Raw genomic sequence first — 144179 nt, 5'->3', positions numbered from 1 at the left:
GGGTCCCCACTGGAGTGCCTGGCCAGCCTGGATGAGGGGCTGATGGCTGTTTTCAGGCAGGCCAAGCCTGCAGCTGAAGCTCCCCGTCTCTCATCTTTTTGTTTTTTTTTTTATTCTGGGATTTATTTACCTTCTGTAATTGAAACTTTGTTGCGGCTCCAGCTCCGAGGCTGGCTGGCTGAAAGCAGGTACCTGGGGTTTGTTTAGTTTCTATAATTGCAACATTGTTGCTTAGAGTGAAGCTCAGAGCCCAGCAGCGGCAGGTGGGGAACCTTGGCTTCTTCCATCACTGGAGCAAGCCAGCCTCATGTTCATTTCAGCTACCTGGCTTCCGGCTACCATCTTGGTTGGCAGTTAATTTGTATATCACCCTGATTAGCCAATGGGAAGCATAGCGGAGGTATGGTTAATTACCATGTTTGTCTATTATTAGATAGGATGTTTATAAGTATCATTCACTAAAGAGACTTTAAAAAGATTTTACATGTGTAAAGGTAAATAATACATATGACCAAATCTAATTTCTACTGATTATGTCATGGAACCATAAGGGGTAGGTATAGTTATTTTTAAAGCTTCCTCTTTTCTCTTAAATATAAGTAAATAAGTTAGATCCAAGCCCTGATTTATAAAAGAAGTTCTGTTGATTTGACTAGCCCTTAAGTCACTCAAGCCCACCTCCCCATTCACACAGCTAAACTATAGCTTTCCTATCTGTCATCCAATCCACCTCCTTACTGTTTCCAGAATGCTTCTCTGTGCTGAGCAAGACATTTCATAGGCTCCCCTTTGTCTATGTAAGTGATTTCCACATAAGGAGAAATGCACAAGCTACTGTAATTTCAATTTGTTCCAAAAAAAAATTTGTATATTTTTGAAGTAGGTTTCCTGCCCAAGTAAATAACTCTTGGATAGCTAAATAAAGTCAGAGTTCCTTGATTTGATACACAAGGTCTTTCCTGATCTGGACTCAGCATTCTCTTTAGTCTATTCTCCTAACCTTCCCACTTTAAACAATTCTAAACTATTTGCAGTCTCCCCAATCCCAAACACTAGTACATCAAATACTGGTGTATTTGAATATGCCTTTCCTTTGCCTGTAATATCCTCTATTTCCACTTGTCACATCCTTTAATTCTACTTCTCTGATCTTCACAAAGTTAATTACTCCATTCATGTTTTACATCTACTGTCCTTATAAAAAGTATGCTTAAAAGTATGCTTATGATGCCCATCTTATCTACTAAATAGGATCTCTTTGAGTGCAGACATTGTGGATTGTATCTTATTCAACCAGCATAAGGCCCCACATATATTAGATGCACAGTAAATATCTATTATATTAAAGGACAATGTTTCCTACAAAGTTTTTCACTTTAGAAGTCAAATTATAATTGAGGATCCTTGTAAGATAATATGATGTCAACTATGAAAAAAAATTTCAACTGATTACAAAACTAATAACATATTAGTTCCATATAGTGAAAGAAGGATTTGAAGTTACAATGCCTATATTCAAAATTTCTTTTTCATTTTAACAACGACTATGAATCAAATGGTATACTAGGTACCGAGAATTGAAAGATAAATAATATAAGGCCCCTAGAAACTTTAGTTAAAAATGTATTTGGTTATCTATATTCATGAAATATACCCAAACTTCACTCTAATACTCATGAAAATAAAAGGGAAAAATAATGTTTTTGATACCATCAATTACTAAGACAAATAAAAGTCAATACCAGTATCTGGAAAGAAATGAATGTAAACTGGTAAATTTCCAATCTGGGACCCCTCAGGGGATGTTGGGGCCTAAACTGGCAGTCAGACATCCCTCTCACAATCCAGGACGCTGCATGCACCAGTGACCATCTTTTCATGCAGGTGAAAGGCATCTTGCTGTTGTAGGGGCAGTTCCTTTTTTTTGCCTGGATCATAAAAAGTAGTACATAACAGGACCCTTCTGAGGCAGTAGTACCATTTTCCCCATCTTATGGGTGGAAAAACTGAAGCAGAGAAAAGTTAAGTAACTGGCTTTGTCACATAGTTATAAGTCTCAGAATCAGGGCTGACCACAAAATGTGCAAGCCAGAGTCCATGCATGTCATCGCTGCATCATCCTGTTTTTTCAGTGTTAGAGTAGCCTTGCCAGGTTTTAATTTTTAAATCTAAGAGACTGTTCCCAATATATAGGGTAAGGTCCCTATGCCTGGCCGGAGATCAGGGCCATCTGTGGGGCGACTGGTGGGCGGGGCAATGGGGGGCCCTGCTGGCACCCACCTTGGCTGGCAACCTGGCACTGCCTGCTGGCTGGCCCCACTCCCCAATCGCAGCCGCTGGTTGCCTCCTGGGGGGGCGGGGGGGGCAGATGCTCAACTCAGGAGCTGCCCCCAACTAGGGGAAGCTCCTGTGTTGAAAGTATGCCCCCTTGCCCCCTGGTGGTCAGTGCACGTTATAGTGACTGATAGTTCTGTGATTGTTTTGCTGGTTGGTCAATTTGCATATTAGGGTTTTATTATATAGAATTAACCACTTTGGAATTCTGATAAAATGTAGATTGTGCTACAGTTGGTCTGGGCTGGGGCCTAAGACTCTTCATGTGTATAAGCTTCAGGCAATATTAACACAGCTGGTTCATGAATCACTTTTTGAGTAGCAAAGCTTAAACAGTAAGGACATAACTGATTCACGTAAATGGAAATCCAGAGGCATAGCATGACTGGTATACTTATACCTGTACAAAAATTGCCGGAAATTCCACTGCATACTTTCCATTGATCTTCTTGTAATTCTATGTATGTGATTATATTACCTCCAAGGGATTCTGAGAAGACCAGTATTTTTCATTGGGCATATTGTTTTAGCTGAGGAAATTTATGTGATACCTTAATAGGAAAGAGGAGGAGAATGGATATGGGTGAGAAACTAGCAGTGATGTGACAGAAATACTGGGGTGATTTCAGATTCATCCTCCAGGCCTGGGAGTAGCTTGTCTTAGTATCCGGTCTCATGACTCTGTTTATTCTCTCACCTCTTCTTGGCTTCTTATAAAGCAGGGTTGGTAACTCCTGCTGGCAGGCCAATTGCAGCCTTTTTTTGGGGGGGCCCTTGAGCTAAAAATGTTTTTTGGTGTTTTTAAAAGGGTTGTTCAAAAATAGAAGAAAGAAGACTATGTGATAGAGACCTACAAAACCTATTAAAGTGAACATACCATATGATCTGGAGTTCTGCAATATTCAGAGTTAAACTGAATGTAGATGGTATGTAGAGCTACAAAACTGGATGAAAGTATCTACGGAGAAAGGGTAAGGAAGAAAGAGAAAAAGGCTAAAGTGTGTTACCTGGGGTACACGAATGTTCACCAGAAAAGTAACAGGAGAAGGAGCAGCCACCGAAGGAGTATAGTAGCAGGGAAGTCAAGAAAATAAAGAGGCTCAAGAAGGCAATATTGGTTAATTGTGTCTAATGCTGCTGAAAAATGGAGTAAGATAAAGACAGAAGAATTACCAAGAATGGGAAACATGCAATATCTATTTCACTGATGACAGGGAAGACAGCCCATGTGGAGTTGGTTGAAGTGAGAATGAAGTCAGACAGACAGCAAAAATAGCTTGCTTTAATAAGGGTTTCTCTCTCCCAGGTTCGATTCCGGTCAAGGGCATGTACCTGGGTTGCGGGCATATCCCCAGTAGGAGATGTGCAGGAGGCAGCTGATGGATGTTTCTCTCTCATCGATGTTTCTAACTCTCTATCTCTCTCCCTTCCTTTCTGTAAAAAATCAATAAAATATATTTAAAAAAAAATAAGGGTTTCTCTCAAATGATACCAAAATATATGGTGTAATTAAAATAGGAAATGAGGTCAAGAAAAGAGATAGTTTTGCTTTTTCTTTTGTCTCTAGGTTGCAAACGCTAAATCATGTTATTATACTGATATGAATTGATACTTTAAGGATGAGTGGATGTTGGCCAGATAAGGAGGAGTAAAGAGACTCTGGGGGCAGGGAGGGATGGGGTTGGGGTTTTGTAAAATAAGCCTGAGGCCCCCCAAAAAGCTTAGTACTTTTAAAGAAGTGAAATAGCTAACCAATTTGCCTAAAAATTGGTGAGGGAAGCAGGAGACAGGAACTAAATATAGGTAGGGGCAGTGTTGTGCTTTTATGCTGGATTTCTGAATTGGCTCCCAGGGAGAAATTTTAAAATATGCACACAATTTACAAAGAATAATAACATATAAAATGCAGTTTGCTATAAATGCCACATAGAAAATTGGTTCTCACAGAACCCTTTTGTTGCTGATATTTGCTGAACTCTTATGTCCACAGCTAATCTATGGTTGCAATTAACAAACAAGCATAGCTTCAACATAATGTTGGTTGGTATTTTTATTTCCATTAGCAAGTAAGATGAAGGTGAAACAATGAAGATATATCTCTGATATCACAATTGTTGGTCAGTGGCATGAGGGACTTCTTTGTTGAATCACATAATAGTTTTCCAAACCTGAAGAATATTTACCTAATTTGTTATATATTTAAAATGTAACAGCTACATACATGATACTTTTCAATCTGCATTATTAACCTTTTTTCTATCACTTTCTCAAGTTTGTACAGTCAACAAAATAGTAAGTCAAATTCTGATTAATCCTGATTTCTAGCATTTACCAATTTTTGTAAGGTAATACTCCCACCACGGCCAATTTCAAGCTACTGACATGTCATCACTAAATGCAAAGTTGAGAAGAGTTGCACAGTAGCATGTCATTACATGGTATTTTCATTATGTAGACACAACAGGTATAAGATAAGAGCAAACCTCAAAATACTAGTAAAATGTAGTCAAATAATTAGGAAGTGGTGAGTTTTGAGTGTTTAATTACCTTTGTTTCAAATCTAATGTATTTAAGTTTATATAACACTGTCTGTAAGTTTCAAAATAATGTCTGAGTTTAACAACCAGCTCACAAAATTATTGAACATTTAAGTCTTGCAAGACGGTACAAACCATCTCCTTCATATAATTGTGTAGGGCCATATGGTACAGTGCCTCACAGGCCACGTTAACAATGTCTGATATCAGACTGAGTGCAAAGGGAAGCCATAATGTGTTTTAAACATTTAAAGGTGTAGGAGGAGTGTTATTGGAGAAATGTGTTGATGGCCTTTCTCCATTGCTGGTGGGAGTTGGGTTCTTGGAGTACCACTGAAATAAGCATTTCTGGGGGCCCCCATGAAAGGATGGGCTGTGGTAGAAAGCTTTATTTCAGTGGAATTTCATCCTTTGGTTTCCAAAGTCCCATTTCCCTTAATCCTGCAGCAGGGGATTCAGTAGAGCTAGAAGCAAGGCCAGAGTCCACAGTTTTCCTTCCATGGTGGAGCTGGGTCCGGTTTAGCATGAGGCTAGTTGCAGCCCATTAGCGCACTTTGTGTGGGGTTCACCTATCTGTGGCTGAATGCAGGAGCATGAGATCCCCGCAAGCCAGGAATCACAAGTGAGCAAACAAGAGAGCAAACTCCTTTGTTTAGGAGCTTAAGCATCTCAAATCTTTCCATACTTGCAGCGGCCATGCCCGCTCTGGCCAATGACCTCTTCCCAGGTGTGACAAACAGGTAAGTACCTTCCCTATTTCACCCAGTCTTTCCTGGGCATGCATCTCTTCCTCCCCTGCCCAAAGCTGCACAAATGACATGCCTATACTATTTGGCCTTCTTTTTTCTCCTTTCCAGTTAATTAATAACTGGGTCTATTACAACAGAATCAGTAGGAGCAATTAGACCCACAAGAAATATAAGTAGTTTATTCAATAAAGTCTTGTTGGTTGCTTAGTACTTAGGAGAATTTAAAACTGTGGTTTGATGGCAGTTGGGAAGAGTTATATTGTAATATGCCAAAATGTTTGCAATTAAATGATTTTCTAAAATCCCTTCCAGTTTAGCTATTCTGTGATTCTCCATGACTGCACCAACTGCTGTGGATATGAAAGTATAGGGCTTTACTGCTGACCCGCCATGAAAGAGATCTTGGATACCTGATGCTTCAAGCTCAGTAGTTTCAGTAGAAACCATGCTGATCGCAGTTCTGGTGAACTATTTTACAAGTCCAAAACCTGATAAGTCTGGTATTATTTAAAAATCAGCGCTGTTAAAAATAAGATGAAACCCCGGGGTTTCCAGTACTAAACTAAAAATATGAGTGGCACATATAATAAAAGGTGAAAATGAATTTTGTTTTTCATGCTATAAAGGTAATGAAAAAGTAGTTTAGGAAAGAAATGAGCTCATCATATTTGCTTGTACATGCTCTTCCTATCAAGAGAAATTTTAATAGGGAGGGGGAGAGATAAAATCACTCCACAATGAAAAGGTAGCCTGAACAAATCTGAAATTTCACTAAATGCTTTGGAAAACTAAAATTAAACTGCACAATTAGATGTGATTTTTACGCTTGTGATACTAGCAAACTGGTTGTTTTCAGTGTTGCTCTAAAAAGCGATTTGATGGGAGCCAACGTGTCTCTTGGCTTGTGAGCCTAAGAGCATGTTTTCCCTCTCCAAGCCAAGAGAAGCTTTTCACTACTCTGCCAGTGCCAGTCGGTTAACAAGTCTAGGTAATCAAACTAAAAGCTACTCATATTAAAAGTTTAGAGCTTTATTGAAAGTCTTGGAAATAACCTGAAAAGTATACTTTGTAGTTAAATAATATTATAAACTAGAGGCCCAGTGCACTTTAGAAGGGGCAGGGTCCCTCAGCCAGTCTGCGCCCTTTAGCAGTCTGGGAGTCCTCCGGGGATGTCCGACTGCTGCTGCAGAGGCGGGAGAGGCTCCTGCCACTGCCGCTGTGCTTGCCAGCAGTCAGCCCGGCCTGTGGCTGAGTGGAACTCCCCCTGTGCAAACGCACAGACCACGAAAGGGCAGCTCCTGAGTTGAGAGTCTGCCCCCTGGTGATCAGTGCACGTCATAGCAACTGGTCGTTCTGCCGTTTGGTCGATTTGCATATTACCTTTTTATTATATAGGAATTACAAAATGTAAGACTGGCTCCAAGATGTAAAAATCCTTTTTTTTTTAATTAGAGAAACATGCTAATTAAAGGTAAAAAAAATCTCAAGATAATTCAAAATGTATTTATTTCTTTCAAATTATCTTTATCTGGAAACAGCCTAAGTGCCCATCAGCAGATGAGTGGATTAGAAAACTGTGGTACATCTACAGGATGGAATACTATGCTGCTGTAAAAAATAAGGAACTCTTACCATTTGCAATGGCATGGATGGAACTGGAGAGCATTATACTAAGTGAAATAAGCCAGTCAATGAAGGAAAAATACCACATGATCTCACTCATTCATGGATAATAAAGACCATTATAAACTTATGAACAAAAATAGATACAGAGGCAGAGCTGCCTCAAACAGACTGTCAAACTACAGCGGGAAGGCCGGGGTGGATAGGGGGGCAGAAGGGGGGGTGGTAAGAGATCAACTGAAGGACTTGTATGCATGCATATAAGCATAAATAAAAAAATAAAATAAAATAAAAAAATACCTTTAAAAAGTGACCATTTTACTGCAATTGTGAATAAATAATATTCTTGAGAATGTAGACTTAAATTAACTTACCTATTTTTCTTAATTTACTTATATGCTTAAGAATCTTATCTATTGCATCTGTTTCTCATTATTGATTCATGTATAGAAAGGGCAGCATATTTAATTTATTCTTGTTAAAATATTATTATTGGTAAAAACAACAACACTATTAAGTATCATCATTCATTGACAAGCACATATATCTAATGTAACATCCTAACACAGAGGAATAAAAGACTCAACTAGAAGCATAAAAACTAAAAAGTGAATGAATTGATTTGCATAAAGTAATTTATATTGAAACACCATATTTCCAAAACTCCTCTTCTGTCCAATCCTGTATCATTAGTCAAAAAAGAATTATCAACTAATGAGATGTTGCATAGTCTTGAATATGTGATGCACCACATTACTTTCCCCACATGTAATATATTATGTAGTATGACTAGTTTTAACTATATCGACTTCTTAACCATCCACAAAATTCTCCTGTATAGAATATTTTTATTTGGAAGTAGAATTAATTCCCATCAATTTTCCTTAGAAGTCAGTTTTGTTTTTCAAGTGTCTGATTCAGAGAGAGAATGACTTTATGCACAAGTTCTTAATGAGTATGCGGCTATGAATTATCCATCTTGCTTAGAGATCATAGCCAGAGAGGAAGGTAATAATAAGAAGAATGGTAGCAAGCAGTTGTATTCACAATTTTATTTGAAGAAGGTCCGTGTCATAAGTTGTCACTAGTAAGTTGGCAGGATAATTTTCTAGTTTGTGCCTCTCTACATTAGAAAATAAAAGATCTCCACAGCATTAACAGTATTAAGTTAAAGCCTACAAAACCAGCTCACATAAAAGATAAGGATACATACTGCTTACATGATCAAATGTATTCAAAATATAATAAATTATTAAAATCTGTTATAGTCTTCCAAATCAGTAAGTTATGCATAATAATAGCAAACACCTAAGTTTTGTTGTGCCAAGTAAAATTTTAAATCCTTGTCTTGTGAGCTGTGTTGAACCCATAGTAAATGTTCAAGGATGGTGACTATGCTGAGAAGGCGAATTTTGAACTCACCTCAAATTTATTACCAGACGTAAGTCTTTAAAAGTATCTTTTAGGGGTAAGTTTACTCTCCTTTGACTCAGCAATTTTTACTTTGATAAGCTTTCCTAAAGGAAATAATTAGATATGTATGCCAAGATCTATATGTAATAATTTTCATAAAAGTTCATTGAGATGAAGATAATATTAGCAACCTACATATTAAACAGAAGGGGAATGGTTAAGTAAATCATGATTCATCGATTAAATGAAACACATGCAGCCATTAGAAAATTATGTTATAGAGTAATAATGGACGATGGGATACATTTTTTATAGTATATTGTTAAATGGTAAAATTTTTACATCTGGGATTATTAGGCTGTGTTCTTAATATAAATAAATAATATACTCCGGATATTATTTACATTTCTAAATTCATATACAAATTATGCACACACACAATGAAAATATATATATCTAAAATGAACAACAGTATCTGGGTGGTGATTACTTGTGTCTTTTGTTCTTTTATTTCCATTTTTTCTGCATATTTCCAATTTTTTATGTGCTGTGCTTTACTTTTATACTATTAATATCAACTGAATGATCTACTAAGAGAATGTTTTTAGACACTAATGTCTAGGAAAGGTATTTACTGAATACATTGATTTGACTTGGAATTTGAGGTCTTAAAGGATCCTAGAATCATAACTCAGAGTGATAACCAATGCTGAAATGAATGCTGGAAAGAATGACTCTGGGAATCTATAAATTCAACTCGAATTAGTTTCAGAAGTCACAATTTAAGAATAATCCACTTCAAACATTTTAGAACACTAGTTCACTAAATCAAGCAGGCACTTCTTTGACAAGTGCATTTTGGTATGATCTCAGTAATTGCTAATGCCTTCAAGCCTATAATTAGAGAATGTGGCCCTCCCTCCACATCCTGAATAACTGAGGGGAAATGCTAATGTAAAAAAGCAGGCAAATGGGTATGAGAATTCAAGAAGCAGATGGCTCCGGTGGTCTTCAGCAGGTGCTCATTTACATATTTTGGTCATAACCTCCCTCGCCTTTTACCCAGTATGCCAATTATCTCTGGCTTGAATGAGCATTTAGACCAAAATCTGTGTGATCTAGTGAAAAATGTACAGAATATAGAGTCTTAGGTTTGATTTATGATTCTGGCCCTTATGTACAAGCGTAGTACATGTGCAGTCCTAAACATGTCCCTTAAATTTTATGGATGCCCCTTAACCAGATTTCCTAATCACACAGAGATTGAAAAGAACTAATGGAAAAACTGGACTGGAGAGGACTTGTATCTCACCATAAATACTGATATTTTAAGGGCCCAAATTCTGGAAAGAAACAGAATGGTGTGATCATAGTGTGACCTTCATCCATCCTCAATTTACCAATATGTAAACTGTGTGATGAAGAAAAGGGAAAGAGAAGATAGGAGTTAAGCTAAATAGTGTTTAAGATCTTATGAAACTATAAATGCTTTAATTATCCTATATAATAAAGAGGTAATATTCAAATTGACCCTTATGCCCTCACAAGATGGCTGCCTACAACCAGGCCACAGGGGGGTTAGTGAGGGAAAACCAAATGACTGAACAGCAGGTTGCGTGGGGCAACCAGGCCGGTGGAGGGGCTGTGAGGAGTGACCAAGCCAGTGGGGGGGGGCAGTTGGGGGCAATTAGGCTGGCAGGGGGGCAGTTAGGAACAACCAGACTGGCAGGGAGGGGGCAGTTAGGGACAACCTGGCCAACAGTGAGGGGCAGGGGCAACCAGGCTGGCAGGAGGGGGACAGTTAGGGGCAACCAGGCAGACAGGCAGGTGAGGAATTAGGAGCCAGCAGTACAGGATTGGGAGAGGGTTGTCTGACTGCCGGTTTAGGCCTGATCCTGGCAGTCAGACATCCCCTGAGGGGTCCTGGATTAGAGAGGGTGCAGGCTGGGCTAAGGGGACACCCTCCTCCCTGCATGAATTTTGGGCACCGGGCCTCTAGTGTTCTATAAAGTGAATAATCTGATAGCTTTTTTAAGAAAAGTAAATTTATTCTGAAATTTTAAGTGACTATGATATGTTAATGGGAATATATAATAAAACATAATTGAAATAAAGGGTATGTAAAAAAGAACATCACTGAAACAAAAGGATCTATAATTGGATATAATATTGAAAAATACCTGACCAACATATTTTATCTATGAATAGAAAATAATTTCTATATCCTTTAGATATGTTACTTCTTTTTATACAAGCTAATTATAAGGGTTCTTTCTTGCATATATTTTCCTATATCATTATTAAACTTTTGTCATGATTATTCATTTAGATAGCAGAAATATTGCCTAATTTAGACTTTAGAGTACTAATAAAGCTTTTGTAATAGTATATTAAATAAATATTAAAATTAAAGAGAAACTATTCGGACTAGTTTAAAAGATGCTTTGTAGAAATTGAGTATTGTTTTTTCATCTTCATTGCTATGTGTTTAATACATTCCAAGTATGGTCATTTCATAACCTGTATGTCATAAAATAAATTTATTTATGGGGAAATTTTCTTTTGCAGAGTAATAAAATCATCTGGACAGCTGATGTAGTAAAATGTTTTACTATCACATTAAGTACACTAAAGTTTTAAAAATTAAATGCAGTTCTAGCCAGGTTGGCTCAATGGATAGAGCATCGGCCTGTGGACTCAAGGGTCCTGGTTTTGATTCCAGTCAAGGGCACATGCCTGGGTTACGGGCTCATTCCCCAGTAGGGGGCATGCAGGAGGCAGCAAATCAATGATTCTCTCTCATCATTGATGTTTCTATCCCCCCCTCTCTTTCCCTTCCTTTCTGAAATCAATAAAAATATACATTTTTAAAAATAGTAATTAAATGCAAAGTGTTAGGCATGAGTAGAGCAAGGACAATGGGCCAGGTACAGAAACTCATCAGGACAGAAAGCCCCACATGCCTACCTAGCAAGGGGCAAAACTGGGAAAACAAGAACCTCGTCCCCAGGGTAACCTATCCTCCCCTAATATATCACTGGTCAGGCGGTTTAGACCTCCTGACCTTTTCCTCCCTAAACATATCATCTAGGCCTCAGGGTATTTCAGCTCCAGGCCAAGAAAACCAGACAAGTGGTGCCATGGCTGCCTCGGGACTAGGTATTGACTAATGGCCCCCTGCCCTGGCACCAACCAATCAATGGAGACCATGACCCTCAAAGAGCACACCTGGAAAGCGAATGGATAGTCTATTAAGACCCTCCTCTAAGACCTCCCCTAAGATTTCCACCTGCAAGAAAGAGATAAATACGCTCAGGACAAAGAACCCAATGTGTGCTCTCCCTCCAAGGAGCAAGCCCGTGCCATTTCTCCATAGATACGTATCCACCAACCCCTAAGGGACCCCGTGAGACTTGCAACCAGGGCAGCAATAGGCCGTGGCAGCTCGCCCCAGGCCTACCCTCTGAACCTGTCTCAAAGGCCCCCTTTTCTCTGTGTAGCCCTTCCCTTTGGTATCCTCGTCTCCCACTTCTTTTTCCTTAAATAAATTCAATTTTTCTTTAGTCACCATCTGAGGTGACTATTTAGCCTGCCCGCACATCACTGATTTTATCCTTTCACAACGTTTTATTCAAAGGTTATCCATTTGTTGAACAAGCTTTGATCTAGTGTCTGATATGTATGCAGCGCTGCCACAGGCATTAAAGTCTTTAAATAACGTTAGGTGAATATTTGAGATGAAATTCATTGTAATCTCGGTGTCTTTGTATTGTGCTTTTGTCTTTATGATATGCTGATCTTTGTACTTATAATGGCATCCTTTTATCCTGTGAGAACTTTCTTTTTTAAAAAAACTTTAGAAAAAATATAAACATAGAGAAATGTTATATCCAAAGACCAGCTTAAGTGAATAACACTAGAGAACCAAAGAATTCCACCAACCTAATTATTTTTATTCTAGGATACATAAAAATGAGCAGATTTCAATTACAATATAAGTAAATCATCCTCAGAATGAATTATGTTATTTCCTAAAAAGATGATATCTTTGTGTTGAATTTTCATAGATTTTAGAGAGAAGATGACAATGAATTATACTCAGAGGTGACGAACCTTTTGTCATAGTTTTTTTTTTTTTTTAATTTGCTGATAGACATACATTTCCAGCCCTGAAAGAAAATAGTAATGAAATTCTGAAATCTGAACAAGCTATCAAGTTTTCAAGCAGGGATAATACAATACAATAAAATGCAGAAAAAGAAATGCTCCAAATCTTGTGAACAATCCATTTCTTTTGTGATAGTTACTTCAAATGCAAAGAAAGTCAAGAGTTTTTCTGTTACTGAGCATTAAATGTTTTCTGAAGATCTCAGTGTCCAAACTTTTTTGAAAACTACTCTCCAGATGGCGACTGAATTGGTTTTTAAGTTTTCTAACACTCACAGTGAGGAAGATAAGCCAAATCTGTCAGAAGTGTTATCATTTTTCTATGTTGATGTAGACTCAGGTAAATAGACTCACTATATCTATGAATAAGTGAAATGAGAAAGAAGTAATTTACTTATTACAGCAAAAGATTGTTTGCCATTAGCTCTCTTAAAAGGCTAGGATGAAATTAATGTATAAATAATTACATCAAAGCTTGCAAATCCATTTCCAGTGGTCACCCATCATTCAGTTGAGACGACTAAATGGCCACTTTTGACCACCTTTTACTCTTGTGACATTTTGTGTTTTCTTGCTTATTTATTTTCCTGGTTTTTTAATTAATCCTGGCAGGTAGCTAGTTTTTAAGCTTATTTATTTCTGTAATAGAAAAACTTTAAACAAAATTATTTAAAATTATAATAGTTAATAATAAAAGTTTATATTGCATCATGTAATTGAAAAATAATTTTATTCTATTTTCAGATATTCTTTTGAAATTCTTACTGACATATCATAAGCTATTTTTTTTCTTATAGATATGTTGACATGCACCCTGGCCAGTGTTGTTCAGTGGTTAGAGTGTCAACCAGTGCACTGAAGGGTAATGGGTTTTATTCCCTGTCAAGGCCATGTACCTGGGTTGAAGGCCTTCTCCCCAGCCCAGTTGGGATACATGTAGGAGGCAACCAATGGATGTGAGAAATGTCTCTCTCTCACATCAATGTTCTTCTCTCTTCCCTTCTCAGCCTTCCTTTCACTGTCTCAAAAAAAAAAAAAATTTGATGGAAAAAGTATCTTTGGGTGAGGATTAAAACCAACAAAAAAAGTAGGTTGATATGCATGAAGACCTTAAGTGAAATTGTTCCTATGATAGTAAGAACTGAGTTGTATTAAAACTTCTTTTGAATCTGCCATTTTTCATGCATATTCAAAAATTGAATTTGAACTGCTAAATAAGAATTTCACCAATAAAATTCAGATTAAAAAAATACATGCCCCAAAATTGGGTAGGGGCATTTTATTATGAAAGTAAACGTTGTTATTATCATTCTCAAGAATGAAAGAGACAAAGAATTGGATAGAGAGAATGAGAGAGCAAGTAGTAGGAGCAATTTTTGTTAGCAATAGCTTAGATTTCATTTCTGTTTCGAAGAATTGTCACCCTAATACATTCAATGAAATAATGTGTCATATGGAACATTTTGCTTTTTTAAACCTTTATTTTTGAGAGTATTACAGATGTCCCCTTTTGTTTCCCCATTGCTCCCTCCAACTGATTCCTGCCCCAACCCAGGCCTTCACCACCCTATGGTCTGTGTCCATAGGTAATGCATATAAGTTCTTTGGTTAGTCTCTTGTTCAAATTTTTTTCTTTTTCACCTTCTTCTCCTCCTCCTCCTCCTCCTCCTCCTCCTCCTCCTCCTCCTCCTCCTCCTCCCCCTTCTTCTTCTTCTCCTTCTTCTTCTTCTCCTCCTCCTCCTCCTCCTCCTCCTCCTCCTCCTCCTCCTCCTCCTCCTCCTCCTCCTCCTTCTTCTTCTTCTTCTTCTTCTTCTTCTTCTTCTTCTTCTTCTTCTTCTTCTTCTTCTTCTTCTTCTTCTTCTTCTAGAAGATCCTTTAACATTTCATGTAATACTGGTATGGTGGTGATGAACTTTGTTAGCTTTTCCTTGTCTGGGAAGCTCTTTATCTGACCTTCAATTATAAATGAGAGTTTTGCTGGGTAGAGTAATCTTGGTTGTAGGTCCTTGCTTTTCATCACTTTGAGTATTTCTTGCCACTTCCTTCTGGCCTGCAAAGTTTCTGTTGAGAAATCAGCTGACAGTCTTATGGGTGCTCCCTTGTAGGTAACTAACTGCTTACCTATTGCTGCTTTTAAGATTCTCTCCTTGTCTTTAACCTTTGGCGTTTTTATTATGTTGTGTCTTTTTGTGGGCCTCTTTGGTTTGATCTTGTTTGGGATTCTCTGTGCTTCCTGGACTCATATGTCTATTTCTTTCACATAGTAAGGGAACTTTTATATCATTTTTTCAAATAGGTTTTTAATTTCTTGCTTCCTCTCTTCTTCTGGTACCCCCTGATCCAAATGTTGGTATGCTTGAAGTTGTCCCAAAGGTTCCTTACACTACCTACATATTTTGGGATTCTTTTTATTCTTGTTTTCATGATTGGGTGTTTTTTTCTACCTTATATTCCAAATTCTTGATTTGATTCTAGGCATATTCTACTCTACTGTTCATCCCTTATAAATTATTCTTTATTTCAGTTAGTATTTGCTTCATTTCTCACTGGTCCTTTTTTATGTTATTAATGTTCTCACTAAGTTCCTTAAAGTTCTCATTAAGTTCCTTGAGCATCCTTATAACCATTGTTTTGAACTATGTATCTGGTAGTTTTCTTGGTTCCATTTCATTTAGGTTTTTTTGTTTGTTTTTGGAAATTTTCTTTTCTGTTCTTTCATTTATGACATGTTTCTTTGTCTCCAGGTTTTGGCTGCTTCCATGTGTTTGTTCCTATGTATTAGGTATACTGCTATGTCTTTCAGATTGGTAGAGTTGCCTTATATAGTATGTGTCTGGTAGGGCCCAGTAGCTCAGCCTCCTCAGTCATCTAAGCTGGACACTCCCAATGTGCCCCTGTGTGATCTATGTGTACTGTCCTATTGTAGTTGATCCTTGATTGCTGTTGGCATCACTGGGAGGGATTTACCCTCATGCCAATAAGTTGTGAGGATTGGCTGCAAATACAGTTGAAGAGCTACTGTGCAGGAGCCAACTCTATGGAGCAGGAGGTTTTGGTGCTCACTGAGTCAGTCCTTTGAGTATATCACTTGTGGAGGTGGTAGAGTTGTAATCCAGTGTGGTCAAAGCTGACTACTAGATGCACTGGCTCTAAAGCACCCCAGGAGTTGCAAAATCAGTCTATGCCTGTGCCCTGTCCAGGGCCACCTAGCATGAGCTACAAAGCAATCTACATATGGCTGCTACTTGTGTTGAACTTAGAGGTGCCCAGGAGACCCCAAGCTGTGAACCAGTGCCAGGGTGGGCTGCCACTAGTGCCAGGCCTAGGACCACTTATTTAAATATAGAGGGCATGCTGAAGCCAGCTTATGCTTGTTTGAGAGATTTCAAAAAAGTTCGAAGCATGAGGCAAAATAGGCCAGTTGTATGGAAAAGCCACTGGAAATGGCTTGAATGAGCTCACAAGTAGGGAGGCGTGGGGTCTCAGGGAGTCATCAGGGCAAGGCAAAAATTGTGAGCTAAGTTGATGGATATTCAAATATGGTGCCTGCCAGCCAGCTCAGTGCGGGGGGGGGGGGGGGGGGGGTTGGTGGGGGGGGGTGCGGGGGGCTCAGCAAAGGAACCCTGGCCTCTGCTAGCACTTTCATTTGGTAGGAAGCTTCCGCTACAACTTTTGCCCTTATTCTGTGCTGGGAGCCAGTCCATCCTTGCTGCTTGAGACAGTCGCTGCAGGGAAGAAACATCTGCACAGCATATGTTTCAAGGGACCTAGCGTATATGGCATACTGTTCTTAATATGTTTGCGCACCTTCTTGGCGCTATGTGTTTTAACCAAGGTCACCTCTCTGAGAAAGGTTGTTTCCCCAGGTAGGGATTTTCCCCTGAAGTTAGGGAAAACCCCTTAACTAAGTGCCAGGCGGGTAGTTAATCACTTTAACTACAAACAATCACACTTAAGCTACATAATCTTTACTCCCTGGAATGGAGATAAGAAACGCCCTAAGCTTTGCAATAAAGATTGACAGGATTAAAATCAACTGGTATAAATACAGATGTAACAAGACAACAGGACACAGAACCTAGAGACAGAACCTAGCGAGAGAACATGGCAAAAGATCCTGGACAGAAACTGGCCACAGAACCTAAAGACAGAACCTAAAGAGAGAACCTGACTGAAGAACCTCGAGACAGAACCTGGCTACAGAACCTGGATAGAACATGGCAAGAGAACCTGGTGACCAAACCTGGCTGGAGAACATGGCTACAGAACCTGGCTGGAGAACCTGGATAACCTGGCTGGAGAACCTGGATAACCTGGCTGGAGAACCTAGCAAGAGAACATGGACACAGAACCTGGCTGGAGATCCTAGACAGAACTTGGCTGGAGAACCTAGCGAGAGAACATGGCAAAAGATCCTGGACAGAACCTGGCTAGAACCTGGCTAGAGAACATCGCTATGATGATCATCTGAACGCTGTCTCCATGTCATTCCTTCTTTGCCAACTCCATCCACACCTTTGGGGACCCCTGGACCTGCTGGGGTTGGACCCCAGCAATTCTGAACAAGTTAGTTCCTCTCGGGTTCCTTTCAAGCTGCTGCTCCATTGCTGGAGCTCAGAGGGAGTGAGTCTGAGCAAGTCAGTGCACAGGCCCTTTAGGAGGAACTGCCTGGGACTCCCACAGCCTCTGTGTCACTCAGCCACAATCCCTGCTCGTTTTTAAAACCAGTTGTGGGAATTTATCTTCCTGGCACTGGAACCCTGTTCTGGGGGCATGGCGGGGGAAAGAAATCTCCACAGCCAAGATATTCCTCCCGATTTTAAACCACCACATGTGGGTGTGGAACCAGCCTGTTCTGTGATTCCGCCCCATGTCTCCAACCCTCCTACCATTCTCAGTGTGCTTCTTCTTTAATTCCCTAGTTGTAGGGCTTCTGTTCAGCAGATTTCAGGTGGTTTTGAATGATGGTTGTTCTGGATTTTAGTTGTAAATTTTGATGTGGTTTTGGGTGGCATGTGTTTACTATACCACCATCTTGACTGAACTCCACAGAACATTTCACTTTGATGGACCTTAAAAATGAAAATGTGACAAGTACACTAACAAGAGTGAACGAGAGCTCTGCTTAATTTGGAGTTGTACAATTAATCATGATGTAAGAACTTAAAACTCCAGGGAAAAAACAGATAGGGTCAATGTTTTTTCAATAAATATTTTCCCCAGATTTTATAAATAATGTTCCCCTCTATAGATTTTAACTTATATATCAGTATCATCTCCTTGATGACAGTTGGCAAATACCACAGGGGAAATTTAGGAATGGATAAGAGAATATAGACAGAAGTGAAATAAAAGCCCTAAAGTTATATTACAAGTCTATGGGAAACAAACAAGAAATAGATGCTCAAGCTTTCAACTTTCTCTTTCTCGCTCAATCCATTAGACTATGTCACCTTACAGGATTTTCTGAATTGAGCAATTCTTATTCTCAACACTAGAAACAAATGGGGAGACATTGATTCGGTTTTAAGCCTGAATGGATGTGAATGTACAGGTAGTTGGATGAAGGTAGTCATACGATGACTGTTAGAAAAGAAAATGTTTGACAAGCTGTCAAAACTATTTTGAAGAAATAGTGGATAAAGTTGCTCTAAGGAATACTTGTCAATTCATTTATCTTATTGCTACATCATATTTTGATGCCAGATGAATAATCTCTGTGGATCTCATGCTAAAAATCAGGTTAAAGTAAAGTGACACAGATTGATTTTGAAGCATTCAGTTAACATTAATGGTACAAGAATGACACTCATGCCAAGTTTTTACCATAAGATAGGCTTATTTTTACCAAGATTTGAAACAAACATTGATGATATACAAATACAAGTTTATGGTTTAATCAAATAATCCAGTACAAACACTGTAGTTCAGAAGCTCATGCATCAAATGTAAAAAGTGAGAATGTGAAGAGAAAAGCTATCAGAGAATATGGGAATAGGAGCAATTCTCTGGAAGCAGACTAAAACTATTATCCTGGTAATGAGATCAAGAAATAGTTGTATAGTAGACATGTTGAATAGAACAGGATTTAATAAAAAAACAAAAACAACTCTAGCCTGGCCTTAGTGTCTCAGTTGGTTGAGCATTGTCCTGTGCACTGAAAGGTTGCAGTTTCAATTACCAATCAGGGTTCAATCCCCACTGGGCAACCAATAGATGTTTCTCTCTCACAACAATGGTTCTCTCTCTCTCTCTCTCTCTCTCTCTCTCTCTCTCTCTCTCTCTCTCTCTCTCTCTCTCTCTCTTCCCTTCCTCTTTTTAAGCATGTCCTTAGCTGAGGATTAAAATAAACAAAACCTTTATCACCCACTAAACTTTTTTATGACTTAGCATTTCCTAAGGAATATCATTCAACTATTTTAACATTGGTATTCCAAAACATCTGTGATCTTGATCTCATGTGCCTCTCCAGCCTTATCTCCCTGTTCCCTAAATTCCAGCCACACTAGTCCACTTGCCTGGTTTACTATTGACTGCCTACAAGCCTTCACTGCTATTCTCTGCCTGAATTCCTTGTTCTCTGCCTCTGCCTGCTGAAACCTTAGCTAACTTTTAAGGGTCAGTCAAATTGCCCAAGTTCCATATCTTCCAAGAAAATACCTTTAATTTCCTAGTGATAATTACCCTTTCTTTTACTTGGTTTGACTCTGAATTGATTCATCACATTCTGCCATAAATTATAGTTAATTTTATGCATCTGTCTCTTTTCTGTAAACATATAATTTAAGCCAGTCTCTTCCTAGAGCACAGAAATTATATTAATCACCTTGTATCCCATTTATATTTGACATGTGCATGGAATTTAAATGAATTAATAAGAAGATTAGGAAATCACAAAGAATGTTACATTAAATATCCTTTATTAAAAAAAACCAACAACTCAGAAGGTCTTCGCAAACCTTGATTTTATATGAATGGGGAAAAATTTACTTTGGGGTCTTCTGCCGCATGTCTACTTTACCATTTGAGCACCTAAGTATTATTCTAGGACAGTAACATATCTCTGAAAAATTCATCTTAAACTCACGCTGTATATTTATCCCTTGGTGCCTGACAACATATACATAATCCCCCTTATCCCCAGAAGATACTTTCTGAGATCCCCAGGGGATGCCTGAAACTGTGAATAGTACCTAACCCTATACATATTATGTTTTTTCCTATATGTATACTAGAGGCTCAGTGCACGAAATTCGTGCATGGGTAAGGTGCCTAGCAGCTGCCGGCTGCTGGCTGGGGCCACCTTTCCCCTGGCTGCCTGCCTCCACTGCCTGCCCGGGCCTCCCTTTGCACCCACCTTGGCCTGGCGCAGCCCACTCACCTGCTCCACCATCCCACCACGGTCATCAGGGCCCTTCAGAGCCGGCAGCATCTCCACTACCGCCCACTGCCAGCGCTAGGTCACCAATACCCACCATGTTCTGCATCGGCCCCTGGTGGTCAGCACATGTCTAACTCCCAGCCAGTCAAACTCCTGCTTGTGGGGACAATTTGCATATTAGTCTTTATTATATAGGATATTGATGATGAAGTTTAGTTTATAAATTAGGCACTGTTAGAGAATATCAACAATCTATACTAATAAAAGGGTAATATGCTAATTAGACCGAATAGACCAGATGTCTTTTGGACAAAGCCATGGTGGCGGGGCTGAGGCAGAGGCGGTTAGGGGCAATCAGGCAGGCAGGCAGAGTGGTTAGGTGTGATCAGGCAGGTGAGTGGTTAGGAACCAGCATTCCCAGATTGTGAGAGGGATGTCCGAGGGGTCTCGGATTGGAGAGGGTGCAGGCCAGGCTGAGGAACCCCTCCCCCCTCCTGTGCATGAATTTTGTGCACTGGGCCTCTAGTAGCTAATAATAAAATAGAACAATGATAAAAATATATTGTAATAAAAGTTATGTGAATATTGTCTCTCTTTTGATACTGTACTCACTATTCTTGTGATGATGTGAGGTGATAAAGTGCCTTTTTAAGTCAAGAACTTTCACCTTTTCACTTCAAGGAAGCACTTTATAGCTTTTCTTTGGCATATCTGAATTGCCAGTGTCACTACTCTCGCTTGGGACATTATTAACTAAAATGAGGGCTATTTAAACACAAACACTTCAATACCGCAACAGTGGATCTGATAACCGGGATGGCTATTAAGTAGTAACTAATCGGCAGGTAGCATATGCAACATGGAGACACATGACAAAGGACAATTCTGTATGTCCCGGGCTGAACAGAGCTGGATGGCATGAAATTTTATCACACTATTCAGAATGCATGCAATTTAAAACTTATGAATTGTTTATTTCTGGAATTTTCTATTTAATATTTGTTGACTGTGGGTAACTGAAACTGCAGAAATAAAAGCTGAAGATCAGGGAAGGGGAGGACTACTTTGTTCATGCCCAACAGCACTACTCATTTTCTTCTCATTTGAGATTACAATAGTCTCTGGGCGAAACTTCACACTCACTGTGCTCTGAATGCTGAAAATTAAAGTTGGAGGCATGAGATATTGACAGTTTTTTATATGCATGGAGTCTCAGATGCTAGGCTCAAATGAGAAATACTTCTTTCCTGTGCAGTAACTGCAGGGTGTTTCACAATAACATTCTGAATTTTCTTGTGTAGTCAGTACCTTTGTGTCTGCTGGTTTAAAAGAAAAGTATTATGTTGGAGTTATAGTCCAACATGAGCTCAGATCTCACCAGCGGCTCTCAGCAGTTAACAGCATCTAACTAAGCCTTGCAATGTTAATATTTTATGAAGGGACTGGCTTAAATTATCAATATAAGAACTACCTCTGCCAGAAAACTGTGTCTACACTCTGATGGCAATCCCACAGCAGTCAGCTATTTGCTTTTAGATTCTAACATCTATGGACAGCCAGGCAAGAACTAGTCAGGACTGAAACTCATCTGTGTGAGATTAAAACAAAGGCATCTGCCTGGGATGGGGGCAGGGGGGTGGCCTCCGCTTCAGGATTTTTCCTTTCCTTCCTCCATTATTTTTGGCTCTGCCTCGCTGTTCTCAGGTTACATTGGCTTTTCACCTTTAATTGATGAAGATTTCTGATTCATCATGCTTTAACCAATCCATCTCCTTACGGCTGCTTCAGTTTCTTTGGATCACCCTGTTGCTGGTTACTTACATGAACCTAGACACCTGTTCTGCTCTGTCCCTTTTATCTACTTACCCAACATTAGATACTTCTCTGGCCTGGACATGCCATGTTCATCTGTGCTCTGCTTCCTTCATGCCATGTTTATCTGTGTTCTACTTCCTTCATTATAGTTCTCTGGGGGGCTTGTCCACCCACTACCTGAAGAGGCAATCACAAATAATGGTTTCCCACTTCTCAGTTTTTCCCAAATACCAGTTGTCACTCAGTTTATTAAAAGCACTGAATTTAAAATTTTTCACTGTGAAAAAATAGATAAGGGAGGAGAATGAGGTATTTGTTTCCCAGGGTTGCATAACAAATGGCCACAAACTGAGAGATTTTCTAAAAAACAAATGTCTTCTCTCACAATCCTGGAAGCCAGATGCCCAAAACCAAGGAGTCAATAGCATTGGTTCCTACTGGAGACCCTGAAGGAAATACTCGTTTTCATGTTCTCTCTCAGCTGCTGGTGGTTGCTGGGCAATCCTTGGTGTTTCTTGGCCTGTAAATACATCACTCCTCTGTCTCCTCTCTTCTTCCTATAAGGACACTTTTTTATTGAATTGTGAGGCCTCCCTACTCCAGAATGACTGACTACATATTAATTAATTATATCTATAGCAATTCTATATCCTATCTAGTAAAAGACAAAAAGGGTAATTAACCGTACCTCCGCTATGCTTCCCATTGGCTAATCAGGGCAATATGCAAATTAACTGCCAACAAAGATGGCAGCTGGCAGCCATGCAGCTGAAGCGACCATGAGGCTTGCTTGCTCCAATGATGGAGGAAGCCAAGGTTCCCCGCCTGCCGGGGCCCAGCTCTGAGCCCGAAAGCAACAATGTTTCAATTATAGAAGCTAAACAAACCCCAGATACCTGCTTTTAGCTGGCTGCGGCCTCAGAGCTGGGAGCGCCGGTGACAGCAACAATGTTTCAATTATAAGAGGTAAATAAATCCCAGAATTAAAAATAAATAAATAAAAAAGGAGAGGCTGGGAGCTTCAGTCACTGGGCAGCCTGAAAACGGCCCTCTGCCCCTCACCGAGACTGGCCAGGCACCCCAGTGGGGACCCCCACCCTAAAAGAGGTGTGGCCAGCCTGAAAACAGCCATCAGCCCCTCACCCAGACTGGCCAGGCACCCAAGCAGGACTCCCACCCTGATCCAGATCACCCTTCAAGGCAAACCAGCCAGCCCCCACCCATGCACCAGGCCTCTATCCTATATAGTAAAAGGGTAATATGCAAACTGACCCTAACAGCAGAAAGACTGGGAATGACTGGTCACTATGACACACACTGACCACCAGTGGGCAGACACTCGATGCAGGAACTGCTTTCTGGTGGTCAGTGCGCTCCCACATGGGGGAGCTCTGCTCAGCCACAAGCCAGACTGATGGCTGCCAGTACAGTGGTGGTGGTGGGAGACTCTCTTGCCTCCTCGGCAGCACTAAGGATGTCTGACTGCAGCTTAGGTCTGCTCCCTGCTGGCAAGTGGACATCCTCCGAGGTCTGTGGGGCTGCCAGAGGGATGTCTGATTGCCATCTTAGGCCCAATCCCCCAGATAGCAGGCCTAAGCCAGAAAGTGGTCACCCCCGAGGAGTCCCAGACTTCGAAAGGGCACAGGCCGGGCTGAGGGACGCCCCCCCTCCCCCCGAGTGCACAAATTTTTGTGTACTGGGCCTCTAGTATATATATAAAAGCCTAAGAGACCATTACAACTGGTCGACTGAACAACCCATCGACCAGTTGCTATGACGCACACTGACTACCAGGGACAGATGATCAATGCAGGGGCTTCCCCCAGGTGGTCAGTGTGCTCCCACAGCCAATTTCCCATGGCCAGCCAACCTCCTGTGGTCCCTCCCACCAGTGGCCAGGTGGACAGTGCGCTCCCACAGCCAACCTCCCAAGGTCCCTCCCCCTGGCTGGCCGACCCCTATCAGCCCCCATCGGGGCTGGGCAAGACATCCCCGATCGGAACCCAATCTCCGTCCAGGCTGAGGGACCCCACCCATGCACAAATTCGTGCACCTGTCCTAGTATCTAAATAAAGGCACATTCTAAGGTACTGAGGATTAGGACTTCAATATTTTTTGTTGTTGTTGGAGGACACAATTAAATCCATAACAAATAGTTATAGGCTAACCCAGTGGTCGGCAAACTCATTAGTCAACAGAGCGAAATATCAACAGTACAACGATTGAAATTTCTTTTGAGAGACAAATTTTTTAAACTTAAACTATATAGGTAGGAACATTGTTATTTACTTAATTAGGGTTCTCCAAGCTGGCCTTTGCTGAAAACGTCCTCAATCTGATTGAGGTATGTTCGCTGAGGTCGACCCCTTCCAACTCTCCCATCCATACTCGTCTTGTATACTTGTTTCATCTATCTCCTTTCGTTCATCCTCTCTATATGTCCAAAACCATCTCAACATACCTTTCTCAAACCTCGACACTACATCTTCTTTCACTCCACAACGTTCCCTAAAATTAACTTAATAAACTTTACTTAAAGTTTTAAGTCAACTTCGAACTGTACATGTGCACCCGCACGGGGTATTTTGTGGAAGAGCCACATTCAAGAGGCCAAAGAGCCACATATGGCTCACAAGCCGCAGTTTGATGACCAGTGGGCTAACCAGTCAAGATTGTTAGTAGAAATTTAGGACTATTCAAAATTATTAGAATTTTTAACTCCAGATAAACATACCCTTGCTCTTGCAGCTTTGGTTTAGTGGCTTTCTCTGCCTTTGTTTCTCACTTAAAAAACAACTTCTCAAATCTTGTTGTCTATGTATATTAATGGGATTTAGTTGTTTTGTTTATTTTGCTTGCCATGATTGCAAATAGCTTCACATTTATACCATCACAGGCTTACCTTTTATTCAATAAATATTTACATTTCTTTTCATTATAAAATACTGTTTTAGGAGCAATAGGGGTTTTATAAAAAGGATATAAGGGCAACTCGTTCTTTCAGCAAACAATTTAGAAGATGACTAAATTATAAGGTGCTTACTGTACTAAACTTCTTAGAGAAAAAAGGTACAAATGAAATATTAAAGATTTCAATAGAAGTGAAAATGACATTAGCTGAAAGAATGAGGAAAGGCTTTCCAGAAAATATGGTTTTAAGTTTAGATCTTAAAGGACAAATAAGGAGAAGAGCAATGAATACTGGATTAGGTGGAAAGTTGTATATCCTGTTCCCTAGAATTCTGTGATTTCATCTTCTCACAGATATGAAAATAGATAATGGCAACATTCCAGCCAGAAGAAAAGCTAATTGTGGATAACTGAAGAAGGACAAGGAGTGTATATCCCTGTGCAACTGAGTTAAGGTTAAGGGAACCAACTGGAGATGGGATTGGAGAGATTGTACAACATATGTATGGCCCAGGCTAGTATCCTACAGCCTCAGCCCAACCTCCTGCTTCCAGGACCAATCTTGATCAGAAATAGGAGGTATACAAACACTTCCCAGACATCAAACTTGGGTTAAGTTTCAAGTCACCATTACTGCAAGTTCTGCCTGGTCCCTAAGCCTCCATCATGTCATTTGTGTCTGAGTCTATAAAAATCTAAACTAGCACTAGGAAGAACGAGTACTCCTGTGCACTGCTAATGGAAATTTGAATTGTAATACCACATTTACAGAGCATCTTACAACATCTATTAGGAATGAAAATATATAAATTACCTACTCAGGAACTTACCCAGGTATTTTACCTTTGAAAAATCTATCCTAAGAGCTATAAAGAGCTAGTAGATAAGAATCTAGGTCCAGGATATTTATGATAGCACTAGAGGCCCGATGCATAAAATTCATGCAAGAGTAGGCCTTCCTAACCCTGGCTGCCGGCACCGGCTCCCCTCTGGCACCCGGGACCCAGGCTTCCCTCACAGCCCTGGCTTCACCCTGAAGGTCGTCCAGAAGGACATCTGGTCTAATTAGCATATTATGCTTTTATTATTATAGATTGTTAATGATGGCAAAAAAGAAAAAAAACCTAGGTGAATAACCATCATCCATAAAGGACGATTAAATGAAATAAAATTTATAATAATTTAATTATCATGTATTAAACTGTTATTTAATCCAATTATTCTGTTTGTAAAGGATTTTTCTATTACTCTAAACATGGTATTCTTTCTCAATTTCCTTTATTAAATATGAGTACATATATTATTATTACTTTTGAGTGTTTTGACTAAAATCATGAAAACCATTTCTTTCATTCTTTAAAAATTCACATATTATAGAAGAAATGTATATTGTAGAAAATCTGAAAAAGCATATAAACAAAATAAAGAGAAATATTACTCGTTAATAAATCCTGCATACCTTACATTTTCTCAGTATTTTTTCCTGTGAAAAATAATTTTTCACCAAAAAAAAAAAAATCATATTGAACAATATGAAATGTTGTAGGTGAATTAGTTTCCTATGGCTGCTGTAACAAATTTTCACAAAGCTAGTGCTTAAACCATGAAAAAATTATAATTTCACAGTTTTGAAAGTCAAACGTCTCAAAAGGAGCCAGTTTGGCTCAGTCCCTAGAGAATCAGCCCACTGACTGTTGGGTCCTGGGTTCGATTCCAGTAAAGAGCACGTACCTGGGCTGCAGGCTTGATTCAGGCCCTAATCCGAGCCTGTGTGGGAGGCAACCAATTGATGTGTCTCTCTCACATCCATGTTTCTCTCTCTGTGTCTCTCCCCCTCCCTTCCACTCTCTCTAAAAATCAATAGAAAAATATTCTCGTGAGGATTAACAACAAAAAAATCCCGAAATGATTTCAGTGTGGGCTGAAATAGAGTTGTTGCCCAGGCCATGCTCCCTCTGGAGGCTCTCGGGGAGAATTCATTTCCTCACCTCTTCCAGCTCCCAGAGGCTGTCTGGTTTCCTTGGCTCACTGACCCATCTCGCTATCTTCAAAGCCAGCAGATTAGCATCTTCACATCTCTCTCTGGCTTTGACCCCTGCATTTTGTTTTGCTCAGATTTGTTTTATTTTGTCTTATCGCCTCCTCTGACTCTGATATTTCTCCTTTCCTCTAATAAGGACCGTTGTGATTCAGTTGCACTCACCGAATCACCTTCTCAAGATCCTTAACTTAATCACACCTGCAGAGTCCCTTTTGCCACATAAGGTAGCATATTTACAGGTTCCTGGGGTTCCCACATGGCATCCCCCGGGGAGGGGGCATTCTACCACAGTTGGGTTCTCCAGAAGCTGAGATTGAGTTTGGTGTGCAAGATGCTTTTCAGTGAAAGGGAGGGGCAAACAGGTGCGGGTAGAGGAAGAAGTCAAGCTTTGTCAGATCTGACAAAGCTTCAACGAACCTCAGAAGTATTTCTAGGGCAAGTATGACTTTACCTTTCATAGTGTTTTGTGTCAGGTCCCTTACACCCTGACGGGCATCAAATGCTGTGTGCAGGCTGCTGGGGAAGGGAGTGAGGTCAGGCAAAACAGCTCTCTCCAGCTGGGCTGACCATGAAGGAAGCGCCTGCTGGAAGCTGCTTGCCAAGCACACTCGCTGTGAGCAACAAATCTATCCTTGAAGGGGAAATCCTAGTGGCATATCCTATGTCACCTACATACTGTATTTAAGACATATCCATAAATTACTCTTTTATAGCTCAATTTTTCACTTAATATATTAGAACATTTCCAAAGGATTGTATGTTTATTAAACTAGATTGCCCAAGGAAGTCATTTTGACTGCTTTTTAATTTCAATTAGAAAAACAATTATGTATATAAGGACACAATGTCTTAGAATTTTGTGACTTTTTGTACAACATATAAATGCGTTTATTAATAATTGTAGTTACCTCCCCCTCCTTCATTTCCGGTATATATATATATATATATATATATATATATATATATATATATATATGTGTGTTATACCTATATTGCCCAAAAGCAGTCATTTTGACTGCTTGGGAAATTTTAAATAATCAAATGACTCTTATTATTGAATTGAGTAAATTTCTTATATGACCAGTTCAGCTCTGTATTGAAATAACAGTTTTCATTTTTTTTCAATTACCGTCACATGACAACATACAAGTACATGATAAATTGTCGATACTTGATAAGTTGCAGTTGCTCAATAAGGTAAACTAGTACTTGGTATTCGAATCTTTATGCAGTGATACTTGTTCTAATAGGTTGTTTATTGTATTTCTTTTGCGCCCTAAATTCATGAAGGAAATGTCGAAGAGAAGGGAGTTACTGGAAAAGCTAAGGAACATAAGTGAAGAGTGCTCCGATATAGAATCAGATGCAGCAAATTCTGAACTATCATCTGAAAATGAAGCGGATTATATTCAAAGTGAAAGATCTGACACTGAAGATAGCGATGAAGAGTCGATCACCAATGATGAAAAGGAAAGTGCCATCAATATGCCCAGGAAAAGGTGTAGGGTGCTAAGTAGTTCAGACTCTGATGAAGAAACTGAACACACCGTACAGGAGACCGAAACAGCTGCCCATGGTACTGTGTGGTCAAAACTTGACGAAGGTGGTATTCCTGGAAGGTTACCATGTACTTGTATTTTCAAGGGTGTGAAAGGGCCAACAGGCTACGCAAAAAGGAACATTATGGCAGATAATCTTATCAGTGCGTTCTCGCTGATAGTAGATAACTATATTATCAAACATAAAGAAGTGCACAGAAGAAGGCCGCCGAAGTTTGAGGAACGCTTGGACAACAGCATCACCGGGAATACGTGCATGTACTGGGATTTCATATGCTCGTGGAGCCAACGAGGCAAAAAATTTAAAACTCAGTTATTTATGGTCAACAAAGTGGGGTCCCGAATTCTTCAGAAAACTATGGCCAGAGAAAAGTTCAAGCAAATCCTACAATTTATTCGTTTTGACAGAAGAACCGAAAGAAGTAGGCACCTACAAACAAATAAGTTTGCCTTGGTTTCGGAAGTATGGGACAAGTTCATTGAAAAGAGTCAAGCTTGCTATCAACCAGGGCAAAATATAACAGCTGACGAGCAATTATTTCCGTCAAAAGCCAGGTGCAGGTTTACACAGTATATGCCTAATAAACCCAACAAATTTGGCATCAAATTCTGGCTTGCATCAGATGTTAGTAGCAAATATGTTTTGAATGGTTTTCCTTATTTGGGGAAGGATGAACAGCAACCATCGTCAATGCTTCTCAGTGAACACGTTGTTCTGAAACTTGTCGAGCCATATACAGGCTGTGGAAGAAATGTCACGACCGATAACTTTTTCACTAGCATGTCACTCGGGACAAAATTATTGGCCAAACAAACAACTCTAGTTGGAACTATTAGAGGAAACAAAAGAGAACTACCCAAAGCAGCCAAACAAACGAAGGATAACATGCCTCGTTTTTCCACTCTGCTATATAAATCAGAGAATTGTGTTTTTACAATATATAAAAGCAAACCAAATAAAAGAGTAGCTGTTCTAAGTTCTAGGCATAAATTTGTGAAAATTGATAAGAGTAATAAAAAAATGTTACCAGAATCTATTCAATTTTATAACAGCACAAGATTTGGAGTTGATATGGCGGATCAAATGGCCAGAAAATACACAGTAAAAGCTAGTTCTCGTAGATGGCCCCTCCAAATATTTTTCAATATTTTAGATTTGGCTGCTATGAATGCTTGGATCCTTTACAAAGAAACGACAGGAATACAAATACAACGAAAAGAGTTCTTGTTTCAATTAGCAGAACAGATTTCCACCAAATACAGAGCTGCAAGACAGAAAAATTCATCAGAACATGAAGACCCACAAAGATCAACTGCAACATCATCAAATGCAACCCATTCTAAGAAACGCAAAATTTGTCAAGTACGATTTTGCCACAACAACAAAACAAATAATATATGTGAAAAATGTCAAAAGTATGTTTGCGGAAGATGTACACATAAAAAGATTTCCGCTTTCATTTGCATGAAATGTACAAATAATAATGCATAAATTTTTTTTTCCAAGTGAGGTACATTTTTTGTTAATATATACTAATACCTTGTTATATAACTGTAAATACTATACAAAATATTAAAAATTAATTTTAAACAAATTTCTTTACACATTAGTTATTCTTTCACAAGGCAGTCATTTTGACTGCTTTTGGGCAATATAGGTATATACTAAATTTCAGTCTTTCTAGTGTTAATGTCTAACTACTACCCATTCATAATGGATACCTTGTAGTTGAACATTTGGGTTATTTCCATTGTATTTTTATCTTATGAATAAGTAAGCCATAAACTATGAACACTGGAAATATTTAGTAATATTCACTATAGACTGGCTCTTTCCTACATGCCCAAAGTACTAATCACACTTTTTCTGTCATCCTCCATAACAATCATTGGGATAAGACATAGTAAGTCATTCCAAGCTAAAACTGCAAATTAGGGCAAAAAGTATTTTTTCTGCCATTACAATCTATAGTCTTCCTTATAAACATACTTTTACCCTAATGAATTTCCTATATCAGTGATGGCGAACCTTTTGATCTCAGCGTGTCAGCATTTTGAAAAACCCTAACTTAACTCTGGTGCTGTGTCACATATAGAAATTTTTTGATATTTGCAACCATAGTAAAACAAAGACTTATATTTTTGATATTTATTTTATGTATTTAAATGCCATTTAACAAAGAAAAATCAACCAAAAAAAATGAGTTCGCATGTCACCTCTGACACGCGTGTCATAGGTTCGCCATCACTGTCCTATATCCTGATTGTCAAAGTTACACATTAATTCTAAAATAAAATCTGCCCCTGTCTCGTGTTTCTCAGTGGTTAGAGTATCAGCCCATGCACCAAAGTGTCAGGTTCAATTCCTGGTAGGACCACTTACCTGGGTTTCAGGTCCAATTCCTGGCCCAGGTCCAGGCACATGCGGGAGGCAACTAATCAAATATGTCTCTCTCACATCAATGTTTCTCTCTCTCCCCTTCCCCCTTTCCCTCCCTTCCACATTCTCTAGAAGTCAGTGGAAAAAACATGCTAGGGTGAGAGTTAACAAAACAACAACAAAATCTGAATAAGTTTAGAAAATTTGAAGTTCACCACTTATTGGTCAAATTGCCTCCCCATTTCAGGTGCCCTGGATGCTCTCCATCTCCCACAGACTAGGTCTTTAGGCAGCTTTGACACACACTGACCCATCATCACAGTCTTTGCTTTTCTCTTCAGACACAAAGGACTGTTTTCGCAGTCCTTGATATTTAAGCCTCGACCAGAATTAATATCTTAAAGCCATGTAGTCTAGAGAGACTTCTGCCTCCCTCTTACATTAAGCCAATCCTCAGTGCACATTTATATCAACCAAGAGAGCCAAGAATTCTCCAAACTCAGAGAAAGAGTGGCTGGGAGATTAACAACTTCATTCCTCTTTGGACCAAAAAAAGTTGTCTTAGGAGTCATGTCTGTTTATCCTTTTGGCAAATGCCTTTGTTCAGATGCACTGAGATAATTAGGGCACATTTGGGAACAGATCCATACTAAATAGGAAAAACTTTGATAATATTTTCAAATATTAATTTCCTTTTAAACAGACACATTAATATTTCTGCCAGCATTTGGAAGTAAATTGCACTCGCAAAAATAACTCTAAGCATCCTTGAAAATATCCCCACATAATTGCTCAGGACCAAATGCTTCTTCCATGCCTTTTTCACTTTTAAAAGAACACCAATTTTCAGAATTCAATTGGCTACTAAATTGTCATGTCTCAGATTACATAGTCACATGTGATTCTTAAATATAATATAAAGAAATAATCAGGATAAATATTTGTAATGTTAAATGATCAGTGGAAATGTATTAAAAACAATTTTAGGTTTGTAATAAAAAATCTCATGTATCTATGCTATTTTTCCTTCATTTAGAAAATCAAAATGAAATATACTTGAAGACACACAAAAAGTTATGTAATAAAAACTTGTTTACAGGTTTTTTTTTAATCTTCCAAGGTAAGTAATATAAGTAACCTGAATATGAGAGCAGTCACAATAACAAATTATTGACGAAAACAAATAATAACCTATTTTATGGAAAAGTGTTGGTGGAGATGAAATTAATCGAATTAAATATGATCTGACAGTAGGATGATAGTACTGAACTAATTAGTTTAACACTCTGTGAAAGGAAGAGATAATTGGGCACAAAACCAAGATATCTCATTTTTAACAGACACTTCTGTTCCTTTTAAAGCAGGTGAAGGAAATAACAATTTCCAAATGAATTTCTCACCTAGCTCATTAGTTAGGAAACTAACAGCAAAGAGTGCAAAAGTAGTACAAAGCATCAGTGAGAACATTTAGTACTTCTATTTAAGTAGCCTTTGTTTTTTCATTGTAAGGCCATTTTTTTTTTAATAACAGTTAAGATAGTATTACCTTGAAACATAATGATTTTATAAGTACTGTCTACACCTGCCAACTCTTGCCCTGGCCGGTGGTTCAGTTGATTGGAGCACTGCCCCATACACTGAAAGGTCACGGGTTTGATTCCCGGACAGGGTAGGCACGTAGGTTTTGGGTTTGATCCCTGGCTGGGGCATGTATGAGAGAAAACAAATCAATGTTTCTCACATCAATGTTTCTCTCTCCCCCACACCCCACTTCCTCTGTCTTGAAAAACAGCTAAAACAACATCAACAACAAAAACACAAAAGAATTAAAAAAGGCAAATGTATCCTCTGGTGAGGATTAAAAAAACAAAACTGCCAACTCTTTTGTCAAAGCAACTGCTATTAATAGAAGCTGCCCAAGCAGAGACCATGTGAAAGAGAATCATTCTCTGTAGGTCTTGGTTACAGAGCAGACATTTTGGCAACAGCGATATCAGTGATATCATGTTTTGCACATGCTACCTCTCTATTTTTTTGTTGGGACAGATTGTAAATGTGTTGGGTGGACTTCACAGTGGAAGCATGGTAAAAGCACAGATCTTGAGAGAAGTCTGCAGTAAGGTCAACATTAAAAACTGTTAATTAAAGGAAAGAGAGAAAACACAGATCTACATGGATAGAGCATTCTTGTGGAAAAGGATGCTTAGGCTCATCGTTTCTATAATCCATATAAAGCCGGAAACTAAAACCCAAATTCACAGTGGTAGTGTTGATGCCAAAGGGTTGGTAGGTTTCTAAAAGCTATGGATCTTTATCTGAGGCTCATTCACTCCCATACTTGTATCCAGTAAGGTAGAACTTTGCTTGTTTCATACCTGAGTTGGACAAAATATCTATTATTGCTCTGACCTTTTCTATTTTTCTCCATCTTCTTCTCCTTCTTTTCCCATTCTTCTTCTTCCTCCTCCTCCCCCTGGCCCTTCTCCTCCTCTCCCTGCCTCCTCCCCTTCCTCTTCCTCCTTCTGACATAAGCTCACCTCTCTCCAGACCTGTTCTTTATTTGAATTAACTTTTCCTGCACCTGCATATTTTACCCTGGAAATTATAGAAGATTTGGCTTTTTGGTTTGATAGTCATCCCTTACTCTCTGACTCTCTTTACCGCTGGTCATACCAGGAGAAGAATAGGAATCAGAGTCAAGGAAAAGTTGCTGGCAGGAAAGTGGTATTAAATAAAGAGTCTAACAAAGCAATTAAAAAAAAAAAAACAGGAAAAAAGGACATGAGGTCAAAGGGTGAAATGTTATAAACAAATTAGAATGTGGTGGATATAATGTTAGGATTATATTGCTAACACTGATGTGAAGTGCCAAGTATGTGTTGTAGAAGGAAGCCAGAAGGCTTAAACTTTGGAATTTGTTCCTTGGCATGACCTTGTCCATCCCACCCTATCTGCCTGAACAACTCTTATTTATTCCTAAACTCTCTCAAATTGTCTCTCTCATAACTCCTACTTATTTCTTTGATAACATTTGCCAACATCTGTAATTAATGTATTTTATATATTTATGAACATGTTTATTGACTCTATTTCCTAATGGAATATGTGCTGCATAATGTTAGGAGCTTCTCTTTTCTTTTTTATAATTTACTAGAGGCCCAGTGCACAAAATTTGTGCACGGATAAGGTCCCTAGGCCTGGCTAATCTGGGCCTTCTGGCTGCCGGCCAAGGCCTTCCTTTGTTCCGTGCAGCCCCCTGGTGGTCAGCGCACATCATAGCAAGCACTTGAACTCCTGGTATCCCAAACTTCTGAGGAGACACTTGGCATATTAGCCTTTTATATATATTCTAGAGGTCCAGTGCATGAAATTCGTGCATGGGCAGGGTCCCTAGCGGCTGCCGGCTGCTGACCGGGGCCTCCCTTCCCCAGGTGCTGGCTGGGGCCTTCCCTCATTCTGCACCGCCCTCTGGTTGTCAGCGCATATCATAATGATCGATCAAACTCCCTGTTGGTCAAACTCCCTAGGGGACACTTTGCATATTAGGCTTTTATATATATATAGACTAGAGGCCTGGTGCATGAAATTCATGCACTGGAGGGGAGTCCATCAGCCTGGCCTGTGCCCTCTCACAGTCCAGGAGCCCTTAGGGAATGTCCGCCTGCCAGGGAGTGAGCCTAAGCTGGCAGGCGGAGATCTCTCTCACAGTCCGGAACCCCTTGCTCCTTACCACCCACCTGCTTGCTGCTCCTTAGTGCTGCTATGGAGGTGGGAGAGGCTCCTGCCATTGCTGCTGCATATGCCAATCTTGAGCCGAGCTTCTGGCTGAGCAGCGCTCCCCCTGTGGGAGTGCACTGAGCACCAGGGGGCAGCTCCGGCATTGAGCATCTGCCCCCTGTGGTCAGTGAGCATCACAGCAATTGGTTGTTGTAGTCATTCTGCCATAATGATCGCCTAGGCTTTTATTATATAGACTAGAGGCTTGGTGCACAAAATGTTGTGCACTCGGGGGGGGGGGGATCCCTCAGCCTGGCCTATGCCCTCTTGCAGTCTGGGACCCCTCAGAGGATGTCCACCTGCTGGCTTAGGCCCGTTCCCTGGGGGATCGGGCCCAAGCTGGCAGTCAGACATCCCTCTGGCAGCCCGGCAGCCCTCAGGGGATGTCCACTTGCCAGCGGGGAGCAGGCCTAGACTGCAGTCAGACATCCTTAGTGCTGCTGAGGAGGCAGGAGAGGCTCCCACCACCACTGCTGTACTGGCAGCCATCAGTCTGGCTTGTGGCTGAGCAGAGCTCCCCCCCTGTGAGAGCTCACTGACCACCAGGGGGCAGCTCCTGTATTGAGCGTCTTCCCCCTGGTGGTCAGTGTGTGTCATAGTGACCAGTCATTCCCAGTCTTTCTGCTGTTAGGGTCAGTTTGCATATTACCCTTTTATTATATAGGATAGAGGCCTGGTGCATGGGTGGGGGCCAGCTGGTTTGTCCTGAAGGGCATCCAGGATCAGGGTGGGGGTCCCCAATGGGGTGCCTGGCCAGTCTGGGTGAGGGGCTGAGGGCCATTTCCAGGCTGGCCAAGCCCCTCCCCACCCCACCCCGGTGACGGAAGCTCCCAGCCTCTCCTTTTTTTCTTTTTTATTCTGGGATTTATTTACCTTCTATAATTGAAACTTTGTAGCCTTGAGAGGAACTCAGAGCCAGCCAGGGCATACAGGAGGGAAGCTTGGCTTCCTCCATTGCCAGGGGCAACCCACTCCTGCTCGCTCCAGCTCCATGACCACGGCCCACTGAAAGCAGGTATCTGGGGTTTATTTACCTTCTATAATTGAAACTTTGTTGCTTTGAGTGGAGCTCAGAGCTGGCTGAGGCACGTGGGAAGCTTGGCTTCCTCCATCATTGGGGCAACCAAGCCTCCTGCTTGCTCCAGCTCCGTGGCTGCCAGCTGCCATCTTGGTTGGGTTAATTTGCATATAGTCACTCTGATTGGCTGGTGGGCGTGGCTTAAGGCATAGAGAAGGTATGATCAATTTGCATGTTTGTCTCTTATTAGTGTAGATAGTCAGCACTAAGCACAGTGCCTGGCACAAAATTGTTGCTTAATAATTTTGATAAATGCATTCATGGATGAATAAATGAATTCAAAATCTAATTCAAGCATCAAAACCTTTCTGAAGTTTTTGCTATACATCTTAGTAACTTATTATAATGATAGCACCTTCCATGTAAAACTATATTATATTCAACTCTAAATGTTTTTAATTGATTTTAGAGGAAGGAAGGGAGAGAGAAAGAGAGAGAAACATTGATGTGAGAGAGAAACTTTAATCAGTTGCCTCCTACACAGCCACAACCAGGGATTGAACCTGCAAGCTATGTGCCCATGATTTTTGGTGTACAGGATGATGTTCCAACCAACTGAGCCACACCAGCCAAGGCACTATATTCAATTTTAATAAATTAATGTTTACTTACACGTTAAAACAGAATATGAACCCCTTAAAAGTAGGGTCCTCTTTGGAAATCCAGACACTTAGTACGTAATTTTGTGAATGGATTTACAATTTTGAGAAAATATTAGGTTCCCAGAAGCATTTTGACTACATGAGAAAATTTAAATTTTACAAGTCAACAAATATGGAAAATAGACTTCCTTATAATTCAGATAACAGAGAGATTTCTATAATTTGTTTATGGAAATATATCTTATTGTAACCACATATTTTCTCTTTACTGTAAATTCCATAGTCTATTTTAATCACTTCCTTGCTAAAATAATTATCTGTTTAATATAAGCAAATTAAAAGCTGCAAAACATTTTTGAAATATTCTTTTTAAGAATTGGTGACTGGTTTCATAACTCCTTCACCTTCTTCAACTTAACAAACATTGCAGTATCTGAAAATAAGTGTGTACTTCTCTATAATGCTTAATAAAAATTTTATAAGTACCAGAAACTTCTTGGCAACAGATATTAGTTTAAGGGAAAAGTCCATTTTCCACCATTTTGAAAATGTTTTACTTAATGAGATGCCATATATTCAATCAAATTAGAAAGAGATACTTAGGCTACAAAAGTGTAGACATTTTCTTTTTTAACAATAGAAATAAAGAACTCTGGTTAAGAAAAATTACTTTTTTTTTCTTCATTATGGACATTAACTTTTGATCTTTTGCCTAAAACTTAGATAAAATATTCAATAAAAGATGTAAGGTGTTTATGCTTTAGAGTTCTTAACAAAAGAGTGATATTATTGGGCACTATCCCAGTTTGCCTGAGACTGAAGGGTTTCCTAGGAAACAGGACCTTCAGTGCTAAAATCAGGTAAACTATTGCTGTTCACCCTAGCATTATATACAGCATTATTATTTTTTTCTTTTTTAACTTAAATATATACTTGGAAGAGTTTCTAGAATCTTACAAGAATGTGTCTCTAAGGTATAGTTAAACAGAGGAAGGTAACTCATTTCTGTTTGAAAGGTTGACATTTTTATGTTTTATTTTTACCCCAAGATGATGATGATTATTTATTTATAATAGTTGTAAGAATACCTGGCACTTACAAGCATATAAAAGGCAAAGCTCCAGTGAGGTTTCCCATCAGACTCAATATACAATATACTGTATAAGAGCAAAATCAAAGATGGAAAGGGTTGGAAAAAATCAATACTGGAAGTCTTAGTGAAAGAAATGTATCCTGAACTTCCAAGGTGAGATGTCAAGAAATAAAAAAAAAAAAAAAAGGAAGTTTGCTGAAGTAGGCCTATTCTAGTTTTAAATATTTTGGGAATTATACATGCATAAATACTCAACAATGGATTTCTAGATTTTTTTTTCTTACCATTGTTTTCTAGTGCATACTTTTTAAATTTATCGTTTTATAGTGACCCTCTTTCACCTTATTGTTATCTGACTTAAATTGTTTTTCCCGAGTGTATATAGCTACACCAGCTTATTTTGATTAATATTTATTAGAGATATAATTTTTCTTACCCTTTCAAGTGTACCATATCGTTTATTTTAGATGTGCCTTTTATACTAGCTTATAGCTGGAAATTTGTAATTCAGTCATAGAATTTCCTTCTTTTAATGGTCAAGTTTATTACTTATTGTACGTTTTTAGTTTTTGTTTGTGCTACCTCACTGTGTTTTTGTGCTTTTTTCCTACTTCACTGTCTTCAATTGGGTTGAACAAGTGTCTTCATTCTATTTTTTCTACTTTAAATTATTGGAAGTTACCATTATTTTTGTATTTTAGTGGTTCCCCTTAAATTTCTAATATGTGTAACCTAACCTGAAAAGGTCTAATGTTAATATCTTTATACTCCTCACTGCCCATTGAATTGTCTTGACACCTATGACAGTTAAGTTTATGTGTCAACTTGATTGGGCCACAGTGCCCCAATATTTGATAAAACATTATTGTAGATTTTTCTGTGAAGGAGATTTTGGATGAGATTAACCTTTAAATCAATTGACTTTGAGTAAAGCAGATTACCGTTCATATTGACCTCATTGAATCAGTTGAAGGTTTGAATAGAGCAGAGACAATCTCCTCTCTAGCAAAAAGGAATTCTGCCAGTAGACTACCCCAGAACTCAAACTTCAATTTTCCCTTCATCTCCAGTTTATAGACCTACCTTACCAATTTTGGATTTGCCAAGCTTCCACAGTTGTGTGAATGAATTCCTTAAAATCAATCTCTCTAGTCCTAGCCAGTTTTTCTCAATGGCGAGCCTCAGCCTGTGGACTGAAGTGTGTGGGTTCAATTCTGGTCAAGGGCACATACCTCAGTTGCAGGCTCCATCGGAGGGTGGTCTGGGTAGGTGCAGGAGGCAACCAATGAATGTGTCTCTCACATCAATGTTTCTCTCTTTGTGTCTCCCCCTCCCTTCCACTCTCTCTAAAAATCAATGGAAAAAATATCCTGGGGAGAGGATTAACAAAAAATATTTCTCTCTCTCTTTCATCTCCCGCCGCATACATTTGTGTACACACACACACACACACACACACACACACACACACACACACACACATCGTATTGATTCCTTTTCTTTGGAGAATCCTAACTAACACAGCACCATCATTAAAAATCGCTGGCCTTGCCTGGCCAGTGTGGCTCAGTGGTTGAGTGTCAACCTATGAACCTGGAGGTCACAGGTTCGATTCCTGGTCAGGGCATATGCCTGGTTTGCAGGCTCGATCCCCAGTATGGGGTGTGCAGGAGGCAGCCAATCAACGATTCTCTCTCATCATTGATGTTTCTATCTCTCTCTCCCTCTCCCTTCCTCTCTGAAATAAATAAACTCAATAAAAATAAAATTTAAAAAATCGCTGTCCTTAATTTTACGGATTTATTTTTGAACTTTCAATTCTATTCCTTTTATTCCATTTACCTATATGTCTATCCTTATAACATAAGTACCAATATTAATACTTATGTTTCTATTTCAGGATTCATACAGACAAGGTTCACACATATTAACAAGTAGTCTAGATCAGGCTTCAACCTGGCATGGCACACACTTGGTTGTGAACTCATAAAATGTTTGTGTTTTCTGCCCAGAGAACTGAACGGACACATGATGATTTGATTTAGATTAGTATTTTGTAACCCCCTTTTCACCAAAATTGAAAAACCAGAGGACTCCAGATTTGTACAAGTGCCTTAGTTCCAATTCATATCTTACATGCCCCAAATGTTTTATCTTTTGTGCCTCAACACTTAAACACAAGTCTTTGGGCATTGTACTCCATCTCTGAATTTGACCATCACCTCCTAGATGTACAGCATCAACCTGTGTTGTTAATTAATCTTTCTTTTATTAAAAAACACTTTAAATTTTCTTTTGTTCATTGCAAACATATATATATGTTTATGTATATAGATTATTTTGAGCTACAATATACCCATCTTTTTTAAGTTTTTATGAGGATAGACATTTTTTGCTACAGTCTTTGCTAGAAGCAGAATACAAATATATTGATTTGTTTTTGTTTGACAACTTTAAAGGGCTGGATTAAAAATTCAAATACAGTTGGGAAAATATAAATATAGACTGTATTCACCTATAGAAACAAGAACATGAATGTCTTAAATTCTATTAATATAAAAACACTAAATTTGTAATGTATTGAATGTACAAAGTCATTATCAGGATTAAATGAGGTGGTCCAAATAAGGATATTGGTAACTGCAATAAGTTAGTAGCCACTTAATAATTTAAATTATTATATGAATTTTGTTATTAGTTATACATTGGATTACATGTATTTATGACTTACCTTGGGTGTTGCTTAACACTCACTATAGTATTACTATCTCCCTAGGGGACAAAGATGCATTTAAAGTTCTAAATGACTAATTTACAAATAGATTTTGAAATAAAAAGAAATTAGTGTCATCATTTTATATTATAAACAGGGCTCTATTTACTTGAAGGTAAAGCCATTTATTCAAATACAAAGGCATGATATGTTCTAGTGTAGCAAGCAATTTCTAAATGTTCTCCCTCCCTCACTGCAATAAAATATGGCAATGCATGATTTAAAGAATTGATTTCTAAGGTCTCAGAGGAAAAAAAGAAAGAGTTTAGAGAAATTTTGTAACTATTTTACTCCAAAATTAATTTGCTATGGGGAACTCACCAACTTCAATTTTTTTAATCCTCACTCAAGAATACTTTTTCCATTGATTTTCTTTTTCTTCTTCTTCTTCTTCTTTTTTTTTAGAGAGAGAAAGTGGACGGGAGGGAGGGAGCAGAGAGAGAGGGGAGAGAGAAACATCAATGTGAGAGAGACACGTTGATTGGTTGCCTCCCACACACTCCAACTAGGGCCAGGAATTGAACCTGAAACTGAGGTAGATGACCTTAACTGAGAATCTTACCCTCAACCCTTCACTCTGCAGGCCGACCCTCTAACCACTGAGCAACCAGCCAGCACCCAATTTCAATTATTAATTCATAGGAATGATGCAAAAAACCACAATACCCTTGAGAGTGTTTACCTTTAATTCTTGAAATAGAAATCCAGGTTCTATTTTCTAGTGAAGGGGCAAAAAAAAAACCACACACCTAATATTTTATTTTAAAGCTCTTTTATTCACAGTGATGATAATGTTACTTTAAAAGTTCAGGTATGGTCCTGGCCATTGTGGCTCAGTTGGTTGAGTGTCATCCTATTCTGGTTCCATTCCTGGTGAAGGGGCACATACCCAGGTTGTGGATTTGGCCATTGGTCTGGGTGCGAGAGATGTCTCTCTCTCTCACATTGATGTTTCTCTCGCTCGCTCGCTCAACTCAATAAAAACATGTATTTTTTGAAAGTTCAGAGAAGAAATATATTTTTAACTAAAATTTTAAACATTACAATTTTTCTTATCAAAATGTGTTTGATGGGGGGTGGGAGTAGCCGGGGAGAGGTCAATGGGGGAAAAAGGAGACATATGTAATACTTTAAACAATAAAGGATTTTTTTAAAAAAATCTTTGTTTCTGGAAAGTTTTTCCTGCTGTCAAATACATGTTGAGAAACAATAAATCAGTATTTTAACAACAAAACTGATTCTTTTCAAATAAATGTTTCAACAAAACTTTTATTACAAATCAGTGGTCTTCTTACAAAATAATGAATGATTTCACGTAGATCCAAAGTATCTTCTAATCTAACCACACAGCTTGGTTACCTTCTTTTTACCTGCTTAGAGAGATAGCAAGCAGGTGTTTATATTAACTGTCTATGGGGGTTACTGGGGGAAAAAGATAAGCAGAAATCAAGATACAAAAGGTGCTTGTTATATGTATGAACTTATAGATATGGTTTACTCCACCAAGTAGAACAGTTGTTAAATATACACCTCATAACTATAATGACCATTGTGTAACCACATTGTATAACCATATTTTGACAGGAGCAGATGGATATTTCTACAGAATGTAAAATTTTGCTTTATTTTATACATATTTTTTAACTTGTGTTTGGGGTGAAAATTGATCCTCAGTTAAGCATATTTCCAATTTATCAAAATAGATATCTGGTTTTGCATTGTAGGAGAGAAAAACTAATTTTCATTCACCCTTCTAAGTTCTTCTGGCTGATCTGATAATCAAATTGACATGAGACAGATTAACTGGGGAAACTAACCACACTTAATCATGCATGTCCATATGGGTATTCTATAGGAATATGAGGACCAAGGGGAAGTGAAGGCTTCTCTGCTATTTTGAACTAAGGAGAAGGAGGATTGTGATTTCAGATGGACTCTGAAGGGCAGGAAGGCAATTCACATAAAGATGTAAAGGAAACATTTGCTGGTCTATCTTTAACTGTGGGTCACAGAAAGGACTTGGATCAAATGGGCCTTGCTGGGTTCCTCCCTATCACACATAGGTTACATTAAACTATAGTTATCTATGATGATAACTCCTTTCCTGGAGCAGGTCCTCTCTCGAAATTCTTTTAGGCAGTTAGTGGAAAGGTCAAAACTTCTTCCTGAGTCTTTACAGATTTTGCTATTATAAGGGGAAGGTTTGTGGTGCCCTTTAAGGAATAGAATATGGAATAGTAAGTCTAAATTTAAGGAAAAAAAGTAGTATTGAGTGGGATATTTACTGTTGATTGAGATTTACCTTAGCAAATTAGTAAATGAGATTACTAATGGTGGAAAGGTTACTTCCTAGAAGTATGAGACTGATGTATTGCGACAAAAGGTGACATTTTAATAACACAGCATGTCTGTGTCCATGGTTTACTCATTGTTATTGTTTTCTAATCCTCACCCGAGGATTTGTTTCCCCCCATTGATTTTCAGAGAGAGGGAAAGATGAGAAACACCAATGTGAGAGAAAGACATCAATTGGTTGCCTCCTGCCTAAGCCCTGACCAAGGCCTGGGCCAGGGAGAAGCCTGCAACCTAGGTACATGCCCTTAGCCGGAATCGAACCCAGGACCCTTAGGTCTGCAGGCCGATGCTCTATCCACTGAGCCAAATCAGCCAGGGCGTCATTGTTGGACATCCTTTTGTAGTTTGTTTTAGGCAATCGCTATAAGTCATAATCATGGATACTGCATCAGAGTACATAACCTTGGAATAACAAGGACATAGAGTTGTATATCCATATCTACTATAACATCTAAAATTGTATATGGATAAGGACTGAGAAGACCCATGGATGAAGTAACCCAGCTAATTTTCAATTTTTATTTTTTTTTGTTTTATAAACACAAACAGCACTTACCATGTTCTGGGCTTTGTTTTAAATGCTTTTCTATTATTAACGTGTTTGGTCCACTTAGTTCTATGAGGTAGGTGCTATTATTATCCCAGTTTTACAAATGGAGAAACTGAGGCAGAAATGTTGAGAAACTGACCTATGGACACAGCTAGGAAGGAGTGGCACTGAGATTGTTTGGCTCCAGAGTCGATGTTTTTGACCACTGTTGTGCTGACTCTCTCCAGTGATTTTCCCCCTTAATGTTTTTTTTTGTTGTTGTTGTTATTGTTCAGTGTTTCTATGGTAGCTATTTGCTAATACAAATCAATAAATTCCTAAAAAACAAATAAATAAAGTAACCAGCTTAGCCCTGGCCTGTATGGCTCAGCTGGTTGGAGCATCATCCCGTACACCAAAAGATCACGGGTTCAATTCCCAGTCAGGGCACATACCAAGGTTGTGGGTTCAATCCCCAGTTGGAGTGCATACAGGAGGCAGCCAATCAAAGCTTTGCTTTCACATCGATGTCTCTCTCTCTCTCTCTCTCTCTCTCTCTCTCTCTCTCTCTCTTTCTTTCTAAAATCAATAACAAGATTTCCTTAGGTGAGGATTGAAAAAAAGAAAAGTAACCAGCTTAAAATAATATCTCGAAGAGGCATATTTGGGTGGCAAACTCTGCTCTCCCAACCATAATTCTTTAGGTTCCATATTGTAGAATGAAGCTTTAAACAGATGCTTTCTCAGCACAATTAATGGCTGACATAGCCTGCCTTAGCTCTGTGAGCTTATTCCATAAACATTTGTTTTCCTCTGTTGCATGTCTAAATTGATGTCAATCTCATTTTCCCATAATTAAATCTTTTAACATTTTTAGAAGTGATGTTTTATTATTATGTTAGTTAACTTCCAAAGAACACTTATTTTCATGTGGAAAAAAAATGTCACATTTAGGTTTTTTTATTTTTAGCATATCTGTTGCTTTAGCTCATTTGCTTTTATATCATCCACTAGAGGCCCGGTGCATGGATTCGTGCACCAGTGGGTTTCCTCAGCCTGGCCTGTGCCCTCTCGCAATCTGGGACCCCTCGAGGGATGTTGGGTAGCCAGTTTTGGCCCAATCCCCACAGGCCCGATCCAGACAGGAGGGAACCTGATCCTATGCATTGAGCATCTGTCCCCTGGTGGTCAGTGTGTGTCGAGCAGTCGTTCCATCGTTTGGTCACTTAGGCTTTTATATATATATATAGACTAGGGGCCTGGTGCACGAAATTCGTGCACTGGGTGTGTGTGTGGGGGGGGGGGTGGAGAGTGTCCCTCAGCCCAGCCTGCCCCCTCTCACATACTGGGAGCCCTCAGGCGTTGACCCCCATCACCCTCCAATCGCAGGATCGGCCCCTTGCCCAGGCCTGACGCCTCTGACAGAGGCGTCAGGCCTGGGCAGGGGACCCTCATTTCCCCCCATCACTGGTTCTGCCCCCAGCCCAGGCCTGATGCCTCTGGCACAGGCATCAGGCCTGGGCAGGGGACCCCCAGATCCCTCCGATTGCTGGCTCTGCCCCTTGCCCAGGCCTGATGCCTCAGCCAGAGGTGTAGACCCCCATCACCCTCCGATCGCATGATCGGCCCCTTGCCCAGGCCTGACGCCTCCGCCAGAGGTGTCAGGCTTGGACAGGGGACCCCCATCTCCCCCCAATCACTGGCTCTGGCCCCCGCCCAGGCCTGAGGCCTCGGCCAGAGGAGTTGACCCTCATCACCCTCCGATCACCAATCACCGGATCGGCCCCTTGACCAGGCCTGAGGCCTCCGGCAGAGGTGTCAGGCCTGGGCAGGGGACCCCCAGCTCCCCGTGGTTGCAGGCTCCGCTTTAGGCCCAGCCAAGGGACCCCGAGTTCCTGGGACTGCCAGCTTCGACCGTGCCCAGCTCCCATCGCTGGCTCCACCCCTACTTCCTGCTGTCACTGGCCAGGGCGGCAAAGGCGCCTGATTCTCTGATCATGGCTGGGGGGCAGGGCAAAGGCGGCCCCAGGGCCGCCTTTGCCCTGCCCCCCAGCTCTTAGCTCCCCCCTGGGTTTCCGATCACTGTCAGTGGCAGGGGGCTTCTTCCTGCTTTCCCTTTCGCCTCCCTGCATTGTGCCTACATATGCAAATTAACCGCCATCTTGTTGGCAGTTAACTGCCAATCTTAGTTGGCAGTTAATTTGCATATAGCCCTGATTAGCCAATGAAAAGGGTATCGTCGTACGCCAATTACCATTTTTCTCTTTTATTATATAGGATTATTTAAGAGTTTCCTTTGAGTTGTTTGAAGTCAAATAACATTAGTGCCATAAAATAAACATAAGGGTTTTTATAAAAGATATATGATGCAATAGTGTCTCGGTTAGATAAATAAAAAATTCCATTCTCCCGCCCAAATGACAGAAAAAAACCTCACTATATTTATCTAAGAACTTTTTTGTTAAGGTAAGGGAAAAGGTATAACTGCCTGCATTTCTCCTATTTGAAAGGTATAAATTCAAAGTTAATTTTCTGGTCCATCCCAACAGAGATTTTGAAAATGATGACAATTCCCTTGACATTAAAAATTACAAATTAGTCCTAAAATAATTCTTTAAAATATTTTTAATAAATTAGCAGAACTGTAAGAACAATGTCAAATACAAATACAATGTATAAGTTTTTGTCACTTGTTATATTTCAATTTTCTACAGATTCTCATCAGTATTATAGTATACCTAAGAGTTTTTCTGAAATATGTGCATTCACACAAAAATTTTTATGATCAGTATGACCTAATGATTGAACATAAGAGTTGAGAATAAATATGACATTTTTATTTTAAAATATCTTCACTTCTCAGCTGATTTACTTTAAAATTTCACATGAGCTCAGTTATACAAATTATGAGGGAATACTCTTCTCATTGTAGATGTTGCTCTTTTCACAAACTAAGATTTAAGTTATCAAATAATATAAAACATCTAGCCCCGTGGTTGCAGAGAGTCTTCCTGCTGACAAAGCACCAGCTTCTTGTAAGTGGCTTTAAAGCCTGAGCCTAGAACAGTTTAACACTAAGTGATGCATGAAGTTCCTCTACTTAACTTAATAAAGTGTTTACTTACAAATATTTTTACATGCTTGCAGTTTTGTTCCAAAACAAAAATCCTCAAATCCAATTATAGAAATGTAATTAAATCACTTTTTACTTCTTAGAATCTTTCTTAGATTCTGCTATTTAACTACTATACAGAGGCATAGATACATGGAATAAACTGACAGATCTGAGTGGGGGCTGAGGACTGGATAAAAGAAGGTGGAGAGAGTCACCAAAGAACATAGATGCATAGCCCATGGACATAGACAATAGTGTGGTGAAGGTCAGGGGATGAAGAAGGAGGACGAGGTGGAGGTGGGCAAAGGGGGGAGTAAATGGACGACATCTGTAATAATGTCAACAAAAAAAAAATGGGTTATCTAGAACTAATGAAGATAATTAGTAAAATAAATTTCTTAGTATAAACTGATAAAACTTTTCACTATGCTGACAAAAATGTTATCTATCCTACATAATAAAAGGGTAATATGCAAATTGTCCCCTCGACCAGGAGTTTGACCAGAGTTTGACCAGGGGGCAGGGCCGGCCTGCCAACTGCCCAGGGCCCCTCCCCCCAGCCAGCCCCACCCTCGATCGGCCCCCCCAAGCCCCAATTGGCCTCGATCAGTGCAGGCTGGCTGGACCCCACCCATGTACAAACTTGTGCACCAGGCCTCTAGTATACATATAAAAGGCTAAGCGACCATCCGACCGTCTGACAGGTAGCTATGACACGCAATGACTACCAGGGGGCAGACGCTCAACGCAAGAGCTGCCAAGCTGTGGTGACTTAGCAGCCACGGTTCTCAGGTGATGCACCCTAGAACCAAAGAGGAGAGAGCCCAATTCCAGGGTGCATCACCCAAGAACCGCCCTCTTGCAATCTGGGACCCCTCGGAGGATGTTGGAGAGCCAGTTTCAGCCCAAGGGACTCCACCTGCCGGAAGGATCCCCTCACTCCGCAGATGCCCTTCAAGTCGCAGCCCTGCCCCAGGTGTGGCCAGCTGGGGAGAAACCGAGGGAGGTTGGCTACAGGGTGTATCCGGCCCATCTCGCCCAGTCATGCCCCGCCAGCCACCTTCAATGTGCACGAATCCATGCACTGGGTACTAGTCAATAATAATAACATTGAATTCATTTATCATATAATAAAACTACAGTGTAACTACAGAGTTATACATTGGGATAGAACAGGACTTGACTTGGTTATAAAACATGGAGTCTGCAGTGAGATTTTTCTAGGTTGAAATCTTGACTCTACTATTTATAATCTAAGATTTTTTGGGGGGTAAATTATGTAACCATTTTGTACCTCAGTTTAGTCACCTGTAAATGGAATGATAATGGTACCACCTCATAGAGCTATGATAAATGTTAACTGGCTTGATATTTCCATTTAAAACAATACCTGGAACATACAAATACGTGTTAAAAGAGAAAATGAGAAAATTAAAATTTTGAATTTATTTGAGCAAAATTAAATTAAAATTGGGCAGCATCCCATCTAGCAGATAGAATAGAGCTCTGAGGAGCCATGCAAAATAAACGACTTTTATAGGCAGAAGGGAGCAGAAAGAAGGAAATTCTACTAGACGAAAAAGTGGATTGACTATTGAAGTTACTTTCTTTTAGGGGATGGCAGAGGTTTACTAGTGCTGATCAGGTGATTTGTGATTTCTGATTGACTGATTTCAGAACCCATTGCTAGGAGAGCCGAAACTGCGATTAAGTTTCAATTTGGTGACTTGGAGCTTAGCATAAGCAACTTTATTTTTTTTGGCTCATTTTCTTGCTTTTAACATATACTATATATGTGTTCAAGAAATACTTGATATAATGTGTTATTATATCAGGTGTAGCATAAAAACCATTTTCAATTATGTGATGTCTGCTATCTTTATGGAAGTTAGATTGTTCTAGAGAATAACTAATACAAGTCAATCTTTCATCCAGAGGAAAAATAAAAAAACAACACCATACTTATCAAATTTGTTAATAATGTGGAACTGAGAGCATAGCTAATAGTTTGGATAACACATCTTCATAAAGACCTGTTAGAAAAAAATGAGCTGATTCTATCCAGATAAAATTGAATCAGGAAAAACAACGTCCTGTGTTCACATGTTTTTCATCGAAATGCCGAGTCTAAACTGGAGGACTTTGTTTTACCAGAGGTTCTATGGTCCAGTGTTAAAAAGCAAAATTCAACTCTGAAAACCTGAAGATCTAATTATCTTTATTAAGTGATTCATGAATTGGGCAGCATCCCACCTAGCAACTAGGAAGGCTGTCTGAGGGATTGTAGAAAATGGTCAGATTTCATAGGAATGGGGTAGGGCAAGGGAGTTGACCAAAAAAAAAAAAAAACACCCCCAAAAAAACAAAAAAAAACAACCACCTGTTTTTGACCAAAAGGACATCTTCTTTTGTGGTGAAGAAAATGGCAAAGGTTTTTACCATGCCGATGGCCTCTTCTATCCATGGGGGATGGAGATGGCCCCAGAGACAGATTACTTTACTGGTACTTGACCAAGAAATTCCATACTGGTTGAGGAAGCTTTTGTTTCTGGGAGCAGCAGTTAGGTCAGGTTTTACGTCTAGGTTCGGTAGCATGGGCTGTAGCATAAGTGACGCCATTTTGGGTTTCCATTTTAATGCTAGTCAATGGCAGGCTCCAAATTTACCAGCCATATGATACTAGAAGTTGCCAAATTAACTATTAAACTTTAGACTGAACTAATAAATATGGCCCAGCTAGAGTGGCTCAGTTGATTGAGTGTCGTCCCATGCACCCAAGGGTTGCCTGTTCCATTCCTGGTCAGGACACATGCCCGGCTTGCAAGCTCGATCCCCAACCGGAGATGTGCAGGAGGCAGCCAGTCAATGTTTCTCTCTCAGCAATGTTTCAATCTCTCTCTTGCTCCCTTCCTATCGCTCTAAAATCAATTAAAACGTATTTAAATTTACCTGGTAATTGACATGATTATCTATGGCTAGTTAATTGGCTGTATCCAAAGGAAAAACAAACCTCTCATATACTTATGACTAGAGGTAGTTTTGCAACCTAAAGAAGACTTCCACCCAAGTGAGGCTTCATTCCTCCCACAGGGACAGAGAGGTAGGGATGAGTGATGGTTCCCAGGTCCTTGAGAGACATACCTGCTTCATAAAGCTGGTAGGAGGATTATTTAGCTTCTAAAAAGATTTACATATATTTCAACAAGGCAGAGAAAGAAGTTACACATTTTCTGAAGCAAGGTCTTTAAGAAAAGCGGTAAGGGAGAGTTTGTTCCCTTATTTTCAATGTGGAGAATTTTCCATTATATTAAATTTATACCTGCCCTTGAAATGTAAGGGAGAGATTGGAAAAGTGGAAAAGCAAAGAGTCTCATGTACCAGCAGATTTAAGATGCAGAAAATACAACTGGCTAAAAAGAGAAATCAAGGCATACTTTGTTTTATTGCAATTTTCAGATGTTGCATTTTGAGAGAGAGAGAGAGAGAGAGAGAGAGAAACATCAATGATGAGAGTCATTGATTGGCTGCCTCCTGCATGCCCTCTACCAGGGACCTAGCCTGCAACCCAGGCATGTGCCCTTGACTGGAATCAAACCAGGGGCCCTTCAGTCCACAGGCTGACGCTCTATCCACTGAGCCAAACTGGCTAGGGCATATATTGCATTTTTTTGTATTGAAGATAAAACCTTCTACCAACAGAAAGATTACCACTCCCTGAAGGCTCAGATAACAGATCTTTTTTTAGCAATGCAGTATTTTTAATTAAGGTATGTACATTGTTATTTTTTAAAGACATAATGCTATTGCACACTTAATAGACTACAGTATAATATAAACATAACTATTATTTGCACTTGAAACCAAAAATTTGTGTTACTCACTTTATTGTGATACTCGTCTTATTGTGCTAGTCTGATACTGAACCCACAATACCTTCTAGGTATGCTTGTACTTATAAATGAGTGACAGGAAAGGGTAGAGACAGAGAAAGAGAAACATCCATGTGAGAGAGACACATGGATTGTTTGCCTCTCGCAGGCACCCCAGTCAGGGCCAGGGATGGAGTATGCAACCCAGGTACATGCCCTTGACCAGAACTGAACCTGGGCCCCTTCAGTCCTCGGGCTGATGCTCTATCCACTGAGCCAAACTGGCTAGAGAATGATTTTTTAAAAATTTTTAAAAAAATTTTTTACATTCTGCTCAGTCCCCAGACTGGCTTCATCTTAAATCTGTTGTTGTTGATGGTGGTGTGTGTGTGTGTGTGTGTGTGTGTGTGTGTGTGTGTGTGTGTTCATAGAATGGTTGCCAGGAGTAATTGGTTTACATGTTTTGTTTTGTTCTTACTTGATTTGTCAAGGAGAGAGAGAGAGAGAGAAAGAGAGAGAGAGAGAGAGAGAGAGAGAGAGAGAGAGAGAGAGAGAGAGAGACTCTTCCAGAAGACCCAGCAAATATCTCTTCACCTCTCCCCAGTTTGCATTGGGTCATATGCTCATTCTTTTTTTTTTTTTTTAAATATATTCCATTGATTTTTTTACAGAGAAGAAGGGAGAGGAATAGAGAGTTAGAAACATCGATGAGAGAGAAACATTGATCAGCTGCCTCCTGGAACACTGGACGTGCCCGCAACCAAGGCACATGCCCCCGACCGGAATCGAACCTGGGACCCTTCAGTCCGCAGGCTGACGCTCTATCCACTGAGCCAAACCGGTCAGGGCAATATGCTCATTCTTGAATCTGTAACTGTGGGAAATAATATAGGATTTTTCTGATGGAGAAATAGATGGTTTGATATAAAGAATACCTGGGAGAAATGGAAAGAAAATAGGCATTTCTAATGTAAGGGAAAATTAGGGAAGAGATTGATCAAGGTTAATGTTATTAGTATCTGTAAGTCTAATATGAGTAAAATTAGCAGATATTTGTCATACATAAAAAACCCTTGATGGTCAGAAATAAATGACAGGAAAAGAAGAATAAATTTCTTTTTCACCATTTCCTTTTATTCTAATAGAGACATAAAACTCTGTTAAATCAACATGTCTCTAGACATTAGTCCTATTTCACACCATCTTAATATGAAAATAAGCAGGAATAGTAAAGTGTTTTTCTCCATCTGTTCCATTTCTTTGGCTATGCTAGGCTCTGACACTGCGCTCTGGGTTGAATATACCCTAATTAAAATGAAGTTTTACAAATGTGATTATATGGTAATCATTTCTATTCAGCTTTAATCATAGGAAAAATACCCTGGACTAATTTTTTACTATTGAGAACTAAATAAAAGTAGGGCCAACACAAATGTTATTTTATTCTCTAATTAATCCAGTAGCTATAACCCTATCATTCTAACAACACACAATCTTTGATGGGCAATTGTGGGGAGACAAGACAAACTGTCATTTAGACATAAAAAATTTCACTGTTATCATATACAATTGAAAAATGTATAAAATCCCTCAATTTTCATCAAGAGAACTCTTTGCTGTTGACTTTTCCAGTTCCTGAAAAAGTGTATGAACATAATGAATAAGTGCAGATTCTATTTAAACCAGCAATAAAAACTTCCAACAAAGTTACAAAATGTCTTTCTGTGTTAAAAATGCATTTTGAATCTAAAGTAAATGGTCTCAAATACTCGTAATAATGATGATAAATTTAAAAAAGCATGCAACCTGCTAATGTGTTTTTCATTATTTAAAGCTATTCATTATAAAGGTTTTAAAGTTGCCTATTTCTGATCTCTCATAAAAAAAAGAGGGGAAAGAAAGAGGGAAAGATCAGACTAATTGCTAAATGCTAGTGTGCCCTCCATCTTTTAGAGCTGGACCATCATCTTTTCCAAGCAATCAAACCATCAACACAATTTTTTAGTCTAAGATTACATAGAAATAAGGTTCTTTGTATGAACTTTTCTGGTATATTCTCATGGTATAAAATGTAGGGAATGGCCCGGCTGGTGTGGCTCAATGATTGAGCATTGATCCATGAATCGGGAGGTCCCAGTTCCATTCCCAGTCAGGGTACATGCCAGGTTTCAGGCTTGATCCACAGTGGGGTCAAGAGGCAGCCCATCAATCATTCTCTCTCATCACTGATGTTTCTCTCTCTCCCTCCCTCTCTCTGAAATCAATAAAAACATATTTTTAAAAAATGTAGGCATGTAGAAAACAGGGACTGTAAGCTTAAGACATAAACCCCTACATCTACAGTGTTAAGAAGCTGAAACAGCCCTAACTGGTTTGGCTCAGTGGATAGAGCATTGATCTGTGGACTAAAGGGACCCCTGTTCAATTTCAGTCAAGGGCATGTATCTTGGTTGCAGGCACATCCCCAGTTGGGGTGTGCAGGAGGCAGCTGATCGATGTTTCTAACCCTCTATCCTTCTCCCTTCCTCTCTGTAAAAAAATCAATAAAATTATATATATATTTTAAAAAGCTGAAACATCTTTGTTAAATCTACCCTTCATGTGTGTTAATTTCCAGCAAGTCTTTTCCTCTTATTTTTTCCATCTCCCTCTATGTGTATGCTACCTCAATTATTCTTGTATCAATTTGAACATAAACCAAATTCCTTACTTCCTTACTGTGAGACAACTTTACATTGTTAAGACAATTTTTTTTGTAATGGGTGAATGGAAAACAGCAGAGGCATCAAAGAGAGACAGCTCTTCTGAAAATCATCCATACCGTCTGGCCTTGTGATGATCCCTTCTCAATTTTTATCTCTTACCCACCTCTAAGAGAAGCCTGAAGAACCAACCATTTTCTTAGACAATGTGGTTCTTATATAGGCACCTGGAGATCTCCGTGTTTTCCTATAAGCTTGTCAGAGAAACTTTTCCTCAATTAACACTCATAGTAGTGTTTGTGAATCCATTTTTTTCTATCTCAACATAGCTTTGGTGTAACTTAATCAAAATTTATTTCTTTTGAGACAGCCTATCTCAACCTTGTGCCTTTTACAAACTATGAGCCACTTAGGTATCACGTGTCATGGCCCAAAATAGGAGAATGACCCATTCCTATTCACAATGAAGTCTTATTCCTTCTTGCTTAGCCCATGCCTTTCTTCACACATTGGGATTCCCTGTTGCGCTAACTTGGCTTTTAGACGTTTATTTCCTCTTTCCAGAGAACCAGTCACACTTCCCCTAGTGTTTCGCTTGTCCCCTAGGATTCCTGAGGAAGGGCTACATTTGATTTGAAGGAAACTAGAAGTTTTGCACTTCTGGTGCTCATTAGTTATCAGTGAGAATCCCTCTCTCTCTTTTTTTAATCCTTACCTGAGAATATTTTTTTCCATTGATTTGATTTTTATTTTTGAGAGAGAGAGAGAGAGAGAGAGAGAGAGAGAGAGAGAGAGAGAGAGAGGAAGCAAGGGAAAGGAGGGGTAGAGAAACATCAATGTGAGAGAGACATGTTGATTGGTTTTGGGCTGGGGATTGAACCCATGACTTTTTGGTCTGCGGGCCACCACTCTAACCACCTAGCTAAACCGGCCAGAGCGGAGAATCTCATTTTAACCATTTTTAAAATTGAACATTTTTACATTGTGGATTATATCAAAACTTTCTTCTTTACACCTTTAAAAATTATAACTTTTAATAGTTACAGCCTTGTCTTGAAGTAGCTTTAATGCTGCGTCGATATAGAAAAACAGTAATGGATTGTTTTGGCATATATGACTTCAATGCGTTTGTGTAATTGAGTCAATCTCTTTTTTCCTCTCTTATTATCTTAAATTGTACTGTATACTCATGTTCAATTTTCTTTATTTGTAGGACAAACTAATTGCTAATTTTAGGGAAAGCAATATAGGTTCTTGAGCCTTATGCATCCCAGTTTCTGCCACTAATTAGGAGACTAAAGAAGAAACAAGATTGAAATTTACTTGGATGTGTAAGAAGTGTTTAGTCCTAGAGAAATGAGAATAATCACAATAAAAGCAGTGATAGACACTTTTGTTTGATGTCTTCATTATACTAGAAAATGAACATTTATAGAGTAAATAGAGGAAAAGAAAAAAACGTTAAAAGATTAAGTTGACAGAGGATAAGAGGGAAGCTAAGAACATGTGGTAGCAAAATGAAAACACTTTTTAAAAAAAGATGAGCAAGAAAGACTATTGTCCTTTTGGCTTAGGAATAAAGAGGACTTCAGTGATCTTGATGGGCAGTTTCAAAATATTTAGGCCCTACAATGTACCCGGCACAGCAGAAACTCTAAGCAAATAATAGTAAACAATTCTCCCTCCCTTTAATAAGCGTAGGCTGTGGAAGAATGTGTTTAAATGCTGATGGCAAAGAATTAAAAAAAAAAAGCAGTTGAAAATACGCCGAGAGACAATATGATTGATGATGGAGGTAAAATGAAACTATCAAGATCCACTTGGAGGTCTTCCCTTATGGGGAGGAACAGTTATTTCTAAGCTGAGTGAGGCCAGGATAGGAAGAGGGGTATCTAACTAAGCATAGTTTTCTCTTAAAAAATACCTTGTCACTGCTGATTCCTGCAGGGTATATAAATATGGGGATGGGAGGGAAGATAGGCTAACACCTAACTAATGCTTCCTGCTGAAAAAAGTGACTTTAAAAACTGTTTCCTCTTGCAAATGTGTATCTGCAGCAGATATTTTAGTTCAGATTAGCTTTGAAAATATTGATGTAATTCTTTATGATTGTTTTGCACTAGTTGGTTTCACTGAAATGATCAGAGGCACGAATCATAAATTGCGCAGGGCCTGGGGGAGGGCGCTCCCAGCCCAGGCCAGTTCTGAATGCCCCCCAGGAAGGACTCTGTGGTTATAACAGAACTTTATGGTTGCACTTTTCTCCTCCCAATATGCTCTTCCCGCTCATGAAAGGGCTTCCCAGGGACTAGCTCGCCTCTGGCACATGGCTAGTGGCGGGTGCTGGCCTGCGCTGCACCCCTCCCTGCCCCGCCCCAAGGAGCCCTTTCAGCTCCAGCAATACCTGGCCCGCTGTTGGCCTGCGGTGAGCAGTTATTAGTTATGCACGAAATCATGGCCCTATGAACAGTGAAGAGGTCCAGAGGCCCGTCAAGCCTGCCTGCACACAGCATTGCTCACCGCTGGGACGATTTCTTTGTAGGATGTACACTTGGACCATTGCCCCCCGCCCCCCTCCCCCCCCCCCCCCCCCGAGGCTTCCAGTCCAGCAAACGGAATCTCTGTTCCCACCCAGGTTTGGGAATAGTTTTTAATTAGTCACAGGAATTACAATCAGCTCCCGCCTCCCCTCTGCCGCTTCCGGCCCGATAGCGGGAACTGACGGGGGCGGAGCTCAGGGGAGGCGGGAATCCGAGCGGACGCTACGGTCAGCCCCTCCTCCCACCCCCCTTCCCCGTCCCCGTCCCCGTTCCCGTCCGCGGGTCAAGCATGTCAAACTCGCGGCTGGCGGGCCGCATGCCTCGTTTAAATAAACGCGTGACGCGTTTCGTGTTCGGCTAAAGTTCCAGGGCAGCGGAGACGCTGGGAGCCCTCAGTCCGCCTTCAGCGGGGGCGGGAGAGAACAGCAAGGTGGCCCCTGGGCCGGAGCACGCATGCGCGGGAGCTGCGCCGCCGGCGAGCGTGTGACGTCACCGGCGCGCCCGTCTGAACGCGGAGTTTGGCTCCGGAGCGCGGTGAGTACAGTTCTGGAGTTGGTAGTGTGCATCCTAGGTGGGTCGGGACCGGACCTGGCCTGATAAAGAGGCTGATGTCGTTAGGACCTAGAGGAGGCGTCGTTATTGCGGAGAAGCTCTTCGTGCGCGTCGCTGTCTGAGCTGCGGTGCCCACTTGGGGTCGGGGAGCCCTTAGTGGGTTAGTCCCGGTGCCCGCCCCCACGGAGGCTGCCGGCGGGGGAGGTTGGCGCGCACACACCCAGTGTGAGTGTTGGCATTAGTGACTGAGAAATAAGACTGAACCTACAGTGCACACGTGAACGTCAGTTCAGCAGTCATTTCTTTTGATTGTATCGGGCGGGAGGAAGGAGGTAACGGGTATATTTTGGAGTAATTTGCTTTTGGTAGTGCACTTTGCCTACGCAGTATTAACACTGTCAGAACTTTCCTTGCCCAGCAGCTTGTGCTTTTTAAAGCATGGTGGAAAAGGCTATTCTTAGCTCAGTTATCACCGATATTAAAACTGACTTTTAGAAGTACTTTTTAAAATACAAAGCTAAAATTTCTGTTCTAGTCCATTGATCTATATGCCTGTTCTTGTGCCGGTACCAGGCTGTTTTGATTACAGCGGCCGCATAACTTCATGTCTGGCATTGTGATCCCTCCAACTTTGTTCTTAAGATGGCTGCAGCTATTCGGGGTCTTTTTTGGTTCCATATAAAATTTTGGAGTATTTGTTCTAGATCTGTGAAACCTGCTGTTGGTATTTTAATGGGGATTGCATTGAATCTATAGATCGCTTTGGGGTAGTATGGACATGATGTTGATGCTACCAATCCATGAACATGGCATATTCTTCTACTTTTTTATATCTTCCTCAATCTCTTTTTTCAATGCCCTGTAGTTTTTGGAGTACAGGTCTTTCACTTCCTTGGTTAAGTTCATGCCTAAGTATCTTAATTTTTTGTTGTTGTTGCAATGATAAATGGGGCTATTTGTTTAGTTTCTCTTTCTGAGAATTCATTATTGGCTTATAAAAATGCCATTGATTTCTGGGTGTTAATTTTGTAACTCGCTACATTGCCAAATTCATTTATTAAATATAGAAGTTTTTGGTGGAATCTTTAGGGTTTTCTATGTACAATATCATGTCATCTGTGAATAACTAGAATTTTACTTTCTCCTTTCCAATTCAGACGCCTTTTATTCCTTCTTCTTGTCTGATCGCTGTGGTTAGGATTTCCAGTACTGTGTTGAGTAAGAGTGGTGAAAGCCGACATCCCTGTCTTGTTCCTGTTCTTAGGGGAAATGGTTTTAGTTTTTGCCCAGTGAGTATGGTGTTGGCTGTAGGTTTGTCATGTATGGCCTTTATTAAAATGTTTAGATATGATCCCTCTATTCACACTTTGCTGAGAGTTCTTATCAAAAAAGGGTGTTGGATTTTGTTGAACGCTTTTTCTGCGTCTATAGATATGAACATGTGATTTTTGTCTTTCAATTTTTTATGTGATGCATCACATTATTGATTTGCGAATATTGATCCAGTCTTGCATCCCTGGAATAAATCCTACCCAAGCCATTATGCTCAACTAATATTTGAAAAAGAAGGCAAGAATATACAATGTAGTCCAGACAGTCTCTTCAGTAAATGGCACTGGGAAAATTGGACAGATACATGCAAAAAAATGAAACTAGACCACCAACTTAAACCATATTCAAGAATAAACTCAGAATGGATGAAAGACTTACAAGTAAGACGTGAAACCATAAAAATCTAAGAAGAAACCATCGGCAGCAAAATCTCAGACATCTCTCATAGCAATACGTGTACAGATACAATATGTTTACATCTCCTAGGGCAAAGGAAACTAAGGAGAAAATAAACAAATGGAAATACATCAAAACAAAAAGCTTCTGCACAATAAAAGAAACCATCAACAAAACAACAAGAAAGCCCACTGCATGGGAGAGCATATTTGGCAATGAAAAATCAGATAAAGGTTTATATCTAAAATATATAAGGAATTCATACAACTTAAAATTCATATACCTGTCAGAATGGCTATCATCAACAAATGACAAGCAAATGTTGGCGAGGATGTGGAGAAAAAGGAACACTTGTGCACTGCTGGTGGGAATGCAGACTGGTGCAACCACTGTGGAAAACATTATGGAGTTTCCTCAAAATATTAAAAATTGAACTCCCATTTGACTACATGATCCAATTTCTAGGAATATATCCTACAATACCTGGAATACCAATCAGAAAGAATGTGTGCACCTATGTTCATAGCACAATTTACAATAGCTAAGATCTGGAAACAGCCCATCAGTAGATGAATGGATAAAAAAGCTGTGCTAATTTATACCATGGAATACTATGCAGCTGTTAGAAAGGACCTCTTACGCTTTGAGACATCATGGAGGGACCTGTAGAGTACTATGCTAAGTGAAATAAGCCAGTCAAAGAAAGACAAGTATCACATGTTCTCTTTAATATGTTGAAAAAATAAGCTGATGAACAAGATAGATCCAGAGACATAGAAGCATAGGAACAGCTGTGGAACCTCAGAAAAGATGGGGGGAGACTGGGTGGGTGGGTGAGAAGAGATCAAAGAACTTGTATGCATATATGCATAAACCATGGGCACAGACAGTAGGGTGGTCAAAGCCTCTGGAGTGTGGTGGGGGCAGGCTAGAAGGAGTCAATGAGGGAAGGAAGGGGACATATGTAATACTTTCGACAGTGAAGATTTAATTTTAAAAAATAAAATACAAAAGCAAATAGAAGGGGATTATGTTTCAGTGATTTAGAAGAATGTGTATATTTATCCTTGCAATAAAATTATAGCATAATCCATTCTCTAGCTCTTGTCCACCAACAGTGATAACTAACTAAAAGGAAAAGGAAAAGCAAAGCAAAACTAAGACATAGAAGCTTAAAGCAATTATTGACTACATTTTGTATAAAACACTGGTCTCTGTATTTTCAGCATCAAGATATCAACTTCCCTGATTGAATTTGCTTTGGACAGCAGATCTGATATGCCACTGTAAAGCAGATCTGATATGCCACTGGAATTAATAAAAGAAGTCAATGGGGTGCCTGAAAATGAGCCACTAAATAAACTACACAAAGTAGATTTCAGATCTCTACAGCTAGGTTGTGATTATAGCAAGAAATATGTCCAGGTAAGAATGTTCATAACTCAGAATAGTTAATCTTTCGTTTTTAGTAGTTAGACTGTTGTATGTCTAGGTGTGTTTTTTCTTTGTATTTCTCCTGCTTCTTAGTAACTGAGCTACTTGGATCCATAAGTCAATGTTTTTCATCAAGTTAGGGAAATTATTGGCTAACTAGAGGCCCGGTGCGTGGGGTTTGTGCACTGATGTGGGACGTGGCCTGCAGGGATGGCCCACCATGGGAGTGCCACTCATCCTGGTCAGCTGAGTGCGGCTGTGGACCTGCTCCCACTGCGGTAGCAGCTGCTCATCTTGGTCAGCCGAATGGCGCTCCCACTGTCAGAGCGCACTGACCACCAGGGGCAGCTCCTGTGTTGAGCGTATGCCCCTGGTGGTCAGTGCACATCACAGCAACCTGTCGACTACTCATTCTGGTCATTTTGCCGTTTGGTTGCTGGGCTTCTATTATATAGGATATATAAAATTCCTTGGAATTTTTTCCCTCTGACATTATTACTCTTCTCCTTCTGGATGTCAATTACATGTATGTTTGTATGTTAGGGTATTTGCTGGTTACCTACAGGTCTCTTTTTCTTCAGCATTGTTTTCTTTTTTAGTGGAGAGAAATTTTTAGATTGAGTAATTTTTATTGATCTGTCTTCAAGTTCACTGAACCTTTTTTCTTCCATATCTAATATTCTGTTATGCATATTTAGTGAACTTTTCATTTTCATTATTGCACATTTAAGTTAGGGACTAAGGAGAAAATGATGGGAGGTTGGTGAGAGGCTTATTAGTATAGTAAGTCCAAGAGTAAAGGAAAGAGCAAGAAGGCTACATTTTGGTTTTGCCCTTCTAATCAATATTCTCCATGTAGATACTTGCCTCTCATCTCTCATTGGAGGTACTTCTCTTTTCCTAGATTTCTGGTTATTTGTTTGCTTTCTGTTTTCAATTCTGGTATGTCAAATTGTGAATTTGTTCATTGTTCCACTTTTTCTCATTCTTTCCAGCTTTGTACCTCCTAAGTGAAACTATTTACCTTTACTTTGAATCATTTTGTGCTGCTGATAGTCATATTTTCTTTTTTTCTGATGCTTTTAAGTTAAATTGATTTATGAACAGAGCTGTTTTTTTTGTTGTTGCTGTTGGCTATGTCAAAGTTGGAATATTAGTTTAGGAGATATGTATTATAGGATCTATTGTTAAACTTTATTAAATCAATCATATTTCTGTGTGTAAGTTTTCCAAGAGCCCTATAATATATTTGATCATGGAATCATTAAATTTTAGAGCTAAAAGAAATGATAAAAACTATCCAGATTAAATAATTTATTTTTCTGAAACTCTGGTTAAATAACTTTTTTTGACTGACAGAGTTGCTTAGTTAAGAAGCAGAACAAAGACTAAACTGTATTTGTGCCTTAGTCCATTGATTTGTCCACACTGTCCTTATTTATGAGATTATCATTTTTCACTTTAAAATTTTTCCTTAATAAGTTTTAATTTCTTTCTAGGAGCAAACTCTTAAGCTTTTTCTTTACTAGAAAACACTTTTACAGGCTAAAATAAAGTTGAAGTTGATCTAGTTCATCTTTATATATAAAATGAGGAATTGGTAATATTTAACTAATGGATTAAGAAATTAATTTATGGGGGAGGTACAGGGTTAGAGATCAACCAAAGGACTTGTATGCATGTATATTAGCATAACCAATGGACATAGACACTGGGGTGATGGGGGCTTGCTCTTGGGGGTAGAAATTGCTGGGGGCAGTCAATTGTGGAAAAAGAAGACATGTAAAACTTTAGACAATAAAAAACAAACAAAAAAAAGAAATTAATTTATGAACGAAAGTATTTTTAGGCCCTCATTTTTCTCTACATAAATCATTTTCATGTCTTAAAAATACTGACTTAAACATGGTACTGTGATTTCTTGCAAGATAAAAGTCAATTGCCTTTAAAAAATGATTCCAATCTTATATCTTGGTGTTATAATAACCTCTTTTGACTTCTGCGTAATTCTTTTTCTCTCATTTCAGGGAAAACTTTCACATATCTCTTCTTTAACCTATGGTGGAAACAGAACACCTATTTTGAAGATTGGACTACAAGGTATATAAGATCATTTCTATTTAACTTTTTTCCTGTAATATACAAATGGGTAACTTTGTATATAAATGTACACACACAGAAGTGCAATTTTACTTATACGATGATATAATTGAGTCTTAGCATTCGGCCTTGCTGCAGTGGTTACAGGAAGTGATTCCTAGAGAATGAAGGTTATGGAGATTCTTTCCCAAAGCCTAGAAGATCCAAATGACGTGACTTGTACAATGTTTATTTCTTATACCCAAGTAATTTTTATTTTCAAAATTACAGATAGCTTAGTTTTTATACAGCTCTTTTACTCTTCAATATATGGGTGCTGGGGGAGAAGACCACACTTGTCTACATTAAAACTTAATATGCCAAAAACTGTAGTTACTAGAAGTTCAGTAAATGAAATATTTGTGGGGTGATATTGTTATATTAGTATAAAAATTGAACAATTAATATCTTGTTCAGTTTCTTTTGATTATAAATATGGGAAATTAAATAGAAAGTGGTCATTAGGTGATATTTATAGAGATTTATAGAACATATTCTACTTGAAACTTGTTATAGTTTTGGTTTTTATGCCCAGTAGCATTCTCTTCATTGTGTTTGAAATGAAAGTAGTAAACCAAAATTGAATTGTAAACATTGTAATTATTCTTTATAATTACATTTTGAAGTAACTATTGTTTTTATTTTTTTCAAAATATTTTTAAAAATATATTTTATTGATTTTTTATAGAGAAGAAGGGAGAGGGATAGAGAGTTAGAAACATCGATGAGGGAGAAACATAGATCAGCTGCCTCCTGCACACCCCCTAATGGGGATGTGCCCGCATCCAGGGTACATGCCCTTGACTGGAACCGAACCTGGGACCCTTCAGTCCGCAGGCCGAGGCTCTATCCACTGAGCCAAACCGGTTAGGCCTTCAAAATATTTTTAAATGATTTTTAGAGAGACAGTAAGGGGGAGAGAGAGAGAGGGAGAAACATTGATATGAGAGCTTCGCATCTATTGGCTGCTTCCTGCATGCCCCCTACCAGGGATCCAGCCCACAACTCGGGTATGTGCTCTGTCCCAGAATGGAACCAACAATCCTTTGGTGCACAGGATGATGCCCAAGTAGCTGAGCCACTCCGGTCAGAGCATAACTATTGTTTTTAGAATGTAGTTGCCATCACTTTCATGGTGTGTATAAAACTGCTATATCGAATAAGTGTTTTCCTGTGTGTGTGTTTTTCTCTAGAACAAGAAAATTCAGATTCGGAGAGTAATGCCATCAATGTGTTATTTTTTGGAAAATTAGCAAAGGACTGTGCAAAAGTTTTCTCTGAAGGGGTAAAATATTTTCATATTACTTTATCATTTTAGAAGTGGGTTTAGAATTATTGATGATGCTATAGTCATCCTGTAGACTTTTTTTTAGAGATTCATTACATATTTGCAGGTATGTAAAAGAATGATACTTAAAGAAGCAACATCTTTAAAATTGCAGCAACCCTAAGATAGTAAAACTCATCATTGACATAAAAAGGGACATTTTTTCCTTTTACTTCATTTTAATTTTTAGTGTTCAATAGAATGTCTTAAAGATATATACATTTACCCTCAATTAAAAAAAAATTCTTACTAAGAAATAATATGAGCAGTAGTTCTCTGTATGTTTATAATGTTTTAGTTTTTTTTTTTAGTTTTTTTTTATCCTCACCCAGGTATATTTTTGGAAGGGAGGGAGACAGAGAGAGAGAGAAATATTGATGTGAGAGAGACACATCAATTGGTTGCCTCCCGCCTGCTTCTCAACCAGGGCCAGGGATTAAACCTACAACGCAAGTATGTGCCCTTGACTGAGAACTAAACCCACATCCCTTTAGTGAGCAGGCTCACACTCTAACCGCCAAGCTTCACTGGCAAGGGCTATAATATTTTTTTGTAATTGTTTTAAAAATACATGCTTGCTAAATCCTCATTAAAATGCTGTCAAAACGAACCCAGCAGCATATTAGAGCAGACACACAGACCAAGTGGGATTTATCCTGGGAGTGCAAGATAAGAAAATCAATCATTGCAATACATCACCTTAATAGAACAAAGGAAAAAAGGAAATGATCATCTTAATTGATGCAGAAAAGGCATTTCATAAAATCCTACACCTGTTCATAATCAAAACACTTAGACAACTAGGAATAGAAGGGAACTTCCTCAACATTATAAAGAACATTTATGAAAAATCCACAACTAACATCATACTCAATGCTCAAAGACTGAAAGCATTTCCCCTAAGATTAGGAATAAGACACAGGAATCTCACTTTCTCCACTGCTACTCAACATTGTACTGGAAGTTCTAGCTAGAGTAATCCTATATAATAAAATGGTAATATGCAAATTGACTCTAATGGCAGAATGGCCACTGGAGCAGTCACTATGAGGTGCACTGACCACCTCTTGGTTCCTTTCCCCGGCCGGCCGGCTCCGATTGCCTGATGGCCACCCGTGGTAAGGGCAAGGCCAGCGAGTGGGTGGGAACAGCCAACCTCTCGGTCCCTTCCCCCAGCCATCAGGCAATAATCACCCAATGGCGAATGGGGAACCAGGGATGGGTGGCAGCCGGGGGTGGAGCTGGCTATGGGCAGCTGGGAAAGATGGCCCTGATTGCAGGCCAGGCCTACGGACTGTACCCGCGCATGAATTTTGTGCGCCGGGCCTCTAGTTAAATAATAAGAAGAAATAAAAGACATCTAAATTGTACAGGAAAAAGTACAACATGATAACATGATCCTATATTTGAAAATCCCAAAGGATCCAAAAGAAAGCTATTAAAACTAATGAGTTAGCAGTATTTCAGGGTGTAAGGTAAACACACAAAACTCAGTAGGATTTCAATACACTTAACAATGAACAATCTGGAAATGAAATTATGAATATTATTCCAGAGATGATTGCATCTAAAGCAGCGGTTCTCAACCTGTGGGTTGCGACCTCATTGGCAGTTGAACGACCCTTTCACAGGGGTCGCCTAAGACCATCCTGCATATCAGATACGTACATTATGATTCATAACAGTAGCAACATTACAGTTATGAAGTAGCAACGAAAATAGTTTTATGGTTGGGTCACAACATGAGGAACTGTATTTAAAGGACCAGAAGGTTGAGAACCACTGATCTAAAGGAATAAATTTACGACTTGTACACTGAAAGTTAAAAAACATTGCTAAAATAAAATAAGAGCTGTATAAATGGAAAGACATGTATTCCTGGGTAGGAGGACTTAATATTAAGCTGTCAGAACTACCTAAAGTGATCTATAGATTCAATGCTATTTCTATAAAAATTTCAATGACCTTTTGTGCAGAACTGGAAAAGTCAGTTCTCAAATTCATAATGAGTTTCAAGGGACCCTGAATTCCAAAATAATCTGGAATTAAAAAAAAGTCACAGGACTCATGTTTCATGATTAATAAAACTTACTCAAGTGATACTGTAATCAACAGTATGGAAGGGGCATAAGGGCATGTATATCAATGGAATAGAATTGAGGGTTAAGAAATAAACACATATATCTATGCGTAGTTAATTTTTTAGAAAAATATATTTTTATTGATTTCAGAGAGGAAGGGAGAGGGAGAGAGAGAAACATCAATGATGAGAGAGAATCATTGATTGGCTGCCTCCTGCATACCCCATGCTGGGATCGAGCCCACAACCTGGAATCTGACTGTGACCTCCTGGTTCATAGGTCAGTGCTCAACCACTGAGCCACCCTGGCTGGACAGTTTAACCAGTCTTTTTCTAATCTTTTACTAAAAATACTCTATTACTAATCTTTAACATATATGACATCTTTTTTTTCTAATCTTTTAGTAAAAATATTGTATTACATCTGTATGGAATTTCACAAATTGCAAAGTGCTTCCATATGTTTATCATTGATAAATGTAGTAACCTTTAGTAATCCCCTGTGGTGATGGTCATCAGTACTGTTCTGAAAATAACCATTCAAAGCCTAAGATTTGCTATAGAACTTGTAGTAAGTGTAGAAACTGTCTCCACAAATGTATTTTTTTCCTGCCTCAGGGAGATATAGTGGACTTGAATTAGGTCTTGAAAATATTTATCTTAACTATTGTTCTTATGTGGCCATAGTTTTGAAAACGTTTAAGCAATATGCAAAGGTATAACCAGAAAAGCAGACACTGCCCCGCTACCTCTGAACACACTCCCATTGCCTTGTCCCATTGTACTGCTCTCTCTCGCTCTCTCTCTCTCTCTCTCTCTCTCTCTCTCTTTGGTATCCTTTCAGCTTTTATAAATACATATGTGTATATATGGATAACTGTATATGCACATATATACATAAATAATTTTGTATCCATATACATTTTACCAAGTGTCTTCTATCCATATTTTGTAAATTGCTTTTTTTTTCATAATATACCTTGGCTATCTTAGAAGAGGATTTTAAAAATAATTACATGTTTTTGAATGTTAAGGGATCTGTTTGCTTATATTTTTCAATACATTTCCACCTTTATCCTTTAGGATTCTAATATTAAATTTTTATTTGAAAAATAATATAAAAGGTTATAATATAATGAATTAGCAAAACATGTATAGTGCATCTGCAAAATATATACTGTATATTAGATATTAGTATTTTACCTGACATGTGAAAAGTGTTTTCTTCTATTGAAATTTTTAAAATAGATAGTAAAATAGAATAGAACTACACTAGCTAATTAATACTTGTCAGGTAATAGAGGATGTTAACAATGGTAAGTAAGCTTTCTCCTTTTTAAAATACAGTGGTGAGAAGACTGAGGTCAAGTTTACTTTAAATTCTTTCTGGGTTTAAAAATCCACAAATGCTGGTCATTTGGGAGGTCTAAGTAGGCTATTTAATTCAAGCTTATAGTATTAAGGTTAAAGACTATTGCAAATCAAAGGTAAAACTTACTGCATAAAACAATGAATTTTCTGTTTTGATTCCTGTACCTTTATTTGTTTCGTGCTCGTGCCCTTAAGGTTAGCTCTGTATTTGAATACAACAAATATCTTAAAACATTAAAAAAATTTTTTTAACAGAAGTTTAATTTTTGCTTTGCTAGACTAATGACACATTTTGCTGGAATACATACGTTCTCACTTTACTAGTTCCTCCTTCAGTATGAGACCCCTTTTCTCTTTTTCTCCATTTTTAGCTTTTATTTAAAGTAAGTTTGAACGTTTAATATCTACACTAATAAAAGAGAAACATGGTAATTGGCGTACGACCGCTACCCTTCCCATTGGCTAATCAGGGCAATATGCAAATTAACTGTCAGCCAAGATGGCGGCCGGCAGCCAGGCAGCTTGAAACTAACATGAGGCTTGCTTGCTTCAGTGACGGAGGACTCCAATGTTCCCCACCGGCTGCTGCAGGCCTCTGAGCCTGCAGTTTCAAACATTGTAACAAATACAGATGCTAAAAAAAAAAAACCAGAAAGCAGCTTTCAGCCAGCTGGGATCTCAGAGCTGGAGTTGATACAGAGTTTCGAGAACCGAAACAAACCAGATACCTGCTTTCAGGAGCGGAGGCCTAAGAGCTAGAGCCTCAGAGCTAAAGCTGGCCCAGAATAAAAAAAAAAAAAAACGAAAAAAAGGAGCAGTTGGGAGCTTCCGTCACCCGCCAGGCTGAAAACAGCCCTCAGCCCCTCACCCAGACTGGCCAGGCACCCCAGTGGGGACCCCCAACCTGAAGGGTGTGTGACCAGCTGCAAACAGCCATCATCCCCTCATCCAGGCTGGCCAGGCACCCCAGTGGGGACCCCCACCCTGATCCAGGACACCCTTCAGGGCAAACAGGCCGGCCCCCACCCGTGCACCAGGCCTCTATCCTATATAGTAAAAGGGTAATATGCCTCCCAGCACTGGGATAAGTGGAGCTGAGAGGCCTCCCTGCACCGGGATCAGCGTGACAGGCGGCAGCACCCAAACCCCCTGATTTCCCTGCGGCTCTGTGTGTGACGGGGCAGGGCCACAACCTCCCTATCGGCCCTGCTCTGTTCGTGACAGGTGAAGGCGCCCCAACCCCCTGATCGGCCCTGCTCTGTGGGTGATAGAGGGCAGCGCCCCAACCCACCCCCCCACCCCACGGCCCTGCTCTGTGTGTGATGGGGTAGAGCCATAACCTCCCCATTGGCCCTGCCCTGAGTGTGACAGTGGCGGCACCCCAACCCCCTGATGGGCCCTGCTCTGTGGGTGATGGAGGGCGGCGCCCCAACCCCCCCGCCACCAACGGGCCCTGCTCTGTGCGTGACGGGGCGGCGCCACAACCTCCCCATCAACCCTGCCTTGAGTATGACAGGGGGCAGTGCCCCAACCCCCCAATCGGCCCTACCCTGAGCGTGACTGAGGGTGGCATCACAACCTCCCAATCCGCCCTGCTCTGTGCATGACGGAGCGGCGCCCCAACTCCACAATCGGCCCTGCTCTGAGGCCAACCAGGGGCTGCACCTAGGGATTGGGCCTGCCCTCTGCCACCCGGGAGCAGCCCTAAGCCAGCAGGTCGTTATCTCCCGAGGGATCCCAGACTGCGAGAGGGCACAGGCTGGGCTGAGGGACCAACCCCCCCCCCCCGAGTGCACAAATTTTTGTGCACCTGGCCTCTAGTCCTATATAATAAAAGTCTAATATGCTAAGTGTCCGGTTGACCGGTCAGCTGTTCAACCAATCAAAGCATAATCAACACTAATAAAAGAGAAAAATGGTAATTGGCGTACGAGCTACCCTTTTCATTGGCTAATCAGGGCTATATGCAAATTAACTGCCAACTAAGATTGGCAGTTAACTGCCAACAAGATGGCGGTTAATTTGCATATGTAGGCACAATGCAGGGAGGCGAAAGGGAAAGCAGGAAGAAGCCCCCTGCCACTGACAGTGATTGGAAACCCAGGGGGGAGCTAAGAGCTGGGGGGCAGGGCAAAGGCGGCCCTGGGGCCGCCTTTGCCCTGCCCCCCAGCCATGATCTGAGAATCAGGTGCCTCTTCCGCCCTGGCCAGTGATAGCAGGAAGTAGGGGTGGAGCCAGCGATGGGAGCTGGGCACGGTCGAAGCTGGCAGTCCCGGGAGCTAGGGGTCCCTTGCCTGGGCCTAAAGCGAAGCCCATGATCGCGGGGCCGCTGCAGCTGTGGGTCCCCGCTGCCCGGGCCGGACGTCTCAGCCAGAGGCGTCCTGCAGGGGCAGGGGCGGAGCCCGCGCAATCGCGGCACCCCCCGCTGCCACTGCAGGTCCCCGCTGCCCGGGCCGGACGCCTAGGCCAGAGGCGTCAGGCCTGGGCAAGGGGCCGATCCTGCGATTGGAGGGTGATGGGGGTCAACGCCTGAGGGCTCCCAGTATGTGAGAGGGGGCAGGCTGGGCTGAGGGACACTCCCCCCCACACACACACCCAGTGCATGAATTTCGTGCACCGGGCCCCTAGTCTATACTAATAAAAAGTTAATATGCTAATTAGTCCGGGAGACCTTCTGGACGTCCTTTCAGACAAAGCCATGGTGGCGGGACCGAGGTAGAGGTGGTTAGCGGCAGTTAGGCCAGGAGGGGAGGGCAGTTGGGGGTGATCAGGCCGGTTGGCGGGGGGGTGGCAGTTGGGGCGAGCAGGCCGGCAAGGGGGATCATTTTGGGATGAGCAAGCTGTTAAGGGGGGGCAGTTGGGGGCGATCAGGCCGGCAGGGGGGCATTTGGGGACAAGCAGGCCAGCGGAGGAAGGGGGCAGTTGAGGACGAGCAGGCCAGCAGTGGGTGGGGGGCAGTTGGGGGCGAGCAGGCTGGCAAGGGGGGCCAGTTGGGGATGAGCAGGTTGGCAGGGCGGGGGGGGGGGGGGGGCTGGGGCGGCAGTTGAGCGTGAGCAGGCCAGCAAGCATGGTGGTGATCAGGCAGGCAGGCAGGTGAGGGTTAGGAGCCAGCGGTCCTGGATTGCGGGAGGGATGTTCGACTGCTGGTTTGGGATCGGGCCTAAACTGTCAGTCAGACATCCTCCAAGGGGTCCCAGGTTGGAGAGGGTGCAGGCTGGGCTGAGGGACACCCCCCCCCTCCCGCCCCCCATGCACGAATTTTGTGTAGCAGGCCACTAGTGTGGATATAAAATATGAGGAAAGACTTTTTGTATTTTGAAAGTTTTAAAAATGTTTTATTACAGAACTGTCCAAAAGTAGACATTTATTAATCAATTTTTCTCATTTCTGTAAGATTTGGTTGTGAGAGAAGTAGTAGAGTAGTGCCTGTCTTTAAAGTCAGGAGATCTGGATTTTTGTGTTGATCTATAATTAATTAGCTGTATGTGACCTCATTTATCCTTTCTGGCTCTTATTTTCTGAAAAATGAAGGTCCTTTTCCATTCCTACAATGCTAAGATGCTATTACGTAAGGTTTGTAGTAAGTTCAGCTTATTGAAGATTTAATACAGGTATTTTCTTTTTATATTTACATTCATATGTTTGATAATACATTTGGTTGTCTAAACATTTGTTGAATGTTTTCTGCCCTCTACTATGCTAAGTGTCAGGGACTTAACTGAATAAGGCAGTTATGGACCTTGCCACTATGGAACAGTGTTTAATGGAGAAGAGTGGAATTAAATATTATGGAATTAATTATTTTATCCAGTTGTAATATATAACTGAGAAGATTGAATAGTAGAATGAGAAAAGTAGCAGAAAGAATGAGAGCAGGGGTACTGTGAGAGTGGATCAGTAAGAAAAGAACAGCATATTTACAGACCCTGAGTGAGGATCCTGAAATGCTAAAGAAGTATGAGAAGGTGTAATTCCAGATTGAGGAACACAACATGTAACTGGTGAGATAGGATCAGTGTAGTAAAAATTACTTAATGCCTTTTAAAGTCAAATAAGTGTTTTTGTTGGGTGGTTATTAGTTGTTTCATATTGTCTGTGTCCTGTCGCTCCTCATTAAGAATGCCGGAGAATTTTAATGTATCGTCTATTGAAAATTAGCAAATTTATACTGTGTCCTTGTTTACATTTTCGTTACTGAATTTATCTATTTGCTTTTTATTTTCATTGCTGAATAGTTTATAAATGGAAGTTTCTTATGTCTCATACCCTGAATTTATAGGCACATATATTAGCTTTATAACAATGTGGAGTTTTTGTACTGAGTTTTCTTAAGTCTGAGATTGTTTCATTTAAATTCCACTCATAATACTGTTGGATCATGTGTTTTATCTTCATTTTGTTTATTTGTACAAACTTATTGACATAAATTGAGATAAACATTGATTTTTGAAGTGCCAGTAAAAAAATAAGATTTTCCAAATGATTTAGTGTTTTCCTGGTCTATGAAATGGGATGTTATATCATCTATGGCTGCACTGTTGATAACCTTTTAGAGGAGGTGGTAGGCTCAGTCTTATATTCCATAAGCATTAAACAAGTCCAGCAAACCAGTTTCCATTTTATAGCAATGATTCCTGTTTATAAATAATAAAAAATTATAGATACTTTGATAATGGAAACTTTTTTTTATGCAGGACACCATTGCAGTGGCTGGTTTTATTGTTTTGTCTTCACCTACAACAAGCAAAGATGGTGAACATTGCTTATTTTTGAAAGCACTTGAGGACTTCAAGTCAACTGTTTATGTAAGTGTGTAACATTTAGTCTCTACTCATGTTATGGTTTTAATGAGGTAAGGTGATGGAATAGAAGTAGTGTTTCTATAAATCTGCAGGTAAACTATTTAGCCTGACTGAATTATTTTAATTTAATATTTTAAGTTTTAAAAATAGAAAATATTTTTTCTGACTTTATGTTTAGATGACTCCAGGTAGAAAATAAAAATCCCTTAAAGATAGTTACATATTGATGAAAATGTTGAAACTCCACAGGCACTCCAGACTTCATCTTATTCTTTGCAGTTATATTGTCAGCCTCTTTGATGATCTATTGAATTGCGCTTTTAAGTTGATCAAGTATCCCTTTTTAGGTAAAACTGATTTCTTCCTATTTTATTCTTTATGAAGGTGCTCATTCTCTCTGTCTTTACTTTTTCCCTCCTCTAGACCCACCCCCTCCATCCCCACACACATTTGGAGACTACCTGTTTGCGGAAACCTGTCATATAGAGTTGGGTCAAGCCATGTGCGTACAGGCCAACATCTGCCTGTTTCTCTCTAATGTGCACAGGGCATTATTGGGCTAGAGGTTGTCCTGTGGTATTAAAATTAATGAATTAGACTGAAGCTTAGCTTAGACAACTTTGCACGTCACTGTTAATTTTTAAGCCATAACTTTATGCCACTGATGTGTTTGAATATTATATACAGTTAAGTGTGTAGTTTTACTACAATTAAAGGTCTGTAACCACATTGGAAGTTGTTGTATACAAATAAATCCTTTCTGTGTTTTTTTTTTTTCAGGTTTATGTTAAATCTATAATAGATTTTTCTACAGAGTCAATGTCTTTGGTAAGATGATATTTACTTTAATTTAGAACATGAACACACACCCCCACATATACACAACTGTAGATACACACATGAATATATATGTATATTTATAATCTGATTTTGAAGTAGTATTTGATTCAGTGGGAAAACATAATCTCTACTTTTTTGATATCTGATGTCCATTCAAGGTATATATTTACCTAGTAATTATTACCTGGTTATTCTGTTGTCTGGAAGATCTGCTGATGTTTTCTCTAAGCTACATGCATAAGGAAACTGAAACAGAAAAAAATTTTATTTGTGTGAAGACATTGGGATTTCTACTACTTTTAAACCTTAGCCAAATGTATTTCTTTCATTTTAATCAGATTGTATTTAAACAGATTTTTATGTGTTGAATTATGTAATTAGAAGTAGTTTATCATGCTTGTCAGACATTTTGCTCTTCTTTTTTTCTCACTTTTTTCAGTATTTAATACAATTTTATTATCATAACACTAGGAAGTTCCCATTTTTACAGGTGAGGTACTTGTAGCTGAGTGAAAATGGAAAGAAGCTAATCCTATATAATAAAAGGCTAATACACAAATGGGCCGAACGGCGGAACAACCGTTCGCTATGACGTGCATTGATCACCAGGGGGCAGACACTCAATGCAAGAGCTGCCCCCTGGTGGTCAGTGCGCTCCCACAGGGGAAGCACCGCTCAGCCAGAAGCTGGGCTCATGGTTGGCAAGCGCAGTAGCGGTGGCAGGAGCCTCTCCTGCCTCTGCAGCAGGCAGACATCCCCCGAGGGGTCCCGAACTGCAAGGGGACGCAGGCTGGGCTGAGGGACCCCACCCCCAGTGCATGAATGTCGTGAACTGAGCTTTTAGTGTCACGATAAAGTTTAATACAAAATTTGTATTCTACTACGTTCTTAAGCCCTTAGTTTCCAGTGGGCAAACAAGAGTTCAGAGATTTTGTTTCTACTTGACAATGACTATTAGGTACAGGTTTTAAATTCTGAATAATCCTGTAATGGTATAATTCAAATTTTTGATTTAGGGAAAGTATAACCAATTAAAGGATTAATGTACTTTGTTAAAAAAAGTAAATTAACCCCAAATATTAGTATTTCTCAGAATTAGTATAAATAGATCAGGTTCAAGCATCCATGAACCCATAAATAAGGCAGAGGAAAACAAAGGAGCCTCTAAACTTGAGGTAAGTGGTTTTTCAGAAAGCCCAGGTATTCTGAACTATTAGGATATAACTTAGCTGCTCTGCATACATATACTAACTTTCCATTTACATGGAAAGCCAAATTATGGTTAAGTTGTTTGATGGCTATCAATTAACAAGTACATTATTTAGATGACCAAAATAGATATAGTCATTCATTTATACATTAGGGAGATATTTCTTAAGATAGTATATTGATGGGTAGTAGGACCAGATGTTTGAACTCTTTTTTTTAAAATAATATATTTTATTGATTTTTTATAGAGAGGAAGGGAGAGGGAGAGGGATAGAGAGTTAAAAACATCGATGAGAGAGAAACATCAATGAGAGAGAAACATCGATGAGAGAGAAACATCGATTCGGCTGCCTCCTGCACACTCCCTACTGGAGATGTGCCCGCAACCAAGGTACATGCCCTTGACTGGAATCCAACCTGGGACCCTTCAGTCTGCAGGCCGATGCTCTCTCCACCGAGCCAAACCGGTTAGGGCATGAACTCTTTTATTGATTGTTTGACAAATATGTAAACTTAAACTTGGGAATCACTTTCCCTTTTCTTTCCAAACTTATATACAGTTATTTCAGAAAATTTCATTTCTCTTACCATTTTTAATGTCTTCACACCATTTATAATCAAAACCTAGCTTTATTTAGGCCAAAGTAAAATCTATTTCCCACAAATTCTGAAGTGATATTACTTAGGGTTAAAAACCAGAACCAAAATCTTTTAAATGTCATTACTTAGAATTGTGTACAAATTATACTATTTATGATCAAAGTTATTCCTAAGAAAAATTAATACTAGTGGTTTATATAGCAACCTTTTAAGCTGTACATTTCCTTTTTCAAGCTTCAGCCTCTTATCAGACACTCAAAAGAAGAAAAATGTGGTTAGATGACTCTTCTTTGATGATAATATGATTCTAAAATGTAAATACTTAATATTGACTTATGTACTGTTTTTCTTCAGGTTCCAGCAACACGTTATACGTACACACCGCTGAATGAACTCAAAGGTGGCATGATTGTCAATGTCTATGGTGTTGTGAAGTTCTTTAAGCCTCCATATCTAAGCAAAGGAACTGGTAGGTATTAAAATTGGTCAAGATTCTAATAAACTGGCGCTGTTTTATTGGTTTCAGGAATACAGTTTCAGTATCCTGTCTTAGAAGCTCAAGTCATATTTACAATTGCCAACCAACACTTATGTGTTGGCCTGGGGCTTGTGGGCTGGGGTCAGCTCCTGTGTTGAGCGCCTGCCCCCTAGCGGTCAGTGCACATCATAGCGACTGGTCGTTCCTTCGGTCGATTTGCATATTAGGCTTTCATTATATAGGATAGACAACACACTTTTACCTTGATTTAATTCAGTTAAACTAAATCAACATTATTCTAATCTGAAACATTATTTGTAAAAGGCATTATTCTATGTGGTTAAGAAGAGAAGGGCACTGCCAGTTAAGCTATGCTTCACTGTCAAATGTAAGATGTGATCAAATTTTAGATATGTTAAAAATGTGGATAAGTGGTGGTGTTGATGAAATACTTTACTACCTGCTGGGAACTGTGGCTCATGTTGGGAACACAAAGATGTTCTCACTGAAATCATATTTTTAAAAGATATTGTATATCACATTATTGATGTGCAAATTTTATTATGGTAGAACTAGTGGCCCGGTGCACAAAAATTTCTGCACTCAGGGGGGAGGGAGGTCCCTCAGCCCGGCCTGTGCCCTCTCACAGTCTGGGACCCCTCGGGAGATAACGACCTGCTGGCTTAGGGCTGCTCCCGGGTGGCAGAGGGCAGGCCCAATCCCTAGGTGCAGCCCCTGGTCGGGCTCAGAGCAGGGCCGATTGGGGAGTTGGGGCGCCACCCCCTGTCATGCACAGAGCAGGGCGATCGGGAGGTTGTGATGCCACCCTCAGTCACGCTCAGGGTAGGGCCGATTGGGGGTTTGGGGCACCGTCCCCTGTCACACTCAAGGCAGGGTCGATGGGGAAGTTGCGGCGCCACCCCCTGTCACGCACAGAGCTGGGCCAATCAGTGGGCTGGGGCACTGCCCCCTGTCACTCACAGAGCAGGGCCCATCAGGGGGGTTGGGGCTCTGTACCCTGTCACGCACAGAGCAGGGCCAATCAGGGGGTTGGGGCACCGCCGCACTCACACTCAGGGCAGGGCCGATGGGGAGGTTATGGCTCTACCCCGTCACACACAGAGCAGGGCCCATTGCGGCGGGGGGGGGGGTTGGGGCGCCGCACCCTGTCACACACAGAGCAGGGTGGATAGGGAGGTTGTGGCCCCGCCCCCTGTCACACACAGAGCTGCAGGGTGATCAGGGGTTTGGGCACTGCCCCCTGTCACACTGATCCCGGTGCCGGGAGGCCTCGCGGCTCCGCTGATCCCGGTGCTGGGAGGCATATTACCCTTTTACTATATAGGATAGAGGCCTGGTGCACGGGTGGGTGTCGGCTGGTTTGCCCTGAAGGGTGTCCTGGATCAGGGTGGGGGTCCCCACTGGGGTGCCTGGCCAGCCTGGATGAGGGGATGATGGCTGTTTGCAGCTGGTCACACACCCTTCAGGTTGGGGGTCCCCACTGGGGTGCCTGGCCAGTCTGGGTGAGGGGCTGAGGGCTGTTTTCAGGCTGGGGGTGACTGAAGCTCCCAACCGCTCCTTTTTTTCTTTTCTTTTTTTATTCTGGGCCGGCTTTAGCTTTGAGGCTTGGCTCCAGCTCTTAGGCCTCCGCTGCTGAAAGTAGGTTTCTGGCCTTTGCTTACAATGTTGCGGTCCTGCTGGCTGAAGCCCAGCGGACTAAAGAGGTTTCTGGGGTTTTGTTTAGCTTCTATATTTTTAACATAGTTGCTCAGAGTTTCAGCTCAGAGGCCTGCAGCAGCAGGCGGGGAACGTTGATGTCCTCCGTCACTGAAGCAAGCAAGCCTCATGTTAGTTTCAAGCTGCCTGGCTGCCGGCCGCCATCTTTGCTGGCAGTTAATTTGCATATCGCCCTGATTAGCCAATGGGAAGGGTAGCGGTCGTACGCCAATTACCATGTTTCTCTTTTATTAGATAGGACTAGGGGCCCGGTGCACGAAATTCGTGCATTGGGTGTGTGTGGGGGGGGAGTGTCCCTCAGCCCAGCCTGCCCCCTCTCACATACTGGGAGCCCTCAGGCGTTGACCCCCATCACCCTCCAATCGCAGGATTGGCCCCTTGCCCAGGCCTGACGCCTCTGGCCTAGGCGTCCAGCCTGGGCAGCGGGGACCTGCAGTGGCAGCGGGGGGCACCGCGATTGCGCGGGCTCCGCCCCTGCCCCTGCAGGATGCCTCTGGCTGAGGCGTCCGGCCCGGGCAGCGGGGACCCACAGCTGCAGCGGCCCCGCAATCGTGGGCTTCGCTTTAGGCCCAGGCAAGGGGCCCCTAGCTCCTGGGACTGCCAGCTTCGACCGTGCCCAGCTCCCATCGCTGGCTCCACCCCTACTTCCTGCTATCACTGGCCAGGGCGGAAAAGGCACCTGATTCTCCGATCATGGCTGGGGGGCAGGGCAAAGGCGGCCCCAGGGCCGCCTTTGCCCTGCCCCCCAGCTCTTAGCTCCCCCCTGGGTTTCCAATCACTGTCAGTGGCAGGGGGCTTCTTCCTGCTTTCCCTTTCGCCTCCCTGCATTGTGCCTACATATGCAAATTAACCGCCATCTTGTTGGCAGTTAACTGCCAATCTTAGTTGGCAGTTAATTTGCATATAGCCCTGATTAGCCAATGAAAAGGGTATCGTTGTATGCCAATTACCATTTTTCTCTTTTATTAGTGTTAATGAGCTTGAAGTGTGCTCTTTAGTGGGGTGACAAAGGAAATATCTTATTTTCATATGGTCAGCTATTTTGTTAATGTGTAATGTAAGGACTTAGTCTATATGAAAATGGTCCTGTGAAGCCTGCTAGCATAGAGATGAGAAGTTTGAAATAGTTGTTAACTAAGTCTGAAGACCACAAAGGGGTGTTTTATTGGAAAGCCTGTTTTAGCGGAAAGAGAAACAGTAAACATTAAAGTTAAAGCAGATAAATGTTTGTTTAAATATGTATTTTTCACATATTTTCATTTGACTTTATTTTTTCCAAGTCTTCATTTCCCACCCCATCATACCATTCGACATACATTTTTGCATACTTTCATCTTAGTAGTTTCTTCTGACCATCAGATTTTTTCCCTCCCTGAATCTTACATGTGCTCATTCTGGGAATTTGCTATAAAGAAATGATAACTCTGATCCTCCTCCATTTGCAAGTGTTATCTGGCTGGCTGTAATTGGCCTGCCAAATTGAGGAGAAGCCACATTGCTGGTAATAATGTCCGCTGAACTTGCTTAAAGATATAACTTAAAAATTTTTTTGCACTTGATATGTTGCTAATTCTTACCATTAAAAGTTTTTAGTAAATTAATCAGTAAACATATTATCAAAAATCATAAAATGATAGTAATATAGAATAAAAGTATAACTTTAAAAACATTGATAACTCAATATTAATTTTAAATTGTTAGCATAATAAATTTCTTCAACAATGTTATTAAATCATTAACATATAATGAAAGCATTGGGGAAGTATAATATTTATTATCCTATGTAATAAAAGCCCAAATTACAAATTGTCCCCTCGACCAGGAGTTCGACTGCTCGCTATGACATGTGCTCACCACTAGGGGCTGGCGTGAATATGGCATGCGTTGGCGACTCAGCGCCAGCAACAGGCAGCAGTGAAGGTGCTGCTGGCCCCAGTGGGTCCCGACAAGGGTGGGATGGTGGAGCAGGTGAGCGGGTGGCACCAGGCCAAGGCAGGTGCTCATGGGGGCCAATTGCCCCACAGACTGTGACCAGTGGCAGGAGGCAGGGTTGCCGCCTGGCGCCCAGGCACTGAGGGAGCTGGACAGGAGCCCAATTGCCCCGCTGATCGCCCCACAGACGGCGACCAGTGTCCCTTACAGAGAAAGGGCAAATAACAATATTAAAATATTTCTTCTAATTATTTTCCTTTCAATGTGCACGAACCCATGCACCAGACCACTGGTATATTCATAATTGTCCTGTATGTCTATCAGATATGTTTAGTTGGATCCAATCCCTTATTTAAAAAAATCATGAGCCCTAACCTGTTTTGCTCAGTGGATGGAGCATCAGCCTGCAAACTGAACTCCCAGGTTCAATTCCGGTCAAGGGCACATGCCCAGGATGTGGGCTGGATCCCTAGTTGGGGACTTGCAGGAGGCAGCAGATCCAGGATTCTCTCTCATCCTGGATGTTTCTATCTCTCTCTCTCCCTCTTCCTTCCTCTGTGAAATCAATAAAAACATATATTAAAAAAAAATCATGAGTAGTAATAAGCCATCTGTTGTGACAAAGATATTTCTGTATTTATTATGAGATACTAAATTAAAATGTCATCAATTTTATCATTCATATTCATTGAAATACTACTAGCAAGATGGTAAAGTTTTAGAACTGTCTATGTTGTAACTGTAGTTACACCTATATTTTTATTTCTGATGTTAGAACCCATCCTTCAGCATGCTACAGGTGAGTCAAACAAATAGCACTGGTTTTATGTTCAGGAAAGGAACACCTTCATTAGTATTAGCACTGAGAAGTACCAGAATAAATGTACAGGAACAATCCACAGCTGTTCCTTTTTTATACTATGCTAGAGGCCCGGTGCATGAAAATTCGTGCACTGGAGGGGGGTCCCTCAGCCCGGCCTGCCCCCTCTCACAGTCCGGGAGCCCTCAGGGGCGGGAGGCTGCCCGGCAATCGGGAAGGCGACGCCCCATCACACCTTTGCTGCTGCTACTGCTGGCAGCGCAAGCCTCAGGTGGCCCTGGGGCTGTGGGGACTGGGCGCTGACATCTTTGAGGGCGGGGCAGTCAATTAGCATATTCTCTCATTGGCTGTGGGCGCCACCATATTTGCAATGGCATGAGGGTCAGTTAGCATATTCCCTCTATTAGATAGGATAAAGCATCCTATCTAATAAAAGAGAAACATGGTAATTAGCGTACGTCCGCTACCCTTCCCATTGACTAATCAGGGCTATATGCAAATTAACTGCCAGCCAAGATGGCGGCCGACAGCCAGGCAGCTTGAAGCTAACATGAGGCTTGCTTGCTTCAGTGATGGAGGAAACCAACGTTCCCCACCTGCCTTGCTGGCCTCTGAGCTTGCAGTTTGAAACATTGTTACAAATATAGAAGCTAAACAAAACCCCAGAAACCTGCTTTCAGCCGGCCAGGATCTCAGAGCTGGAGTTGATACTGTGTTTCAATTATAGAACCCAAACAAACCAGATACCTGCTTTCAGCAGCCTCAGAGCTAAAGCTGGCCCAGAAGAAAAAAGAAAAAAGAAAAAAAGGAGCAGTTGGGAGCTTCAGTCACCCGCCAGACTGAAAACAGCCCTCAGCCCCTCACCCAGACTGGCCAGGCACCCCAGTGGGACCCCCACCCTGAAGGGGGTGTGACCAGCTGCAAACAGCCATCATCTCCTCATCCAGGCTGGCCAGGCGCCCCAGTGGGGACCCCCACCCTGATCCAGGACACCCTTCAGGGCAAACCAGCTAGCCCCCACCCATGCACCAGGCCTCTATCCTATATAGTAAAAGGGTAATATGCCCCCCAGCACCGGGATCAGCAGAGCTGAGAGGCCTTCTGGCACCGGGATCAGTGTGACAGGGGGCAGTGCCCAAACCCCCTGATTGCCCTGCGGCTATGTGTGTGACAGGGGGTGGAGCCATAACCTCCCTATCTGCCCTGCTCTGTTCGTGACAGGGGAAGGCGCCCCAACCCCCTGATCAGCCCTGCTCTGTGCCTGATAGGCGGGAGCTCCCCAACCCCCTGATCGCCCTGCGGCTCTGTGTTGACAGGGTGCGGCTCCCCAACCCCCCCACCCCACGGGCCCTGCTCTGTGTGTGATGGGGTAGAGCCATAACCTCCCCATCGGCCCTGCCCTGAGTGTGACAGTGGTGGCGCCCCAACCCCCTGATCGGCCCTGCTCTGTGGGTGATAGAGGGCGGCGCCCCAACCCCCTGATTCGCCCTGCTCTGTGTGTGACAGGGGGCGGTGCCCCAACTCCCCTATTGGCCCTACTCTGTGAGTGACAGGGGGGAGCTCCTTAACTCCCTGATTGGCCCTGCTCTGTGCGTGACAGGGTATGGAGCCCCAACCCCCCTGATGGGCCCTGCTCTGTGCGTGACAGGCGGCAGCGCCCCAACCCCCTGATTGGCCCTGCTCTGTGCATGACAGGGTACGAAGCCCCAACCCCCCTGATCGGCCCTGCTCTGTACATGACAGTGTGCGGTGCCCCAACCCCCTGATCGACCCTGCTCTGTGGGTGATAGAGGGTGGCGCCCCAACCCCCTGATCCGCCCTGCTGTGTGTGTGACAGGGGGTGGTGCCCCAACTCCCCTATTGGCCCTACTCTGTGAGTGACAGGGGGAGCTCCTCAATCCCCTGATCGGCCCTGCTCTGTGTGTGACAGGGGGGAGCTCCCCAACCCCCGATTGACCCTGCTCAGTGCGTGACAGGGTACGGAGCCCCAACCCCCCTCATTGGCCCTGCTCTTTGCGTGACGGGGTGGCACCGCAACCTCCCATCGACCTTGCCTTGAGTGTGACAGGGGGCAGTGCCCCAACCCCCCAGTCGGCCCTACCCTGAGCGTGACTGAAGGTGGCATCGCAACCTCCCCATCCGCCCTGCTCTCTGCATGACGGGGCGGTGCCCAAACTCCCCAATCGGCCCTGCTCTGAGCCCGACCAGGGGCTGCACCTAGGGATTGGGCCTGCCCTCTGCCACCCGGGAGTAGCCCTAAGCCAGCAGGTCGTTATCTCCCGAGGGGTCCCAGACTGCAATTGGGCACGGGCCGGCCTGAGGGACCCCCCCTGCCCCCCGAGTGCACAAATTTTTGTGCACCGGGCCTCTAGTTATTGTATAATACACATCTAAATATCACATATAATGTACATAACTACTTATGCGGAGGATAATTACCCTTATGCCACTCAAATTTAGGTAGGTGGAAAATAATTTATTCTGTTATATATCATTAGCTGGAATTTTTTATTAAAATTTATTTTATAAATGTTACATTCAATGTGTTAGAGGCAATTTGGTACAATTTAGCATCCTTTTTGACAAAATTTTTTTAGAGACTTTTCTCTCATCATTAGTAATAATGATTATATATGACCTGTAGCAGACTGCAACCTTATATAAGGTATCAAATGCTTTATTTCCAAAGCTTTATATTCAGTCTTGAAGAAGTTGTAGATTTAATTTTTGCAGAAGTTTATCAGTCCTGTTGTTAAAAAAGCTATAGACATGTTTTTTATTCAATTGTGGTAACATTTATTATGAAAAACAGAAATTCTCAGAGATTATGTAAACAGCAAATATTAAAAGATTATTGTATTATCAAAATTGATTTTGATAATGGATCATCAGTGGTACATAATGTGGCCTCTTTCAAATAGGAAGACAGGGTCATTGCTGCCTTCATAGTATTTTGAGATTTTATAGCAATTATCTTCTCTGAAAGCCTCACATTTACTTTTGCTTTAGAGAGCTGGCTAAATGGAGTAAAAAATGCAGTTTTTTGTCTTGTACAGATAACATTGATCATATTTTTTTAGATAACACATATAGACAATTTTAATTTTAGCTTTTTCTCAGATTTTAAAAAATTGCTTAGTCCGGCCAGTGTTGTGCAGTGGTTGAGCATTGACCCATGAACCAGGAAGTCTCTGTTAGATTCCTGGCCAGCGCACATGCTCGAGTTGCAGCCTCGATCCCCAGTAGAAGGCGTACAGAAATATCTCTCTCATCATTGATGTTTCTATCCCTTTCTTCCTCTCCCTTCCTCTCTCTGAGATCAATAAAAACATATTTAAAATATAAATAAAATAGCTTAATTTTTTTAAAGCTTGAGACATTTTCTTTTTTTTATTATTGATTTTTCGAGAGAGTGGAAGGCAGAGGGAGAGATATAAACATCAATGATGAGAGAGAACCATTGATCAACTGCCTCCTGCACAGCCCCCCCACAGGGAATTAAGCCTGCAACCTGGGCATGTGCCCTGACCAGGAATCGAACCGTGACTTGGTTCATAAGTCAGTGTTCAACCACTGAGCCACTTTTAAACCATAAAAGTCTGAAAAGTCATGAGGAAGATTTTCTCTATGAGGGACTAATTTCACTCCCACCTTCTGCTAATGATGTCTTTTAAAATATAAAATTAAGACTAAAAGGAGTTTAGAAACAACATAGTACTAAACTACAGTTGTAAATGAAACATTTTGTTCTGTGTAATTTGTATTGCCTGTATTCTTCAGGGTTATGACCCTCTAAATATTTTAGTTCTTATTCACTAAATTCTGTTATGTCTTTCATACTGATTGTTGTTTACATTTACAGGATGCCCTAAGTGTGATGTAGTATCTTCTCTATTGTATAAATGTGGAATTAAAAGTGGTACCAGTTATGCTATATTGCAGTAAAACTTAATAACAATGGGCAGCTGGCCCACAGCCATGTTTGCCTACCTCTGATTTCATTAATGATTATGGTTTTCAGCACATTTTAGAAGGATTCAGACAGTAGAGTGCCTGTATTTATATTTGCTCCCTCTGAAGTTACAATTAAACTCCAAGTTTAAAAAAGGTCTGATTTTAATGTCAAATAGAAGGAAGAGGAGATGATAGTTAACAAGATATGCTAGCCAAACTTCAATGCTGAGATTTGGATGGTTGATGCTAACTGATTTAACCAAGAAGATAATTTTATTTTGATGCATGGGGACAGCATACGCAGGAAACACCATATCCCAAAGTATCTATTCTGTTTGCAGTCAATCCTCATTCCCATCCCCAGTCCTAGGCAACCACTAATTTTCTTTCTGTCTGTATATCTTTCTGGATACTTCATATAGAAGACTCACAGAACATACAGGCTTCACTTCTGGCTTCTTTCACTTAGCGTATGATTTGAGGTTCATCCATATTGTAGCAGGTATCAATTTTTATTACTGAATATCAATATACTTTTATAGGTATTTTAAAATATATTTTTGTTGTTTGGTCTTTCTTGTTTTAAATACAACCTTTGTGAAGATAGAGACCGTTGTTCGTCTTTGTAATTCCAGAATAGCTGTTATGAACTGTGAACTCATGGAATACCTATCTGCGTACCTGCCTACCTATTTATTTAATCTCTGTCACTATATATATCAAAAGATCATAGTGATCATGCTCTCTCCTTTTTCCTGCATCCCATGATCGTTTGCAATATAGTAAAAACACAAAGGGAAATTATATAACCTCACACCAGCCTATTAAAGGGAGTGCTGTTGTATGTGTTGTATAATGCTTCCTTGTGAAACAAAGATTGTAGCATATAGTATGACCTTGATTCGGTGATTTGCCTTCATAGCTTTTACTTGAATGTTTCAATAATAAACTTTTATAGGAGCGGAAAGCTGTAGCTGAAATACTGATTAGTTTAAAAGCAGTGCTGTAGTAGATGAAATGGTGGAGTAGCTTTCAGGAGGTATTTTTTGGGGGGTTACATAATTTATCCATGGATGATTCTTTGATTAAGGACTTTGCTTAGATGTGCTACCAGCTTTTTCTTATAATAAAACTCCAAGGCAATTTACACTTAATCATACTGAGGAAATTAGGTGAATTGCTCAAGATTACAGAGCATAGGGCTTAATTTATCATTTGTTATCTTTTCCATATTTATATCAAGTTACATGAAGTATTACCTAAGTGTTAAAGTAGTTAAGTACTTTGTCAACAGTTTAAATATAAAGTCTTACTAATGCGTTAAAGTAGTTAAAGTCATTACTGTAAAGGTTGAATATCTTTTTAGATATTATGTACTCTTTCGGTAAAGTAAGAATACTGACTTATAAAGGTCTTTTTACTATTTCTACCTTTCCTGCTGATGTTAGCTGTCAAGAAAATAAACCATAAATTTATCTTCTTAGCCTTTTAACTTTATTATTAAAATGTGAAGTTATAAGTTATCCCTAATTCCACAGGTTAATTTTTTCTTCATTTGGGGATAAGTAAAAAGTGGATCATGGGAAATGAATATTTTCATTTTATATAGTCATTATTTAAGGATTATATATGTATGTATGTTTGTTTGTATTTGGTAGAACACTGCTTAGAGTAGTTAAATAAAGCTTATTTTAGTAGTTTGCCTTTTTAGTATTTGTTAAAATGGGTAGCTTGTGCCCAGCCAGTGTGACTCAGTTGGTTGAGTGTCGTCCCATGCATTAAGAGGTCACTGGTTCCATTCCTGGTTAGAGGCAGCTGATGGATGTTTCTTTCTCATCGATATTTCTATCTTTCTCTCCCTCTCCAATCTTCTAAAATCAGTAAAAAAAAATGTTAAAAAATAAATGGGTACCTTGTTTTCCAGTCATGTCATGGATCTCTTGCCAATTGAAAGAACTCAAATATTTCATTTAGATTGCTACTTGTCTTTATTGTTCTTGAGTGCAAATTATTAGACAGATTTGTAAAATGACACCTGTTTTTTCAATCTGAAATCGTGTTTGCTTCTCAAAAGTATATTCATATTTAAGTACAAAATCAAAGTATATAAAATGGTATTTTATTTTGAACTCCTCATTACTTTATAGATAATCTTAGGAGATTCTAAGAGCATCCTTATGTTTAGTTACGCCATCCCAGAGAGCTTGCTCTGCAGCAGGTAGATGATCTTTTGAAGAATACTGCTATTGTAAGTCTTTTTGGGCCTGCAGCTCAGTAATTGAATAGAACTGGTGTGTGTGTGTGTGTGTGTGTGTGTGTACACCTGCAAGGAAAGTACTTATAAAGTTAGATTTAATATACTGACAAACTTCGCATGAAGAAACAGATGACTAAGATCCCATATGTATCTTAGATTTTTAAAAGGTATGGTAGAGCCATATGACAATGGCAAGCAAGAATGTGTTTTATTCTATTTAAGAAAGTAAAATTTATCTTTTTCTGTGATCTTTGGAAGACTGCTAAGATAGAAAAAATGTCATGAAGTAACCTCCTTACATTTGTTAGAACTACTAAAAAAGGAAACTCAGAAACTAAACTTGGGTTCAGTGGATCCTGCTAGTATAACAAGAGATGAACATATAATATCTTTTTTCTTTTTAAATTAAGGTTTTGTTTTTATTTTTAAGTTCTTTTTTTTAATGTTCTCTGAATTGTTTCCCCCGCATAGAATCAGGTTTCTCTTTTTCCATCCTCCCTCTTTACCTTTCTTCCCCCTTTTCCCTCCCACTTCCTTCCCCTTTCTCTCCAATCTTGCTTTCATCTACTCATCTCTCTCCTTTCCCCCTCCCAGTGTTCTCCCTCCTTCCCTTCCTTCTTTCCCTCCTTTCTTTTCCTCCTTCCCTTCCCTCTTTCTTTCCTTCCCTCTTTCCCTTCCTTCCATCCTTTATTTCTCCTTCTTTTCTTCCTTCCCTTCCATCCTTCCCTTCCTTCCTCCCTTCTTTGGTCCCTCCCTCCCTCCCTCTTCCCATCCTTCCTCATTCCCTCCCTCTCTCCGTCCCTCATTCCTCCTCCTTTCATTCCTTCCAGTTTTGTTTCTGGTAATTGCTGTCTTTACATTTTAAATATGGTCTAGATATGGTTTATTTGGGGTTGTAGACATTTGTATATGAGTAGTTTATTCTTCTAACTTGATCTCTTCCTTGCATGGGAAACCTGATGGAAACAGTACTTGCATAGGGTATTGATTGGAAGTGTCAGCCTAGGGTGGTGGGAAGAGAGCTGTCTATCAATCTGTGGGCCCACTAATATGACCTGACCCAAGTCAAATCTCTGTCCATCACCATTATCCCCTTCCTTTCCCTCGCTCCCCCTTCCCCTTGGCAGTCACCACACTGTTGTCCTTGCCCATGGGTTCTCTTTTTTTGCTCAGTCTCTCCACCCCTCTGGACCCCACTCTTCAGCAGCTGTCAGCCAGCTCTCTCTGAGTCTGTCACCTATTTTCCTTGTTAGTTAATTTTGTTCATTAGATTCCACATTTGAGCAAAATCATCTGGTATTTGTCTTTCTCTAACTGGCTTGTTTCTCTTATCATATGCTATCTAGGTCCATCCATGCTGTCACAAAGGGTACAATTTCCTTTTTTATGGTGGAGTAGTACTCCATTTTGTAAATGTAACACAGCTTTTTTATCCAGTCATCTACTGATGGGCGTTTGGGCTGCTTCCAAATAATCTTGGTATTGTAAATAAAGCTGCAGTGAACATAGGGGTGCATATATTCTTTCGATTACATGTTTTGGAATAAATTCCCAGAAGTTGAATGGTTGGATCATAAGGCAGTTCCATACTTAATTATTTGAGGAACCTCCATACTGCTTTCCGTAATGGCTATACCAGTCTGCATCCCTCCAACAGTGCTCAGGGGTTCCCTTTTCTCCACATCCTCGCCAGCACTTGTTGCTTGTTGTTTTATTGATGATAGCCAGTCCATCTTATCCCGTAACCATTTATTTTTCCATCTTCCTAAAATATATTGATATCCTTTGCCCTTTATTTTTCTCTTCCCTTCTTATCTCCCTTCCCTTCACTGTTCTGGGTTATTCTTTTCTGTTTCTATGTTGTAATTACTAGGCTCTTGGGAAGGACAGGAGTCAACATATTTTTTTGAGTGTGCAATTTTCTGAAACTTGTATATTAAAAGGCAGCATATGTTGCAGTTTTACTACTACCAGTATTTGAAGTTATTGTTTCCATTGCAACTCAACTATCATTGTTTTCCAGTTTAAATTATATAAAATATGTCTTGCTCTAGTGTGTAAACTCATATATGTAACTAGTAAATCATTTCCCATTTGAGTTTGTTGTTATAATTTTCAATGTATTGTTCGTTCATTGGAATTACATATTTACTGTGAAATCCTAGGTTTTATAACCAGTTCTCATGGGACCTTTATGCAGTATATTGACTCATCTTCACATTTGTTGCAAACATCTTTTAGTCTTTTGCTTTCACTCTAAAGTTGTTTATTTTATAAATTAGATTATATTGAATGTTTTTGTCTGCATCATAATTTTAAATTTTGATAAGTTATTGCCACTCCAGATAAGTTATATTAAGTAAGATTTTAATTTTTGTTTTACCAAATTTAGTTTTTATGAAACACTTGTAAAATAATTTTGTAGTGCATTTTGAGAGCAAAGAAAATGCCTCTGTGTTTTTATCTTATTCTTAGAATACTTAAAGACATAAAGTTGGTTTGATATTTTGAACTGAACATATTCTCATTTTGTCAAATCTTTTGAAATAATAAAAGTCAGGTAAAATATTCTTGTGTTTTCCAGATTATTGTTCGGTTGTTACAATTGTGGACCAGACAAATGTAAAGTTAACCTGCCTACTCTTTAGTGGAAATTATGAAAGCCTTCCAATAATTTATAAAAATGGAGATATCGTTCGCTTTCACAGGCTGAAGGTATAATTCATACTGTCTAGAACTTATATTTTTTAAGAGAGCACTGCATTCACTAAAACTAGTTAGCACTAATTACGTGGTTGCGTCGTTAGAACATGACATCAAGCATTTTCAAGAGATTAGAAGAAATGTCAGTCATATCAGACTTCAAATAATGTCTATTAGGAGACCTCTTTATTTGAGCAAGCTGCCTGCCTTTCTTCCATGCAGATGTGTTAGATGCCATGATTCAGACTGGTTGTGCTCTGTCTTCTTGCTTCTAAATGTAGATCGATGTTTTAAATGTTTTCCATGCAGAGTTTAATACAGAACTTTGTTTTAAAAAAAGTCTTAGGTCAACAACAACAAAAGTGTACAAAAGATTGGGAGATTGTATTATTCTTTCCTGATTGTTGTATTAATTCTGGTACAATGTAAGGATTGAGAAATTAAGTATAAAATCAAAACAAGTTGATCAAATGTGTTAAAATGTGAACAGATACTTAGATAATTTTAAAGTTCTTCTAGCAGTTAAATAATTAAATATAAGAAAACTTTTGATATAAAAGTAAAGCTATTAAGTAGTATGTGTGTTTTTTAAATCAGTTTTTCAGTATTTTAATATTTTCAGTCCCTTAGATTGTAAGCATTTTAGTCCCTCATCTTTTCCTCCTGTTACATGGGTTTCCATGCAACCCCTTCATTTTCTTGGTTGTCTTTTTTTTCTAACTACTTCAGTTTGTTTGTGCCCCTCATGGTCAACGTGATACCTCTAAATGAGCACAGTATTCCAGGTGTGTTCTGTTCTATGGTGGGAATTACATCTCTTGATTTATCAGTACTTTTCCCCTAAGAATAGATGAATAGTAGAGAATATGTTCATAAAGATAAAAATGAAATATAATAGCACTATATTACAGTTTTATTCAAATTTCACAAAGTAGGTTATTTTTCACACACTGTGGGGTCCTGTAATATTCATATTCATACAGCACACCCTCCACTTCTAACGTTTCTAGTTTCTCTTCTGTTGTTGAATTGAAGTAGAATATACATTTCCCGGTTCATATTCATAGTGTAAGCGTATTCATAGAACTAGCACTCTAGAAACTTCCTTCATATCCCTACCCAAGGTTGTCATTAACTTTCTCCACCTTCAGTAGTAAATAGTCTTGTAACTTTCAACAACATGTATTACTTTCATCTGTGTTTGTTTTTTTATATAAAGAGGCTAGATTATAGTTTTTTGCTTTTTATTTAATGTATGGTTTATGTTTGTTTTATTCAACCATATTACTGCGTATAGTTTTATTTTGCTCATTTTCATTGCCAAATGGTATTCCATGTCTGACTACATCAACATTGTTGATTTGATTCTTGGGATCCTCTACTCTAGCGGTCGCCAGACTTTCAGACCTCACAGACCACCAGTGGTCCGCGGGACACCGGTTGGCAACCACTGCTCTATTCTACTGATGAATCCTTTAAATTATTCTTTATTTCAGTTAGTGTGTGCTTGATTTCTGACTGGTCCTTTTTCATGTGTTTGACTTTCTCACTAAGATACTTGAAAGTCTCATGAAGGTCTTGAGTAACCTTATAACCATGGTTTTGAACCCTGTATCCAAAAGTTTGCTTGCTTCCATTTCTTTCATTTGAGGCATGTTTCTTTGTCTCCCAATTTTGGCTGCTTCCTTGTGTTTATTCCTATGTATTTGGTAGAGCTGCTATGTATTTTGGAATTGGTAGAGTGGCTTTGTGTAGTCGGTGTCCTGTAAGGTCCAGTGGCTCAGCCTCCCCAGTCGCCTGAGCTGGGCTCTCTAGGGACATCCCTGTGTGGGCTGTGTATACAGTCTTAAAGTTGAGCCTTGATTGCTGTTGGCATCAGTGGGAGGAATTGACCTCTAGGCTAATTGGATGTGAGGACCAGCTGTGACTGGTGGGAGAGCTAATGTGCAGGAAACACCCTGGGGCTTTGGTGCTCACTGAGTCTGTCCCTTGAGTGTGTTGCTTATGGATGTGTAGAGTTGTAATCTGCTATGGTTTGAAGCTGTCCACCAGGTGCACTAGCTCTAGGGCCTCCAGGGAGGTGCAAATTCAGCCATTGCCTGGGGCCACCTTGCAGGAGGTATTTGTATTGGGCTTGGAGGTGCCCAGGCGAGGCCCAGCTGTGAAGCAAAGCAGTCTGGTGCTTGTGCCAGGTCTTGGGCCTTTTACTGATAGGTTTGGGGCATGCTGACCCAGCTGCAGCTTGTTTTAGAGATTTTAGCAAAGTCTGAAGCCTGAGCAAGGATAGGCCATTCATATGCAAAAGCTTCTACAAATAGGTTGGGTGGGGCTGCAAATTGGATGGAGTGGGATCTCAGGGAATTGTTAGGGCGGAGCAAACAGCTATGGCTGCCAGTCAGCCCTGTAACCAGGGAGGTCCCAGCACAGAAACAGTGACTCCTGGGACCACCTCCCTCTGGGAGAAAGCCTCCAGAGTTCCTGCCCTAATGCGAGACAGTCCAGTTCTTCCTCGTGTGTGTCTGGGTCCCCCAGAGCAGCGATTGCCAACCAGTGGTCTGCGAACCACTGGTGGTCCGTGAGGTCCAAAAGGTTGGTGACCACTGCCCCAGAGCCTCTCCCTACCACTGGAACTCAGAGGAAGCTGGACCTTGTAAGTTCAGTTTGTGAGCTGGCCCTTTAAAAGGAACACCTGGGTCACAAGCAGCCTCCATGTCACTGAGCCCCAGTCCCCACTGATTTTTACAGCCCATAGTTACGGGTACTTCTTCTCCCAGCTCTGGGACCCTGGGCTGGGGTTCTGGTGTGGGGCTGGGACCCCTTGCTCCTCACACGGGACCTCCATAGGGACGATCTCTCTCTGGATTAAAGCGGCACACGTGCGTGCCAGTCCAGCCGGTTCCGCACCTCCGCCTCTCCTACCAGTCTCAGTGTGCTTCTTCTTTACTTCCCTAGTTGTAGGGCTTCAATTCAGCCAGCTTTCAGGCGGCTCTGAATAATGGTTGTTCAGTATTTTGATGGGAGGCAGCAAGTACAGGCGGTTACCTCCACCGCCAGCCATCTTGGTTCTTTTACCCAGATGTTAGATTTTAAACCCAGACTTTAAAAGAGTTATAAATATTTTCAAAGAAATAAGCAAAATATATTCAGTAAATCACATGAACATTTGGTTAATGCAAAATAAGAAATTTCTGTAGAAAAGTGGAAACTGAAAAAGAACCTAATAAATTGAGTAACTGAAAGGAGCAGCAAATGAAATGAAATGAAAAATTTACTGGATGGGCTAAACAGCAGTTAAAATAGGATCGGTCAGTTGAAATTATGTGATCTGAAGAATAAGGATTAAAGAAAAATTGACAGGCTTTTAGGGATCTGTAGAATAATATCATACAGTAGAACATGACATTTGAGACAAAGGAGAAGAGACTGGGAATAGGAAAAATATAGAAATAAGGGACCAGAATTTTTTCCAAATTTGATGAAAATATTGACTTACAGATCCAAGAAATTCAGTACACTTTAGGCATGATGCACAAGGAAAGGCACATCTAAACAAATCATGGTGACATTGAAAAAGATAAAGAAAAAATCTTGAAATCAGCTGGTAGAGAAATGATATATTTCATATTGGCGACAGTGATACCAGTCATCTTTGATTACTTACTGGAAATAATGACATCTGAAGAATAAAGTAATGGTACATTGTAAGTTATAATAAAAAATGAATTTACCCAGATTTTTTTATAGAGAGAAAAATATTCTTCACAAAAACGGTAAAGACATTTTTATATAAATGAAATTGAGAGGATCCATAGCTAGCATATCTTCACTATAAGAAAGTATTCAGGGCAAAGAAGAATACTATCAACCAGAAACTGGATCAATAAAAAATGACCAAAAAATAAAAACGAAAGAAATGGTTAATGAACAAATATGAAAGACAGTGTTTTGTATTCCTATAATTTAACTAAAATACATATGGCTATTTAAAAGAAAAACTTATTTTGGAAGGTGAAGTGTGTAAAATATGTAGAAAAACATGACACCAACAGCACAAAGGATGGTGGGATGGTTAAACGGAATTATACCACTAAAAGATTGTTACCTTTAGAGGTTATTATACTTTCAGTAAAGAGTGTAAAATGGGATAGGAAAAGTGGGAAATGGAAAAGAGGAAGTGTTCCAAAGTGACTGAGATGCTAGGATTCATCCATAGCTAAGGAGCAGTCAGTGGGACACATACTAGTATTGTTCAAAATAGGACAGGAAAGAAACAATGGAAAAATTATAAAAGGAAAATATGATAGTAGACTTAAATATAACCATATCAATAGCTACTACGTTTTCTTGTGAAAGAAAAAAATTGACTGATAAAAAGCAAGAACCAAATATATCGCTACAAGAAATAAATATGCAAATAAGTTGGAAGCAGAGCTGTAGAAAAGATATAATATACCAAACAAATAGTAAGTAAAACATAAAATAACTATTAATATCAGATAGAGTTTACAGAAGATCAGAGAATGGGGGAACATTTCACAAGGTCACCAAAGGGTTGCTTTGTAAATACATAACTATCATAAATGCCTCAGTTGCATTTAATTCACTTCAAACTTACATTTTAGGTGTTCTAGTATGCTCATAAATAACTGGCACTTGTTTTTCCTTCTGTAAATTCTGTCTTAAACCTAATAAATGTAAAAGAACAAGCTTGGTAGGATTAGGGAGTCTAACACCTAGATCTGTAGAAAATAGAAATAGATTTTGCATAGTGTTTTACAGTTTACATGGTGTTTGTGGATCTTGATAGAACCCAGTTAATTTTATAATTCATATACTAATTAAATGAAATACTAAATAACTATGTCTTCTGTTAACTATACTGGCAAGATTTTATAATGTTTCTGATTTTCAGCCCCCAGGTTTTGCATCAGTAAGCAGTTTTATGTGTTTCTGTTTTGTTTTCTACTTTGTCCCCTTTTCTTAGATCCAAGTATATAAAAATGAGACCCAAGGTATCACCAGCTCTGGCTTTGCGTCTTTGACATTTGAGGGAACTTTGGGAGCTCCTGTTATACCTCGTACTTCGAGCAGGTATTTTAACTTCACAACTGAGGACCACAAAATGGTAGAAACCTTACGTGCGTGGGCATCTACTCATATTTCACCCTCTTCGACGTTAGTAAAATTGTGTGATGTTCAGTCGATGCAGTATTTTGACCTGACTTGTCAGCTCTTGGGCAAAGCTGAAGTGGACGGAGCATCGTTTCTTCTAAAGGTAGATATTTTTAAATACTTGCAATTATTAATTAGTACCACCTACATGTCTTTAAGGTACTTATGTTTTAGCATTCTGATGGAATAATTATATATACTGCGTGTTATATGATGAACTTATACTCCAACTTACCATGTTTGTTAAGCCTGGAAATTCATGCAACTCTACTCCTGCATTTCTCTTCTTTATCCTATGTCTAGAGAAAAATGGTATTATCAGATCTACATTTTAAATGTAGTATACTTTATGTTATATTTATTTAGTACTAATAAAATATGTATTTTTATTTTAGTACTATGTATTTTTAGCACTAACAAAATACATATTTCTTATTTTAGTACTAAAAATATTACTGTTTTTTAGTTGCAGTTGTACATATGCATATTTTTGCTTCCTTGTCAAGGTAGCCTTCTCATTTACTTTCATGGCCCTTTGATACCACATTCTCCTCTAATGTCATTTCTCTGCCTGCTTCCTGGGTAGATCACAGTTTTGAAGTGTTCATTGCTCTTGTGTTTTTAAATCAACAGAATTTAAAAAGTGACACAAGACCCATCTAGTCTTTGTTTACCACTCTCCCTGTTAAATCATGAGTAGCTTTTGAAGAAGGCAATTGTCTGATATTATCCTCACCTACGCATCCTAGGCAGGATGCATTTAAACAAGCACTGCTTCAGCCTTGCTCCTGGCCCTTTGGAACAGTAGGGGAGGGAATGGATTGCAGTAGTTCTTGGACCAATATTGGTTTAGCATTATTATCATTTATATCTTGCCCATATTAAGGAATGGTGAAGATATAAATCTTTGAGGAAAAAGTGAAGTTTTTAAAGTTGATAATAGCACATGTTTATATACACATTAAATACTCTGAATATGTAAATGCATGTTATTGGCTTAGTATTCACAAGCAAATATCATTTATGTGTTCCTAGTACTCACAAGATATGAAAACCCCAACAATAAACTAAAAAGCTATTTGGATTAATAAAAATTATTCAGTGAGCTAAGTGGTTTAAAACATTAGTAAAATATAGCTTTTCTACATATCAGTAATAAATAGAACAGATAATTGAACAAAAATCTTTCAGCCCTGCCAGTGTGGCTCAGTGGTTAAGTGTGGACCTATGAATCAGGAGGTCGCATTTCCATCCAGGTCAGGGCACATGCCAAAGTTGCGGCTGCCTGGATCCCCAGTAAGTGGCATGCAAGAGGCAGCCAATTGATCCTCTTTTTCATTGATATTTCTATCTCTCCCTCTCTCTTCCTTTCTGAAATCAATAAAACTATATTTTAAAAAAATATCTTTCAAAGTCTCAATGACTGTAAAATAAGAAAGTTCATGTAAGAAATATCTGAATTTCGGTGAGGAAAACTTTACTAAGGAGCTTTAAAGAAAACTCGAACTAATAAAAGATTTTTGATTTTTTTACTAAAGTGTTTTTAAATAAAGTAAGATTTTAATTAAAATCACATTGTTTTTTTTAAATTGATTATAATTCTGAAGTTTATTAGAAACAAATGACTAGAAATAAAACAAGAAAGGCTTGCCAAAGAAAGCTAAATGGGAGCTGTCTATCAGATATCCTATCTAATAAAGCGGGAATATGCTAATTGACCCTCACACCGTCGCAAAGATGGTGGCGCCCACAGCCAATGAGGAGGGAATATGCTAATTGACTGCCCCACCCTCAAAGATGGTGGCACCCACAGCCAATAAGGAGGAATATGCTAATTCACTGCTACACCCTCAAAGATGGCGGTGCCCACAGCCACAAAATGGCCAGCAGGGGAGGGCAGTTGGGGGTGATCAGGCCAGCAGGGGAGGGCAGTTGGGGGCGACCAGGCTGGCAGGAGAAGATAGTTGGGGGTGACTGGGCTGGCAGGGGAGTGGTTAGGGGGTGATCAGGCTGGCAGGCAGAAGCAGTTAGGGGCAGTCAGGCAGGCGAGCGGCTGGGATCTAGCAGTCCCTGATTGTGAGAGGGATGTCCGACTGCCAGTGGGATCGGGCCTAAACCGGCAGTCAGACATCCCCCAAGGGGTCCCAGATTGGAGAGGGTGCAGGCTGGGCTGAGGGACACCTCCTACCCCCCAGTGCACTGATTTTGTGCACCAGGACTCCAGTTTAAACATATTATGCAGTTATAATAATTAAAGTTATAGTAAGACTGATCAATGGAAAGAATTAAAAACCTCAGGAACGACCTTATACCTATGGTAATTCAAAATGTGATAAAAATAACATTTCGAATTGGTAAACAAAGGTTGTTAAAAGTCTGATTTCTAGGCAATTAAAACTAGAGCATAAAAGCAATGTAGCAACACTGTATCCTCTCATTTCCTCCCTCAAAAGGCTTGTGGATTGGTCTGTAAAGACATTTTAAAATCACAGAAACAGTCTGCACAAAATGGAAGAACAAATTCCAAATGGAGAGTCATGTTTGTGCCATGTGATGTTACTGCTCCCAAAGTAATTGTTCTGCGTCTTTGAACTATTTAGGGAATAGAATGAGTGACACAAACCCATAATTGTTTATTAGAAAATTGCACTGTCACCAGCATTATTCAATCCTTCCTCTGTAACCTGACCCTGGCAGACATCTTCTGTTTAGCAATGTAGTGTTTTTTATTCAAGTCAAACTCCTGACATGCAGAGACATTCCCACTTGATACCCTTTTACAGCACAGCCCAGGCTGACTCTTGTCTTAAGGATGGGGCAGTACATGCTGGCCCTCTTTATCTGAGTGCACCTGACATAGCAATCAGTATCCCTATTCCTTTTCCAGCACCCATGACGTTCATGCATTTGTATTGGTAACATCTAACATAAGCAAAATAGTCCTGTCTGTACATTTAAAGGCCTTTTCCAAATTGAAACAAACTGAACAAACATTCCTAAAAGCTAGGAATTTATACTTAAGAATATTAGCAGAGGCACTCATAAAAGTTTATATATGTAAGATAATTATTGCTAAGTTTTTTGAAATAGTATGAAAGGTTTGAAACAACTCATATGACCAATGAAGGGGTTATTGGTTTAATAAATTTGTGCATCCATACCAGGAAATAATGTGAAGCCATTGAAAATTGTATTTTAGAAGAATATTTAAATTTCCTGATAAATTTCTCAAGAATATACTAAGAAATGAAAAACAGAATATAATGCCAGTTTGTTAAAAAATAATAATACAGTTCAACACTATGTCTTTTCTACGGTCATAGTAGTTTGAACTTTTTTCTGTACATCTTCATATGTAGTCCTTTCACAGTCAGAAAAGGTTATACATCACATTTAAAGTTTAGCAGATATTTGGGAATATACATTTAATTACTTTTAAGTTATATTGCCAGCAAGTAGAACTCTTTTAGCCTCCACAGTTTTACGTAAAGGTCATTAAACTTTGCTCTGCCCTCTTCCGGCAGGTATGGGATGGCACCAGGACCCCGTTTCCGTCCTGGAGAGTCTGCGTACAAGACCTTGTTTTTCATGGTGATTTAAGTCATATCCGGCGGCTGCAGAACCTGGCAGTAGACATTTTAGTCTATGATAACCATGTTCAAGTGGCAAAATCTCTGAAGGTGATGTTGAATAGCGAGCTGTTTGCTTTTTTTAAATTTTTATAAATGGGGTAAATCACATTCATATATGATATTTGAGGTCTAGAAATTAACTCCAAATTTATATTCTTTAATATTTAATTTGTAAAATGAATGTTCATAATAATTACTAGTGTACTAAAATATAATGGCTTGAACAGCTTTTTCAAAGTAATGTTTCCTGAATATCTTAAATCTGTATGCAATATTACTATAAAAATAGTAAAGAAAAATTTTGTTGTGTATGATGTACTGCTTTAAAATGACAGGATTTATAAAATATTTATATATTTAAACATTGAGCTTTGCTAATTTTCAGTTTGATAAAATCTAGTCTTTGTACTTACTAGTTTAAGAAATTATTAATCTACCTCTACCATCATAAATTGTGTGTCTATTTGTGTGTGCGTACTGTACAGTCTATTAGAATTTGCTCACTGTTTTGGGGATATAGCTTTAGGAAAGCATATACTGTTTAGGTAAGGTAGTTTTTGCTTAGTAATAATATATTTTAAGGAATATTTTTCTTTATTTTTTTATATCTTACTTGCAAGTGTTCTTTCCAGCAAAGAATAGCATCATTAATAACAACAGTAATAATAGTAATATTTGTTAAGCACTTCCTCTGTATTTAGCTTTATCCTGTTCAGTAGATAACTGTCATCATTTCCATGTTACAAATGAGAAAACGGACACACTCAGAGAGTAAGCCCAAGAGCTCACAGCTACTTGTTGAAACCAGTATTTGAATTTACACTGGCTGTTTCCAGAGCCAATCCTCTCAACCAGTATAAAGAAATGATTTTCTTTATTGCAAATAGCTCCCATCCCACCTTTAGGGAGTTAGGTACACAGCTTACTTAAAAAAGTTATACAACCAACTTATAGGAAGAAAACTAAAAGTGAATTGCAATTTTTAGAACTGAATTTTAGTGCCCAGTTTTCCTTTGTAAATAGATGTTTTTGGAGAAGGAAATATTTCCACTTGCACATTGTGTTACAAATAAAGCCCACTCAACCCAAATCAATAAATTAGATTAAGTCAGGCTCCAGGATGGTGATAACTTCTGCACTTTCTTACTCCTTTATGCGTGTGTGTACATTCATGTTCTGACATATTTGAGAAAATTAACTGTTGGAGGTAGATCTTTGATGCTTTTCCCTCATTTTATCTACATTGATTCATTTATTTTAACAAAAATGTAATGTTAAAGCTAGTGCTAAAATCTTTTAAAAATATAGATTTCTTTTATAAGTGAAAATGATTTACATTTTAGATCTGTTTTCAAATGCCCTTATCTTTCCCTATGCTGCTTCTACATGTCTTTCTGTTTCCCCTCACTTGTCCTGACTTTCTTATCCAAGTCCTGAGCAGCACGCAGCTCAGTGCTTTCCATGTAGTAAGGATGAAAAAAATAGTATTTGCTGGTAAATGAGTGAACGAGTAAGTACTGTGAATTTTTTTTCAGTTTTTCCCGCTCCCTTTTTGTCTGCTTCATCTCACCCACTAGAGGGTGCTGTGAGCACACAATTAAATATTGAGCTCTTAGGTTTTTTTCTGAGGTAGGACATATGTATCTGCAGTGTAATAGAAAAATGAAGAGGATTTTTCTATGTATAAGTAATATAACTGTAGCATTTTATTAATGTACATTGACATCACATTTTAATTTTTCTGAGACAATCTCTATATCTACCATTTCATATTAATTTAAGAAATCAAGACAGATGACATTGATACAAATGAATTCTTATCAACACTTGAGGATAACTATTTAAAATTCCATTTCTATACCGAAATACATGGAACATATTTTTACTGTTTAGGTACAGTTAAGAAAAAGTAGTGTTTTTTTTTAAATAAAGAGGACAGTTAAAGCAATTATAAAATAAATATAATTGACTTCTATTTATAACACATTTTTTACAGCATAAGTTGCTCATAACATTTTTTATATATCTTGTTTTTAAGTTATCTCATTGTCTAAGCATTTTACACAAACTGACAGTTTAAACCTTTTATCTGGAAGTTAAAGCAATGTATATTCAATCCCCAGTCTTATCTTGACACAATTTTAAAATAATCATAAAACACGTAGTAACAATTTTGGTTAGCCTTCAGTGACTCAAGAGATATAATTTGGACATGTATAGATCTTTAAAAATATTAAACCTAAAGTGAAATTCATGCGAGTTTATAAGGAATCTTTAAATTATTTCTAAAGGGATAGTGATTTCTGAATACCTGTACTTGCTTTGCTTTATTTTTAATGTTTCTGCATTGAAATGGGCTTTTGTAACAATTTTTAAAGTAGTTTTTGTAATTGTTTGGTTCTGACACCATCACTTGTATTTCTGGAATCATATCACATTCCCGACAAAATTAAGTAATATTTGTCCATTATAATAGAGCATCTGGCATATTTCCTAGTATATTTAGTAAGCTTATAAAAATACAATGCTGCCTCCAGAAGGAATTTCTGGAAATAACAATTTGTCATCTTTAAATAAATAAATTCTCTCTTGGTCTTTAAATTTTGTTTTATTTTGAAATACAATAATAGAGAAGATAGTATGATAAACATTGATATGCTTACCATTCATACTTAACATTTCTAAATGTTTTGTCACACTTATTTTAGGTACTGTTAATTTTTAGAATTAAAACTACATACTGAACCTTCTTTGTATCTCTGCTTATTCTCATTTTTCCTCCTCAATATTCTCTTTCTACATATCCTAACATGTAGGCATGAATACCCATGTTTATTATACTTTTGTCTGAAAAATGTATATTGTATATGTATCATTCTGTAATTTGCTTTTTTCCTTTGACATATTTTTAGGATTTATCTATGTTCATACATATATCTGCATTATACGAGACTGTCTTAATTGTTGTACCTTTATTTTAAAATGATATTCCATAATTCAAGACCCCGCTCGCAGTTGTCTTCAAAATTGACTTGTCTGTTCACTGTTATATACATTTTTCAGAGCAGCTTTTTACATTTCATGAAAGACATTGGGAATTTTAATCTATATTCCATTGATTTTTAAAGATGAATTAATCAAGGGGAAATTATCTTTATAATGTAGAAGCCTTTTATTCATGAATATGCTGTCTTCCTCGTGTTTTGGCCTTCTTTAAGTCCTTTGTGGGACTTATGTGTACTGTACTGATATGTATATTAAAAAAAGTCATCAATTATAATAAATGTTCAGAAAAGTCAGATAAAAGTAAATAGAAATAGACTGTTTTATATTTTGTTTCAGTATCTTACTTTGGATATCATGAGGAAAATCAGTTCCTTTTTTTTTCTTCTTCTTTTTGTGTTTTCCTTCTCTAACCACCCTGTTCCACTGCCATGAAGTAGATGTTAGTGGAAGAGGTCAGAGAAGAAAAAACTGCCTTGCCTCCTCCTCACAAAATCCATTATTGGATGGGAAAAAGACTCTTGTGAATGAAGGAGTAGCATCTGGGAGTGTGGGTTATACCCCCTTACTTTTTTCTCCCACTTCTCCCCTCCATCAAATCCAGAGGGTGGTGAGGAGAAATACAATTAACTGAGACAGCAATAAGCAGAGATGGGAGATTGGTTTACTATCTCATCTTATTTATTTATTTACTAGAGGCTCGGTGCACCAGATTCATGCACTGGGGCGGGAGGGGGTCCCTCAGCCTGGCCTGCACCCTCTCGTAGTCCAGGACCTCTTGGGGGGATGTCCGCCTGCCAGCTTAGGCCTGGGGATCAGGCTTTGCTGGCAGGCGGACATCCCTCTCGCAGTCCGGAATCCCTCGCTCCTTACCACCCGCCTGCAGCGGAGGTGGGAGAGGCTCCCGCCACCACTACTGCACTCGCCAGCTGTGAGCCCAGCTTCTGGCTGAGCACACTCCCCCTGTGGGAGCGCACTGACCAGCAGGGGGCAGCTCCTGCGTTGAGCGTCTGCCCCCTGGTGGTCAATGCACATCATAACAACCAGTCGTTCGGTTGATTTGCATATTAGGCTTTTATTGTATAGGATTATTGATTTTGAGAGAGAGAAGTTGCCTCCCATAGAGGATCAAACCCGCAACCTCTGTATGTTCTCTGACTGGGAATGGAGCCACAACCTTTTGGTGTATAGGATGGTAGTCCAACCAACCAAGCCACCTGGCCAGGGCTGCTTTTTTTATATACTCCCCCTTATATAGCTTTGCTGTTCCATAGCATTTCACCACTGTTACTCAATTCTGAACTTGAAGTGAAAAATAGAATTGTATTCCTGCAATCATCAGCAGTCAAGAGTGCTGTTTTATGCAAATAAATTAAATTTCCAATTTGGTAACTCCTTTTGTTTATAACTCTTTATAAAAATATGATTTAGGTTATATAGTTTCTGCTTTTGGTGGGTGTCAATTTCTTTGACAAACAATCTCCATCTGCCTCATTTTAAGTCTTCTACATTAAAAGTATTACAAACACTCTGTAATTGAAGGTATTTTTAAGATTATGCTTAACAAAACTTAACCATAGAAATTAACTATAGATCATTTAGTTCCCAACTATAATTGGTTTAATCTAAAAGTTTTCATAGAACTTGAGGGATAAGGGGTGTATTGTTCTGATATAGTAGCAAATTTTAAATTATTTTATACTGCTCTTATAATGAGTATTTTAGTGATCAGATTTAATTAAATCTTACATTAAAGTAGTTAAAACAAGTTATTTTCAGGAACCTTAATCAAATAGGTTTATTAATCCTAATTTATTAATCAAATAGAGGGCATAGGCTTGATTTAGGTCATTTATCAATGCTAAGACTCAATCTTTCATACTTTAATTAATCTCTGAAGTAGAAATGACTTATTTTTAACATATATATGTATGTTATATATACTTTTATTTATATATACATATATATATATATATATATATATATATATATATATATACATATATATATATATATATATATACATACACACACACACACACACACATTTTGGGTTTGATACGGTGTCATTGGGGCTGATGTTCAGTACACAACCTACAAGTATAACATACCAGTGTCTTTTCTGGTATGTCATTGGCCTTTCTAAACTGCCCTGGTGGTTGGTCTGTACCCCATATGGTTGTTAAATATTTTGAGTACTAGAAATGGTTTGGTTTTTCTCCATTTCCTAAAAAAAATTAATAATCTCTTTTTAGGTTGGAAGCTTCCTTAGAATTTATAGCCTTCATACCAAACTTCAATCAGTGAATTCGGAGAACCAGGCTACATTGCTAGCACTAGAGTTTCATCTCCATGGAGGTACCAGTTATGGTCGGGGAATCAGAGTCTTGCCAGAAAGCAACTCTGATGTGGATCAACTGAAAAAGTAGGCTTATTAGACATCTATTTAAAAATTGTAAATAAGGTATCAATTAAGCAGATTTTCAAGATAATACTGTTCTGGGATGGTAAGGGGGAACCTAAAAGGCTCCTTGTACTTGATCCTCATAGCCTTCTGTGGCATTATCCATTATTTTAGTGAGATGAATCAAATAAAACAAATGAAGTGATTGTAGGTTCAAACAGCTAAAGAGTAGCAGAGCTGGGGATATAGTCTAAGGTTTCCACTTCAGTATGTACTTACCCCTATTCGTCTATTCTTGCACATATGCTCTTCTGTCATTTGCCACGTTTTCCAAGGACAGCAACGAAGAGTGGAAACTGGAGCTTAGCTAAAGTTGGAAAATTGCATATACATCTAGCATTCCAAATATACTTGATCCTGCTATGAAAAAAATAATGGCCTTTCTAAAGTGCCTGTTGCTGATAAAATAGGTAACAGAGTGTTTTAGGGTGTCATATTTTTAAAACTTTTAGATGTTTCCAGAAAGTGGGTAGTACCCTAAGTCCTATATGCAGTTCTTTTTCCTGATGTGTTTCTTGTTTCTGTGTATAGGAATTTTTGACCAGTATTCTAGAGAAATAAATCTTCTGCATATCTTCAAAGAGATATAGAAAATATCCCATTCAGTACTTTGAAATGATGTAGATATTTTCTAAATATTAAAATATTGAAAGCAATGACTTTAAAATCCATTAAATTCGCTATTTTAATAATCTTAATATGAGTTTCACTACTTTATCATGTTATATTTTACTTCTTGGCTCTAGAGTGAGATTGTTCTGACTAAGAATGTTATCCATTAAATTACAAACTTATTTTTGTTCACAATATTTCATCATCCCACTGTTACACTTGTATCTTCCTAGACTCAGTGTGTGTTTTTTTAAATTTTGGGGACCCTTGGAACTCTAGATATATAGACCTTCTATGGAGAAATGAATACACACACAGAATTTTTTATACAATTTTAGTGAATTCTTGGTTCTTATGGGTAGAGCTAAACTGACCATATTAACTTTGTTTCATGTGATTTTAACTTACAGTCTTCCAATTATAGGGCGTTAGAATGTGCAAGTTTGACAGCCAATCAGTGTTCAGATGGTGTATGTCAATCGGAATGTGAGGACAGCTTTCCAACAAGTAAGGACAATTTTTAACGTTCGCAACTTAATCTCTGCCAAGTAAAATGGTTTTATCAACATTAATTCTCTATTTTAATATCTTCCTATATCTGTCTCTTTTTTTAAATCCTCACCCAAGAAGTGAGGATATTTTTTTTCATTGATTTTTAGAGAGAGTGGAAAGGGGAGGGGGGGAGAGAGGAGAGAGAGAGAGAGAGAGAGATAGAGAGAGAGAGAGAGAGAGAAAGAGAAACATGATGTGACAAACACATTGAATGGTCTCCTCCTACACACATTCCAACTTATTTTCTGTCCTAGCATGTGGTCTGTCTTTGAGAATATTCCATGTGCACTTGAAAAGAATGTATATTCCGCTGCTTTGAGGTGAAATGTTCTGTAAATATCAATTAAATCTATCTGATCCTGTGTTCCATTTAAGGTCACTGTTTCCTTGTTAATTTTTTTGTCTGGAAGATCTATCCATTGATGACAGTGGGGTATTAAAGTCCCCTACTATGACTGTTTTGCAGTTGATCTATCCCTTAAAGTCTACCACCAGTTTTTAAAAATATATTTAGGTGCTCCTATATTGGGTACATATATGTTTATAAGGGTTATATTCTCTTGCTGTATTAATCCCTTTAGTACGGACAGTTCTCAGGTTACATCAGACTCGACGTACGTCGTTTGTGGTTACGTCGCCATCTCCCATTTATCTATTAAAAAAAAAATGTTCCGTCATTTGGACGTATGTGCATATGTGCTTTATGTTTTTTATTATTTATTTACCACAAGTAAAGGTCAGGAATGGTTATCTTTCTTTTAAATGTTTTTTACTGTTTCACTTCATTACTGCTGTGTCTGTGCTCCATGTGATGACGTAGGTGCTTATGTAGGTGGGTTCCGACTTGGCGAAAATCACGTTAGGTCACACCTTAGGAACAGATCTCCGACGTAACCCAAGGACCTACTGTATTATGTAGTGAACTTCTTTGTCTCTTGTTATGGCCTTTGTTTGGAAGTCTATTTTGTCAAAAATAAGTATTGCTATCCCAGCTTTATTTCGTTTTTATTTGCATGGAATATTTTTTCCCATCCCTTCACAGTCAGCCTATGTGAATCTTTTGTTCAGAGTTGTGTCTCTTGTAGACAACATATATATGGGTCATGTTTTCTTATCCACTCAGCTACTTCATATCTTTTGATTAGAGCTTTTAATTAGTTTACATTGAAGGTTATTATTGATAGGTACTTATTTACTGCCATTTTTTTCTTTATGCTTATGTTCCTTTCCTCTCTATTTCTTTTTCTTCTTAAAGCAGTCTCTATAGCATGTGATGCAATGTTAGTTTGGTGGTACTGAGCTCCCTTAGCCTTTTTTTGTCTGGGAAGCTCTTTATTTTGCCTTTGAATTTACTAGTAAGTGATAGCATGCTGGATAGAGCAGTCTTTGTTTCAGGTTATTGCTTTTCATTGCTTTGAATACTTCATGCCACTCTCTTCTGGCCTGAAGTGTTTATGTTGAGAAATCTGCTGACAGCCTATGGGAACTTGCTTGTAGGTAACTAATTGTATCTCTCCTGCTGCCTTTAAGATTCTCTCTCTGTCTTTAATCTTGGCCATTTTAATTATGATGTGTCTTGGTGTGCGTATCTTTGGTTTCATCTTGATTGGGGCTCTGTGCTTCCTGAACTTGCATGACTTTTTCCTTCAGCATGTTAGGGAAATTTTCAGTCATTATTTTTTCAGCTTAACAATGTTAATCAGCTTAACAATAACCCACAACCGTTGGACCAACTAAGTCATTATTTTTTCAAATAGATTCTCTATCTCTTGCTCACTTTCTTCTTCTTCTGGACACTCTATGACAGTGATGGCGAACCTTTTGAGCTCAGCGTGTCAGCATTTTGAAAAACCCTATCTTAACTCTGGTGCCGTGTCACATATAGAAATTTTTTGATCTTTGCAACCATAGTAAAACAAAGATTTACATTTTTGATATTTATTTTATATATTTAAATACCATTTAACAAAGAAAAATCAACCAAAAAAATGAGTTCACGTGTCACCTCTGACACACGTGTTATAGGTTCGCCATCATTGCCCTACGATCTGAATGTTGCTAAGTTTCATGTTTTCCCTAAGTTCCCTTAAAGCAGCGGTTCTCAACCAGTGGGTCGCGAACAATGAAAATACATCCTGCATATCAAATATTTACATTACGATTCATAACAGTAGCAAAATTACAGTTATGAAGTAAAACGAAAATAATTTTATGGTTGGGGGTCACCACAACATGAGGAACTGTATTAAAGGGTCACAGCATTAGGAAGGTTGAGAACCACTGCCTTAAAGTATCCTCTTTCTCTAGTTCTTTTTTCTTTTTGCTGCTCTAATTGGATGATTTTTTTCTACCTTGTCTTCAAAATTGCTGATTTGATCTTCTGCTTTGTCAAACCTATTGTTTATTTCTTTCAATGTATTCTTTATATCAGCATATTCTTCATTTATACCTGATTTTTTTTCATGGTTTCTATGTAACTTTTCATGCTGTTAAGCATCCTTATAACCACTTTGAAATCTATATCTCATTAATTGCTTGCCTTCATTTCATTTAGCTCTTTTTCTGGATTTCCTTCTTTTCTTTTACTTAGGGCTTTTTCCTTTGTCTCCCCAGTTTGGCTGTCTCTTTGTGTTTGTTTTATATAGTATATAGAACTGCTATGACTCCCAGTCTTGGTGCGGTGGCCTTCTGTAGTAGGTGTGCTGTGGGACCCCATGGTGCAGTCTCTTTGATCTCCTGAGCTGGGCACTCTAGGAATGTCTCTTGTGTGGGTTATTTGGGCCCTCTTTTTGTAATTAGGTCTTGATTGTTTTGGGCATGTTCATGTGTGGGATCGACCCTCAGGCTGGCTAACTGAGGCTTGACCCTGACCATGGTGTGTAAGCTGCTGTGCAGGTGTAGTCTCGAGGTGTCTCGTTGGGCTCAGTGGCACAGTCTTCCAGATCACCTGTGCTCAGTACTCCAGGAATGTTTCTTATGGGTTATGTGCATTCCCTGTTTTAGTTGCATCTTGATGAATGCTGTTGGCCCTTTAGTAGGTGGAGTTAACCCTTCAGGCTGGGTGGCTGTAAGGGTTAACCTCAATCATTGAGTGAGACATTGTATAGGGCTGCCCTTTGAGGCCGAGTTGCTCCCAGCAGGATCTAGTGGCTGCTAGAATCTTCCCTTGGGTGTGTCTCTTATGTGGCTGGTTGAATTGACCTCTGGTGTTGTTTGAATCCCACCACTGGCTGTGTCGGTTCTGGGTCCACTTGAGTGATGTTCAGGTACAGGTCACTATCAGACATTGTATCTAACTGGTTTTGGTCTGCCTGTCTAGTGCTACCAGGCTGTTTACTGTTTGCGTCTGCATCTACTGGACCTGGGTTGCCACAAAGGGTTAATCTGTATATATGGGTCAGCTTCCTGGAGTTCTGAGCTGGGCTCAGATAAATAAAAGGTCAAGGTTCCCTAAGATCTACATCCACCTGTTGGCTAGTTTGCTCCTCCTCAAGGTTGCCTGGACTTCCTCCAGAGTCTTATGCAGACGGGCTGTAGAGCGGGCCAAGCTAGCCACGCCCCACTGAGCTCAAGCTTAGTAGGTTGAGGTGACCAGGTCAGGCGGACAGGGCTAATGGGTCCCCTAGTTTGGGGCAGCATGGTCTGGCACTCAGTGGGGAGAATGTGGTCCTTACTCCAGACTCATGCTGTGCAGTCTCTTCCAGAGTCTTCAGCCATAGCTCCCCCAAGAGGAGTGTGTCGCAGGTTCAGGTAGGATGTCCTCACTGTAGGATCATGCTCAGCGGGACAGAACAGGGTCACTGGGACTTGAGCATACAGATCAAGAAAACCTTTTTGGGGGTAGCACCAACTGTGCCATGGGAAGTGAGTGAGCTGCTTACCTTCACTTAGCTCAGCAGCACGCCACCAGAGACCCCAACAGGAGGCTTGGAGGGGGTCAAGCCAAATGTCCCAGTTCTGAGTTGTGTTTCCTTCCCGCTGCAGAACTGTGCTTGGCAGGCCAGTGTCCAGCAGAATTTGGGAATGCAAAGCAAGGCAGCCTTGTGTTGGGAGTGGCGCAGGACCGGGAGAGGGGTGCAAATGCATGCCTCCTCCTAGCTACACAGCTGCCTGCTCCCTGTGACCCTAGCATGGGAGTCTTCCATTGAGGGTGGTGCCTGCCTAACCTGTGGGAAGGGGGAAAGATTGGCCCTTGTTCCAAAGCCACTCAGTTCAGTGATCGTCTTAGAGTCATTTATAGTTACTCCAGAAGAAGCGTGCACCTCAGGTCCCTGTTGGATGCAGCCAACAGTCCTTTCTGCTGGACTCAGTCTTGGCAGGGTGGTGTCACCAGTATTTGGAGGTCGGGGTTGGTGCACTTTTTCTAGCTGGTGCCGTAAGAAGACAAGTGCTCGACCTTGGTAGATGGCACCTGAGGGTGGTGTGGGATATTGACTCAGGATCCACACCTCAGAAGCTAACCTTCCAGATCTCCATAGCTATGCCCCCCAGATCTTTTCTTTATGGCTTCCCTATACCCCGAGTCTCCTTCCCTCTTCCAGAGCCCTGGGTGAGTGCCAAAGAGTGAGCCCCAGTGCATTGGCCCTGGTATTCTAGCAAACCTCCCACTCTTTTCAGCGGACAAAGTCCCTGCTTATTTTTGCTGCCAGATGCTATGTAGGCTCTTCTTCCTGGCCCTGGTACTCTGGTTTGGGGTCCCAGTGCGGTATTGAGACCCCACTTTCCTCAGGGGGGACTTTTGCAGCCACAATATCCCTCCAACTTCTCAGTCCCTGCCACCTGGGTGTAGGGACCAGCCTTCTCCATGTCTCCACCCTTCTCAAAAGATTCAGTGTAGCTTATTTTTTTCAATTTTTGGATGTAATACTCCTGTTCAAGTGCCCTTCAGTTGTTTATTCAGGTTGATTGTTCTAAATTTTAGCTATAAATCCAGTTTAGTGTCAGAAGGAGGTGTGTGTTGCTTTCATCTACTCCACAGCCGTCTTGAACCCAAACACATAAAAAGTGATCATATACTATTGGCCCTTTTTATTCCCTCTTTGAATTGGGGGCTCTTATCCCTTATCTGATTTCCTGTTGGATGGATTCCTTATAGATTCTTTACCATTTTTATTTATGAGAGACCATGTATATATTTTACACAGCTTTTCTCATTACTTGACTACTTTTAAGCCATGCAGAATGGCATTTACTAAGAAATCAGATTCATTGAAATTATACTTTCCCAGTTTAGCATGTCCATTCAAGTTCTCTTGTCATAGATTCTTATGTAATCTATTGGTCATGCTGAGGAAGAGGGACAACTATTATACATGATAACCCTAAATTATAATAACATAATATACTATCCTATATAATAAAAGGGTAATATGCAAATCGACTGGTGGAATGACTAGTCACTATGACACGTACTGACCACGAGGGGGCAGATGCTCAATGCAGGGCCTCTTGATCCCTTTCCCTGGCCAACAGGCTCTGATTGCCCAATGGTGAATGGTGAACCGAGGGTGGGTGGCGGCAGGGCACAGGGCTGGCTTCCAGCAGCCAGGGAAGATGGCTCTGATCGCAGACCAGACCTAGGAACCGTATCTGTGCACGAATTTCGTGTGCCAGGCATCTGGTTTTATATAGTAGAACTAGAGGCCCGGTGCACAAAAATTTGTACACTTGGGGGGGAGGGGGGGGCCCCTCAGCCCGGCCTGTGCCCTCTCGCAGTCTGGGACCCCTCAGGAGATAACGACCTGCTGGCTTAGGCCTGCTCCCGGGTGGCAAAGAGCATGCCCAATCCCTAGGTGCAGCCCCTGGTCGGGCTCAGAGCAGGGCCGATTGGGGAGTTGGGGTGCCACACCCTGTCACACACAGAGACACAGGGCGATCAGGGTGTTGGGGAGCTCCCGCCTATCAGGCACAGAGCAGGGCTGATCAGGGGGTTGGGGCGCCTTCCCCTGTCACGAACAGAGCAGGGTGGATAGGGAGGTTGGTGCCCCGCCCCCTGTCACACAAAGAGCCGCAGGGCGATCAGGGGGTTTGGGCGCTGCCCCCTGTCACGCTGATCCTGGTGCCGGGATGCCTCTCGGCTCCGCTGATCCCGGTGCCTGGAGGCCTCGTGGCTCCGCTGATCCCGGTGCTGGGAGGCATATTACCCATTTACTATATAGGATAGAGGCCTGGTGCATGGGTGGGGGCCAGCTGGTTTGCCCTGAAGGGTGTCCTGGATCAGGGTGGGGGTCCCCACTGGGGTGCCTGGCCAGCCTGGGTGAGGGGATGATGGCTGTTTGCAGCTGTTCACACACCCTTCAGGGTGGGGGTCCCCACTGGGGTGCCTGGCCAGTCTGGGTGAGGGGCTGAGGGCTGTTTTCAGGCTGGCGGGTGACTGAAGCTCCCAATTGCTCCTTTTTTCTTTTTTTTTAATTTTGGTCCAGCTTTAGCTCTGGCTCCAGCTCTGAGGCCTCCGCTGCTGAAAGCAGGTATCTGGTTTGTTTGGGTTCTATCATTGAAACACTGTATCAACTCCAGCTCTGAGATCCCGGCTGGCTGAAATCAGGTTTCTGGGGTTTTGTTTAGCTTCTATATTTGTAACAATGTTTCAAACTGCAAGCTCTGAGGCCAGCAAGGCAGGCGGGGAATGTTGGTTTCCTCCATCACTGAAGCAAGCAAGCCTCATGTTAGCTTCAAGCTGCCTGGCTGCCAGCCGCCATCTTGGCTGGCAGTTAATTTGCATATCACCCTGATTAGCCAATGGGAAGGGTAGCGGATGTACGGCTAATTACCATGTTTCTCTTTTATTAGCTAGGATGTAAGATAGAGTAATTACAAAATATAGGTACTTTTTGAAGTCTTAAATTCTTCATTTTAGAAAGCATTATTAAAATTCAAATTTATTGCTCTGTTCACTACTTTTGCTTTCTTGTTGATTTAAAATTCTATCTTATGGTGTTCACCAAGTCATCCTATTAAATTTAGTAAGTTTATTATTTTATTCACCTTTCCCTTTATTTCCTTCACATTGTATTTTTCCAAAATAATGAAATTTTTAAACATACAGAAAAGTTGAAACAATCTAAAGTGAGCACTCATATTCTCATAACCTGTTTCTCAAGTTAACCTTTTACTCTATGTGCTCTGTCATTTATCTATCAATCCATATTATTTCTTGATTTAAATAAGTTACAGACCTAAGTATATCTCCTAAACATTTCAGAATGAGCATCATTAATTAGAGTTCAGTGTTTGTTTAGGATATTTTTTATTTTTGAGATAAAATTATATGCAATGAAATGAACAACTTATGTGTATGATTTTATGACTTTTCCCCACCCCAGAATTTCTGATTATTTTTCTGCTGTAGATTAACTGCACCTCTTCTAGAAATTCAAATAAATGAATTACTATGTACCCTTGTATAAACTATGTTTTTTAGATTCATACGAGACTCCTGGTGCACAAAATTCATGCACAGGTAGGGTCCCTAGGCCCGGCTGGTGATCAGGGCCAATCGGGGCCTTCCAGCTGTTGGCCGGGGCCTTCCTTTGTTCTGCGCCACTTCCTGGTGGTCAGCGCACATCATAGTGAGCAATCAAACGCCTGGTCGAACTCCTGAGGCGACACTTTGCATATTAACCTTTTATATATATAGATTGTTTCATGTATCAATAGTTTATTCCTTCTTAATGCTAGTAGTAGTGTATGAGACAGACATTTTTAAAATATGAATTTACAGTTGTATCGCCTGCTTGTTTTCTTTTTCTGTAAGATGGCTTTAGCATCTTTGTCAAAAATTAAATGGGCATAAATGTGGATTTATTTCTGGGCTTTCTGTCCAGTGCCTACTAATATTATAAATTAAGCATTTTTTCCCCTCACACTAATTTCCAGTTGTAGCCCCATTTGTTGAAAGAGTTTTGCTTCCCCTTTGGATTGCTTTGCTGCCTTTATCAAAAATAAAATGATCATGTAACTGTGGTTTTATTTCTGAGCTTTCTATTTAATTTTGTTGATATGTTGGTCAGTCTTTATGTCAGTACCATATGGTCTTAATTTAGCAAGTCTTTAGGTCTTGAGTATAAGTTCTCCAATTTTGTTCTTTGTCAAGATGTGTTCTAGATTCTTATATTTCTACCTAAGTGATAGAATCCACTTGTCTCTTTCTACAGTTAACCTGCTGCAATTTTGATTAGGATTATATTGAATCTACAGAGTAATTTGGGAAATTTCCCATCACTTAACATGGCATATTTTACTATTTGTTTAAATTTTTTTCAGTTTCTCTGCAATGTATTATGGTTTTCAATGCCTCATTAAATTTTTAATGGATTTTAAAACTGTATAATTCCCTATTTTTCTTCCTATAGGCTCTGGATCAGTATCATTGTATGAGGTAGAAAGATGTCAACAACTATCAGCTACAAGTAAGACCATGTTTCATTTTTGAAATACGGCATAATCATGAGCATATTAAAACCTGTCCTTCCACATATCAGCAAATTCATTTCTATTAAATATTGAGAGCAGATGTCCATGAGAGCAAAAACATATCTATATTTCTCTTTTATTCCTCTACCTCATCCTAACTAGCATAAAATGAAACCCAGAAAAGAAATTCTCAGTTAATGATGGAACATGTCACATCTTGTTCAAATTGAGCATCAAAATAAAACATACTAGTGATGGAATAGAACTTACTGAATAAAGTAGAATCCACTAGCTCATGTGGATAGTAAATAAAAGAACAAAACAAATGAAGTTGAATGGAAAACTCTTTAAACTTTTTTTCCCCATTTATTTTTAGAGACTGGGAGGGAAGGAGGGAGGGGGGAGAAAGAGAGAGAGAAACATCTATGTGAGAGAGACACATCGATTGGTTGCCTCCCATAGGAACCCTGGCCAAGGTCAGGGATCAAACCTACCAGGTATGTGCCCTTGACTGGGAATCGAACCCAGTACACTTCGGTGCAAGGGATGACACTCTCACCACTAAGTAGCACCAGCTAGGACTGGAAGCTCTTATTAAAAATAGAATGGCAACTAATGAATGTAAAAGGAATGATGAAGCTAGGAAAAAAGACAAAACACCATTTTGCAACCATGATAGTAATTGATTTATTTGTGAATCGCCAGTGTGTCCTAAACTAGTGGAATCTTTAATGTTTAATAAGATTGGGATATTTATGTTTTCCCCAATTACTTTCTCATTAATTAAAAAGGGGAAAAATAAATTTATAGTCAAGAAATCTGTTGAACACCACCTTAACCAACAAAATTAAATCCCCAGGAAAGAAAACGCTGATATCGTATGCCTCTTGGTGTGATACATTGAGGAGGAAGGTCACAGTATTATTTATATAGTAATATTCCTGCCAGAAGTGCATATTTTGTATCTGATCATGAGAAAAGCCAGGCACAACCAAGTAATTGGCCTCTTCTCAAATACATCAGTATCATGAAAGACAGAGTAAAGCTGAGGAACCATTCTTCACCAAAGGGGTTCAAAGAGATTTGAAAAGTAAATGAAATGCATGGCTCATGATTGGATTCTCAACCCAGAAATAAAATGCTGAATAAGAATATTATGAGAGGACTGTTGGAGAAATTTGAATAAAGTCTGTTGTATTATGTAAATGAAGTCTTGTTTTTGTGAAATACACACTGAAATATTTAGGGTTTAAGGGGTGTGATGTCTGGAAATTATTCTCTAAGGATTCTCATATATACACAATTACAAATGAGTTACGTATCTAAGGTATGGGGTGTCCCTGTATACACACACTATCAACTGTTAGAATGTACATACATTTTTGGGGGGGACACCCTGTATATGTGGAAAGAGAGACACAGAGATAAAGACAGATGGAGATGATGATAAATGTGGAAAAATCTTATCCAGGTTGACAATACAATTTAAATGGATTTTTTAGAATATATTTTCAAGGAGATTCGTGTCATGAATATACTTGTTATTCTTATAGATTATTCTACCTTAATCTAAAATTTCTTTATAGTACTTACAGATCATCAATATTTGGAGAACACCCCACTGTGTGCTATTTTGAAACAAAAAGCTCCCCAACGATATCGTATCCGAGCAAAATTGAGATCGTATAAGCCCAGAAAACTCTTTCAGTCTATTAAACTTTATTGTCCTAACTGTCAGTCAATGTAAGTATCTTCCATAATATCATAAGTTTCATTTCATAATACTTATGTATCTATGTTTTCATATTTGTCAGTTTAAGTCCTGGAAATGAGTAAATTGTGATTTTCTGCATTATGTTTAGATAGAATGCTAACATTTTTAAGAGAAAATACTAAATTCTTAGAAAGTAAATCCTTCTGATATTTCTTAGTAATAACAAATAAAAGTAGGGGCTATTTTTAGATGTGAAATTCAACTTAGTAGCTCTGTCAAATGCAGACAAATAATATACTATGAAAATATTTGGGGAGACTTACTCATTTGTCACAAAAAATATTCTTAAAAATAAACCATTAACTACTATAATTTTTTATTATTTAAATTAAATTTATTCGGATGACATTGTTATTAAAATTAATGATTTCATGATTCTTTACATAGAAAATGCTAAAGACTCCACCAAATAACTATTAGAAACAATACACAAATACAGTAAAGTTGCAGGATTCAAAGTCAATGTACAAAAATCCACTGCATTCCTATATGCTAACCATGAAATTTCAGAAAAATAAATGGAAAAAACAATTCTTTTGCATTTGCAACAAAAATATAAAATACCTAGGAATAAACTTAACAAAGAACATGAAAGACCTATATACTGAAAACTATAAAGCATTATTAAAAGAGATTGAAAAAGACACAATGAATTAAAAAGATATTCTATGTTCATGGATTACAAGAATCAACATAATTGAAATGCCCATATTATCCAAAATAATATACAGATTTAATGTAATCCCATCAAAATCCCAATGACATTTTTTAAAGAAATAGAAAAAGTAATCATCACGTTTGTATAGAATTACAAAAGATCCCAAATAGTCACAGCAACTAAATTTCTTAAATAGAAAAGACTTCTGATTAGTTGAAAATTTTAACTGACATAGAAAGCCTTGTTGGAAATATTTCTCTCCTGTTTAATAACTATAACATAGTAAATGCAACTTAAATTATTGTTAGTAATTGAAAATTTCTCAGTACCTTAAAGTCTTCATTCTAACCATCAATTATTATAATACTAGGGGCCCAGTGCATGAATTCATGCCCTTGGAAGGAATTGTGGGCCTCGAGACTGCGGTGGGCACAGTTGCAGGTCTCTGCTCATCCTCCACGCCCTCGCCTGGCACCTCCCGCCACAGGTCCCGTCTGCCGGCAGCTCCTTTCCCGCTGCTCCCACACTCTGATGGCGCCAGCCCCGCTCGCATCCGCTGACGGCAGTAGCAGGTGTGAGTGGGGCCGGTGCCGTCAGCAGGTGCGAGCAGTGGCTGCTGCCCCAATTGCCCCTCAGGAGCAGAGAAAGGTGGAGAAGCCCTCGGGCAATTGGGGCCAGTAGCCGCCGTTCTTACCCGCTGATGATGCTGAGCGATCGAGACCAGCGCCGTGCGCCAGCAGCGGGGTGCAAGCGCCGTGCAGGATATCAGTGTGTGGGAGCAAAGAATTTTCAGTAACCACCGTAGGCTCGCCCTGATGACAGCAACCAGTGCCCTGCCTTGGTCTGGTGCCCCCACTCACCTCTATCATCCTGCCACAGTCAATGCCCACCATGTTCCGTGCGCACCCCCTGGTGGTCAGCGCACGTCATAGCGACTGGTTGTTTGGTTGTTCCGCTGTTCGGTCTATTTGCATATTAGATTTTTATATAGATAGATAGATAAACATATAAATGTATAAGACATTAGAATGAATGTGTACTTACTAGCTTATTAGCTCAACAATCTTCCCTCTAAATATATGATGTATAAATACTATATATGCATCTCAATTATATTTGTGTGCTTATATATTGTTTATGTTTATGCCTCCGTGTACACTGATATATGTATAGTCCCCTCTAAAATCTAAGTGTAATATTGTTTGTAGAGATTTTTGATCATCATGTCTTCTTAACTGAAAGGGGGTCTGTCTTCTGCCCATTTGAATTTTAAATGATAGTTGGAATTAAAGTATCAGACAGGTTTTAGATAGTTCTTGAAGCATTATCAAATGGTAGTTTGTCAAATTCTGTAATATCACTTAACTTTGTGAAACAAAATCACCCTCTGTGATCATTTTTTACACAAATAAGGAAATTGCCTCACAAAGGTTAAGAGGTGTTACCTAAAGTTACACAGCTGGTTGATTCCAGATCATGCCATTTCTACTCAAGCATACTTTACCATGTGACTTTTCAAAACTATTACTCTAGATCAAAACACATATTGGTTTGTTAAGTAGATGCCCTATGACAGTGAGAGTTCTTAGGTGGTAAGTGGGTTGAAGACAAGGAGGGGACTGCTGCATTTTCTTATCCCACTGGGAAGTTGAGCATTCCTTACAAAGGAGAACAAATTGGCACTAGAAATAATTATAATTAAAAACTTGGATATCACAAAACCAGGCAGGGAAGTTGCTGGTGGTTCATGTAAATATTGATAAGGAGCTACATAGCCATGAAATACAAATACCTTTCTATTGAATAACAGTCTTTAATCAGGAAAGCGAATTATCTCCATATTTTAAAATAAGCTGGTTCTTCAGCACATAAACAATTTTTTATTGGATAATTTGGAAAATTTGAATTTACAAGCTTATGCCAATTGTTTTGTGTTTTTTCATTGTTGATTATTTTAGGCAGGAAGTTTTGCACGAAGGTGATTTGGATCGAATTTTGCAAGAGAACGCAACTAAAACTCCCAATACTCAACTACAAAATACTTCATTATATGATTCGAAAGTCTGGGCCACTAAAGATCAGGGAGAACGACAAGTAGCTGTTCATTTTGTGAAAAATAATGGTATTCTCCCACTTTCAAATGACTGTCTAATTTTGATAGAAGGTAAGATATTTAAGTTATTGTTTTATTAAGTTATAGCTTTCTTATGTCTTTCTCTAATTATTATTAAACTTATTTTAGGGGCAACCTAGGACAGTGATGGCGAACCTATGACACGCGTGTCAGAGGTGACACGGGAACTCATTTTTTTTTGGTTGAGTTTTCTTTGTTAAATGGTATTTAAATATATAAAATATCAAAAATATAAGTCTTTGTTTTACTATGGTTCCAAATATCAAAAAAATTCTATATGTGACATGGCACCAGAGTTAAGTTAGGGTTTTTCAAAATGCTGACACGCCGAGCTCAAAAGGTTCGCCATCACTGACCTAGGATATATTAAGTCAAAATATTGTTAATTTAAATTTCATAAAATGGAATATATTATCAATAACAACTAGATTAAAATATATACATACACACATATATATTTATCTGAATGACATTTTGAAATTATACATTAAATTCGGGTGTTTGCATTTCTTCATTTTGTTGGATTTTTGCATGTAATTTTAATCAGATCCAAGCTGATTATCAAGCTGAGTAATAATTAAGAGGCTGCTTATGATGTACAGTTGCTGTTATCTTGGCCTCTGGATGTCACTATCGCTTCATAAAAGTAGAATGAAATAGATATCATCTATTGATATCTAACCAGAGAAGGGACCCTTGAGACAAGTAAAGATAACTTGACATGTTTTTAAAAAATTAAAATTTGAGTCTTATTTATTTTTGCCTTGCTTTTCCACTTTTGTCTTATTTTTATCTAATATATCTACCACAGATTTTTTTCCCATGCTAAATTTAGTTTCATTATTTTCCTAGAGACTTTTTTCTTAAGAATATTCCATAATAAAAGGAAAACATCATCTTTAATTTTGCATTATAGAAATCTGTAGTTGCATTTTATAAATGAATGCTCTTTATTACAGTGGGTTATGATCACTGTTATTACTGACATTTTTGTATTTATTTTGTAGCAATACATAACCCTTTTAGAAAATAGCTATATCTAGAATACACATTTTATCATTTTCATGAGCATCTTGTTTTAATACATTTATCGTGTATCAGAAACTATTTTAATTTCTGTGCAATAATTAAATCATTACGACAATCCTATACATTTGGTACTATTATAAGCTGTTTTGACGCATGAGAAAACTGAACTGCGGAGAAGTTAAATGTCTTTCCCAGTGTAGGTGGTAAGTGGTGGAACTGAATTGTTTTCCGTTTGACATAGTAACTCTGTGATGAACTTTGGATAAAATATAATTATGAGGGCACAGTAATTAAGTAAATGTTGCCCAGTTCCTTTGTACTAAAGTTATCCTAGTTGCATATGCTTTAGCAGCATAGGCCGTTATCTGCTCCCCTACCCTCGTGGTCATATACTAGCACTTTAAAGAATTTGGCTACTTTGATGAGTGAAATGTGGTATCTTAATTCCATTAGCAATATTTTAATCTGTACCAGGAGATAGATTTCAAAACAAGAGCACACAGACACATGCATGCAAAAAAATGGAGTCAGAGTATTTGTAGGCTATAAAAATAAAAGAAAGCTGTGGTCCTAGGAGGCTTATAAGAACTGTCCTTAGGGCCAAAGAGAGGGTGTCCTGTGTGCCTCAGGGCCCTCCTGTGTGGCACTGCCTCCCACAGAATTCTGTGCTGAAGCCAAGATGGCTTTGAAGGTCCAAGGGAGCTTGAATTACAAAGTCCCTTTAGCTCCTAGTCCTATCTTATCACCCAGCCACAAACTTTCAGGCTTCTCTCCCATAATTCCCACCCCACTCTCCAGCCATCCTAACTGGTGGCAATTCCTAAACCCTGCATCTTACTCTGTGCCTTTATGCCATTCCATTGCTCTTCTGGGAATTTGTGCTCTAGTACATCTTCAGAAGTAAATTCAATAATTCCCTTTGTTTTGACAGCGGTTCTCAACCTGTGGGTCGCGACCCCTTTGTACATTCTGCATATCAGATATTTACATTACGATTCATAACAGTAGAAAAATTACAGTTATGAAGTAGCAATGAAAATAATTTTATGGTTAGGGGTCACCACAACATGAGGAACTGTATTGAAGGGTCGCGGCATTAGGAAGGTTGAGAACCACTGGTTTAGCAATTCATGTGGAATCTAATAAAAGACAAATATGCAAGTTGACCGTACCTTTGCTATGCCTTAAGCCACGCCCACCAGCCAATTAGAGCAACTATATGCAAAGTAACCCATCCAAAATGGCGGCCGGCAGCCATGGAGCTGGAGCATGCAGGAGGCTTGGTTGCTCCAGTGATGGAGGAAGCCAAGCTTCCCGCCTGCCACAGCCAACTCTGATCTCCACTAAAGGCCACAAAGTTTCAATTATAGAAGGTAAATAAATCCCAGAATAAAAAAGAAAAAAGGAGAGGCTGGGAGCTTCCGTTGCCAGGGGGCTTGGCCAGCCTGAAAACGGCCCTCAGCCCCTCACCCAGGCTGGCCAGGCACCCCAGTGGGGACCCCCACCCTGAAGGGGCTGTGGCCAGTCTGCAAACACTCATCAGCACCTCACCCAGGCTGGCCAAACCTCCATGGGGTGAGGGTCCCCACTCGGAGGGGCTTGTCCAGCCTGCAAACAGCCATCAGCTCCTCACCCAGGCTGGCCAGGCACCCAAGCGGGACCCCCACCCTGATCCGGGGCACCCTTCAGGGCAAACCAGCCGGCCCCTTCCCATGCACCAGGCCTCTATCCTATATAATAAAGGGGTAATATGCAAACTGACCCTAACAGCAGAATGACTGGGAATGACTGGTCACTATGACACACACTGACCACCAGTGGGCAGATGCTCAATGCAGGAGCTGCCCCCTGGTGGGCAGTGTGCTCCCACATGGGGGAGCTCTGCTCAGCCACAAGCCAGGCTGACAGCTGCCAGTACAGCAGTGGTGGTAGGAGCCTCTCCTGCCTCAGCAGCGCTAAGGATGTCCAACTCCAGCTTAGGTCTGCTCCCCGCTGGCAAGTGGACATCCCCCTAGGGCTCCTGGGCTGCCAGAGTGATGTCTGATTGCCAACTTAGGCCCAATCCCCCAGGGAGTGGGCCTAAGCCAGCAGGTGGACATCCCCCGAGGGGTTCCAGACTGTGAGAGGGCACAGGCTGGGCTGAGAGATCCCCCCGCCAGTGCACAAATTTTTGTGCACTGGGCCTCTAGTATTTAATGAGCACCTCTACATTTGAAGGTCTTTTTCTGATTTACCAGACAGATTTGAGTGGTTTTTATAACATACTGCTTGTAGTTACTATAGAGCACTTTCTTCTTGTATTATATTTGTGTTTTATCTGACTGTTCATAGAAGTTTTTTCTTATTAGAATGTAAGCTCCCTAAGGACAGGATACATGTTTATTTTAATCTATGTACCTTCAGCACCTGGCATAGAATGCCTGGCATATAACTGGCTCTCAGTAAATATTTATTAAATAAATAAGTAATTCAAAGCAGTAACACTTTACCTTACAGAAATTAAAAGTGTATGTTGAAAGCACTTTAAAATATGAAAGGGTTTCATCAAAATATAATGTTTTTATTTTATTGTGTTTCTGAGTATTGCAACCCTGCCTAACCCGAGGCTAGGACCTAACTGCAGTGTGACCTGGCAGAGCTGTGGTTTCCAGCCCCCACGGAGCTGCAGACAGAGGGATAGGGGAAAGTTTATCCTTGCATTGTTGCGAGCTTTGCATTAATTTCTAGAGCTCTGGAAGAATTGCATTTGACAGTTTTGCCAGTGTTCATTTTGTCTTTATGGAGAAGTGTATTTTTGGACATCCTTAGTCGGCTATGCCAGAAATGCTTCCCATCACAACTGAATTTTAATGTTCCAGATTTTATACAGATTTTAGGAAATACACCAAAGTATTTTTATAAATCATATTCTTTTTCCCTAAAGAGGAACAATTACCAATCTAAGTAAAAAGTACACCAGAAAAGGTACCAAGAGGTGTGAGTTTTCCCCTGAAAATACTGCCTTGTAATAATGGTGCACCATTGGGCGTACTTTTCCTTCTCAGCCAGCGTGATGGTTTTAATGCTCACCCTGTCATAGAATTGAGGTAATTGAGATGGTTTTCCAGGAAAAATGAACCAACACTATAATAGTACATGAATTCATATTACATGGACTATGCATCTTTACTTAATGTTGACCTGAAAGTTAAAAGAGTTATCTCAAACTCAGGATTGAACTTGCCTAGACATTAGTAGTAATAGAAAATTTAGTAATGAGAATCCTGTGTACTTTGGCTTTTAATTTTATTCTTTTGATTCTTTGAAACCAAGTGTTCCTGGCATAAGGAGCAACTTGTATACATTTAAGAAGATGATTAAAATTTCACAAGCCTTGTATTTTGCTCAGGTCTCAGCATTTTCTGTTCAGTGGTTTCTGTGCAGGAACCTGTTTACAAAACATTTTTCAGAAGGAATGTATAAATGTATTAATCTCTAAATTCATGGCTTTGTCTTTTTCTCTTTTATTATACCTTGCATTTTGCCTACATTATATTTGTACTACTTGAAGGGTTTTTTTATTCTCTTAATAGGAGGTACACTTAGTGAAATCTACAAACTGGCAGACAAGTTTCATAGTGTAATCCCTGTGAAATCTGGCCATGAAGACCTGGAACTGCTTGACCTTTCAGTACCATTCCTTATCCAAGGAAAAATACATCACTACGGGTATGTTTTTAATTCTGGGAACTTTATAAATTAAAAATAAGAGTAATTTTTACTGTTATTATTTTACCCACTTGTTTCTGTATAGTCAGTAGATACTTATTGAGTACCAATTTATATGTACTAGATTTTTCATATACATTTACTGTTTTGATAGCATATATATTGAGTGCCTACAATGTGCTAGATATATAGCAACCCAGAGAGTAATTACCATTTGTTTGCTTTTGCAAGGATTTAACTACTTACAGAGAAAGGTTCAGAGCTGCAGCCTCATCAATGTTAAGTGATTGAATTCCAGAATTTCTGTGGCACAAAGTTACAGATTAGTTGCCACTGAGTAATTGGAACATATCAGAGTACATTAGGAACTAGAAATAGATTTTTACCTTTGGAAGGAAGTCGTGGGGATAACATCTCCTTTCCTTCACTTGATGAAACAATCATCTTGAAGTGCTCTGCTTTGAGAAACCTTGAATTATAGAATACATCCTATCCCAGCCCTCCCCCTTGCATGCTCCTATATTTGTAACCTTTGTTCATTGGTATAATATGAAAATCTTGATTTCAGCTGAAAACTGCATCCTGCAATCACGTTATCACTGTGGTTGTGACCGTTGAAGTCATTGGTAGGCATGTGGAGACTGCCCAGGGTTCTGTTCCATATACAAAATATCAAACTTCAGGTATAAGTTGGAACTAGTGTGCCACTGAGTTAAAGCCCTGGGTTGTAGCTATTTTTACTCTGATGTGCCCTGTGTTTTTAATTATATCTCTCATTGAACTCATGACTTCAGAGTCAAGCTCATCAAGATTTATCCAGCAATTAGTTCAAAACTAAAACTTTATTGCCCAGCCAGAGTGGCTGGTTGAGCATTGTTCTGTGCACCACCAAAAGGTTGCCGGGGCATGTGCAGAAGGCAACGGATTGATGTTTCTCCCTCTCCCTCTTTTCCTCTCTCTCTCTCTCTCTCTCTCTCTCTCTCTCTCTCTCTCTCTCTCTCCCTCATTCTCCCACTTTCTAAGCATGTCCTTGGGTAAGGATTTAAAAAATAATAATAAAGTTTGTCAAATTTAGTTTCTTTTTTTAATAAATATATTTTTATTGATTTCAGAGAGGAAGGGAAAGGGAGAGATAGAAACATCATCGATGAGAGAGAATCATTGATTGGCTGCCTCCTGCATGTCCCTTACTGGGAATCAAGCCTGCAACTCGGGCATGTGCCCTTGACCAGAATTGAACCTGGGTCGATGCTCTATTCACTGAGCCAAACCAGCTAGGGTTGTTTGTTTCTTTTTAATAAGTCACTAACATGGGCCTTCTCTTTTTTACATGCCCATCCTCATTTGTTTGCACTTTCTCTCCTCTTCCTCTCTTCCAATATACTTCCTAGTATCAGTCACTTTGGCCAGTCTTGAACCAGAAAAAACAATATTAGTTAGTAAGCTTTGGAATATCCTTCACTTACTAGAATCCTATCCTATCTAATAAAATACAAATAGGGTAATTAACCATACCTCCAATACGCTACCCATGGGCTAATCAGGGCGATATGCAAATTAACTGCCAAACAAGATGGCGGCCGGCAGCCACGCAGCTGAAGCGAACATGAGGCTTGGTTGCCCGGCGATGGAGGAAGCCAAGGTTCCCCTCCTGCCACGGCCAGCTCTGAGCTCCGAAAGCGACTACGTTTCAATTATAGAAGCTAAACAAACTCCAGATACCTGCTTTCAGCAGCCGAGGCCTCAAGCTGGAGCCGGGTCTCAGCTCCAGTGACAGCCATAGAAGGTAAATAAATCCCAGAATAAAAAAAAAAAAGAAAAAGAAAAAAAGGAGAGGTTGGGAGCTTCAGTGGCCCACCAGCCTGAAAACGGCCCTCAGCCCCTCACCCAGACTGGCCAGGCACCCCAGTGGGAATCCCCACCCTGAAGGTGGTTTGGCAGCCTGAAAACAGCCCTCAGCCCCTCACCCAGACTGGCCAGGGACCCCAGCGGGACCCCCACCCTGATCCAGGACACCCTTAAGGACAAATTAGCCGGCCCCGACCCATGCACCAGGCCTCTATCCTATCTAATAAAAGAGAAACATGGTAATTAGCGTACGACCGCTACCCTTCCCATTGGCTAATCAGGGCAATATGCAAATTAACTGACAGCCAAGATGGCGGCCGACAGCCAGGCAGCTTGAAACTAACATGAGACTTGCTTGCTTAGGTGATGGAGGACTCCAACGTTCCCCACCTGCCGCTGCCGGCCTCTGAGCTGCAACTCGAAGCAACTATGTAACAAATATAGAAGCTAAACAAAACCCCAGAAACCTGCTTTAGTCAGCAGGGCTTCAGCCAGCAGGATCGCAACATTGTAAGCAAAGGCCAGAAACCTACTTTAAGCAGCAGAGGCCTAAGAGCTGGAGCCAAGCCTCAAAGCTAAAGCTGGCCCAGAATAAAAAGAAAAAAAAAAAAGGAGCGGTTGGGAGCTTCAGTCACCCCCAGCCTGAAAACAGCTCTCAGCCCCTCACCCAGACTGGCCAGGCACCCCAGTGGGGACCCCCACCCTGAAGGGTGTGTGACCAGCTGCAAACAGCCATCATCCCCTCACCCAGGCTGGCCAGGCACCCCAGTGGGGACCCCCACCCTGATCCAGGACACCCTTCAGGGCAAACCAGCCGGCACCCACACGTGCACCAGGCCTCTACCCTATATAGTAAAAGGGTAATATGCCTCCCAGCACCAGGATCAGCGGAGCCAAGAGGCATCCCGGCACCAGGATCAGTGTGACAGGGGGCAGCGCCCAAACCCCCTGATCGCCCTGCGGCTCTGTGTGTGACGGGGGGCGGGGCCATAACCTCCCTATCCACCCTGCTCTGTTCATGACAGGGGAAGGCGCCCCAACCCCCTGATCAGCCCTGCTCTGTGCCTAATAGGGGGGAGCTCCCCAATCCCCTGATCGCCCTGCGGCTCTATGTGTGACAGGGTGCGGCGCCGAAACCCCCTGATCGGCCCTGCTCTGTGTGTGACAGGGTGTGGTGCCCCAGACCCCCCCACGGGCCCTGCTCAGTGTGTGACGGGGTAGAGCCATAACCTCCCCATCGGCCCTGCCCTGAGTGTGAGAGTGGCGGCGCCCCAACCCCCCGATCGGCCCTGCTCTGTGGGTGATAGAGGGCGGCGCCCCAACCCCCCGATCGGCCCTGCTCTGTGGGTGATAGAGGGCGGCACCCCAACCCCCTGATGGGCCCTGCTCTGTGCGTGACAGAGGGCAGTGTCCCAACCCCCGGGTTGGACCTGCTCTGTGCGTGACAGGGTACAGAGCCCCAACCCCCTGATTTGCCCTGCTCTGTGCGTGACAGGGGTTGGCACCGCAACCTCCCCATCAACCCTGTCTTGAGTGTGACGGGACGGTGCCCCAACCCCTCAATCGGCCCTACCCTGAGCGTGACTGAGGGTGGCATCACAACCTCCCAATCGCCCTGCGCTGTGCATGATAGGGTGCGGCGCCCCAACTCCCCAATCGGCCCTACTCTGAGCCCGACCAGGGGCTGCACCTAGGGATTGGGCCTGCCCTCTGCCACCCGGGAGCAGGCCTAAGCCAGCAGGTCGTTATCTCCCAAGGGGTCCCAGACTGCGCAAGGGCACAGGCCGGGCTGAGGGACCCCCCTCCGCCCCGAGTGCACAAATTTTTGTGCACTGGGCCTCTAGTCCTATATACTAAAAGGGTAATATGCAAATTGACCCTAACAGCAAAACGACTGGGAATGACTGGTCACTATGACACACACTGACCACCAGGGGGCAGACGCTCAATGCAGGAGCTGGCCCTGGTGGTTAGTGCACTCCCACAGGGGAGCTCTTTTCTGCCACAAGCCAGGCTGACGGCTGCCAGCACAGCGTGGTGGTAGGAGCCTCTCCTGCCTCCTCAGCAGTGCTAAGGATGTCTGACTGAAGCTTAGGCCTGTTCCCGGGCTGCCAGAGGGATGTCTGACTGCCAGCTTAGGCCCATTCCCCCAGGGAGTGGGCCTAAGCCAGGAGGTGGACATCCCCCAAGGGGTCCCAGACTACGAGAGGGCACAGGCTGGGCTGAGGGACCCCCCAATTGCACAAATTTTTGTGCCCCGGGCCTCTAGCTCTAAAATAAAAGGTGCTGTTAAGGCTTTCAATATTCTCCCATTTTCAACATAAACTGGGAAATTATGCTCAAATTCCAACTTTTAGGACATTTTTAGACTTTCCATTACTTTGATATTAGCCAAAGCCAACATATCTTCTCATTGACTTTTTATTTTGAAAAAATAATTTTACCTACAGAAAAATATCAAGAATTATTTCATAAACAGTTATGTATACTCCACTTAGAAATCTAAATGCCTTAACATATTTTTTAGGTCTTCTCCTTCCCTTTCCTTCTCAGAAGTAACTACTTTCCCAAACTTGGGAGTCAGTTCTTCTCAGCAATGTTTTTATTCTCTTAGTATAATATATGTGTGAACATGTAAGGAATAAGCATATTATTTTGCTTTTAAAATTCATGTAAATTGTTTCATACTATGCCTGTCCTTTTGCAACTTGTTTTTTTCCCCATTCAGTATTGAAAGATTTATCCATATAGATGCATGTAGATTTAGTATTATTTTAATATCTATGTGGTAATTTATTTCATATGGCATATATTATGGTTTATTAATCCATTTCCTATTAATAGGTATATGTTATTTTCATGTATTACATTTACAGAAATGTTAAGTGAAGTCCTTTTATATATTTTTTGCATATTTCCTTTGTCATAGTATCAGTTGGATCATGCCCAACATTTCTTTTTTTTAAAATCTTTATAGTTGAAAGTACAGTGGGGCTTTGACTTACGAGTGTCCTGACTAACAAGTTTTTCGAGATACGAGCTGTCTCTCGGCCGATTTTTTGCTTTGAGTTGCGAGCTAAAATTCAGGTTACGAGCCAGCTTCAGATACCCCACCGTTAGTTGGCGCAGCGAACGTCACAGTGAACGCCACAACATCAGCCCAGCATCACGTGTCTCACTCATTCACTTTTTGATTTGACATACGAGTAATTTGAGTTACGAGCTCTGTCACAGAACGAATTAAACTCGTAAGTCAAGGCCCCACTGTATTACATATGTTCCCCTTTTTCCCCCATTGACCCCTTCTAGCCTTCCCCACCCCCTGCCCCAGGCCTTCACAACCCTATTGTCTGTGTCCATGGGTTATGCCTATGTGCATACAAATTCTTTGGTTAATCTCTTCCCACCCACCCACCTAAGCTCCACCTTCTCACTGAGATTTGGCAGCCTGTTCTATGCTTCTTTGTCTCTGGATCTATTTTGTTCATTAAATTCCACATATGAGTGAGATCATGTGATACTTACCTTTCTCTGACTGGCTGATTTCACTTAGCATAATACTCTACAGGTCCCTCCATGCTATTTCAAAGGGTCAGAGATCCTTCTTTTTACTGCTGCATAGTATTCCATGGTGTAAAGGTACCATAGCTTTTTTTTATCCACTCGTCTACTGATGAGCACTTGGGCTGTTTCCAGATCTTATCTATTGTAAATTGCCCTGCTATAAACATAAGGGTGCATACATTCTTCTTGATTGGTATTTCGAATTTCTTAGTATATATTCCTAGAAATGGGATCACTGGGTCAAATGGTAGTTCCATGTTTAATTTTTTGAGGAAACTCTATACTATTTTCCATAGTGGCTGCACCAGTCTGCAGTCCCACCAACAGTGTACTAGGGTTCCCTTTTCTCCCTATCCTCGCCAGCACTTGTCATTTGTTGATGGTCAGCATTTCTTTTTTAAATGACATGATGTGGTATAATGGTATGGTGTGGTCTGGTATAAAATGGAGTAAGTCAGAAGGATAACAAAGACCTTTTTTACATAATAAGATTCAGTATTGTTTTCTAAACCTTTGTTTCAATTGTGCATGTATGTTGTATTCTGCGTCATGATATAAAATAAATTTCCTACTGTAGTTCTTGCCAGAAAATTTAACTAGAATTGCAATTAGTAGTATGCATATTTTCTGCTTTAGTAGAAGGTACCAGATTGTTCTTTGAATAATAGTAACATTTTATGGTCCTATCAGTGGTGTGTAAAACGTTCACTTTCTCCCAGGTTTTCTCTAACACTTAGTGTTGGTCTAACTTGATATTTTGTTAAATTGATGAGCATCAAATGGTACTTATCTATGTTATTATTATTTGGATTTCCTAGGTGACTAGTGAGTGTAAACAGCCCTCATTTTTACTGGCTATTCAGTTTTCTATTCTTTGAATTCCATATTTACATCTTTTACCTGTTTTCCTTTTGAGTTACTAGTCTCTGTTTTGGTTGTGTGTTTAACTGATTTTAGAATTATTTTTATGTAAGAGATACTAATCTTTTGTCAGTTAATTATTTCAAGAAACTTCTAGTCTGTCTTGTACCTTTTAAGCTCTGGTTTCTTTTGTTTTACAGATTTTTAAAATATAAATATAGTCATGTTTACCAAAATGGTTGTCAAAACCTTAATAACTTTATAAATTTTTACTTTGATTTCTGGATCCAATGCGTTTTCAAAGAATTTAAACTAATGCTTGAGTTTCTTCAACAGTTACACGTCTTTTAAGGATTTCTGTTTCTTGATGAATCTATTTTATTAATAAAAGTTTTCTAGAGAAGTATTTATTTTTAAAGTATAAATTTATTGACGTGCAATTGTTCATAGTACTTTCTGATAATTTTTAAATATCCTCTTTGCCCATTCTTTAATTCATTTCATATTATTTGCACCTTTTTTTTCTTGGCCTTTTTTGCCAAAACAACAAGCTCTTGTTTTTCTTGTTGCTCTCTATTATTTTTTATTATTCTTTTCTTTATTTTCTTTTTTTCATTAGGTTTCCTTATTTTTTTCAAATGCTTTTAATTGAACAGTTACCTCAATTCATTAATTCTAATGTATTTTTTAATATTTATATTTAAGTCTATAATTTTCTCCTAGAAAAATAATAGCCATTGCTTTAACCCAAGATTCATAAGTAGTGTTTTTCTTGTCACTGCTAAATGTTTCATAATTCCCATTATGATATTTTTGGCCCATGAATTCTTTAAAAAATTTTACACACACATTTCAGGTGCTTTGTTTTTGTTTGTATTTTGGTTAGATGACTTTTTAACCAAATAGTATGATGCATTTCATGATTTTTTTAAGATCTGGTTAGCTTTGCGTTACCCTAGAATATGTCCATTCAGATTTAGAATATATTACATAGACTTTTAAAGAATTTGTATTCTTTAATTGTTGTGTTTAGTGTTTACTCATGTTCATTAGACAGACTTGCTAATCATATTCAAAACTGCGTTATTTTTCCATTGTAATTTTATCTGTTTAATCACTTCTTAGAGAGTGTGCTTAACATACCCTGTGATTGTGGGTTTGTGACCTTTTATTCTGTCAATGTGTGCTTTAGGTATTTGAGACCTTTCTGGTTCATTCAGGTTCAGTGTTTAAACTTCTGGTGAATTCGTTGTTTGGTATATCCTGATCCTATATAATAAAGAAGTAATATGCAAATTGACCATCACACCATCACAAAGATGGCTGTGCCCACAGCAGAGGCAGGGTTCACGTAACACAAGATGGCTGCACCACAGTGGAGGCAGGGTTCCTGTAATGAGCCATAATGAGCAATCAGCAGGGACCTGAGGCTGCGCACCCCACTTGGTGGAGCTTGACAGGGGACCTCAGGCCACACTCCCCGCCCAGCACCACGCTGGGAGACCTGAGGCTGTGCCCCCCCCCCCAGTTGGCAGGACTTGAAGGGGGACCTCAGACCCCGCCCCCTGCCTGGCACCAGGCTGGGGGACCTGAGGCTGCACCCTCTGTCCAGCAGGGCTTGACGGGGGACCTGAGGCTGCACCCCCCACCCGGCAGGGCTTGACGGGGGCCTTGAGGCTGCGCCCCCTGTCCAGTGGGGCTTGACGGGGGACCTGAGGCTGCACCTCCCACCCAGCGGGGCTTGACGTGTTTGGGCCGGCCGGGTCTGGGTCTCGCGTAATTTTGAGGTGCATGCAGGTGGGCGAGGACTTGACTCTGGGTCCCATGGTGTGCCCCAGACTCTGACAGGAGGAAGATTTTCACATACATTTTACTAATTTTCTTTCATCTCTCACACTTCTATTATAGAAAAAGGGCAAATAGCAATATTAAAATATTTCCTCTAATTAATTCCCTTTTAATGTGCACGAATTTTGTGTACTGGGCCACTAGTACAATAATAAAAATATAATAAAACCCCAAAACCTTAGGGCAATAAGTCATGATTGCCCTAAGGTTTTGGGGTTTTATTATATTTTTATTATTGTATCAGGATTTTTTTCAGTTCGGAATTGCTTAGTGTCTTATTCCCCTCTCTGCTTTCACGTTCCTTTGTTGTTATCCTTTAGTAGGTCTCATGAATAAATAGTTACGAGTAAATTTTAGTTATTTTTAAATAGATGAGTTTAAAATGTTAATTTTTGATATAATTAGGTCTTCTACACTTTATGTTGTTTTTCACCTATACTATTACTGTTCTCTTATTTTTGTTATTATTTTACTTATTTTTCTTCAGTATCCTTTGGAATTGATTTATAAAAAATGTTCTTAATTTTCTCCTTTTTTCCTCTTTCACTACGTTAGAAGTAATGAATTCTGTATTTAATTTTTGTTACCCTTAATTTTTCCTTTGCATGCTAATTTTTTATTTGTATACTTGCTTTATCAATGTCTAAAGTTAATATTGCCATTTTTAAGGCAATAGTATTTCTTTCAATTGCCTTTTTTTTGTTAAAAAAACACACAAAAAACAGATTTGTTTGAAGGGTGGGAGGTGATAATACTTGTTATAGTTAACCCTCCATTTTCCCCCAGCTTACAAATAAAAAGGAGTCTGCATGAACCTCTTGAATATTGAGTTTTATGTTTTCATTTAAATACATATTTTATCATCTAAAAATTATGTTATGTTTAAAAAATCACTTTAAAATATATTGTATATAAGTTAATCAAAATACCTATACTAAATAATGTATAATTTTAGGATATTATGTAGTTTTAAATTGATTTATATTATGAAAAATAACTATAGTATTAGGCATCACAAACTATAAACCTCTAAATATGTACTTACTGAATATAATACCCAAATGTTGCTAATACAGCCTTCTGTAGTCACAATATTTTTCTCATATTAAGACCTTGGCTATTATTTATTGTTCACAGAGCCATAAAATGAAAGTTTGTAAAGATTGTATGTTTAAACATTTTTGTTTTACCAAATAAGGCAATTAGCCAAATTAATTAATAATCTGGACTTGAAACCTCTCTCTTATTCTCAATTTATTGGTTTATTCTGAACTATACTTTCTTTTTGATTGCTTCTATTGTTAAAAGCTTATTAAAATAATTCTGATTGCAATATGCACAATATAGGAGCGACAATACTATTTTTTTTAATTTGTTTTTTAAAACGTGCATAGTCGAATAGCAAAAATAAGTTATAATATTAAATGAGTTATAATAAGTAATTTAAGTTATTTTAAAATGTTTGTTTTTGCTTTCTTAATTTCAGATGTAAAAAGTGTTCTAGTTTGAGACCAATACAAAATCTAAATAATCTGGTTGATAAAGCATCATGGATTCCTTCTTCTGTGGCAGAAGGTATAGCTAAATTTCTTTGTCCTTCAATTTTTACTGTCTTTGTGTCAGGTGATCTCACTGATTATATTTCAGTACTTGTGGATATAGTAAAACCAGAGCAAAGTGATTGTAATAAAAGTATAAAGTAAATGCTTAAAATATTTGGACACTTAACTTTAAAGCATCTGCCATTATCTTTTAATTTTTACTCTTACTTTAATGTTCAGTAATTTGTTTTAGTATTAATCATTAATCACAAATACGCTTCTGAAAAATCTCTCCAGCTCGTAGTACCTTGAATTTTTTAAAATATATTTTATTGATTTTTTACAGAGAAGAAGGGAGAGGGATAGAGAGTTAGAAGCATCGATGAGAGAGGAACATCGATCAGCTGCCTCCTGCACACCCCGCACTGGGGATGTGCCCGCAACCAAGGTACCTGCCCTTGACGGGAATCAAACCTGGGACCCTTCAGTCCCCAGGCCGACGCTCTATCCACTGAGCCAAACCGGTTAGAGCAGTACCTTGAATTTAAAAGAGTTTTCGAGATAGCTATTACAACTTTTTGCCCAATACAAGTCCTTAGCTGGAACAATTATCTTTTTATTTCACATGTTTAATTATGGTTGCCTACCCTTGGCTTAAAACTCTTTCAGTGACAGGGCACTCATTGCACTGCAAGGCAACAGTGCAACTAATTTTTAGGCAGTTTTTGATAGTGAGGCAAAATGTGCCTACCTATGATTTTAACCTGGGCCACATTCTATTTACTAGAATTAGAGGATATCTATTCCTTCTTCCAAAGATCAACAGACTTTGTACATTTGAAAATATCTATTGAGCCTTCATTTAGTCTATTTCTCCAAGCAAGCATCTCACTTCCTTTGGTACTTTCCCACATTCCTTCGTATTTTATTTCTCCTCCTCAGTAAACATTTCACTTTGCCAATGCTCTCCTCCAAGTTTACCATTCAAAGCTGAAAATAGGGCTGCAGATACTGGCCAATTCAGAATACAAACAAAACTTCTATTTCCCTAAAATTGGACACTTTGCTTCTCTACTGGCCGGAAAATTTCATTGTACAGCAGGTTCTTGAATAACATCGTTTTGTTCATTGTCATTTCCTTGTAACATTGAGGAGATGCCTTAGGAACTTAACTCTTGTTTATATCAATTAGCCTCTGGTAAAATTGGTTTTGTTATATGTTGTTTTGCCATAGTTCCAAGAACCTGTTGATAATGTTGCTAAGAACTTACTGTGTTGATATTAATTTTTATATTAATTTGTTTTTTATATTAATTTGTATACTTGGTTTTGTTTTCCTTCTCTTTTAATTCAGCTGTATGATACTGGAATCTCTTATTTTGTTTGTGGTCCGGTGAAATTCCAGGTTACTTTCACATGAACTTCTGTCCAGACAGCATGGTCTTCCTATCCGATTCTTAACGCAGTCGTCTGTTTGTTTGTATGGTCCCTCAGTAGGTTTTGTGTTCATATTTCTTGGTTTTAGCTCACAGTGTTAACCTATTGAGACCCCTTAAATCCTAAAAGTCAATTCTCTGTTTTAACAATCATTGTCACAACTGTGTGCCCTAATTTGTTCTTCTTAGTTGCCCCCTAATTAATTCTGTTTATTCCATTCTGTAAACATATTGAATGTCTTCCATTTCCAAACACAAAGATGTGCATTTAACTTGTAAATTTTCATATGATTTTTTATCTCATTAATTTCTTCCTTTTTCTTCATCTTACTAAATTATTAAATCTCAGATTCCGATATTTTTGTCCATTCACCTGATGATGTCTCTTAAAAAATAAGTGATCCTTATGCCTGTAGTTCAGAGGAGAGAGACATGTTACATAATCATAAATATTGAACTGCATGCTATTTTTCAGAGCATTCTGGTATTTTATTTTTGTCTTTCATAAGGTTAACATGTAATAAATTATATTTTATTAATCCGTTTTTATAGTTTCTATCAAGATCAACTCATTTTAAAGATATATTAATATTTAATCAAAAAGATACAGTTGTTTATAAGTCATTGCCTCTATATAGATATATTGTAATGTTCCAAAATGAACCTGCTAAAATGAACTTAATATGTTGGTATTACAAAAAGATATGTTGGAGAACAAAAAGATATAGTATATATATATATATATATATATATATATATATATATATATATATATATATATACACATACATACACATACATACACACACACTAGGGGCCCGGTGCACGAAATTCGTGCACTGGGTGTGTGGGGGGGGAGTGTCCCTCAGCCCAGCCTGCCCCCTCTCATACTGGGAACCCTCAGGCGTTGACCCCCATCACCCTCCAATCGCAGGATCGGCCCCTTGCCCAGGCCTGACGCCTCTGACAGAGGTGTCAGGCCTGGGCAGAGGACCCTCATTTCCCCCCATCACTGGTTCTGCCCCCAGCCCAGGCCTGATGCCTCTGGCCCAGGCATCAGGCCTGGGCAGGGGACCCCTAGACCCCTCCGATTGCTGGCTCTGCCCCTTGCCCAGGCCTGATGCCTCAGCCAGAGGCGTAGACCCCCATCACCCTCTGACCACCTGATCGGCCCCTTGCCCAGGCCTGACGCCTCCGCCAGAGGTGTCAGGCTTGGACAGGGGACCCCCATCTCCCTCCGATCACTGGCTCTGGCCCCCGCCCAGGCCTGAGGCCTCTGGCCCAGGAATCATGCCTGGGCAGGGGACCCCCATCTCCCTCTGATCACTTGCTCCACCCCCCGCCCAAGCCTGACGCCTCTGACCCAGGCTTCAGGCCTGGGCAAGGGGACCATCATATCCTCCCAATCCCCGGCTCAGCCCCCCACCCAGGCCTGATGCCTCGGCCATAGGAGTTGACCCTCATCACCCTCGGATCACCAGTCACCGGATCAGCCCCTTGACCAGGCCTGAGGCCTCCGGCAGAAGTGTCAGGCCTGGGCAGGGGACCCCCAGCTTCGACCGTGCCCAGCTCCCATCGCTGGCTCCACCCCTACTTCCTGCTATCACTGGCCAGGGTGGAAAAGGCAGCTGATTCTCCGATCATGGCTGGGGGGCAGGGCAAAGGCAGCCCTGGGGCCGCCTTTGCCCTGCCCCCCAGCTCTTAGCTCCCCCCTGGGTTTCCGATCACTGTCAGTGGCAGGGGGCTTCTTCCTGCTTTCCCTTTCGCCTCCCTGCATTGTGCCTACATATGCAAATTAACCGCCATCTTGTTGGCAGTTAACTGCCAATCTTAGTTGGCAGTTAATTTGCATATAGCCCTGATTAGCCAATGAAAAGGGTATCGTCGTATGCCAATTACCATTTTTCTCTTTTATTAGTGTTGACATATATATGTTTTTATTTCTCTTTTAAATTATTTTAGTAAACAAAATTAACGGGTACATACTATCCGAAAACAAATTCATATCATGTAATCTATTTTTCCCTTTGCTAGTATTGGGCATTTTACCCCTTCAACATGTGTTTGTGATGACATTCACTCTTGATGATGGAACAGGAGTATTGGAAGCTTACCTCATGGATTCTGTAAGTAACAGGTGGTGAAGATATTTCTAACTAAAAATAATATTTTTTGAATTTTAATATATTTATTCATACCTGTTTTATTACTAACAACATTTAAGGCAATGTAGAAAAAATAGTGCATAGATCTTAAATTGTCTATGTGTTTCTCTCTCTTTTGATATTACACTATAAATCTTAATGTCCAAATAATGAAAAATTGGGGAATAGGAATTTTAGGAGAGTTATTTTTTATACCACCCAGAAATCTGTTCCAGGAGTCAAAGGCATTGTATAAACATGCCCTCTAGGCACTAACCATCAGCATTTCACTAGGCTTCTAAAGCCTCCTCATTTCCTATTAGAGGGAACACAATTCCGTTGCTAGGGAGATAGTGACGTGGGTGAAGCTAGGGAGCTTTCCACAAGACCACCCTCCTTCCCAGCAGCAGTTCCAAGTTTGGGGATTTCCAAGACCAGCCTCTGACACAGGTTAGAGGGCCCCAAGACCACCATTAGTTTTGATAATTCACTAGAAAGACCCACAGAATTGACTGAAAGCTATTTTTTTCCCTTCTCCACCTTTTTTTTTCTTTTTTGCTCAATCTCTCCACACTCCATATCCAGCCGCACTCCCACCCCCACCCCATGCTATCTTTGAGTCTCTTTATTTTGCTTGTTAGTTTTACTCACCATTATAGTTTATTACAGCGAAAAAAAATGCAGATTAAAATCATCCAAGGGAAGAGGTGCATAGGGCAGAATCCAAGGAATTTTCAAATGTGGAACTTTCATTTGTCCTCTTTCGTGTTGTAGAAGAAAGCAGACAGAGTGACTTTCTCGCAACAACGTGTAAGGGTACCTATGGAGTATTGCCAACCAGAGAAGCTCCACTGAACCTTAGTGTCCAGAGTTTTCGCTGGAGTCCTGTCACGTTGTCATGGTTGAATGTACACGTGACTGATCTCAGTCTCCAGACCCTGCAGTGGTCAAGCTAATACTACATGACACAAACTCACATTGTTAGACTACCCAGTGTGACCCTGTGTCCCCAGGCAAACAAGGGCACTCCCAGCAGGCACGACATCCACGGGTTTACAGATTACCTCCCAGAAGCCAAGGGAGAGCCTGGTAACATTTTTTTTTATTACACACATTGTGAAAGAATCGGGTAAGGTTGAGAATTTTCTCCTGCCTAAACAATTCATGTATCCATTTATTAACTGAATGTTTAATGAGCACCTTCTATGTGCCAGGTACCGTTTTTTGTGGTAAAGACATAGCAGTGAGGAAGGCAAGCAAAATCCCTTTCCTCGTTACATTCTAGTAGAAGAGGAAAAAATTGAATAAATATGTTTTACTCTTAAACTTAATATTTACACATTGTAGGCACTCAATATATATATTATTAAGCAAATAGTAAGCCTCCCTGTTTTCTGATTATTATTAAGTCAGAGCCATTTAACTCAATTGTATATCTCAAATCTGTTATTAAAGTAAATCAGATTTTAGAGTTCAGACTAGCACTGTCATTTATGAATTCTGGAATTTTGATAGAGTGACATAGTCTAGATCAGTGGTTCTCAACCTTCCTAATGCCGCGACCCTTTAATACAGTTCCTCATGTTGTGGTGACCCCCAACCATAAAATTATTTTCGTTGTTACTTCATAACTGTAATTTTGCTACTGTAAACAATATGTAATTGTATATGTGTTTTCCGATGGTCTTAGGCAACCCCTGTGAAAGGTTCGTTCGACCCCCAAAGGGGTCGCAACCCACAGGTTGAAAACCACTGGTCTAGATTATTTTAATTAGATAGTATTAAAATACAGGAGTGGGCAAAAGTAGGTTTACAGTTCCTATGCAAAAAGATATGCAGGATTATGATTATTACAATAGCTTTATTAACCCAAAAGAATGTCAGTGCAAATGTAAACCTACCTTTGCCTACCCCTTTTATATTAATTATAACATAAATTAAAGATTAATATCATTTCCTTTTTCTTCTATAATTTTTAAGGACAAATTCTTCCATATTCCAGCATCAGAAATCCTAACCAATGATTACCTTCAGGAAAGTATGGATATCATCATGAATATGCTTTGCCCTCCAGGAAAAAAAATTGGTAAGCCATAGTATTTGCCATTCATTCTTTTTTAAAAAATAGCACCAGCATATATCTAAATTATGAACTTTTAGAGGTATGCAAACTTTGAAATGTGAATCCAAATAAATTACTAAGTAGTGCTTGATGACTGTATGATCTACCTTTTGATGAAGACGGTGGCAGGTATATAATAGGTATGAATCACCCTGACCGATTTGGCTCAGTGGATAGAGAGTCCGCCTGTGGACTGAAGGGTCCAGGTTTGATTCGGTCAAGGTCTTGTACCTTGGTTGCAGGCACATTCCCAGTAGGGACAATGTGCAGGAGGCAGCTGATCAATGTTTCTCTCTCATCAATGTTTCTAACTCTATCCCTCTCCCTTTCTCTCTGTAAAAAATCAATAAAATATATTTTTAAAAAAATAGGTATGAATCATAGTTCCTGAAATGAAAAGGTTTTTTAAATATTTTGAAATACAATAAAGGGGAGGCAGTTTTGATCAAAGGAAATTTGACACTCTGTTTATACATACAAATATTTTATTTGAAATTATATTAACAGGGAGGAAACTTTTATAAGAAACATTTTCTGTAACAAACTCCATTTAGCCAGTTTAATTAATTGATGAATTTTCTATTCAGTATTAACTATTTTCAGATTTTACAGTTTTTTATTTTACTGATTATTTTTAGCAGCTTTAGTTGCTTTTGATTTAACATTTGATTCATCAACCAAATCTTCAGGTCAAATGGTATAGATTACTATACCGAAAGCCACTGAGTGTTTCTTTTGTGGCCATTATCTGTATTTACATTGAAACTTGCAGATCTAAATCATATTAAGACAGTTTGACCCTTCTAATAATTTTCCATCAGTAACAAATTTTACCAGCTATAGATTTAACTGTTCATTTAACTTGTATAGCTTTTTAAAAAATATATATGTTTATTGATTTCAGAGAGGAAGGGAAAGGGAGAGAATGATAGAAACATCAATGATGAGAGATACTCATTGATCAGCTGCCTCCTGCACAGCCCCTATTGGGGATTGAGCCCACAACCCAGGCACATGCCCTCACTAGGAACCAAACCATGACCTCCTGATTCAGCACTCAACACCTGAGTCACACGGGCTGGGCTTATAGGTTATTTTTAATCAGGCTTTATTTTACCCTGGTCAGTTTATAAATTTTATAGCAATTCTACAAAGATAGTTTTTTATACATTTGTAACAAAGTTTAACTTACATACTTTTATTTGGTGGCAGTTTTAATTTTTGTTGGTTATTTAGATTCTTTTGGATAGATTTCTGGAAATAAAACTGTCATATCAAAAAGCACAGGTCAGGTAGACTTTTGATACATAACTTAAAAATTGCTTTTCAATAATATTTTACCTATTTATAGTTCCTGTCCTTCTTGACACTTGCCAATATTGAGGACTAGATTAAATGTCTTTCAAATTCAAATTTGAAGAAACCATCAGAATCCTTTCTAGATGTTATAAATAGACTTACTGTGGTCATAACCAAAGCTTAGAAGTGGCATCGATGGCTGCCAGCTTTGCCTTGACTCAGTACTTGGTACATGTAGTTTTACCTTGATAAATGTAAGGTGTTCAAATGATTCCAGAAATTCAGGGTCAATCCGTTTCTTTTCTTTGCAATCAACCAAGAGAGTAAATAAACAAACAAACAAACAAACAAACAAACAAACAAACAAACAAACAAATAAATAAATAAATAAATAAAACTGGAGATTAGTAAGAAATTAGCAGGAAAGAAAAGAATAAAAATTCAGAATGAGGTAGTTTATAACATTCACTATCAAACATTCTGAAAATTCCACATTTTCCTGTTGTTAGAAGAAAGTTCAAATTAGTCAGAATCACTGTAAAATAATAACATGAATCCAATGTGCAATTTGGAAGAGTAGATAACATTACATTTGATAAGTATATTTATTTACTTTTCTATCTTCAAATTAAGTATGTTAATTTTTCTAGCTAAGCATTAGGCTTAGATATGCCAGAGTTATTTGTTTAATTTTAATGGGTAAGTAACATTTTCTTTTGGATTTGTAGATACATATCCGTGGTTGGAATGCTTCATCAAATCGTATAATGTCACAAGTGGAACGGAGCAGCAAATTTGCTATCAGATTTTTGACACCACAGTTGCAGATGATGTTATCTGATATTGACATTCAACCTGGCATATGTAAAATATTGTAATTTTAAAAACATTATTATTTTCTATGAGATTGCTATCAACATGTAAAAGCTTTAGCTCAGTAGTTTATTTTCCATTGTAACCACTATTTAATTTAAAAAAATAGACATTGTGTTATCCTAACACCTTGTTGTAAGTTGAAAATGTTCCTGTTACTCAGAAATACCCTGTATGATGGCTGCTAGGGTTATAAAAGAAAGAGAGACAATGAATAAATAAAGACTTCGCTTACTCTTCGTAGACCTTTCAGAGAAGCTATTTTGTTCCTGCATTAAAGTCACTTTCCCATTGGTTTTGCCACTGATTTCTCTGCCTTCCCCCATCCCTGGTTGAGCTGCTTTTCTTGCCTAGGTCTTTGGATCAGCAGTGTTGCAGTTAGCATGGTTATGGGATTAGAAGAGACGGTGGCCTTAAGTCTGAGCTTTGACTGAGTTCAAGGATGTAGTGGATAGTGGTTCTGCTTTGCTTTAGTTTTGTACAAAGGGATCTGCTTAAACCAATACCCCTCAAAAAAATGCTTCTCCAAATGAGCCCCAGTGTACTTTAAAGAGGGGTTTACTTTAAGTGAAAGTGGTAGAATTGTTTTCTTTGGGTGCTGATATTGATCTATTTAGGATAAATCCATTTTTAGACCAGAATGATATGCTTTGATTGCTTATTTCTCTGTATGATATTAGAAGTCATTCTATTTCATCCCGACTTAAGAAAGTGGTTCAGATTCACCTTTAGTGTATCTGGGTGCTGGGAATGTGGTGTACTTTTTTTTTTTTTTTTTTACTGTGTTTACCTATCCCTTCTTTAAACTTGAAACTAACCATGTATTATGTGAACTGCGAATGTATGCATGTATGCTACTAAGAATAATGAGCACAATCATTACTGTCAGGAATTCTTAGATGTGATAAATTCCAACAATTGGGATATCTTTAAAACACAGAAGGGGCGGGGGTGGGGGGGAGTACAGACTGCTCAACTCATTAAATAATGTTAAAACAACTGAAAAAATAAAATCATGAGTATTCAGTTTTATGAAACTACTCTATATATCTGTATATATGTGTACATTTATGTATATTTGCTAAAGACAGATACAGATTTTTCTAGTTCAATCGTGAATAAATGCACATAATTCAGCTCTTTTGTTTGTTTGCCCTATTTGAACTCAGGCATGATTTGAAGCAAAGAATCAAAGCAGGTATATCAGTATAACATATTTAGGACTGTCTACACACCACGTACTGTGCTAAGCACTTAACATGTATTGGAGTTTCACAACAACCCATTTTCCTGATAAAGAAATGGAGGCTCGATTGATGAGCCGACTTGTCTAAGTTCATACAATTATTAAATGCTAGTCAGTACTCTCCAGAGGTTGCACTGTTCACTACTTGAGGATTTTGAACAGATAAGTTTCAGTGTTGCCGGTAAGCTTGGGCCGCAGAGGGGAGAGAGACATTTTCTCTGCCTTCGGGAAGCACCGGGTCTGGAGTAGGGGCCACGGTGCCCCAGGCTCACAGGGTCCACCTGTGCCTCTCTGACGTGAGGGGGGACTGTGACGCGTCATGATGATGGGCCATTTCTCTTCTGTTTTCTTTTCCTGGACACCCTACATTGTCATCCTTAGTTTTATTTTTTAACTTCAGTTTTGAGCAAGAGTTCCATCAACACTAGTACTTACCCAGTGGTGTTGTGTGCCTTATGCTAGTCAAGAACCCAGAGTAATAGGAGAATTCTGTTCCTGGAGCAACAACATGATGGTAGTTCATTGTGCCCGGATTTGAGCCCTGTCCCTTGTGTTGTCCCTGTGAATACTGGCAAAGTCTTCCTGTCAGTTTTAAAATGAAAAGTGAAAGAAGCAGTGTGTGTACAGCCTCGAACTCAGTTTCCATCTCTGCAGCATCCATTGTTTTGGACACTCCTGGATTGTTCTTATGGGGAAGGGCATGCCTGTCTTAAAAGATCTGAAGCAGTCGATGCTTCTTATCTCGATATGATCATGAAATATGCACTGCTTGCAGGCTCTTCCTGTGTCCCCCCTCCCCCCATCACACTGCTTTAGTTGAGGAAGCTGCACATGCCCAGATGCAATGCATCATTCCCGTTGTTGTTGTTTTTTCACCCCTGGTCTCATGCTGTACATCCGGGTTGTTTCTAAGTGAATGTAGAAAAACTGGTGTGGATGGAAGTGAGGAAGCTGAATACATCCCCGTCCACCTGCGAAAGCAGTCTCCACATCACGGGGCAGTGGCTGCCCAGCTTTGTGACTCAGGGTAGATCCTGGGCTGTAGCTACTTGCAGATCACAGGAGTGGGCCAAAATCTCACGTCATCTGTTTCCAGAGTCAAAGGATGAGTTTATGAAGCTTGTGATTCTTAATCCAGCCAATTCTCTGCACTTTCTGGAAGCTTTCCTTGGTGTCTGTGGGGAAAGCTATATTCTTCTAGTTATTTCAGTGGTTTGAATTTGACCATGCATTTCATCAAGTTTTCCTCCCATCCAGAATATTTTTCATAAAAGTAATATAAGGATTTAAAACAACATAAAATATGTAAAGTTGAATTAATTGCTGTTCTAACTAGTACCCCAGAGGAAACTACTTTTCACAGTTTGGTATATAGTTTTCCATTGTTAAAAAAAAAAAAAGTTATATAAAATATATAAGGAACTCATATAACTTAACAAAAGGAAGACAATCCAATAAAAAAATGGGCAAAGAACCTAAATAGACAGTTGTCCAAAGTGGACATACAGATGGCCAAGAGACATAAAAAATGCTCAAAGGCATTAATCATCACAGAGATGAAAATAATTAAAATGACAATGACGTGTCACCTCACACCTGTCAAAATGGCTACCATCGACAAGTGCTGGTGAGGATGTGGAGAAAAGGGAACCCTTGTGCACTGCTGGTGGGAATGCAGACTGGAGCAGCCTCTGTGGAAAAGAGTATGGAGTTTCTTCAATATATTAAAAATAGAACTCCCATTTGACTCAGTGATCCCACTTGTAGGAATATAGCCTGAGAAACCAGAAACACCAATCAGAAAGTATATATGCACCCCTATGTTCATAGTGCAATTTACAGTAAGATTTAGAAATAGTCAAAGTGCCCATCAGCAGATGAGTGGATAAAAAAGCTGTGGTACATTTACACAATGGAATACTATATAGCTGCAAAAATATAACTTACCATTTGCAACAGCATGGAGGGACCTGGAGAGTATTATGCTAAGTGAAATAAGCCAGTCAGAGAAAGTTAAGTATCACATGATCCCACTCATATGTGGAATGTAATGAACAATAGAAACTGATGAACAAAATAGATCCGGGGACATAGAAGCATGGAACAGACAGAATTTCAGAGAGAAGGTGGGGAGTGATTAACCAGGGAACATATGCATATAATCATAGCTTGTGGATACAGACGATAGAGTGGTGAAGGCTTGGGAGGGGTGGGTATGGGTGAAAGGGGTCAATGAGAAAAAACAAACAAAGGGGATACCTGTAATACTTTCAACAATAAAGAGAAATTTAAAAATTGTTTTAAAAATGGCATTACTATAAATACATAAAATAGCATCACGCTATAAATATATTTCTGCAACTTGCTTTTGTCACTTTATAGAGTAGACATTTTTTATGTCAATACACATAGAGTAAGTGTTCTATTTCTCATTATGCCAATACACTTTTGTAAGGATGTATTCCTATTACCTCTTTTGTTAACTTTATTACTTTATAGTTATTCACAATATTATTTTATTACTAGAGGCCCGGTGCATGAAAATTCATGCACTGGAGGGGTTGTCCCTGAGCTCGGCCTATCCCTATCACAGTATGGGAGCCCTCAGGGGTAGGAAGCGACGCCCCATCACACCTCTGCTGCTGCCACTGCCGGCAGCACAAGCCTCAGGCGGCACTTGGAGGCTGGGAGGCTAAGGTGACTGGGGGGCTCCAGAGGCAGGCGCGCAGCGGGGCTGAGGGGACTGGGTGCTGCCATATTTGAGGGCGGGGCAGTCAATTAGCATATTCCCTCCTTATTGGCTGTGGGCGCCACCATCTTTGCGACTACATGAGGGTCAATTAGCATATTCCCTCTTTATTAGATAGGATTATCTTAATCTGTATTTTAACTGGTGTCATTTTCCCTTTAACACATTAAGCGCCCAGTCAATCACCAGTGACTGACACTATACTTTCCGTCCGGAAGACAAAACAGGATGGGTGCTTAACATGTTAAATAAACCTGGAGCTGCTGGGACCTAGTTTCAGCATATTTTCTGGAGGTTTTCAGGTGATCAGAATTTTGACAGCCTGTCCAGACTTCCTAATACATATAGGAATTCTGCCATGACATAGGTACCTTGAAATATTCTTTCATACGTTAAAGAGCTCATTGTGAAAAGAATTATGTTAATATCAGAAAGGAAAATGCCTTCTGTAATACTTTTACTATGAAACTCGGGCTTTGTGAAGGCAGTGAGGTCACTGAAGTTCTAGAACATCATTTTAGGGGAAGTAAAACTATCTCTTCCTGTGCCCTCCCCTCGGGATCTCTGGATAGTGCCGAAGCCTCCTACACCCAGAAGACGGAGACCTAGTCAGCCCGTAAAATCTGGGCACAGTGATCTATCTCTCCCCTCTGCTGCTTGGAAATGGTATCGGAACTCCCCAGTGTGCTCTGGTATGTGAGATTCTGTCGCTTTGGGCAGTCGGGAAATGAATCAGTAGCACCCTGCAATATTGTCATTTGAGCTGTTAGGAAATTTGAGATCACTTGCAGTTTCAAAGTGAGGATCCTCTTACATGGAGATGAATGTCCCTTCCATTCAGGACTGCATTAGTTGGGTTGAGAAGTGCTAGGCATCAATTACATGACAAGGATAATGCATCGATGCATATGGGAGCTCTCCCTCAGATGTGCCAGTTGGTGAAACATGGACAGTTCAGAAACTCCTCTACTATTTTTAGACAATAGCAACATCTTAATTTCTATTTTTTCCCTTAGAGTCTAGGTCACAAAGTCACATTGGTGTGTGTGTGTGTGTGTGTGTGTGTGTGTGTGTGTGTGTATGCATGCGTGCGCATGTGCATGTGGCTTACTTTTATTCCCTGTTTTGAGTTTACTTTGCAGGGTATTATATTGTATTTTACTCGACAATCTAGTCATCAACTGCCAAAGAAAGACATTTTTTAACTGTGTGAAGTTTCTTTTATTTCAGCTATTTGTTCACAATGTTTTGAAGATTTGGAGCATGTGTTCACTGAAAACCTATTTATCATCTCTTCATAAAATATTCCATCAAATATTGTAGTTCTGAACAAGTACCTTTTCACATCTAATCTTAAAGTTCAAGTATATACCTTCTTTTTTTCTACATGTTTAGAATGATTTTTCCCTTTGAAATGTGAACTCCCACATAAAAGCCAACTTGTCATTACATATAACTCTATTCTTCAGCAGATTTTTGTCCTCCATTAGAGGGCAAAGTCTTCCTAGAATTTAAAATCTCTTGCCTAGTTTAATGACCTCTTAAATGACTTTCTGTCCCACTTTCTGTCCCAAGCTTCTGTAACAGTTAGTAAGAAAGGTAACACACTTTTAAAAATCCAACTTGTGGAGTCAGATGAAAATATAGCTTGCATTAGATAGGCATCACTATGATGTTATTTTATTGGATAGGAAATGCTATGTCTTTATTCCCCATTAGATAAGGCTCTAGAATGATAAACTTGTTCTTAAATTTTAGAATAATTGACAAATATTTCTGTACAATGACCAGAACTTAAATGGAGGTTAAGATAAAGAACACAGAATACAAAATTGGTATTTAAAAGTCTGCTTATACATTTGTATTCACTTATTCATTGTCTCTCCAAGAGGGATTTGATGTGGTTTACAACAAAAGACTCAACCTTTAAAAAATGGGGCAAGAAGACAGGAGCTAAATAAAGAAAAGACTTAAAAACAACTCAATATTCCTAACCTCTGGGATGCCACAGGTTTTGAACAAAATTTATGCATGAGAATGCAACAGTTCACATTGCTGTTATTTAAAAGCAAAAGTTAGATCATGTTATTCAAAAAGGCAAAGCTTTTACTTATCTCATTAGGAGTAGCAGGTGAATTTTTACATTAACCCACTAAGCAATGATTTTTGTGATTGATAACAGTCATTTTAAAA

The 144179-nt window shown here is 39.8% G+C and overlaps 1 protein-coding gene across 5 annotated transcripts; it reads left to right on the top strand.

Annotated features, from left to right (window-relative positions):
• The first annotated feature begins 55620 nt into the window (after positions 1 to 55620).
• Positions 55621 to 139127, top strand: POT1 (protection of telomeres 1). Of its 5 annotated transcripts, none has more exons than XM_059711697.1 (20): positions 55621 to 55876; positions 58849 to 59047; positions 61084 to 61156; positions 62389 to 62480; positions 70668 to 70778; positions 71556 to 71603; positions 73779 to 73893; positions 87187 to 87317; positions 92290 to 92580; positions 96002 to 96157; positions 101368 to 101537; positions 102613 to 102695; positions 111092 to 111148; positions 112739 to 112895; positions 115543 to 115748; positions 120320 to 120455; positions 130063 to 130151; positions 133588 to 133679; positions 135678 to 135783; positions 137847 to 139127. In XM_059711697.1, exons 2-20 carry the CDS (start codon positions 58925 to 58927, stop codon positions 137957 to 137959), a joined length of 2349 nt encoding a protein of 782 aa, XP_059567680.1. In that variant the 5' UTR covers positions 55621 to 55876; positions 58849 to 58924; the 3' UTR covers positions 137960 to 139127. The 5 variants fall into 5 exon arrangements, with proteins under 5 accessions (XP_059567680.1, XP_059567683.1, XP_059567684.1 ...); XM_059711699.1 differs by lacking the exon at positions 55621 to 55876 and adding an exon at positions 55885 to 56119; XM_059711700.1 differs by lacking the exon at positions 58849 to 59047.
• Positions 139128 to 144179: the final 5052 nt, after the last annotated feature.

Source organism: Myotis daubentonii, chromosome 10 (genome assembly GCF_963259705.1).
Source record: "Myotis daubentonii chromosome 10, mMyoDau2.1, whole genome shotgun sequence".
NCBI lineage: Eukaryota > Metazoa > Chordata > Mammalia > Chiroptera > Vespertilionidae > Myotis > Myotis daubentonii.
Note: the sequence above shows the minus strand (reverse complement) of the source record. Positions and strands in the feature narration are given on the sequence as shown.

What these genes read in the sequence shown, in the direction of transcription:
- POT1 (XM_059711697.1), top strand. Translation starts at nt 58,925, where the DNA reads ATGCCACTGGAATTAATAAAAGAAGTCAATGGGGTGCCTGAAAATGAG. An exon ending in CAAAAGTTTTCTCTGAAGGG is followed by an intron (nt 62,481 to 70,667) that starts GTAAAATATTTT and finishes TTTTTTATGCAG; the next exon opens with GACACCATTGCAGTGGCTGG. An exon ending in TCCTTCTTCTGTGGCAGAAG is followed by an intron (nt 130,152 to 133,587) that starts GTATAGCTAAAT and finishes TCCCTTTGCTAG; the next exon opens with TATTGGGCATTTTACCCCTT.